General features: G+C 44.1%; 6 protein-coding genes across 8 annotated transcripts; 4 read left to right on the forward strand and 2 right to left on the reverse strand.

Annotated features, from left to right (window-relative positions):
• The first annotated feature begins 3,561 nt into the window (after positions 1-3,561).
• On the forward strand, positions 3,562-16,815 carry LOC102107774 (embryonic protein UVS.2-like). Its single transcript, XM_088057986.1, has 11 exons — positions 3,562-3,630; positions 3,793-3,829; positions 4,761-4,886; positions 6,057-6,174; positions 6,735-6,913; positions 10,606-10,687; positions 11,616-11,743; positions 13,477-13,592; positions 14,009-14,234; positions 15,336-15,454; positions 16,020-16,815. The coding sequence occupies exons 1-11, from the start codon at positions 3,562-3,564 to the stop codon at positions 16,248-16,250; spliced, it is 1,431 nt and encodes a 476-aa protein (XP_087914112.1). The 3' UTR covers positions 16,251-16,815.
• A 3,846-nt stretch (positions 16,816-20,661) lies between these two features.
• Positions 20,662-32,738, forward strand: ZFYVE19 (zinc finger FYVE-type containing 19). 2 transcript variants are annotated; one of them, XM_005522473.2, is made up of 11 exons: positions 20,662-20,869; positions 21,362-21,483; positions 24,083-24,136; positions 24,641-24,801; positions 26,013-26,158; positions 27,058-27,172; positions 27,713-27,922; positions 28,413-28,492; positions 29,199-29,309; positions 30,696-30,838; positions 32,208-32,738. In XM_005522473.2, exons 1-11 carry the CDS (start codon positions 20,816-20,818, stop codon positions 32,278-32,280), a joined length of 1,269 nt encoding a protein of 422 aa, XP_005522530.1. In that variant the 5' UTR covers positions 20,662-20,815; the 3' UTR covers positions 32,281-32,738. The 2 variants fall into 2 exon arrangements, with proteins under 2 accessions (XP_005522530.1, XP_087914527.1); XM_088058401.1 differs by lacking the exons at positions 20,662-20,869; positions 21,362-21,483 and adding an exon at positions 23,015-23,168.
• Positions 32,739-35,070: 2,332 nt separating this feature from the next.
• On the reverse strand, positions 35,071-44,455 carry PPP1R14D (protein phosphatase 1 regulatory inhibitor subunit 14D). Of its 2 annotated transcripts, XR_015772934.1 has the most exons (5): positions 43,997-44,455; positions 39,778-39,873; positions 39,560-39,592; positions 36,611-37,566; positions 35,071-36,098 (listed from the first exon to the last, which is right to left on the reverse strand). XR_015772934.1 is itself a non-coding variant. In XM_005522474.3 (4 exons), the coding sequence occupies exons 1-4, from the start codon at positions 44,177-44,179 to the stop codon at positions 37,498-37,500; spliced, it is 381 nt and encodes a 126-aa protein (XP_005522531.1). In that variant the 5' UTR covers positions 44,180-44,455; the 3' UTR covers positions 36,418-37,497. The 2 variants fall into 2 exon arrangements, 1 of the variants encoding a protein (XP_005522531.1); XM_005522474.3 differs by lacking the exon at positions 35,071-36,098 and having other exon boundaries at positions 36,418-37,566.
• An 8,488-nt stretch (positions 44,456-52,943) lies between these two features.
• Positions 52,944-71,616, forward strand: SPINT1 (serine peptidase inhibitor, Kunitz type 1). The gene is made up of 11 exons (XM_005522475.3): positions 52,944-53,053; positions 53,233-53,705; positions 61,264-61,415; positions 62,812-62,947; positions 64,041-64,211; positions 64,896-64,922; positions 65,842-65,967; positions 66,882-66,932; positions 67,725-67,895; positions 68,576-68,632; positions 69,694-71,616. Exons 2-11 carry the CDS (start codon positions 53,276-53,278, stop codon positions 69,888-69,890), a joined length of 1,518 nt encoding a protein of 505 aa, XP_005522532.2. The 5' UTR covers positions 52,944-53,053; positions 53,233-53,275; the 3' UTR covers positions 69,891-71,616.
• Positions 71,617-89,669: 18,053 nt separating this feature from the next.
• On the reverse strand, positions 89,670-96,425 carry RHOV (ras homolog family member V). The gene is made up of 3 exons (XM_005522476.3): positions 96,137-96,425; positions 92,756-92,814; positions 89,670-92,434 (listed from the first exon to the last, which is right to left on the reverse strand). Exons 1-3 carry the CDS (start codon positions 96,330-96,332, stop codon positions 91,994-91,996), a joined length of 696 nt encoding a protein of 231 aa, XP_005522533.1. The 5' UTR covers positions 96,333-96,425; the 3' UTR covers positions 89,670-91,993.
• Positions 96,426-105,478: 9,053 nt separating this feature from the next.
• On the forward strand, positions 105,479-114,696 carry VPS18 (VPS18 core subunit of CORVET and HOPS complexes). The gene is made up of 5 exons (XM_005522477.3): positions 105,479-105,610; positions 108,493-108,634; positions 108,821-108,912; positions 109,609-111,479; positions 112,195-114,696. Exons 1-5 carry the CDS (start codon positions 105,520-105,522, stop codon positions 112,921-112,923), a joined length of 2,925 nt encoding a protein of 974 aa, XP_005522534.2. The 5' UTR covers positions 105,479-105,519; the 3' UTR covers positions 112,924-114,696.
• Positions 114,697-141,173: the final 26,477 nt, after the last annotated feature.

Here is a 141,173-nt window from a genome sequence, read left to right on the forward strand (position 1 = left end):
ATAGACCAGCCAGTCCCATCTGGCTCAGTCCTTGGGTATGTAGATATTCAAATACTGAAAACAGCCCTTGTAACTTGTCTCCTGGATCCCAACTTTCCCCATGCATCAAGTTCAAAGGCTGTAGTAAAGTTCTCTTCAGCCTACAGCAAATCAGAGAAAACCGACTGTGCTGTAAATGCTTCTTGTCTCTAGGCATCATCTGTGGTTAAGGGTCACTGACCCCTGGAGTTATCTCCAGTGCAAAATCTTTGGACTTGCACCTCTCTAACATTGTATCATTCTGACACTGGAAAGGTAAAAGATAAGTGGTGGTAAAATAGCAGACTTCACACTGCTGCAGGGGGTCTGGGAGGAACAGAGTCTGCATACATGTTGTTTTTAAATTGACTTCAATATAGTTCAGCATTGACTCTGGTGATTTTTTTTCTTCTAAAGAATAAATCTTTATTTTAAATAAAAGCGTACCTAAAATGTGGAAATATGTCAATATATGCAGTGGAATAAAATTCTGTAACATACCCCTCAACTGACTAATTATATTAAAACTAGCATTCAAAGGTTTTTTGTATCAAGTGTATGCTTTGCTCAAAACCTTTTCTATGAAAGGTTTGCTTTTGCTGCCTGGTGACTGGGACAAAGTAAGGACCAGGGAACAGATTTAAATCTTATTTTTGTGATTTTGACCTTTTCCACAGAAGCCAAAACACTTTTGCATTTGATCAAGGTCAATGATTTAATTATTCTAAACTGATTAACTGACTGACAACTCAAAAACAGGAAAGCTCATTTTCTTCTCTCAATCAGTTAATGAGGCATGAATTGCATGCTTTCACTAATCCTAGCATCCTGAAAGACATTATATCTGTAAACAGTTAACTCTTAAATATCTTTAATTCTAAACACAAATGAAGTTTTGCATATGTTTTTATTGTTTAACTCTTTTCAGCCTGTTATAGTGTAGTATAATAGCTTCATTTAATAGCTACAGGTATTTTTAATGCTCTTCCACAGAAGCTGGCTTCTCCCTCAAAACAGCCTTAAAAATAATTGTCATGTAGTAAGTGCAATGCTTTCTAGAATTGTTACTTTAAAAACTAGGGACTTTTATGTAGTAAGAATAGTTGGCCTCTTTAAATAGAGATAGCTGTGATTCCTCCTCAAAAGTAATCAGCTTCCTAAGGTGAATACACAGTTGAGTGATGCCAACTGTTCTCAAGGAATTACCTTCATAACCTTTGAGTGAATAGCTGAGGAACTGAGCTTTAATGTGATATTCCACTGGATGCTGAGACAATCACATGACCATTTACCTTCCTGAATTTTGTTTCCCTTCACAGGAAGGGAACCCTTCATAGGTTCATTCACTCTAATGTTTTAGACAGGGAAAATGCCTCTGTGCTTTCTCATTATGGAAAAAGATGGGACATACAATACTTAATGCTTGTGATGATACGTGTTACTGATACAGACCTAGGGAAAAACCTGCTTCTTAAACACCTATAGGTGTTTGTTTTTTCTGATTTTGTCATTTAACGTTTTACCAAGAGCAGTTTGGATTACATGGTGAAAGAATTGCCCATTCTCTGTCATGGAATAAAGGTGAAACTAATTAAGCATCCCCAAAAATGTAAAAAACATAATATTAAAATTTCAAAAAAATAGCAGTAATAAAATATGTGTCAGATCAAGGACAGTGTGGCTAAGAATGAGAACTGTCAAATGCAATGTAAGAAAAGGCATATGGGAGAAGTAAAGCAAGTTACAGCTGTGTAGTCAGATTTGGATAGATAATGAAACCAAGACCTGGACAGTATTCTGGTAGAATATCAAAGCAGATAATGTAGACAAGGAGGATCAAAAAGGAAATTTGCATCTATGAGACAACTCCTGATAATGTGCTATCGGGTGATACAAGACTTTGGTCTATAAATTAGCCTTGATAAACACCCTTTGTTTCTGGCAGTCAGGAAAACTAATTAAACCATGGGATAAATCCCTTGCTTTGAGGGCTTTTTTCTTCCCATGGAATGAATATGCAAAACTGTATGGCAGAACTTCAAAGGGCCCTCCCATCCCTGCTTGCTGCACACCTGGAGTGACCCAGCTGCAGGCTCTCCACAGTGATCTGGTCTTGTTCTCTTGCTTTTATTGCCTAATAACTTCTGCTCTCTCCTCTGTCATTTTGTGATGTGTAGCAGAAATACACTCCTGTGACTCCTTCTGTCTCTCTTTTGAGCCTGATCTTGAATAGACACAGAGGTTGCGTGGAACTGTACTGGAGGAGCTCTAGTTAACAATGTAACAAACTAATGAGGACTTCTGAACTTCATCCTCTGATCAGCCAAACGAAAAAGAGTCCTTTTTATCTGCACCTCATTATTTTTCTACATGGAAATGATAAATGCAGATAAATTGTGGAAGTCACAGAGATGTGGAATGTTTTAGAAAGCTGAGGAGCAAACTGTTAGTAAGGTAAAACAAAAACAATAGTAGCAAAGCTTTACATAATATCAGCTAAAATTTTCCTAGCAAAGTACTCCTCAGAAACAAAGGACCAGACCATATATCTCTCTGGAAAGGCACTTGCCATCTTGATTTGCTGTGGTCCACATAGGTTCCTCAAAATATTGTTCTTGCAGGAAATGTCAAAGGTTTTCTTGCTTTTTTCTTAAAGATCTGATACAGTAACTCTTTACGATTTTCAGTAGTTCCTCAGTATTTTTTCAGGGGATCTGCCTGCCTGTGGTGATGTTCATGTGGCTTTAGCATGAATATTCTAATTCTTTGGCTTACTCTTACAGTGTGAGTTTTCTAGGATTCAGCCTGCTTTTCTAGTCTTGTTTCTATTCATGGACATCAAAGGAAGGAGGGCTTCCCAGAAGCCGGGAAGCCAAAACTCTGTGACCTGGTGGTTTTATGTATTTGCAGACTCCAGATAGACACACAATTTCTGTCAGCAATGATTATATTGCAAGATACCATGTTGGAATAACAATTTCTGTCAACAAGCAGATTCATCTCTGACTCCAACAGATTTTTAGTGCTCCTGGCCAGAAATGCTTGGCTGGGAGCTGTGCAGAGGGGACAAGCAGATAGATGGGCTCTGCAGAGCAAACTAAGGCAGTAAAGGTTTTAGTGGTAGTAAACTAAGGAGTTACTCTCACAGGTAGTCAGTGTGGATGGATCAAAGAGTTTCTTGAGATGGAGTTTTGCTGTAAACAGACTGCTGCCGGATATCCTGTCCCTTGGTCAGCAGTGAGGGGACCTGCAGCAGCTCATGGCTTCTTAGAATTAAAGATGAGTCACTTTAAGGTTACTGAATTTTCTTTCCTATTGCTCCACTTCCTCTGTTTTCTGAAGATAAATAAGAAATGAGAGCCTGGAAATTCTCTTGAGAGGTCCTGCAGCTTGTTTGTTTTGTGAAAATACTTCTTGTTATCTAATTTTGTTACACTTGTTAACAACAGCAGCAGCTTTCCCATACAACTTGCCCCAAGTAAACTAACCACAATTTTGAGAACTGAGCTGCAGAGCAGAGAAGACCATCCTGGAAATTTGAAGATGAAGTACTTTCTTCTGCCAACTCATTTAGCATTTCTCTGTAGCTTTGCACTAAGTAAACCTGTCCAGGTGTGTCCCTGCTCTGAGATGTTGAGAATTTACATTGCTGCTGCTGAGTTGCTCTATCTTAAAATTAATTAGAAACTCTTACTGCTGTGTTTCTGCTTGATAGAAGTTTTCTGCTATGGAGATGAGCATGTACTAAAATATACGTGCTCTTTTTTTTTCCAGATACCTACAAGAAAGGATGACTTAGGTGAGTTTATTTGTAATTATTATATAATAATGAATGGTTTTGGTGGAACTGCCTCAATATCATGATTTGGTATCTTTTTCTCTTTGAAAATGTTTTCTTTTCTCCACCATCAGTGGAAGGCAATTCACAGAACTCAAATGAGTTTTAAGGTCACATTCAGTGTGATTTTTTTATGCTGTTGCGATAAAGAAATTAAGAAGAATATTGAACAGGTGCTACATGAAATGTTCTTTTTCATATGTAGCCCTAGCAAATCAGAATATTTTTCACTTTGTTCTCTTTCTTATGTGATATATGGTACTTTCCTGTCCAAGACTTCTGACATTTTTTTGCCTAATAACAGATAGCTTTTGTCTGTGAGAAATGTTTTCCCAGTGTTTTAATGTCAGAACTGAGGAGCACATCACAATGTCTTATGTCAAATTCACAGTTAACCTGGAAATTAATAGCTTGCATACATTCAATATGCATGATAAAAATAGTGATTTCTTTCGTATGTTTAATTCTATTTTTCAAGAGGTCAATTATAATTTTTCTTTAATTCCACAAGCTCTAATGAAGAGAACAATGACTTATAACACTTAGCATTCCCCTCTGAAAGCTCCCAAAGCTTCTTAAGCTAAAGTTTATTTAGTCACAACTTTGATTACAGCTGCACTATGACATTAATACTAAACATTTTTTAAATTTTATTTTATTTTTATTTATTTATTTATTTATTTTTATTAATACTAAACTTTTCTATCCAGGAAGCAAGGCAGACCTAACCAGTCTAGTATACTAATCCTTCCTCACATTATTAGGAAATGAACTTCAGTGAAAGAAGTTTCCAAAGATGCAAAATCTTGGTTAGTGTGTACCTCTCACCTCTCTTTCTGCACACGTATTTGCCTTCTCAGTGCCTTGTATGTTCTTTATTTTCTGCACCTGCCAGGTGAAATAGCTGTGTATGAAGGAGACATCCTACTGAGAAGAGGGCGACGCAGTGCAATTAACTGTGAGAGTTGTTTATGGCCCAAATCACAAGACGGACTGGTCAAAGTTCCAGTTAACATCTCTTCTGATTTCTGTGAGTGTATGCCAATGGATGCTCTAAAGTTAGCCTTGATTTTCCTATCCCTGTGCTCCCTGATATTTTATGTTTCTCTGGCATGCACTGAAAGCAACCTTTGCACAAGTGAGAATTTATTGACACGTCTCTTTTGTTATCCTGTTAACCCCATGGAAGTTTGGCTAAGACTCCAAACAGATCACACTAAAATATGTGGTTACTTGGGCCAATAGTCAGGTAACTAATTGTAATTTCAAATATGAGCTCGCTCCTGTTAGCCACCATGTACTTTGATATTTAGGAAATACATTAGAAGAGGCATAATTTGTTCACATTATAAATGTATTTTTGTCAAAATTGCCACTAGGAACATGTTTTTGAACTTTATAGTTTTCTTTCAAATCTCTCATAGAAATATTCCCATGCTAGAACCCCTGTAGAGGCAAAAATGGAGGAAAAATCCTTGGAGATATTCTTTTTCTTTATTGATTCCCTCCTTGGGAAAGGAACTGAGGAAAGCTCAATCTCTGTGTTACCCAGGCTGCTTCTCTGCCCATGTACCTCCAGAACTGCAGTATATACTCTTGTGGATAGGTGAGGGTTATTCCCTCTATCTTCCTCTCTCCAAAGTTTAAATATTAAGAAATTGAGATACACATCGGTTGTAGATGATTCATAACTGAGGAAGCCAAATTAGGCCAAAATGTTCCAAAGTAGATAAACACTCTGATCTTTATTTGGTACCTGAATAGAAACAGTAATCTTCAGAGCCCTGGCTGTCTCAAGTGATTCCAAGGGGTCTGTGGCAAGCATTTGCTCTTTCTGATAAACAAAACAGGGTTTTGGTGCTTCGCTACAATCAGATGGCTCATTTGGGATATTTTAATCCAATTATTTGTATCTGAAACTGCCTCATTTCTTCTGTTCTGTCTAATGGAAGACACAATGCCAATCTTTTGCTTTCCATCAGCTGTCTCCTAAATAATATGGGATAGCTGTAATTGTTATACTCCCCATAAAAGTCCAATCAGTTTGAAGATCTCTGAATGTTTGGTGCCCTTTTTTTACTATATTTGTATGATAAAGAGCTAACGACTGCTGTGAAGTTTTGAGGGAATGCACCCCATCAATGCACTTTGTTTTTTGATTAACCAAGAAAGATTTCTCCTGGCCCCCTTCTCTTTCTAGCAATAACAGAGAGGTCTTGGATTGCTGATGCTTTGCAAGAGATCTCCACACTGACCTGTGTGCAATTTGTAAATCGCACTACAGAAACAGACTATGTTTATGTTGAGCGAGGGCAGAGGTAAGCTCCCGTCTTCTGAGAGTGGCAGCACTCAAAAGGACTTTCAGATTCTTTTCTGGTTTGTTTTGAATTTAAATAATTGGTTTGGGGTTCTTTTAATTCATCCTAGCAGTAAAGATTTAGAGACAAAGTGCAATTTTTCATTTTTCTGTAGATATACTGGTAGTTACATCAGCTAATAGGCTGCAGTAATAAATGTGTGTGTGTGGATCTAAAGATAATGGGGTGTAATTCAAAATAAGAATTTTTTCTTAATTGTTGTAAACATTTAAATAAGTATAATTGCTTCAGGTTCATTGCTTAATATTTTATACTGCTTCACCTTAGTTTGATATAGCAAATTTACTGGTTTAAAATTTGCCGTCCTCATCACAAAGGCTTCATTTCCCTCCCACTGTGTCATTTGACAGCTTCCAGAAGCCTAGATATCTCATGCCAGGGACTATTTGCATGTCCCCTGCTGTGGCCGCATATCTAGAGAACCTTGGTGACATATCAATGCATCTATATATTTGTATTTGTAAATGTGATCCTTTTGGTTATTGATTGCTTATTCTCAGCTGCTGGTCTTACTTTGGAAAGATTGGAGGTCGTCAAGCAGTAGGTCTGGTGAAAAATGGTTGCATGGATAAAGGAGCAATTCAGCATGAAATGAACCACGCTCTGGGTTTCATCCATGAACAGGCACGGAGTGATCGGGACAGGTTTGTCAAGATTATGTGGGAACACATAGTGGCAGGTATGTCCACTAAATCTTAAGAGAAAATATATCCTTACAGTTAAAGGAGAATGTTTCTCCTCTGAACAAGAATGCAAGTAAGGAGCATGATTAATGCTGGCTGAATTGCAGCAGCAGCAGTAGCACATTCAGTGTGACGGAATTTCTTGTTCAGTGTTTGTATTAAGGGAATTTCTTGTTCAGTGTTTGTATTAAGGGAATTTCTTGTTCAGTGTTTGTATTAAGGGACTTTCTGTGGCTACACCTATGGCAGTGTGAAAGATGCAGCCTAAAAGTAGCTCTATATTCTTACTTTGATTTCCATATTGAGCCCAGACCCCAAAATACCAGGATCATCAGGATTACAAAATGTTATTGCAAAGACAATGGCCAGGAGGTGAGGCTATGGGACCCTTAACTGAGGGGGGTGAAGTGTGACATTCAGGATCATGATGGGGAACCACACAACAATTCTATCCCGGGAAAGCCATGGAATTAGGGGAAGGCAGCCAGTAGGCATCTTGGCAGTTAGTGAAATATACATATCCTAAAATGTGTATGAACAAGTGGCTCAATGTGGAGGCTTTGGAAACACATGCAACCATTAGCATTGGCAAAATTCTGGGACCTGGCTTGATGTGAGAGAAAAGACTCAAATTATTTCCTCCTTGTGGACAGGATCATATACACATGAAAAGAAGGAGCCGTGGGGAGCAATCAGGAGTGCTAATTCTGTAGAGGAAAAATGAGTGGGTACTATTTATGGAAAGGAATGCAGAATGAAAAGGTTGGGCAGGTGCCCATGATCTGTGTGCTGGGAACATGGGCTCATCATATACAAGAGCTGCAGGCTCTGGGGAGGAAAAGGTAGAGAGAATGGCAAGAAATCCAAGGGAAAGTGAGACAGCGGTCCATAGAAGGAAAATACCAGAAGAAAGTATGCAGGGAGTCACTTGTCTGACATCTGTTAGAGAGCTGAGTAATCCATAACAATTGTAAAAATACAATAGCCAATTTAGTTCATTATAGAAAATAATAGTAAATGAGGCTGGACAATTGAATACTAAATTCTATTAAGTCTCTTCAACAAATAAGATACTCAACTACTCAGTATCATGCACAGCTAAAAATATTTCCATCTTCTTCTCCAGATGGAACTTGATTGTTTTTATTGCAAATTCCTAACACACTGTTCTCCAAACTTTCTTCAGCTATTCCCATGATATCCTAAGTAAATTCCATTTTTGTTGTTCTTTATTGAGGTTTCAGCCCTAGTGTTAAGGTGTAGTTTTGCTGTGAGTTGTTCGCCATTGTACAACAAGGGTGTACCATGTTTGAAATGTCAGCAAAAGATGTGCTAGGAAAGAGAAACGTGAAATTATATGCACTAATATATACACTAAACACACATAATCTTACACTAGTTTTGCAAAGGGAACTCCACAGGTTCAGATGTCATAATTCCTGAAGGATACAAATGTAACCAAGCTCTGATTCAGGCACAGTATCATGAAATTATAAATGAGGGGGAAGAGGTAAAGAGGACAAGGGTTTTCCAAAGGAGATGAGGTATATCACTGGTGTTTTGAGTGTTCACCATGGGTGGAGAATGAGATTATTGTTGTGGCAAGGGAGTTGAAATGCAGAGTGCAGAGCTCAAGCACTGTAGGGAAAAAATGCAAAGATACGAAAGGAAAAGGAAATGGAGAAAGAGCTATGTTCATGAGGACTGTAATGTTAAAACATACTGCTGTTAACAGTGCTGATGCCAGAGCTCCTGCTGACCTTGATGGTGCAGAACTAGACCTCAAGACCTTTTCCAGCATCTCAGCTTACTCACACAAGCTGTTTTTCTCCTGCCAGGACTTTCTTATTGTGAATATTTTCTGGCTTTTGTTTTTATCCAGCAATTTACCTTGGAAGCCATCCTATTTCTTTGTTTTGACAAAATGCAGCCTGATTGGTTGCTGTCCACTTAGCTACTGGAAACTCAGTTTGTTTTTCCTACCCTTTTGTGAAAAAAAGTATATTCAGAGTCTTCAGCCATAGTTTCTTTTTCAGCTCTTTTGAGTCATTGCACTTATACTCTGGCAGAAGTAGATTTTTTTTCTTTTTTGAGAATGGAAAAGATGGGGTAAGTCCCCAGACATGTGCAGGTCTAGACAGCCAGATCTCTCTGATATGTGATGAGGTAGGTAGTAGTTTGCTGGCAGCACCTTAGTCCAGCCAGGATGCTGTCACTTTTTCTTTATTTAGCAAACCAATTCAGCAAAGCACTTCTGTGCCAAACAGTAGCCATATGCTTCAATGTTTCACCATGTTTGAACTGTGTTCTCTGTTCATCACCTCAAAAAAAGCTGCACACTAGCTGATAATTCTTTCTGAAGTCAGTATAGCAGATAAGAGGGACTGAGATTAAAACAGAGTCAGGAAGGCCAATACTGTTGAGAAACAGTTTAAGCCTTGACTGAGTTTTACAGTTATGAAAAGCTCCGAATTCATGTTTATCCACAAATTTTCTGTTACTTGGAGATTTCAAATCTTCTCTTTCATCTCTTAGCCCTCAGTCCAGGACCAGTGCTGAAGAACATTACTGTCTGAGATCTGCTCTGGCTGCAAGCCTGACAGCTGTGTTAATCTCAAGGATGTCCAACTCTGAACTCTTGTCCAGATGGTCTGTGGTTTACAAACCACATTTGTAGTTACAATAATGAAGGTACAGAACTGGAAAGTAGTGCTCAGTGGCTAGGGCTTTAGTCTTAATGCCAGGCTGGCTGCATTCAGCTCACTGCTCTGACAGTGCTTGTTTGCCTCTCTCACCATGGAGAAGAGACCCAGCATGTAATTCATATTCATGATCTCCAGTCAGTGAGAAGAAAAAATGTCTTCTTCATATGAAAGTCTCTCAAACTGTGTCTCTCTTTCCCTCTTGTCTGACTATCTTGGAAGCCGTAAGGAATAGCTTCAGTGCCTGACTTGGAAAAAGAAAGCTAGGTGATGTGAAATCCCATCTCTGTCCCTGGGCCCCAGCCCTGTACCAGTGTAACACCTTCTTATCTCAAATTGGCTTTTTAAAGTTAAACAGATGAAAAGTGATGAGATGCTCAGCAGCTGTTCTGACAGAATTTGTTTTTCTGCTTCATGTGAGTCATATCACTTCACTCTAGACACTGCTGATGGGTTTGACCAGAGACAAAACCAGAACATGTGCAGTAGCATGGGCTCTGGGGCAAGTAACAGGGAAAATGTATTCTTTTCTTTTGTGGCATTGTAACCCTGTGGTGGAAGGACTCAGCAAGATATCACCCATGCATAGCTCTGAATTTTTCATCTAGGTTGTCAGCCAGATTTCGCTCTCAAGATATGCAGCTTTGGGGACATAGTTTGGATGCTTATGGTATTCAAGATAATGCATTGAATGTATTTGGAGACACCCTAATGAGGATGCACAGAGGAATACTTTGCTTCAAGAATAGATTGTATTCGTTAATTATATCAAAATTTATTTGATTAACTTTATATTCTGAAACCTACTAGACTGTAAAAATGGGTTCCCATGGATTTCAAAAATCTCTAGTGGTTTTGATACATCCAAGATATCATGAGAACACATATTGGTATCCTATGTTACTCTCTAGATTATGACAGCAGGGAGTATACTATTAGAGCAGTAATAATTGTTCTGACTGAAATGTTGCTTTCCTACCTTGCAGGGGAGCAAGGGAACTTTGGAAAAATGAATTCCAAAAACCTGGGCCTTCCCTATGACTACTCTTCAGTGATGCACTATGGCGCGTAAGTTGTTTGTGGAGATATCCTTTCAAAGGAGCAAACACCTTTCAGATCTTCTGCTCAGATCTAGGAAGAAGAAGTTGCTTGTTCAGGGAGTGACTTTTGCTGTTCATTTAAAATTGAGTGCGTGGACATAATTAAGGGTGAGCATTTGTCAGCAGGATTCATGGAAAACAAGAGTTGATATGGATAGAATCAAAACATAGGACCACATTTTCTTCCAACGTACTCTTGCCTCTTGCTAAAGGCCTTTGACATGGCTGTGGCCCAAAGTCTAACTACTGAATCACTGATCTAAACCAGTTCTGAAGCTTAAATTATTTTGTAAATGTAAATGTAGCATGTAGGCATGTAAATGTAGTAACAGCTGATCATAGACAACAACATTCAAGTATAGAGGCAAGAAAGATGCAATTTTTTTATATCATTGAGATGTTGTGTGCTGCCTTATGTTAATCTGGGAACATTGTCTAAGGCTGTGTTTTAGTCCATAATGTACAAGCTTGTATCAAGTCCTTCATTTCCACAAGCAAGTAACAATTTCTGAACAAAACCATGAAATAAAACTGGACTAGCAGGAGGCAGGAAATTGCAAATAGTAAATTGGCAATTAGTAACTGAGACAGAACTATTTCTGCTCCTCTGCCTCAGGAACCAAGAAAGTGGGATTCAGTCCATTTTGCTTGACATTGGTGAAAGGCATTTTCACTCAGGACAGAGCAGCTTTTTCTGCTTGTTTGCTTTTACCTGCTCAACACCAAATATCTGCTATGCTGTTCCTCTTCAGGGAAGGCTACCAGGTCTCTGAGAAGCTTCTTGTCCATTTCCATTAAAATTCTGTTTATGTGGCACATGAAAAATGATTATGCAGTTAGAGAACTTCCCTGTCTATGAAAAGCAATCTAGAAATGTGATTTCTTTATTTCTACAGGTATGATTTCTCCAGCACTCCAGGAAAACCAACTATTGTACCAGTTCCTGATCCCTCTATACCTATTGGGCAGAGAGAAGGGCTGAGTAACTTGGATGTAGCTAAAATCAACAAGCTCTACAAGTGCAGTAAGTGTTGTAGGTAGAAGGCATGTGAATACTCCTGATGTCTGTAGGCACTGACAGACATCCCCCAAAAGAAACTTTATTTAGCAAACTAAGGCACACAGTCCCTTCACTACATCTCTCTCACCCTACAACACATAACTGAACTGTCCCTGTGCCAAACTGCTGCCTTCTTGGAAAGGACAGTTTACTTTCAATAATTCACTCTCATTTTGAGTTATCCTCACCTAATTCTGCTCTTTGAGATAAGCAAAATCTATCAGAGAACTCGTGGTTGCTACCTCTGTCAAAATCTCATTTCAGGAAAGGTCTGAAGGTTGCAAAGCATGTAAGCTTTTACTCAGCCATGAGTATAGCTTAGAGTCATGTGCATCAGTAGTGCCAGCAGATTTGTGATTTCTCTTAATTACAAAATGACTGCAGGGCTGTAAGTATGGGTGCCATTCAGCCTGATCAGAACACCTTTGAGGAGAAAACCATAGGCATGTATAGATATCTACTTTCTTGCCACAAACATTTCTTAACTCATGCCTGTAGTATCTTCAGGTCTAGAAATACCTAGCTTTCCTCTGTAAACAGGAACTCTTCAGCCAAGATGCACAAAACATCTTGGTATAACATCATGCTCCTGCACTGCATGGGTTTTACTTCAACTACCAAGACAAAGGCTAATTGATTTATATGGTATTTGACTTTTCTGAGATGTTATTCAATTAGTTTCCACCAAAATAGCAAGAAGCATTAACAAGATCTAAATATTAGTGTACTAAATTCTGCTCTTGTGTTAGAACTTAGTTAAAGAATTTGAATTGAGAAGAAATCAGCATTTCTTCAGCTGGATTGTTAGGTACAGAAATCATTGCTGAGAGTGGTTCCTCCAAATTCGCAACTTCAGATACAACAACTTCACAGTTTATGTGTCTCAAATATAGTGATAACAAGTATTTAGCAATATTTATTCTTGACAGTGTGACGGGGAATGAATCACACTTCAGTACCATTACTATGTAATTTCATAATTAGATCTGTATGTTTTGGAAGAAGAGGACTAAATTTTAAAAAAAGGAGGAAAAACTCGGGAACTAAAGAAACCCATAAAAAGTCTAGTTGTCTCAGGAAAAGTAGGAAGCAAGAGAAAAATGTCATAAATTCCCATGAGCAGATGTCATATATTCATATTCTGTAATTTGGGGAATTCAATAAAATGCAAAAAATGAAGATGTGGAAAGACAAAAGACAGATGAGATCAGACTTTGTATACCAGTCACTAGGTCTGTAGGCTGACTTCAGTGTTCTTTGTTACTATCTTCTCTCAGTGACTGCCTCTCTCAGCTTTGACAAAATCTTGTTTTCAAGCTTGATTTTTGTGCACCCTTATGAATACACATACAGCTGCTGATGGAAATTGATGTACTGCTGTCATTGAAAGTACTTCTGTTCATGAAAGTTCATGAAAGACCCAGGCCCTTTTTAGTAAACTGAAATATGTGAGGGAAGCTCTATTGCCTTTTAAAAAAACATTAGTAGCTGAAACAGGTAAGCACTTTAACTGCCTTTATTTCACTTGGAGGTTTTCAAGTAACTTGCATAGCAAGAACAGCAATACAGTTGTAAGCATTATAATTAATTTAGACAAGTTTGACTGCTGCAAATGATCGGAGAGACCTGTCAGGCATTATGGGAATATTTTTGTGCAGTTTTCATTCTCTTCAACACTGTTTGGTTCTTCCCTTCAGATTGCTGTAGCTCTGTGTTGCCCAAACCCAAAGGCTCGTTCTCCTCTGTCAATTACCCATCCCCATACCCGAACAATAGCAACTGTCTGTGGTTGATCCGCATCCGTCGAAGTAAGGTAACTTTTATTAGGAGAAAAAAGGGTTGAACCACAGTATCCAGGCTACACAGCATTATTTTGCTACCATGAGTAACTCCTGGGAGTCAGTTCATGGATCCAGACATTTATTTTGTTATGCAGTAAATGAAAGTCTCAACAATTTTCGTAAGAGTTAAGACTATTGGAGGGATTATTTCACTCGATGTTTATGCAGTTCAGATTGGATGGCTTTTCAAAGACAAGCAGTAGTGAAACATCTGTCTCTGGGATCTGAGTAATAGGACAGCTAGGTGAAATCCTGTCCTCTTTTTATATAGAAAGTAAGGTTTCAGTAATACAGGGATAGTAAAAGGAATATGAAGGTTCAGGTAGATAATTTGAGACTTTCCCTGTGTATAACATTAAACCCAACTTTTGCTTTTTTGTTTCTCCAGATTTTCCTGCAGTTTGAGGCCTTTGATCTCCAACGCTCCTCAGACTGTTCTTCTGACTATATAAAAATTTACAATGGGAACAGCAAGAGCTCCCCTGTCTTGCTGGACAAGTACTGTGGGAAGGCTCCACTGCCCTCCTTAGTGGCATCTGGATCGACAATGCTGGTAGAGTTTGTAAGTGATGAGAGCATTACAGCCACAGGATTCAGAGCCTCCTACAACAGAGGTATGAACAACACTCCTTTACAAAGCCTGGAGAACAGCATTAGCAGTACATTTGTACAGAAGAAGTGAAAACTTTTACTATACACTACAGAGTGGGTCTTTTTGCTGTCATTCTTCACACTTTCACAGCAACTGGAAATGCAGAAGGGTAGTAATGATGGGTTTGAAGGTTCACAGGAAACAGAAAATGGGATGTTGCATGGGTCTTATGTTAGTTATCCTGAGGTCTCGCTCACATTCTTCTGAGAGCCTCTGCTAGGCTTCTTCATATCACCAGAACAATGTCTTTAAATAAAAACAATGCAATGACTGACATTAATAGGAGAAGTGCAGCTAAAGAGCACAAAGTCTGCAGAATCAACAAGAGACCTCAATCAATGGGTTGCAAAGCCTTTATCTGGACAAGACATTATTCAAGGTTTTGTGGAATTTTACGCAGCGGGAGAGGTACTGACCTTGGGTACCTTACACCTTCTGAATTAAAAGTTTTCTTTATGTACATGAAACACAGTACTTCCTGTAGACATGTGAGGGGTGCCTTTTTTGCAAACACAAATACATTCTGGACTGCCAGACCAAATTCTGTTGTGCTGTGACATGCTTTCAGCAAGAAGGCAGTAGCCCAAAGTTGCCTTCTTTCAACTGCAAATCCAAACTTCTTTAGAGCATAAATTGAAGAAATCTTAGAAAAAAATTTATTTTTACTCTTTTTGCTTTATTCAATGGAGTAATTTCTAGAAAGCAATAGATCTAGCTTGATAATGCAATCTTGAATACTTGAGCTGCTTCTTTTCTGAAGGGCAGTTAGTGCCACCAGAATGCTATGCTAATATGGTAACAGTTGATTGGAAAGACAGATACAGCTTTAGATGCAGCATTTCCCTGTCCTCCAGAGATTATTTATCAGACATGTTTCTAGTTCCTTCAGTACAGCTGTGGGTACAAATACTACGTGGAGAAATAAGGTGTTTCAGCAGTAGATTTTCATGGTAGCACATTTTCTTCTTGGTTTGAAGAAATAATACAGTAGGGTGTAAGCAAGCTCATTTATACTGATAAAACACTCTTCTTAATATATCTGTTTTTCTCCTTTACTTCTTAGTGAATTGTGGAGCCACTTTCAGAGATTCAAAGGGAGTCATCACCTCTCCAAACTACCCCAATAAATACCCCAAAAACCGAGCATGTTTCTGGGTCATCACTTCTCCAGTAGGATACAAGGTAAGGCACATACAAATTCATTTGTGGGTTTCATCACTGTTCTCTGATGAAACCTCTGTTTCCCTTGAAGAATAAGAGCTGTTATGTCACTTTTTCAGCAGGCATTCTCAGAGTAAAAATGTGAAAGCAAAAATTAATTTTAAGAATTTATGCTGGACCTTGGTATCTATAGCTCAGCAAGGGAAAACCTTTACAAGTGCAAGTGAACTCTTATCAATCTAGCCTGTACCACAAGGCTTTGCTCAAAATAATCCCTAGGCAAGAGCTCCCACTAGAAAACTGAAACATCACACAGTGCTGTTTTTATATTTCTCTAGAGGAAAGAATGTGAAGCATAGAAGATCAATCTTGTCCCTTGCTTCTTCTTCCAATCCAAATACTGATGAACTAAGCAAATAATTTGCTACTAATTTGCATTGCCATATGGGATCAGGATGTGGTGCATACACAGAATAAAAAATGGTGCCTGCACACAAGGAGTTTAGAGTATTTGTTGTTGGTAAAAAATGGGTAAGAAAAAAGGCTGCAACCTGGAAACAAAGTGCTTTGGTTGTATTTTCTCCAGATATCTCTCAAAACATTATCCTTTGAGCTGGAGTATAGTGACAAATGCATTTATGACTACTTGCTCATACATGATGGAAGCCGCCCTACATCACCTGCAGTTGGCCCTTATTGTGGGACAGAGAAGGTTGCAGACTTTACTTCCACTGGGAACTTTGTGCTGGTTGAATTCCACAGTGATTTAGTGTGGGAGTTGCCTGGATTTGTGATGAGTTATACATTTGCTAGGTAAGTACAATACAGATGGGGTTTGAAAAACACAGAATGAGAGTAAGAGTCCAGCTAGCCACAGGTAAAAGTCAAGATGCCACCAATTTCAGAAAAAAAAATATAGCCTGATACCTTTAACAAGCATGAAGTTTGACCTCATAGTCTTACAACTACAGTTAATTTCCATGGTGAATCACGGACAGAAATGTTCCTGCCCATGGGATGCTTCTGTCTGAGACTGTATGCTTTTTATTATAGTATTCCCATTGCTGGTGTTGCATGGTCAAACACAATAGCAGAGCTGAAACTATGTAAGCAGATGTCCAAGGACTTCTAGTGGTAGAAACTGTGCCCATAAAAAATTTCAGAACATGGCTATATAGCAACTTTAACCTGTATTCTGGCAAATGCTATCACCCAACCTTAATGTGCATTCCAGCATGCATACAGAAAAATCTTCAGACACATTTATTTATGTTTTGAAGCCAAGATCACTTACACAGTTCATATAGGCACCAGAGCTTAGCCTGGAAATCACCACTTGACACCAAACAAGTGGTGTCATGGAACAGCATGACATACAGTACCTCAACTCAAAGATTTGCACTACTCCTCTGTGAGATGAACCAGGTCAGGGAACAGATTTAACTAAAGAAACTAAAGAGTGGCAGGAACAAGCAGTGAGGGAGAAGGAATGGAATGAAGCACCTATTGTTGTCACTTTGCTGTGGCCTGAGTCAGGTATTGAAATTGTCTATAAAGGTGTTACCAAAATATTTTTTTTTAAAATGAGGCCTGAAAACCTAATGCAAGACCATTGACTTTTCTCTTTGGAGAGCATTTTAGATGTGAAGTACCTTGTTTGTAGAGAGAAATCCTCCTCAAAGGAGATGACTGGAGTAGAGAAAGAAATCACCACTGTAAACACCTAACACTTTGCCTTGATTTGCTGTATTCAGAATTAAATGCTAGTGCCAAACTGGGAGATGCCAAAACATAATGGATAATAAAAGATTTTGCTGAAATTATGTCTTTGTGAAGAAGAGCATGTAGAAATTGTCAATTTGCTTTCCTAGTGCAGCCAAGAAAATTTTGAATTATGATGACTTTGTAGCAGTGGGGGGCAGGGGTTTAAGAACTGTAAGGTTTTGCTTTTTAAGCACTGGTTAATTTTCACCCACAGAAGAAGGATAATTGATAAGTTTTGGACATCAGGGTTTAAAGCTTGCTTGCATCATGGTGGGAAAGTGCATGCACAGCAGGCAAGAAATATTTCTATTTCTTACAAACTCCAATCTTATGGCTATAAAAAGAATTTCTTCATTTAATTTGGCTCACTATTTAGATTGGCATATTTTTGGAAAATGTAACCATTTCATCAGCATGACAGAAAATTAAACTCTACTTCTATTTTTAAGTTCGGCTTCACACTGAAAAAATGCTAATTCCTCTCTTTGAGTCTGAGGACTTTGATGGAGGTGCAAAAGTAACAACCCCATGACAACTCTCACTGTATAACAAAGTAGAACAGGTCCCTGTTTTAAACATACAGTGCTGAACAGCTTTGTAACTTGAGTATTACTTTAGATTCCCTTCCCTTGGTCTGATGTGGAGCTCTACATACGTGCAATGTTTTAGATGTTCAACCATATTTGGTAAAAGAATGAACAGCATATTCCAAAAGCAATATACCACATACAGGAATACTGGTCGTGCAATTTGTCCCTAGAAATATGGTTTTAAGTAGGACATTGCCCATGTATAAACAGACTTATGTTCTGAAGTATATGAAGGAAGAGTAACCAGCTAGTAGACACAAGGGACAGTATAGTCAAAAGTTTAGGATTCAAATATCACAATAGGAGGATTTTCAGAAGCTCTAATTAAAGTTCAGCACTCACTTAACACACTCTTGAAATCCAGGATGTAAGGATTTAACCTCAAAACACAGAGGTGTCTAGCAGTGATGAACATATGCATTCCCATACATGTACATAACTCAAGACACAAACAGGTTACTTTAATTGTATACAAAACCAGATGTTTTTAAAGAGAGACCCACTTCCACAAGCCTCTGTGTGTGTAAGAAATAGGAGTGTTTGTGTCCAAGTATTCCTTTTTTTACCTGCTTTGAGACCGTCCTGGTTCCTACCTGGGAGGCAAATCAGAGCCTTTGAGTTGTATGCTTTTTGTAGTCTGTAAGAACCGGAACAGAGATCTGTCAATTATTGCTGCAGGAGAAAAAACAGCCTGGAATAAAACATTACAGAAGCACACAAAAATGTACTATTCATAGGTCTATTTTTGTGTTTAATTTAAAACACATTTCCCTTACATAAACAAATAACTGTGGTTGAGATGACACTTGCATGACTACAACCCCGGTTATTGAATCATAGAATAGTTTGGGTTGAAAGGGACACGTAAAGGTTACCTAGTCCAAAACCCTACAATAAACAATCATCTTCAACTAGTCCAAGTTGCTCAGAGCCCCATCCAACCTGACATTAAATGCTTCCAGAGGTGGAATATCCACCATCTCTCTGGGCAACCTGTTACAATGCCTCACCACCCACACATAAAAAAATGTATCTTTATATCTAGACTAAATCAACCCTCTTTAGTTTAAAACCATTGTCCCTAGTCCTACCACAACAGGCCCTGCTAAAATTCTTGTTCCCATCTCATATAAGGCCCCTGTAAGTACTGAAAGGCTGCAATAAGGTCTCCCTAGAGCCTTCTTGTCTCTTGACTCAACTCGACCCAACTCCCTCTGCATGTCCTTGTAGGAAAGGTGCTCCAGCTCCCTAATCGTCTTTGTGGCCCTCTTCTGGATGTGCTCCACCAGGTCCTTGTCTTTTCTGTGCTGAGGACTCCAGACCTGGATGCAGCACTCCAGGTGGGAGCTCCCCAGAGCAGAACAGCTATAACTATGTAGGACGGAGAATGTACAACTTGCTGTGCCACAACTGAGTTTAGCAAGAGGAAGACATACAAACCAAAGCCCATTTAAACCCTCCTGCACTTCAAATAGACATTGAAAACGTTATAGGCTAAGTCGTCACGTAGGATTTTACACTCGAGTTCTCTTTACCATGGGAAACATCCGCGGGGCAAAAAAAGAGAAATAAAGGAAAGCTGCTGCTGCTCTGCTGCCAAATGGCCTTGGGCTCGGGAGCTGGAGAACCGCGGGGGCCGGGCCCCCTCTGGCGGACACCTGCAGGGAACGGGAACGGGAGCGTGTAGCGCTTCTTCTGCAGACAGGTGACAGAGACAGGGCTCCCCTCCCGCCCCGGCCACGGCTCCCAGCTCCATGGGCAGAGCAGCCCAGGCGTTTCTCAGCAGGCAGCCTCAGTTTCCCGGCCGTGATCCCCCCGCGCACCTCTGCTGGCAAGGTTTCCTTGGGTGGCTGCTTGTATTTTCCCCTAAAGGGCTGCACTCCAAATTCCACCTGTCAATCGGTAGGTTGCACTGTAACATCAAGGTTGAAGTCTCCTGGCCCTGTTTTGCCATAGAACACTCAAAAGCAAAGACAATGAAGCCTTTTATTTGAGTTTATATTTGTCTCGATTCCTTGCTTTATGCCTACAATATCTAAAATGTCCAGGTGGTCTCCAACACAATTGCTAGACAGATGCAAAGTTTAGCTTCCAATTGGCTTTCTAATGTTTTTTACCATTAAAAAACCTAACCAAAAAAGCACACAAATGCCAAAAATGAAAGATTGAGAGAAAACCCCCTCCCCCCCATTTTTTTCCTTTAATTTTATCTTTATTCAGATATTAAGGAGTTTTACTTCCTCGAATAAATCAGTCCGTTTCTTAATTTGTGTACGTTTTTACAACGTGGGGTTACATATTAAACTGGAAAGAATGCACAGTGTACCTGCAAACCCACGCTGTTAACAGGATGACTCATTTGCACTCCGTGACTCTTTTTACAAACACCGCAGGACATTTACCCCTAAGGGCAGGCGGATCAACACTGGCAGAAGGATGGGCTGGGGGTAATTGGAGTTTTGTAATTCAGCTGATTCTTGCTCTTCTGAGACAGGATCTCACCACAGGTTTAGAACAGAAAAAAAAAACCAAAAAAAACCACCCAAAAAAACCCGTAAACCCAGAGTAGCTTCAGGGCAACACTGTCAGCCTTAGAGAATACACTTTTTTGTCTTATTAACACCCAAGAACAGCCGATGCCCTCCGGGACACGGCGCCTCCGGCGTGGGCGGGTAGCGGCACCGGACTGCAAGTACCAGAATGCATCGCGCGGCGATGGTAGCCCAGCCGGCTCGGCGCTAGGGCCGTGGGGAATCCTGGGCAGTGTAGTTTATTCGCGGAGAGCCCCCTGGCGTCTGAAGGCGGCATGAGCGGGGCAAGGGACTACAACTCCCGTAGGGCCGTGCGTCGCCAGCTCTGTGCTGAGGGGACGGGAGGGTGATGTTCGCGCCTCCCGGCTTGTGACAGCCCCGCTCGCCGCCGGTCCTTGGGCCTGAGGCGGCACCGGCACCGGCACCGGGGAGATCATGGAGCTTGGCACAGCGAGGGTGCAGCGCCGTGTCTGAGGGCGGGCCGGGGCCGTAGCGCCATGGATAGCCGGTGCTATGGGTGCGCGTCCAAGTTCTCTGTCTTCAAGAAAGAGGCAAGTCCGGCTGCGGGGGGTCAGGAGTGGGCCGGTCCCGCGGGTGCTTCCCCCGCAGTGCGAGGGTCTGAGGAGGGAACTGGGAACACGCTTCCCCGCCAGCATCCTGGCGCTGTTGTCCTTGCTTACTGAGCTCTCGTGGTGCCTAGTTCCGATATGTCTCCAAATATAGGAAATTACTGAGCGAAAAAAAAAAAAAAAGTCATTGAATGCCATCCCTCTAATCCAGGATTCTGTCATGGTCTCAGACAATTCATACACACACTTCGTTATACTGTGGAGTGAAGTGGTGACTCAGCTCCCAGCAGGAGTTGTGTGCTGGTGCTCCGAGACTCTTGAGTCTCCGTATCTTCAGCAGCAGCTGGTGAAACAGTTCAGTCACAAAAACATCAGCGTAAGCCCAGGTTTATTTTGTGTGTGCCTCGGCCCGCCAGGGGGGTGTGGTGGCGAGGTGGTGAAGCCCTGTCCTGCCCCTCTCTCCTGTCTCTGCAGTGTGGCTGCAAGAACTGCGGACGGTCCTTCTGCTCGGGCTGCCGGAGCTTCAGTGCTGTTGTTCCCCGCTGTGGAAACACTCAGCAGAAAGTCTGCAAGGAGTGCCATGATAAACTAACTGGGTAAGACGGGAGTGTTTCTTCACCCGAAAACAGTTTCCTGCTTTTTTTTTTTCTTCAGTTTACGTTCCATGTGGTGTTGCAGATTTCTGCAGGAGAGCTCTGCCTTCCATATTTGCATGATGCTGCCTGTACCCCGGAATTCCAAGACAGGACATCTCTGAACTTGTTGTTATATGAGCTCTGCAGTCCTAAAAGAGGAATCAGTGCCTGTTCTCTATGGTTGACAAAGTAGTTTGAAAGCATCAGGTTTAAATCTTCATGGATGGACACTGAATTCCTGTGGACAGCTTAACTAGATGGGCTGAGGTTAAGCCACACTATGTTTTTGCCCAGAAACCTACACCCCTTTAGCAGTTCTGGCAGTCTTCTCAGATGTGTATAGTTGAGTAGCCTGACAATAAGATGTTCAAAGTGTTTTTACTTCTGTGGGCAAGCAATGACATAAATCCTTGTTGAGGGATCTCTGCTATGTGTGGCCTGAAGACATAAAGTTTTGTAGCCTAAAATTTATAAAATTTTTGCTTTTAAAAGAAAACAAAATTATTTGCAAACATAACCAGTAGACTTCCTGTTGAAAACAAAACATGTAGTTCAGTAGCAGCAGGATTATACACTTAAACAAACACAAGAACACAGGTGTACACCAGAATCCCTCTGTCAACCAAATCTTGTGTCCTCCTTTTTCTCTTGCATTTCTCTTGTTCCTTTTCCTCACTTTTCTCCTATTGCAAGGAAATTTTACCAGCAAGGGAGGAATTTTCTGGCTCTGCAGGTGTCTAAAGGAGAAGAGCCTCATTAGTGAAGGTCTTCATCTTCATGGGCTGCTGAAAATAGGGGAAGATAGTATTGTCTTTCCAGTTTGGAAATTTTCTGATTTCCCTTCACAACTTCAAAGCCATTAAGAAAACAGGGCCACCTGTCTTGATGTTTCTTCTGGGTCTTTTTTTCTCATCGTTTTAATATCAGCACTAGAGAGCTACAGCAGAAAAACAATCTTCCCTGACTGGATAGCAGGTAGATTATAGAATCATAGAATGGCCTGGGCTGGAAGGGACCTTAAGGATCATCTATTTCCAGCCCTATGCTGTGGGCAGGGACACCTTCCACTATACCAGTTTGCTTAGAGCTCCACCTGACCTGACCTTGAGCACTTCCAGGGATGGAGCATCCACAGCTTCTCTGAGCAGTCTGTTCCAGTGTTTCACCACTCTCCAAGTAAAGAATTTTTTTCTAGTATCTAATCTAAACCTGTGCCCTTTCAGTTTAAAACCATTCCCCTTTATCCTGTCACTACATGCTCTTCTAAAAAAGTCCTTTTCCATCTTTCCTGGAAGTTTCCTTCAGGTACTGGAAGGCTGCAGTTAGGTCACCCTGGAGCTGTCTCTTTTCCAGGCTGAATAATCCCCATTCTGTCAGCCTTTCCTCATAGGAGAGATGCTTAATCCCTTTAATAAATTTGGTGGCCTCCTCTGGACTTGCTCCAACAGGTTCATGTCCATCCTGTGCTGGGGACCCCAGAGCTGGATGCAGCACTGCAGGTGGGTCCCATGAGAGAGGAAGAGAGGGGCAGAATCCCCCCTGCTTGCCACGCTGCTTTGGATACAGCCCAGGACACAGCTGGCTTTCTGGGCTGTGAGTGCACATTGCTGGGTCATGTCCAGCCTCTCATCCACCAGCACTCTCAGGTACTTTTTGGCAGGGCTGCTCTTGATCTTTTTGTCCCCCAGCCTGTGTTGATACCAGGAGTTGCCCCAGCCCAAGTGGAATACCTCACACTTTGTCTCATTTAACCTCATGAGATTCCCAAGGGAATCTTCTTGAGCAGGTCCCTCTGGATGGTGTCCTATCCTGCAGGTAATACACATAGGCTGCAGTTCTGTAAGCTGCATATGTTGTTCTTAGTTGCAAATAGCTTTCAGAATCGAAGCCTTAGAACTTCGGAAAGTGTTCTAACAATGTTGCATTCAGTCATTACTATATCAGCCTTAGCTGTGATTTCTAAGAACGAATAAAATATGCTAACTATCTTACATAAGTGTCTAGTTTAGTCCCTCAGCCTGAACACAGCAAAGTGGAAGAGTTATACATGTTTGTGGTGTGCAGTGTTCAAGTATCCTGGAAGATGTTATTATATAATTTTCCTAGCACTTTGTTTTACTTGTATGTTATATAATTCTGTGTTTGTTGCATGCTCCAGCTCCTTCCAGAGTGTCCTGCTGCATGGAAGCTAATTACACTGGGAGTCTTACCTAAGTACTCCCTACCTAATCTCTGGACTGGGAGGTGCAGCCTTGTGGGAGGCAAGGGTATTTCAGCCCCACCTCCTTTGGATCACTGCTATTAAATCACATTCTGTCTAAATGCAAAACAACTGGACCAAAGGACAGAGATGAAGGCTCCCACTGTCCTGGACAGCTATATTATCTTAATCCCTTGCATAAGCTGATTCCTGTCAGTATTAATGAGGTTAAGAAAGGGGCTATACCAAGAGGTCAAGGAACACCTATTGATTTCTCTTGAGTTGAGAGACTAGATGATTGTCAGTATTGTCAAGTATTATCAGTATCTTGAGTTCAGAGAAATCATTGTTGTCTTTCAGAGAAGGATCTCAAAGCAGTTCAGCAAAATGGTCACCACCAGAAAACTACAAAAAGTGAGTTGCAATTGCCAAGCCATTCTTTCTACTGCAGATGAGCCTTTTAGGCCCTCCTCTTCTCCTGTGGATACCATCAAGAGTGGGGCTTGTAGTGTGGGTATTTGCTTATTCAGAGTTAGATTAAGGATGGAGCTTTTGTTTTGCTGTTTTGATTGTTAGTTTGTTAGGAGGGGTGGGGAGTATGCACTTTTGAATAGATTCCTGAACAGACACCTGCCTGCAATTATATGTGGCTGATCAGTGTTGGCTTGGGAACAGGAACCTTGTGGTGAAATGTTCCTTGTCTCCTGGGAAGTGCTTCTAGGTGTGCTTTTCTTGTCAGCTAATGTTTTCCTTATTCTTAGGAGTACTTTATTGTGCTGATATTGGAGATTGGTTTCGTTTGTGTTCTGTACTGGCATTCTTGAGATAGCCTGTTGGGCTCACAGAGGATGTTTTCTTATCTCCAGGTTAAAACCCCTGTTCTCAATTGTCATGTATTTTTTTCCATCCTTGTCACAGGCGTGTAGCAGCTTTTGAGGCTAAACAAAACCAGCTGAAAGACCAGCGGAAGGCAGCTGCAAAACCACCAGGTCAAGCAGGCTACAGATACCAGGGGCTCTCAAAAGAGGATAGAGCTATTGCAGAGAGACTGGAGAGGCTCAGGGAGGAAAGGAAACCAAGTGAGTTTTAGAGAATACCATAAATACCTTGGGTAGAAACACTACTATTTGGGAAACAAGGAACCTGGAGGGACGGGGAAGTGCTGGGCTTTAAGAGGCTGTGATATTAGGAAGATGAAGGCTTAAAATAGGACAGAGCATCCAAGCAGCATCCAAGTTCTGCTGCCACAATGGCCAACTTCTACAATGATTTTAGATCAATGTTCCAGTTTCATTTTGCTTCTTGGGGTTTCTCTTGAAACTACTACTCAGTTTTGGAGCAGTGTCTTACCTGTAAAATCACTTTCTCATTTTCCATTTTCTGGGGTAAGAACCTGTGTCAAACCCACTTGGAGTAGAATGAAATTAAAGTCTTTGGCCAAACTATTTTGAAGCAGGCTTCCTGTGAGTCATTGTCTTGGGCAACAGCAGTTCTAGCCTCTGTGGGACTATGTTCTGACCAGCCTTGTCTCACAGAGAAGGAAAAGGATTTTCATCCCAGTCCACAGCTGTCAGGTTCTTGGACTGCTTTGAGGTGTTTGCATGAGAATAAACTATTTTAAATGTTATATGTGGTCTCTAAAAGAAGAACAACATTTTTCAGAGTGGTTACCTGGTTATCATGGAATCATCAAGTCCAACCGTTAACCCAGCACTCCCAAGTCCACTACTAAATCATATCCCAAAGTGCCGCATCTACACATCTTTTGAATACCTCCAAAGATAGTAACTCAGCCACTTCCCTGGGCAGCCTTTTCCAGTGCTTGACAACCCTTTCTGTGAAGCAATTTTTCCTAATATCCAGTCTAAACTCCCCTGGAATAACTTGAACCATTGCCTCTTGTCTGTTAGTGGCAGGGGAGAGTTTCAGTCTGATAAGGCTGGGATTGCATTAGAAGATGTGGGACCAATGGACTGAATTGCATAAATGACATTCATTTCTCTGCCTGTCCCTAGAATCCCAAGTCAGCTGATTTCCATATGACATCACCCTAATATAGATAAACTGTGAAGGAGGCAAGGACTTGGAAGAAAGGGATAGCAGTTGGCATCAGGGTAGTCTCTGAGTCACTGCAGTATGACCCCTCATTCACGTCAGGGCTGGGCTAGGTTTTTTCTGAGGTGCTCAGAGTCTGATTCCAGAGAGAAATACAGTTTTAAGGAAGAAAACGTGCAGCTTTTCATTTTCAATAACAGAATAATCTCCTCCCTTGGGTTAATGTGAATTGCAGAGTCCATCCCTACTCAGGCTGAGATTGAAGCCAGGCTGGCAGCCCTGAAGGAGGATGGCCGTGGACCTGTTCCATCCACGCAGGAAATGGAGGACCGGTTGGCTGTCCTGCAGGGGAGAGATCCTCCTTCCCAAGCTCCCAGACCTGTAAGCTCCCTCAGCTCTTTAGTCAGCAATTTATTCTGAGCTGACACAGTAACTGGTGACACAGTATGCTAACCATTCTTCTTTCTTCAGCTTTCTTGTGTCCAGGTAGCTTCCTTCAGAAAACTCTGTTTCCTGATTGTGTCATTGCTCCAGAAGCAAATCACCAGCCTTTACTAGATCAATGCTTCAATTTGAATGCAACATGTTCCTTTATGCCAGATGTAGTTCCTGTGTATATTTTTAACAATAGATGCTAAGGTTTTTTACTCTCAACTCGTTTATGTACCTGAGTGGTCACAGTTTCTCAGAGCTGCTTGTGTTGGAGACTCACTAGCCCTACCTTCTAATTACATCTTCTAGTTGTTACTGCATACCAGCTGGGCAGAAGCCTGTTAATTTTTCCAGAAATGGAAGCCCAGTTTGATTTGTCTGAGGTTGCAGAGGAATCAGTTGGATATATGCCTTGAATGCCTATAGGAATGGTCTTGTCCTGCAATATACCATTTCCTGATGGTTCTTTCAGCTGCATGCCCAGCTGGTGTCATAGGTCTCTGGTCTGTGGAGCTGCTGGCTGATACTGTTGAGAATGGCACTTTGTTTACACTGGAGGTAGTGGCAGAGCTGGAGTTCAGATCCAGCAGCATGCATTCATACACATTCAGCAGCCCTTTGCTATGTTAGGGTGACTGCTCTTTGAGCTTTGTGCATTCAGCACCTCTGAAAGTGAAACACTTACAAATCTTACATCACATAACTCTAAACTGAGATTCTCAGTGTCAGTGGAAGCAGCTTTGTATGCTGCTCCCATCTAGGGTGATCTTGGTTGCCAAAATTCTCCTCTGATTGAGTATGCCACTTTCCTCTCATTCACCTATTCCCACACTCCCCTGGTTTCTTAGGTACACCAACCTCCCGATACTCGAAGTCTGGTCCAGAAGACAGATGACCTGTTAACTCAACTGTCTGAGGAGGTTGCCATTGATGAGCATTACAGACCAAGAGTTCAGCCTCCAGGTATTTGTTTTGGCTTCTGAAGACCTGTTTATGTCTAATAATGTATGTGCTATGCTGAAAAGGGAATTTGTGCCTCCCTATGTAACTCTACATGTGAGCTGAGTTTGTCCGTATCTTCCGCTTCTAATCCCCCACACTGACCAAGAGCAGCCATCTGGCTCCACACTGGGTCTCAGTGTCTTTGCTTGGAGACGGTTCCTTCTTGTCAGGGTTGTATTATTCGGATTCACTGTTTCTCTAAAGTGACTCCTCCCTGAGGAGGAGCTATTGCTTCTCCTGATGCACCTGTGCACTGTTACAAAATATCAGAATCTGGCATACCGTTCCTGGCTGCATTGCTTTCTCTGTAATCTCACTGTAGGCCACAGATTAGCTCATTTTCTTCATGTACAGTGAAGATCCTACTGGCATGCCTTTTCCTCTTGTTACCCAGCTTCATGGAGGGCAGCAAGCTGCTCTCATAGCATTATTTGTCATGTTTTCTGTACCCAAGGAACATTGCTGCTGACTCACCAGTGTGTTCTGTGTGTCTGTCTGCAGCTGTTAGTAGCCAAAGTTTGAATGATCTCAATCGGGAAAGTGAAGATTGTGTTTGCCTTGCAAATCTGGACCCAAAACAGGTAGAGGAAGAGAAGAATAAACTTCTGGCAGAAGCTGCTGCTGAGCTGCAGGAAGAGAACACTAGGCAGGAAAAGATCCTACAGGTTGCCAAGAGACTGGCAGCACTCAAAGGCGAGGACCCAGAGAAAGGTGGGTAGCAGATAAAAATACAGTGCCAGGAGAGGAATCAAGTTGCTATGACAGAATAATTTATTAGTGTTTATCCATTTCATTCCTCTGCAAGAGGAATGATATTGTTCTGCAAGAAACTGATATTTGGGTTGTCTGCAAAGTTGTATAAGTTGGTTTGTCATGAAATCAATATGAAAGATCTAAGTTGAGGATAAAGGCTGGGACTGTATGGTCTTGCACAAAGACTGCTTTGTCTTGCACCCTTCTTTGGAATAATTCTAGCATGCTCTAGTGAGGTTAACAAAACTTTTAAAACCAAAACTCTGGTTTTGGTGGGGATCTTTTCTTTCTCTCATCCAAGTATTAAAAATAAACAGTAACATCCTTTTTGAGGAATCTGCACCTTAAAAGGTCAGAGCCAGAATGCCACAGCCAGTTCACACCACAAAGAATTCTCTCTGGTATATGGCAGGTGTGAGTTACAGTCTCAGATTTCTTACTCCTACAGTTACACTGGAAACGTATAAGCTCCCTGACAGTGATGAGGAAGTGGCTGAGGAGGAGGCCATTCGCAGAGTGCTGAAACAGGTCAGAAGGGGCAGCTGTGGCCTTGTTTTTCTTCCTCTTGGTTATGCCTCGTGTGTGTTACCTGGTGAGCGTACAAAGGATGTGTTTCTGTACCTGAGAAGAGTTTAATTTCCTTACTTTCCTAGTGCTTTTCCAATAACAGTTCCCAGGGGCCATTCAACTATTTGACAGGCAATTGACAACAATATTTCTAGTCTGTCACACTGCCTTTGTCATTCATGCTTAGTGTCGCTGGTGGTCTGTGTGTGTCTCCTATATAACCACACTTTGCTGGTATTGCCTCACTACTTCTTGTTCTGTGTTTTCCTCCAGCCAGTTAGAACATGGATGATGAGATGTGCTGTGTAGCTCAGCTTACACCTACATTTCTCACTAAAATGTCTCTGAATTGTCTTGCAGGCACACCTGAGATTAAATTTGTCTGATATGTCACATGTGTGTGATTAGCATGATGCTGAGGGCCTGCTAGCTGCACTGCAAAGCAGAGTGTTTGAGCTTCAGGCCACTGCTGCTGCAGACTGTCCACAATGGACACACAGTATTCCAAGTGCAGATTGAGCTTACCTCTGTCTGGGTAACACCAGCTGCATTCAGACTTGTCATCTCCTGTTACTGCATGAAAGCAACAAGCACAGGAAGTTTAGGGCCTAGAATGAGGCTCCCAGCTGTTTGAAACAAGAGACTTCTTGCTTTGTGTTGTTACCAGCTCACAGAGGAAGCAGCCCTGGATGAAGCAAGTGGATTCAACATTCCCGCAGATCAGACCACCCAACCAGGACCCTCACAACAAAACCTGTGTAAGAAAGCAAAGCAAAAGGTCAGTGAACTGGTCAGGATCTCTTGAATTGATGTCTTGAATGTTCCAGGGTGTCAGGAGAGTACAGTTCTGCAGCAAAAGTTTGTTGTATCCTAGGCTTGATGCAGAAAAAAAAAAAAAAAAAATCAACCAGTTTCTCCAGAGCAAACAATCCAGGCAGCTTCTGCAAGGCTGATCAGCTCTGAGCTCAGCTGTGAATCATCCTTGTACTTACAAAAGGAATTGTTCCCTGGAATACAATTCCTTTTAGGCTGGCTTTGTGTTGAATGTTACAGTGTTGTATAAATCAAGAGAAGTTGGTAAGACACCTCACAGTATGGATATTAGAGAATTATACATATATATATATGTATAATTAGGTCAATAAGGCCGCGGTCTAGTATCATACAATCTGAACCAGAGTAAATGGGAGGTTTACCAGTGCTTTCAGCATGTGCAGACTAGAACCTCTAGATAGTATTCTACTGTCTGTGTCTTCATATAATGTCAGAGGAAGGAATTTGTAGCACGACATCCTATGCTCAGAGTGGATTCTGGCCGACTATGGAAATAGATACATGATCTCTAATGCATATTCCAAGCCAGATGCACCTGTGACTCACAGGCACCTGTCAGGCCTACTCCCAGTGGAAGAAATTACATAATTGTAAGCATTATTAAAAACATCCATCTCAGGTATGACACCTTGCATTTCTGGGATTACTGATCCAAAAGATAGTGTTAGGAAAAGATTGTGTCAGGAGGCTGCCTTTGCCAGTGTCCAGGCACTATGTCTCAGTGTGTTTTCTGTTCTACAAGAGTTCTCTGTAAGGGAGAAGGAGACCATAGTTGGTTCAAAAGATCTTTTTCTCCTAGCCTCAGATACAAATGAATAGTAGTGGCCTTTTGGCAAAGCACTTCCTTTGTCCCTTGTAGTTACCTTTCTACAATGGTGAGAAAACAACACCCCCACCTCCGCATTCCTTTCCCTTCCCACTTAGCCCCTTTCAGCAAAACTGTTTGATCTTTTGCTTTTGCAGCAGGAATTGTCTGTCACATGGTATTATTGTGGTGCCTGCCAGAATATCTGGGCTTTATGCCCTTAGCACACACAAGTAGGTGTGTGTCACTGTAGACACTGAGGCTGAATACCTGTTTATGTTCCAAGCAACATAGATTCAAACCCAAATTCTAGCAAGTACCTTGGGTTTTTATTTAGCAATCTAGACACATATGGAGCCTGTCCCTGCACTCTGGGCAGGTTCATCTCACAGACTCATCATCAACAGAGAGGAAACTGTGGGGACTGGGGACAGGTCACTGTGGCCATCATGCATTACAGTTAAAGTCCTTTATTGTCTGTGCTGGGGTTTGAACTCTCTGTCTCTTGTTTTCTGTGTGAATTAGAGCCACACTCCAGCCACCTCAGCTCTTGCAAGGGCAGATGATAGTGATGAGGATGAGTTACCCTGGTGCTGCATCTGCAACGAAGATGCCACTTTGCGCTGCCACGGCTGTGATGGGGACCTCTACTGCCAGCGCTGTTTCTGGTGAGTATCACAATTCCTCTGGATCTGAGAAGTGGGTCAAAGATAAGCTTGGCCCCTCTTGTATGTTTTTCTCATTGGGCAGAAAAACAGGAAGTAGGAGGCAAGATTTGAGGAATCCAGATTTGAGCTGAATGCTAGGTGTTAGAGAAGTACTTTCTTGTGATCAGTAGTTGTCTCAGGCTTCAGGGAGTAAACTGGTCCTAGGCAGAAATGCTTCAGTGCATGTTTGGGCACATTGTCTGAGTGTTCTCTGGAGCAGCTGATGAGCTGCATTATGTGGGATGGGATAAATGAGACCATTGTTCAGTGACTCCTATGGCTTGTTAATGCCATTGATGCATGACCTGGGCTGGATTCCCTTAAAGGGGGAGATCAGATAATATGAATTACTGAGGCTTTTCTTAGGTTGAGACTTTGCAATCCTAAACCATATTAAAAAATTCGTTGTTTAGATACGTATGTGTGAGCTTTTTTTCACCAGTCAGACCTTGCAGCAGCTGTAGTCTTGGTTCTTAAACATGCGTGGCTTGATTTTTCACAAAATTTTCATGTCTCAGATTTGGAGGGTTAATTCCTTTGAATACAAAGCTATTCCTAACAGCTTCTGTGATTTCCCTCTTTTTTCATGCCTCAAAATTGTTGGGTAGTTGGCTGGGTTCTCAGATTAGTGCTGGATGACATTAAGACAGCAGGTTGCTAAAAATGAGGTTGGTATAACAAAAGATGCTTTTGTGCACATTTTCTCATTTCCTGCAAATGTATTTGTAGGGAAATGCAAATGCAGGGCGGGGGGAAATTTTCGGAAAACATATGACTGGCAATGTTACATTATTAAAAACAAAGCATACAAACAAAACTACCTGACAGCAAAAATCAGTAAAAGCAGATTTAACTGGTGAGTGTATCAGCCACATGCTGTCTTACTCAGCACTGCCTGCTCCTGAGTGTGGTTAAGACAGTTGCCAATACACTACATTATTTTCAGTTATTTTCCAGAGTTTTCTGGAGGAGACTGTCATTTTGTCTGTTGTCACAGTTGCTAATGTCCCTGGAATCACAGACACAGTGATGAAAATGAGCCGTTAGTTACATGAATCTCTATAAGAGGGAAAGAAACAGAAGGACCTGTTGTTATTTTCAAATCCAGCTGACAAGGATGAGCAGACCTTCTCAGAAAGCACCTCAGAAATTTCTGTTACAAGCAAATATCTTAAGTAGTTATCCCACATGGCTGCCAGTCAGGTCCTCACAGCCAGCCCTTGGGATAAGTTTCTGCTTTAAGGGCTGCTGGGTGATATCTTGTGCAGTGGCTAAGGAGGGATTCCTGGCCTGGGTATTTACTTCTGACCACACTTTGTTTACTTCTTAGGGAAGGCCATGAGGAGTTTGACCTGAAGGACCACCAAACCTCACGCTATCATCTTCCTTGCAAACAGAAGTGATCACACTCTTCATGGAGAGAAAAGGAGCTGGAGAATGGGAAAACAGAGGAGCCGGCCAGATGGAAGAATCCAAGTGGATTTGCAGCCAAAACGGGTGATGTTTTGGACAGTTAAAGGATGAGCTGTAATCTGAGAGAGGCTTGGAGGGCATGTGACTTTGTTCTCACAAATACACCTGGGAAGTGCAGGGTTTGCTGTGCATGCTTGGGGATAAATGAGACTTTGATGTGAGGAGGTGGATACAAGTCCATAAATACAGATGGTGAAGCAATGTGGGTAGCAGTAAAGTTTTGTGTTTAAGGCAGTACTGACTGCCTGATAAATAACTTCCTGCTTTTACTAACAGGGTTATGCACTGGTTCAACAGGCAGCAAAGCACTTTGCACTGAGAAAAATGTCTGCATTGTGATCACTTGTGTGATGAGAACTTCAAAACATAATAAAAGTTATTTACAGAGGCCTGTGGTTAAAGTCTCTCCTGAATATGCTGATAGCCCTTTACAAAGTGTTGCTTTCTTATAATGGTATGTTAGTCCTAGTGTCAAGTGGCTTAGGAAAAGAAATGAAGAATAGTGAAGTCATCAAAAATGTTTCTGTGGCATGACTGGAAAAGATGTAGGGCAGTGCTGCTCACTGACTCGAAAGGAAGGATCCTTTGAAAAGGTAGTCTGCTACTGAAACAGTGTTGTGGCCTGCAGTGGCTGTGCCAAGGTCATGTCTGTAAGAGCAACACGTTAGTCTGAAAGAGTTGTGTATTAGTCTGAAAGGAGGATTTGACTTTATTATTTGGTCCCCTGGTAGGATGTTACCTGTGTGATGCTCTTTCTGTGGTTACAAGGGAAGCTCAGTTGCACATGTCCATATCCCTCCTGGGAGACAATCCAGATGCAAGTGGCACTTACCAGTGCCCAGAACACTCAGAATTGCTTCAAATACCCAACTAAATTGGCTGTAAACAGACTCTGTTATTCCATCAGGATGAGCTCTTTACAAATGATGTGACTTCTGAGAGAGCTCTGTGAGGTTGACAAATTCCAATTGCAACAAAATAAAGGATTTGCTCTTGACAGGGAATTTCCAATGAATCTTGCCTGTCTGGTTTGACACTGCCACTCCCAGCTGTCTGCCTTGCCCCCATGCTTAAGGTCAGTGTCTCCGAGGTGAAGTGATGAAACAGTGTTTACCTGCACCTCTGGTCAGAGGACAGCAAATGAATTAAACCACTGTTGAAGGTGGGTTTCTGCTAACGTGCTGCTCTGGATCAGACTCTTCAACAGAAACCTGGTTCAAACAACGTAGAATAGAAATGCTTTAGGTTAACACACTAAAAATGGCAAGCATGTCCAGCAGTGCCATCAAAACCTTTTCTTAGGAAGGGCTGGAAAAACCTGACTTCTGTAGAAGATCTTCTTTCTCCTGGCAACCCTTGTTTCACCAGTGCCTGTCTCCTTGGACAGGCAGATGGAAAAACTACTTGAGTTGTTCTGATGCAAGAGCTCACAATTAACCCTGTGTTACACAAAATTTAAGTAAGTTACAGCCCTGAGGAGCTTTCAGTCTTAAAAATCAGAACAAAATGCTGTTCTTTCTTTATGTTATCATAGGAGTGACACTTTTTCATTGCTATTTGACATGGATAATTAGTCTGATAGTAAGACAGCCCATTTCTGTTTGAGGTTAAATCCTTCATGTTTCACATATGCAGGGGAAGGTGCAAGTATCTGTTCTTATTTCTCTCCTAAACTGATCCACTGCTTTGGGCTTCAGCCTGTGTCTTCTCCAAGCAGTTAATAGTAATTTTATTACTTGATTTACAGCTGCTGGTTTTTTTAATATTAGTCTGAGCTGGTATGATACTTGCAACATTTTGAATGCTTCATCAGCAACAACAAAACTTTTGAGCTCCCTTGCAGGTAGGCAGCCTCTGTCCTGTAAGCCCTGCCCTGTTTCACATCAGTAGTAATGGAGCAGGTTGCAGCCGGAAGCAGTTTATTTAGATTCCCAGATTGGTTTCTGTGGGGCCATCCCAAGGAATCTAGAAATGCACCCAACCCATTACCTGAAATAGAACTTAGTCATACATGGAAGAGTCTCTTCAGTAATACAGACACATCCTGCTGCTTTCCCTGCACCACTAATGGACATTTTTGTGGCTGCTGTACTTTCTGCATGTAATGGGCCATTTTAGTAGTAGCCTAATCACTTTCCCCTGAAAAGCCATTCCCACTGTAGCTGTTGCCTCAGTGAACTCCCTGTAGGGGGGGCAGAGGGGTATCCAGATGGGCAGTCTGCAAGAAGCACACCTAGCTGCATCTGTGTTGTGAAAGAGGAATGCTGCATGACCTATAACTGGGCAGTGCACTGTTAGCTGTGTTGCTTACTCCCTCTCCTTGTCTTTGAAAAGGTACTGGTAAACAAAGATGCTGGTAATCAGTCCATTTCTGACAGGCCAGATCAATTTCAGTCATAGCTATTCAAGGACAGAAGGTAGCTTGGCACCTTGCAGAAAGAGATTCAACTTGTTTGCTCTTGTCTTTGTAGGAAGTCATGAGATTTTCTTTCCCTCTCAAAATGTTTTGTACGTGAATTATCAAATGTAGGCTCCACTCCAGCAAGAATTCAAATTATAAAAGCTCAGGAACTTTCATACATTGAGTTATCTTGGTATTATCAAGAGGGTTCCTTTCAAGCAACATTCTTAGACAGTATCTACATACTTTTGCTAGTGGTGGTGCAGAGAAACAGCAAAGTTAACTGGAAGATGTTTGTAAAAAAAATTTTCAGGCACTGATTTTAATCTGTCCTTGTGGTCTAGTGTGAGAACAGCCAAAATGTAAATCAAACCAAGTATGATTTACTACTGTTTAAGAACGAGACAAAAAAGAAGTTACTCTGCCTTATGTTGCTTTTTCTTTTGCACCAGTGAGTTGAGAAATCATCTACCACTGGCCACACATTGCCTTGCTCACCTGATCTCACTGTGCTCAGCTGAAGGCCAAATAAGCATAAAGACATCTTCAGTCAAGCAGAGTTTTTGGATCCTGCTTTGTCTTTGGTTCTAACAATGTCTACCCTAAAGTACAGACAAAAATTCTTTTTGCATCCCTCCATATTGAGAAAATACAGAACAATGCCTGGGGGGAGAAAATATTTCTCTTGGACCAGAGGAGAAGCATGTCATGTCTTTGTGCTGTTGCAGCTCAGCAGAATAAAACAAAGCCTGTTGGTGGGGTATGTAAGTAGTCTGAACTCCTATACTACAGTGTGCTGTAGCTAATTACATCTCTAGTTTAGGGCAGTCAGCTAATGGCCTGTCCACCTAGATCTTTCACCTGAACTTCTGTTTGATCCTAGTCTGTTTTTAACAGTATTCAGAGGTTTCTGTTAATATGCTGCTCTCTTTCCTCAAGGGGTGTGTTATATGTCTTAGCAGGTGTCATCTATAAGCAATGCCAGATCTGCAACCATTGCAGCTCTGGATTTAATTTTTTTGTTGTTACTTTACTTAAAAGTTCAGATTTCATGAGGGTAGGCATGTCCTGCTAGCCCCTATTTAAGCCAAAAATGGCACATTCCCAGGACTCCCATAGATAGATATCAGCCCTGATAAAGAGAGACCATTCCAGACTCCAGCATAGTGGGTGAGGCTTAGAACATCTTGGAGCAGCCTTTGAACAAGATATGAGGTCCATGGCTTGCCAACTTCCAGTCACATACAAGAACAGCATGTGAAAGGAAGCAGGCCCTTACATCACAGTTGTTACTCCAGCTTGGATTTTGTCCTCTTAGAGGACAACCCACAGTTTGTTCACTGACACCTGGAAAACAGGAGGGAAGAACAAGATCATAGTCATCACTGCTGCTGATAAAGATGGAAAGACTAATGCATTTAAGATATTACTGGTCCAGCCCAAGACTCCTTGTTTGTCTTTGTTAGCTAACCTGCATGTCCCTCTGGTTCCATAATTGGTCCCTTCTGCCCCGGCTCACCAAACAAACAAAAGATATACTCAAAAGCTGGCCTTGCGCGTTCTGCTCCATAGGAGCCCCTCTGGATGTGATTCAGACTCGTCTCTTGTGTTTGCATGGCAGGCATCACTGTAGGGACAGTGCATAATGTGAGAGTGTGCTGCCTAAGCAATCAGCTTCCATCTGCTGTCTTATTTCCTAGTCACATGTGTCAAGTTACTGACTTGCTGAGAGGCTGGATGTAGTTTCCTCTGTATTTTTCCAGGCAAACATTAGTTGTAGCCAGAAGAGTTTGTGCAGCAAGGTACTACTCTTGTGGACACTCAAGTGTCCTACTTCATTGCTCGTTTGTGAGACCTACCTGTCCGCAAAAGACTTGCTCCAAGATGCTCCCTGAAGGGAAGTTGGGAGCAGGTATTTTCTTACTTCAGTTTTTCTTTAGAATCTAAAGAGAGAGCAAAATCAAGCAGTGCATGGCTGGTTTTCTCTGTTTTAATACAAAATTGAGTATTTTTCCAACATCTTTTTAAACTAGGAGAAAAATAATTTCCAGACCTTGTTCCTTTAGAAAAGGCTTCTAAGTCATAAGTCTTAAATTCCACAAAAAGGAAAAAAAAAATCAGCCATTAGCCTTAGCAGCTGTTTCACAAACTTCCCCTTAAGTAGGCCAGGTGCACTCAAACTATCATATCTTTTCTGTCCAACCTTCATAAGTAACAGAGGCACATACTTTGTAATAAGACATACAAAGTACGTGCAATGCTGTAGAGTCAGGTACAGCAGTAACAGGCAGGAGATCACAGTTGGGTCCAAGCCACACTGAAATGAGGTGCAGCTTAACAGTGGCTGATTTTCCATGTTGATGAATGAGTGATAACCAATGCCTTGTTTTCCTTGCAGTGGACAAAAAAAGAAGTCTTGATGAGCTCCTGAGAATTGTATTCAGTGCTCCTTGGCCAGCATGGAAATTCCTAGAAGAATCTAAAGGAGAGGGACATCTTGTCCTGTTCCTCAGGTTAACACACTCTTTAAAAATAAGGAAAATGTACAATCTAGCTCCCTGCTGTGTGTGTAGATCTGGAAGGAGTGGAGACTTCAAACCACTGGTACAAAGTTCACAAACTTGGTGATGTTTCTCAATGATAATAAGTCCTAAACATATTCAGAAGTTCTGTTGCTGATCCTGGTTTTTGTGAGGAAGATACACATTTCCTTATAACCAAAGCTGGGCTCTCCATGTGAGCAAGGTCATTTCTTCTGAGGATTGGTGACTCTCCGGAGACCTCTCAATCGACTAAGCAATTCCGTAATGAAGTCCTACAATAAGAATTGGTTGAAGAAGGATGTCGTATTAATTCTAGCGCTCACCAGCCCAGACAGTACTATGGCATTTCCATCATCCCCACATTCGCCCTTGCACTGAGCAGAAACCAGAATTTTGACATATACTGAGGAAACCTATCTTTTAGCTTAGGAAAGGAGACCTTGTGATGGATGAGAAGGGTCTAAAAGCTCCTCTGCTTCCCTTCCCCTATCTCCCTTTGGAACAGACATGTTTACTTTCTCCTCAGGAGCTAGCCTGACCCTCTTCATACCAGATACCTGCTTTTCCCACCATGAGATGACCTCAGGATGCTGTTGTTCTCTTTTAGGTTCCACTGCTTCCTGTTGCCACCATAACCTCCTGCCCACTTCTGCTGCCCTCCCAATCTAGGGCAAAGCAAGCTGTCCCTCTTGTTCAACCAGTAAAGCTCCATGTTGTGAATTACAAACCATCCTGGAGCTGTGCCAGTTCTACAAGGAAGTGGCTGGCAGAGAAGAGGTGGAGCAAAACATGTAGGACTAATGGGAACATTGCACAGGGGTTGAGGACAGGCAGAGCAGATAGATGGGCAGTTAATGGAGACAAACCCTGACTACTTTGCTGACACAGCCAGGGACTATGAACTAAACTAGCCTATCTGGTTATTACAAGCAGAAGGCAATGTGACTAGTGCAAACTTTACCCTTTGCGTGGCAAGTAACATCACCATAAAGAAGTGCGCAGCCTTTCTTACCCAAAGACATAGCTACATGTTCTTGTAACTAGGCAAGGTCCCTGGAAGTACTGCAGTTTGTTACCATTTGTGCTGTGTGGAAGCTCAGCATCCTCACTTGGGTCATCAGAAGTTGCCACAATGTGCTCTGGAAGTAAATGCCTAGGATTATACATTCCTTTTCCGTCAGTCCTTGTCTTGTCTGCTTTCTGCAGTTAGATTGCTGTAATCTTTCAAGGGGACTGGATTCAAGATCCCCAGGGTGAAAGTACGTGTTTTTGCCAATGCGGCAGTAGTATCTGTATTCAGCAGATACTGTGCTGTCCACAAGACACTTTCATGGCTTATAACTTAGCAGAGCAAACTCTCTTCAGTTATTGCTCTGGGAATGTGGGATTCTTGCCTCACATATGACATTCAGACAGTCTATTTCATATTGCCAGCTTTGCTGAAATGCCTGCTAGGAGAGTATCTGTGATGATTGCTACAGCCCAGTTTAATTTCAGTGATATTAATTGTGATTCAGTGATTGAATTTCAGTCATGCATTTATCTCAATTTCTTATGTTCATCACTGCACAGACACATTGGCTGGACAACACATGAAGTGTGATGGATGATGTGTAAGCAGAATGTTCACATACAGTGCATGTGCAGCAAAGGCAATCCCGGTGTGGTGCATGCACACAGTATTGCCTCCAATCATCTGGAATTAAATCATTGTGGGATTTAACTGTCTAATTCAAAGTCAAAACTTGTAAAGTTACCTGGGGGAAAAAAATCCATGTGTAAAACTAACCTACATGACCACTGCTCAGCAGTTATCTGCCCAGTCCAACCTAAGGGCCATTCTACATTTGTATCACTCGTAACCCTAGAGTGTTTTAAGCTAAGAACGCATTTAGTTAACAGTGTAAAAAATGGTTATGTGAGCTATGTCACTGGCTATGGCTTTTCTACACTGACGATCACATAGCAACTCAGACTGATCAGCTTAGGATGTCCAAAACATGGAAAGAACTTCCTCTGATGGTAAAGCATAATTCCTTATTTGCTCCAGTGCTCTGCCTTCAGCTCATCCATGTGCATTTATATGTAATTCTACAATCACAGAATAAAGTGGCAAACACCTCCCATTATGATTAAACAAATCTGCATCAGGATAGTGTCTTGGCTACTCAGCCAAGCAGCAGCAAACACACCGTAACAGAATAGTATACATGTAAATTTATATATAACATGTATACATGTAAATTTATAGGGTGCTTTACTCACCTCTGTGGGGCTGGAGCACTCATGGAGGATTTCCTGAAAAAACAAGGAGTCATCATTTCAGTATTTTATGAGTTGGTCTAATTCTCCCCTCCCTACAAAAAGGAAGGCAGAAGAAAGTATCATGCAACACTGCAAACACCTATACTCTACACCATATCCCACTAGTCTTTATGAAGAAAACTTCACTAACTTAAAGTCACCAAGTCCCTCTATCTGACCTGTAGTTTTAATTTCTGTTCTTCATTAGGGACCTCCAGGAGATCTTCAAGATCAATTTGTGGTTCAGGAGCTGCTGCTTCTGTTTCCTCCCTTAGCTAAAAAGGAGAAGAACCACCAGAGTTAATTAACCTTCAAACTTCTAAGAATTCTAGAGGCCATCTTTAAAGAACTAAGCAGTTGAGTTACAATAAAACTGTGCTGCAACATTGAGGTCAAGATATAAATAATCTCAAAAAAGGTTCTTATAATGAGGGCATGGGTTCCAGCCCCTTTGTGGTATCTGTGACAGCCATCCTGTTGTACACATTCTTCATCTTTTCCAACCACTACATTGCTCAGGGATCATCACCCATCACTGGAAGACCGTTTCAAGGATATCAAACTGCAGTGCCACGTACATCAGCCTGTGACACCCTTCATCTGTGAGGAGTTCACCAAACAGAACTCCAACAGGCTTAATCTTAGAGAGGCATAAATAATAGAAGGAGATTTTAGGGTTTTATGCTAATCACACTCACCCACTTTGTATTTATACTAAGGCTTTTTGCAGTAATGGAGAGAAAAATAGTTATGCTGTTGAATGACCTCACAATACTTTGCCAGCTTTCTCTAATAGACATGAGAAGGATATAATAGTCTCCTTTAATGTAAGAGGGACACCAAGTTTTGGTGACTGGAATAATAATCTTGTAGTGCATGGGGGTGTTGGAAACATTTGTAAACTTTATCAATGACACATTTTAGCTTCACAAATGTCCGCAAGGAAAGCAGCCTGTGTTTTTCAAGTGTATCTGCAAAATTAATCACAGCACAACACTAGTGATATTTTGGCATAGTAATCAGCAGAATAAGGGTACTGGGTGAACAGCACAGTACCTGGTTGCCAGGTTGTGGCATTTATGGATGTGTATGTAAAACATTAAGCACTAAAGCACTAAAGGCAATACTTACAGGAAAAAAAGAAACTTTTCCTGAGCAGTCACGGATACCAAGCCAGAGAGTAAGTAGAAAGCCTTTGTTTTAGCTTTAATACACAGCTAACTTACAAATAAATAATAAACCAGAGTGCTCAGTGACCCACACAGTATTTAATCTTAAAAGTAATAGTTTACATGTGACATTTTAGAACAGGTGTTGATCCAGTCTGATTCTGTATGTGGTTAAGAAGCTGAGTAGGCTGAGAGGGCAAGATAGGGTAGGAAATCCCTGTGAGTTTTAGTCCTAGTGTGGATGCTGTTCTGGCTTCCATATGCAAGGAATCCTCTTGAAAATCACGGAGTCTTAGTTTTGTTGCAAAAAATCCTTGTGACAGTAAATATCATAACATTCCCTGTATCAGGAGATGATGTTTGAACTAACCTTGCTGGCATTTGAATCTCTGGAAGATACCCAGGAACACTGCACTGCCCAGGGCAGGTGGAACAAAGTAAGAGGTAACAAAGAGGCAATTGTAATGGAGTTGATGGATACAAGGAAACCCAAAGAAGCAGGGCAACTGAATAGTCTTGTCACAATGCACAGAGGAGAGCAGGATGGCCTGCTGGACATCTCTGTGATTACAAGTAATTTACTGTGACACATGTATGTATTTGAAGAGATCCTATTAACAGTCTCTGACCTGGTACAGCATTATGTTATGTAGTTCCTTGTAGCAAATCTCTTTTGCTGGCCTGAATACCTCAGGAAGCAGGGAAATTTGTTGTGCTGAAGAGATACTAGCAAGAGCAATCCACTAGCAATCTGTTCCTGTAAGGGCATGGCTGGGTTTATCACTTGTGCCTGCAGGGATTTTGCAGTAGGGAGAAAGAATCCCCTTTGGGCAGCTACTCTGATGACAGTGAACAGCTCTTACTTAATTCTCTGGAAAACAGAAGTCATAAACTGACTTGTTTTTCTGACACCTTTACAAGTGTAAAGGTCTGTCTCTACACTCCAGCAAGTAAGAATAGCACATGGAGAACCCCATATTGGGTCATGTTACTGGTCATACCAACTGCTTTTTGTCTGTCTCAGGAAAAAAGTGCCAAAAATTTAACTCTTCAAAAATGTAGTGATTCTCCAAAGGACAAGATGTTCTGTTAATCAAAGCATCAGCCGTTCTCCTTGCTTATCTCTAGCAAACCTCAACAGTCGGGAAACAGACTCTGTGAACTGACCTACCAATTCCAGGGACAGTCCCTTTAATGCCAGTGCAGGCATGTGTGGGAAGCAATATTGTCACTGCCACTCTTTTGAACAGCCTTTGTTCACCAGGACTACCACGCTAGAACTTTGCAGACACGCTGAACTTTGTGCCTGTCTGACTGGGTCTGCTGATAGATTCTGCTTCCATGTGCACTGTATCATGTTTCATAATGCCTTATGAAGAGGCTTAAGATGCAGCTGAGAATTTATTATTATCATTTTAATAAGCTGTAGAAAACAACTGGAAATTCACAAATAACATAAAAAGATTAGTCATTTTTACTAAGCAAGCTATATTTGGGAAATCTAAAAAAGTTGGTTAACAGAACAGAAGCAATAATATACTTTTTCAGAGAAGACATGCATTTGCAGCAGAAGGAAGGACCTTTTTCTCCGTATTTGTTTTCTACCTGTTCTTTGCATAAGGCATAAATAAAACAGAAATGAACTATTTTTATCTCCCAACATGGCATGAGTCTGGCACATTCCCACAAATATCAAATAGGAAACAGTCACACAGAAAATCATTGTAATAATGATTATAACAGTAAAAAAATACAGCAACAACAATAATAAGTACAGACTTAGAAGCAGTTCCTGAAGTCTGGGTCTTCAGCTGTGGAGGTGACATGATTCTGTAGCTCTCAGGCCCAGAAAATCTGCCTGGGCAGGCAAAAATTTCTCTGTACCATCATGGCAAATAGCATGAAGCCCACCATTCCTGGCCTGTTCTAACATGTCCACTTCACTGTTGATTGCAATTTGAAGCTGCTGATGCTCAGAGCAGAAGACTCTAAGCAATCATCAGCTCTTATTTCCTTGTCTCTCAAAGTGTGCTTAACACTGTGCTGAGCTGCAAATACAGAATACAGGACAGAAAGGGCCTGACAATTCATTTAGTCTGTTCCCATCCAGGACATAAATAAGTGGTTTTACACGATTTGTTAAACCCATCTGTGTCATCCCTTGAAGATGGAGTTTCTCTGTGGGTCAAGAAAACTGTGTTCGCTTACTGTATCAGCCACTGCCATAGAGAGAAAAGCAAAATCCTTAATCAAGCTATTTAAAAAAGGTTTGAGATCATGATGTGCAATGGGGGAAAGCCTTTCATCTTTTACTGTACCAGACTCCAAAGGATTATCTCAAACACAGAAGAACACTATTGCTTCTGAAAGCACCCAGCATGAGTGTCATGCATCTGAGGACAAAAAAATGAATAGAAGCCATAGTACAGGGTTAAAATTTCAATATACCCAGGCAGTGCTGGAACTTGAATGGGTTGAATGTACTATTCAATGGAACTTGAATGTCACTAACCCAGCAAAAAAATGCAGTAGCTCAACTAAAGACCTATACCATTCAGGTGCTGGATGTACGCACTCCTGGATCTTCCATACTAGGACAGCTCTCAAGCAGGCAGGAAGAATTTGGGAGGAACTGTTCCTAGTGCAAAGGGAAGCTCAGGCAAGGGAGACAGCTCTGGAGATTGGTGAAGATGAAAGCATAAGATCTCTACATTTGACCAAGAGTTTTTTTCCCATTCTTCCCTGTTGCCAGTAGCGTGTCCAGACTCTGCAGTTACAGATACAGCACATTCCAAAGTGTCTCATTCAAACAGCAGGTAGAGCCTCACTTTTTGTGTCAAAAAGGAACAGTGATACACTGATCACTATAACCCAGCTAGCTTGGATACTGCTCACTGCAAAGTCACTCACCACGTGGAGTTCAGCAACAAGAATCATCCTGGGTTTATACATCTCTCTAGGTTGTGCTACTCATGCTGAGCAATAGCTACATCCCCTCAGTACATGCAGCACCGGGCAGTTCAAAGCCAGTTGGATTGCATCAGTGCAAGCTTCCCTGCCTGCTGACACACCAGTCAGAGTGCTGCAGAGGGGGCATGGAGATACCTGCTGGAAGTTGAAGACAAGGAACTGTTTCTAGTGAGGCAGAGCAAACAAAAATCTGTGGCAGTACACAGGGCCTCTAGATCCATTCACCTGACAAGCAATTGGACTTCCCCCAGCTACTCACCCGGCATTGGTACAGCTCCTGCAGCTGGGCATTGATCCATTCCTCCAGGTCTAGCCAGCGCTGTAGGTCCTTGCGGTTGTACTTTATGGTCAACTTGCCCAGTTTCCTGTGTGATGATTCCTCCCCAGGTTTCTCTGGTGTCTGGAAAGTCACCCGGGGCAGTGCACTGGAGTTGCTGGCCATCCTCACTGCCTCCTCCTCAGACAGCAGGAACTCGCCTTCCTCTGGACTCCCTCACACCTTTTCTTGGTCTCCTTTAACCAAAGCTTCTCTGCAACCACTGTCTCCCAGCACAAGCTAGTTACAGGCACCAAAGGTGGGAGGCATTGGTGTTCCTAGGGAGAGAGTTAGGGGTGGCCCAGGGCTGGGGCAGCAGCCAGGCTCTGCAGGCAGAGTTACAGCCGCAGACTCTTGGGTTTCACCATCAGATGTGCTGACAGGAGCAGGAAGGCAGGCAGAGTTGTTGTAATAACATCTGTTGTTAAAAGAAGCCAAGTGAACCAGGGAATTGATGAACCATGTTTGTTAATATTTAACACAAGTCAGCTCCAAGAGGTGGGGAAGAGGAGGTTTTAAATTACAGTTTTCCTACAGGCATAACTTACATGCATGTGCAATTCCAGAGGGCTGATCCATACATAATGCATTGAATCCTGCTGCAGTTCACACTCAGTAAACTGCCTGCAGCTACAGGGTTTAGCTCCCTTTGAGATGGTATATTTGGCATTTTCATCTACAGCACTGGACCCAGTACAGATAAGAAGTGGTCTGGAATCCGGCAGTTCATCCATTATTTTACAGCAGTAGGTCAGGAAATGACACTGCAACCCATAGCTGAGCTCAGCAGTTCCATTTTTCATTCTATATTCTCTAGGTTAACTCCAGCTGTCTCAAAAATTTTTGTAGAAATCCCAATTACATGAATTTGAAATTATTTGAGCATGGAAATTCTGGGATAAAAGAAAATATCTGTGCTCATATTATGAAAAAAGTACAGTATTTGATGAGATGGCACTGCAGGGGAAGACCTCTCTAGGGATATAGAACCATCTCCTTCCCACAAAAAAGTATTCATGGTAAACAGGTTCACCTGCTGAGGCATCATAAATGGCTATCAGACTATATATTATCAATGCATGGTTTACAGTTCTTTTACAGCTGGTTAAAGGTCTGCAGCATTATTGGCCTATACCATTTAGAAGGATATGTGTGAGAAGTGCACACTGCTGTTGTGTTCAGAGGAACAGAAATCAGACTGGCTGTGATTACAGATGCCAGGACATCTGGTACTGGGTGTCCCTTCAGATGCTGTCACCCCTCTTTATTCAGCTGTTCCCAGAGCCCTCCAGCAGCCTGCCCAGGGAGGTGCCCCACCACATGGACAAACCGAGACTCTCCATCCTGAAGCAGATCAAACACCTCCAGTCTCATGACTCATGTGGAAAAAGCAAGTAAGCCTCTGCTGCCGGGAGCCAAGGTATTTCCAGTTCGGAGGCCAAGAGCTAGATAAGCCAAAGGAAAAGTAACTGACCCTTCTGCCACCAAAAGGTGCTGCCAGGCAGCGTGAGGCAGTCTGCAGAGGGGCAGTCCCCCTGACAAAGTTCTGTCCCCAGAGGGATGGTGGTACAGCCAACCAGCAAAATCTTGTACACAGGATGATAAAAAGAAGAGCAGGGCTGTTACAGCCCTTCTTTTAATCCTTAATGTGGGGGGGGGGGGGGAGAAATTCCTTTTTAGATGGGAAGTTCTGCAGTTTGCTTTCACATACATGAAGAATAAAGTATGAAAGTATACCTGAAACCGATATTATCTCCTCTGTTTTTCTGACAGCCTAAAACTTCTGTTGAGAAGACAACTGTTAGCCATGTAATTTTAGCAGCTTTACCCAGTTTTCCTCATATACTGCTTGGCAGTATCTCTCCTCTTAATCCAATTCCTAAAACTTCCTTATTTAGATCAAAGTTACACAGAAAAATCTGTGTTGAGAGGCTCATAGCATACATAGTGAGTGCAGTTTCTTCAGAGATTCTTAACGAGGTGGAATCCTTGTAAAACCCATTGAACAACTTATAATGTCTTTACAACTGTTGACTTTTCAAAGGTTAATATGACCTAAAATGGGCAGATATTCACAAGGTAAGTCTGGACCAAAGGACATACATTCCTGTCTCCAAATAGAAGTGCTCTATTTTGGTGTTCAAGGACTGACATATTTGAAAGGGGAAAAGAGGGGGAAAACTGTACTGCTTTGCATCCCAAGAATCTCTAGAGAGGGTGGCATTAAGAGCAGAGAAAGAGGGACAGACTTAAAGGAGAAGCTACTTGTTATCACTGAGTCGCTCCAAATATCTTCAGTGGCTGAAGGGCTGGCAGGGAAGCCCCTTTCTTCTATCCCCTGTGCTAACTCTGGTGCTCTTGAGCAGTTTAGTTAATCTCTACATTAAAGGTAGGGTTTGCCCTGTTAATACTTTGCCAGCATGGTTGAATTTATGAAGCAAAGGATCCAGAAGTCACAGGAGAGCTGTGAAAATGAGGGAAAAGGGAACATAACCTACTCTAGTGGCTCTTCAAGTAGCTTGAACTGCTGCTGAGTTGAAACCTCACTTGAGCTGAGATGCCTGAAAAGACCTGAAAAGATCCACAGGCCTGTTCTCTGAGTAACTCAGACTCAACCCAGGGCCTGTACTGTACCAACAAAGTGATAAACAAGGGCTGCAAGCCAAGGGCCACAAGCCCTCGTGCTGCTCTATCAGTGCCACCCTACAGCTGAACAAGACGTTCAGAGGATGATGTCAGAGGTCCTCTCAGGAAAGCTGTAAGCCAAAATGAGCCAGATTACAGGATGTTCATCATCCTGCTTTGGCTCATTTCAGTTTAGTCATGAATTTGTTGTAATAAGAAAGTGGCTATATAGAAGCAAATGTTTACTGATAAAGTAGGCCTCCTCCAGTAATAAACTGTTTTAAACTATGATCAAAGCAGGAAGAAAAAGCAAAGCCAGTGCAAGATCAGTGCTTGAGGGTGTGGTAGAAGTTCCTGCAGGCTCAGGACTGGGTGCCTCATTCAAGGTAGAGGATATCGTGAATGAGGCAATATCTCCTACGGGTGCACCAGCCACCTGCCAGTGTTGGTAAATGCCAGCTGCCACCAAAAAAGAAGTAGCTTCAAGACTTCCTTTACAGTGCTGCACCCCATCCTGCCCTTTGCTTGCATCACAGCACATTCACGTGGCCAAAGGGACAGAAAGACATTCACCATTTTGTTTGGACAGAATCTCAGCTATCTCAGGCATGGCTGGGAGATGGAATCTTATTTTCAGCCTAGTTATCTCTCCGTATAGCCTCAGGCATACAACCTGGACCAAAATTTCTGGAGTGAAGACACATATGTTGGCAACTAAATCATCTAATCAGACAACCTGCTTTTTCACAAGAGTTGTGCACATGTAAGCTCCAATGGACCTCCTGCTGCAGCTGTTTGTGACACTTTCCTTTGCAAATCTGCATATCATTTATGCTGGTGAATAAAGGGAGTTTAAACATGGCCAACACATTTGAATTGTTAGACTGAAAGAAACACTATGCCTCCGTTTCCGTGTGTGTGACCTGGGGTTGCTGATCCTCCAGGCCTACCCTAAAAGTGAGGTGCCTCTGAAAGGAGGAGAGAATTCAGTACTGTGGAGTTGGACTTCTATGACTCTTTGTGGTGCCAGAGAGAGCCACCAAACCAAGCTGAGCACAGGCATCATAGCACCAAACAGCTGTGACATTGATCCGAGCAGCAGAGCATCCAAGGGCATGAGTCAGATCCAGTTACACTCCTCCATTCTTGAAGCTAGTAATCTCCATCCCACACCTGTGACCTAAGATGGTGCTTCTCTTTCTTCCTGAGCTAATGGCTGTGGTGTGTGCTTAATTATTCAACAGGGCTCCAGCTCATCTTTCCACAGAACCAGGTTGGCCCCTTTCCCTTGAGTCCCAGCCTAGTGAGGAACATTTCCCTTCAAGACAGCAGAAGCCACTCTCCACCTGCTTTAGAAAATAATCACTTTCCCTGCGGTTGAAAATGTGATAGCTAACACAAACCAGTGAAGCCAGCAGAGGTGACTGTATCAATACTACAGTGACAACACAAGGTAAAGAGGTTCTGTTCCTTCCTAGGAACAGGAATAGGCACAGAAAAAATGTTGTGCAATAAGACAATGTAGACAGGACTGAAGATTTTAAAAATCCAGAGCCCTAAGTGAGCTGCCCCAGTGCACCCAGAATCTTGATGTCCATCATCCACTTTCTTTATTTTTCAGTGTCTGCATGGGAGCGTGGAAACCAAAAAGGCTGCACCTTTGCCCTAGAGTTCTAGCGAGTAGAGGAAGAATGCACCCTCAGTTTCTGGAGGCATAGGGAAGCAGACCAGGATATCCAGCTCATACAGTCCCCAGCTTCACCTGAGAAGTAGTGCCACCTTCCCATCAGCACAGGCTGGAAAGCCTCTACATTCTTCAGCCAGGTGTCACTGATCAGCCTTACTCCTTTCTCCTGACAGGCTCACCTTTCATAAGGCACTGAAAGGACACTGGGAAGGAATAATGGCAAGTGCCAGAGGAAAACATTTCCCAGTTTGACTGATCGACCCAAAATGACACTATTTGGCACTGTCTCAGAGAATAGAGAGGTCTCAGCAATAAAGAGGTCAGGTGAGCTGGCCTGCCCACCTGCCCTCCCTCTGGCCTCTGTTACTGGCAGTCAAGTGAAGCATAAAGGCTAATGTCTCATCAGCAGTTCAGAAGGGTAAATGAGAAATATTTGGCACACCAATTTTCCTTGTCTGTGTCCAGCATGAGGTAGCATGTTGAGTAAGCATCTCCACTGAGGAAGAAGGCCCCCTTCCCTTTAAATACGTAGGTGAAGCTGACAACATGAATTAGATGCCAAAATAATTGTTTGGAGATCTTTGGAAACCTGCCCATGTTGTTTGTTGCTAACCCTCTTGTTTGTTGAGTTCCCTCATTACTCTGCTGTTTCTCTAGAAGAAGAGGTCTGAGGCACATATTTTTGTATAGCACAAAAGTTTCAGCAAGTCTTTGAACAGTGGAGTTGGAGACAAGAGAAGCACTGGCAGAAGAGGTGAAGGGGATCTTCCTTGTTTTCCTGCCTGCTTTCAACATTTTAGGCTTGCAGAGGCTGTACAGCTCTTGCACCAAGAAGTTTATTATGACCCAGTCCCCTTGAAAGGGTACCGTTCCATTTGCAGGGACTGTACTGCTCTCACCTACAGGGAAATTGCCATCTACAAGCAGAGGGGAGAGCAGACTTTCCCAGGGGGCACTGGCAGCTGCCCTGAAGGTGTTGAAAGAAGATTTCTGGGAAAGCAGTTGCTGAAGGAAGTAATGGAGGAGAGTCCATAGGGAACCCTATGGCCAATCCTGTTCCACTCACAGATGCAATGAAGAGCATATCAAGTTGTCTGCAAGAAATTCAGTGGGAAATCTAAGTTTATTCTAGTTCCTGCAAACTGAGGGTTCTTTGCTTCATATTTCCATACCCATCTCCCTGTAGAAGTGTAGCATGGACAGGACAAAAATGCAAATACTTTCTTGGTGTAACCAGTCTAGACACTATTTCCACTTCTTTCTTTCCCAGTGCTCCTTCCTTTAAGGGTTTACTTTGACCAGCAACATTTAAATAAAAAACAGTGCCATGAAACTGTAGTCAAGAACATCCCCAAAGAAACTATATACCCTCATTGTAACTGCCTTCTCCAAAGCTACCTCGATGCAATGGGAATGGTTCACAGGAGGACTCAGCAGCCTGTCATCCTTTCTCCTCCTTTGCTCCACAGGACCAGTGGTTAGTCATAGCCTGATGAGATCCCTTCCTGTCTCCTTCCTTTGCCACATCTTTGTGCCGTCATTTGCATCCGGGTCTCACCCCTAAGCCACACCAGGAGGTTTAACCTGAGGCAAATACAACAAAACAAACAAGCAAACCTGTCTCCCAAGTGTTAATTACACATGGAGCTGTTCCCAGGTAAAACACAGCAGAATGGATTTGTCTGCAACAGCTGGTGGGACAAGCTGCTGTGAGGAAGTCATTGGGCTTGGCAATGCCATGGAGCTGGGCTGCACAGCGGGGCAAAGGGGAATCTGAATCAAGTATTCCTTATTTTTCTGCCTGTTGTAGCCACTTCCTCCTGGAAGGTGAGCATCCAGCTGCCGACAGGTGCTGTGGACTCAAGAGTGATCACACAGAAAAAAAGCAGGTGATGGAGGCTCCTGCACTGCATTTGTTACAAGGCATGCATGTCTAAGACCTCTTTTAGTCTTAGTCAAATATTAAACTATGGTGTGGTTTACCCCCCCTGAGTCATCCTTGGAATAGCTCTTTCCAGACTGAGAGCAGACACTTCAAAGACAGAAAAAAGTAAACAATGACTCACTGTTTCAGGACCCCTTCAAAACACTCCCAAGTTATAAAACCACATACCCTACTTTCCCTTCATGCTAACATGAATAATACGTGTCTCAGCTGAAGCCATGGGAATTTATTCATTTTGCAGAAGACAAGGTCTGTAACAAGATTTTGAGGTTAGGAGAGCAAAAATTGAGTTACCAAGTTGGAAGAAGAGCTGCTGCCACAGAGAGGGGTTCCTAGTAGAAGTTCTTGATCTTGGGCCCAATCTCAATTAAAAATTTAATTACTGAATTCCTTCAGAATAAACTGGGCATATTTAGAAACTGTGCTACTATTACTGAATATACTGAATAAAACTAAGTATAAAGTGACTTTAAAGACAGTTAGGATGAGCAGCAGAAAACCTTGCAGCAGAACTTAGCACAGCCTTCTGCTAAGAGTAAAAAACAAAAAAACACCTATTGTAAAAGCTAGACTTCATCCTTTTATGAAGGGGCTCATCCTTTCATAAATATTTTTATAAAGTGGGGGGAGACACTAGAGATGCCAATCAATGAATCCTCCCAGCTTTATATTTGTAGGAATTACATTACTCCTATATTGCTTGGCACAAACACAAGAGACATCATGTCCATCAGGTTAGCAGGAAATCTGTGACAGATTTTGTAACACAACACTACCGCTGAGATAGATTAAATTATTGCCAGTGAGACAAAAATATCAAACTGCAGTGTCTAGGCACAATTCTACCAGTGTGGATACCCAAACATAGTCGCTGGTTTGCCATGGGACCAGCTGCTCTCTGATCTCCCTGCTCCTGTGTCAGAGAATTGCACCGACTCCACTCCTGGCTCCACTCTAAAGGCTTTGAATGTTTTTCCAGGAAAAATCTATTCCAGGTTAAACACAAGAGAGAGTTCCCAGCAGAGCATCTCAGGCAGTGCAGAACAGAAGGAGACAAGCTTGTTGCCATTTTTATTTCTCCTGCGTATATTTAGATGTTCAAATACAACAAAACAAGCAAGGTCAGCTCCCCCTTTACTGCTTGCATGGTCTGCAGGCAGGTCCGAAAGATCTGGTTTGTAAATGGAGTGGAGACACCCATGCTTCTTCTGACAAAGGCTCATAAAGCTAGTGAGGAAAGCAAACATCTCTAAGGAAATCAGCTCTGCAGATACACGTTTCCTCCTCTTAATTTTCAAGGGGTTTTTATATACCTTACCACTGCCATATCAAAGCAATTCCCTTTTCCTAACAGATGTCAGTACTATACAAATGTCAACATCAAGCTGGAGAAAGTCATGAGAGGTATGGAAAAAATAATATTCTCACAGTATTATCTTCCCGTGGTGCTTGTGACAGCCAGGAGACAGGAAACATGTCTCTAAGGACTCTCAAGAAATCCTGTGAGGATACACCAGGCTGGATCAGAGATACAGAAAGAAACAGCAAGAATTGAAATGCTGGACACCAGAATGGTCTCCCAAACCACAAAGCCAACTTCTGTTTGATACACAGCTGCTGCTCACCACCTCTTTCTGAAGACATACCATGGAATGCTGTCTCAGATTTGCTGTTGTTATTTTAAGTGATGAAATATTTCACTATAAATAATGTCCAAGCAAATTACCAACACTCCCAGCTCTCCTAAGGACAATGACAGAGGGATAAGAGCACTTTACCCAAGGGTTTTAGGACTGTTTACCAACAGAGATGACACACGTGTGTGTCGACCAGAGGAATTTGATCATGGATCTGCAAGTAGAAGAAGGAAGGAGGAAAATACATGGACAGGCAGCCTTTGCATTCCCATGCCCGCAAACAGCACCATCCTGCAAGGCAAGGGCCCTACAACTGGACCACAGCTAACCTGTATGAGATTGAGGACAACAATGCAGTGCTGCTCATGAGTGGAGGGTGATTACTTAACATTTTCACTGCTGTGGTAGCAGAGGTCCTGCCACTCAGGCAGCCTCCAAGTATGAACCCAAGTGCTTCCACTTTAAAAAAAAAATAGAATTATATATACATACATATATATATATATATATATATATATATATATATATATATATATATATATATATAGTGTCCCAAGAACAAGGAATTAATGATTTAGGGATGCCTGCATTGAGCATAAAACTTCTTGCAGCAGCAACGGCGGTGGGCACTGCAGACAGGCTGCAAGGCTGATTCATTTGGGTTAGCGAGACAGGGGCTAAAGGTGCTCCGTGCCAGTGGCTACCGGAGCACAAGGGCCACTGCCACAGGACACAGATCGCCTGCTTCTCGGCTTCCAGTTCCTTTGGAGCATCTAAGGACGCACGGGGATGCAGCCAGCACCCAGCAGGTGGGATGCTCGTCTAGAGCGGCTGCCCTCGCACCCGCGGGAGCGAGAGAATCGCCCTCGGCCCCATTCCAAGGGGAGCAGAAGATCGTATCAGCTCGTCTCTCCTCCCCTTCCTCTTACGCAATTCAGCAAGCAAGGGAGGGACTTGATTTTTTTCCCACCCCCCCCACTCTCTCAGGGAGTTGGTTTTCACTTCCTGCCATCGCCGAGCCTTTGTCTCCGCTGGACGCGGCTGAGCGCTGGAGGCGCGGCGGGGACACCCCGCTCGCAGCAGCGGCTTCAGCCCAGAGCGCCCAGGTGGGGGCTCAGAGCACACCTGGGGACGAGGTGCAGGGTCAGGGGACACGGCGGCTTCCTCGGGGCGAGCCGGAATCCAGAGCGCAGCCTCGGCCGTGCTCCGGCTCCCTCTCGCCCCGGGGTGGCACGCACTTGAACACCGTCCCTCTAAGCTTCCTATGTCTTCTCCCTTCCTTTAGGAAAGGATTGAAGTGTCGAGACAGTGAGAAGCGGGGCGCCAAGATGGCCAGAAGGAGTCCGGGTCCGTGGTTTGTGCCCTGGCTCTGCTTGGTGCTGGTGCTGGACTTGGGCGAAGGGCAGAAGGAAAAAGCCTTCGGTGAAATGTGCCTGGAGGAGTTTACGGCTGGGCTGCCGGATTGGGTGCTGGACACAGGCGCCTCCGTCCAGAACGGAGCCACCTTCTTGTCGTCCCCTATGGTGCATCGGAGCAGGGACTGCATGAGAGCCTGCTGTAAGGACCCCGCCTGTAACCTGGCCCTCGTGGAGCAGGGCCCGGGCTCGGAGGAAGACCACATCCAGGGCTGCTTTCTCCTCAATTGCCTCTATGAGAAGGCTTTCGTCTGCAGGTTTGCCAGGAAGATCGGCTTTCTCAACTTCTTGAAGAGGGACGTGTACGATTCCTACCTGGCAATGCAGAATCACAGACCTAGTGGTAAGGTGCCCTTAGTGGATCCCTGCAAACCTGGGTCTGGAAGAGCATTATGGTTACTCGGTGCCAGCTCCTCCGGCCATCATATGAGCGGCAGTGCTGCCAAACACTCGGGGTAGAGTGATGCTAAAGATGGGGGTTCTGTGTTTTCTTATGCCACAAAGGTTCTCCCAATCCCCAGAACTCATCTTTAAGCTCTGTGCCTCAGTTTACGTGTTAGTAAGTGAATAAGGAATCTCCCTTTGGCCTGTTTGAAGCAGGTGGAGCATGTGATTACCAAAGTCAGAGTTTTTGCTACTTGACGATGTAGAGAAAAAGGTATTATTTTTCTTCTCCCTTCCCCTGGACCTTTGAGGATGGAAAGTGAAATCGTCTAAAAAATCTACACATCACCGGGTTTTAAAGGGCTGCATTAATCTCTTAATTGCTCAGGGGCTGGAGGCAGGATGCAATCCACTTACCTTTATTTAACAGCAGCCTGGATGGTGAGGTGTGTCAGTATTGCTCTGCTTGTTGGGGCTGGTCACTGCTGCTGGGAGAGGAGCAGCTGGAGGAGGCTGGATATAAAATTTCCCCTTTGGAGGTGGGTTTCTCCTCACCAGTCTCTGTTTCCCTGCTCTAAAAGATTGCGCCTGGACACAGAGAGCCAGGTGGAAAATGAACTAATCTGAAGATGGCCACCTGCTATCTCCAAAGAATTGCAGTGTGCTCAGAAACACTAAAAACACAGCAGTTCCTCCTTTTGCTCCCTCCTTCTGTGTTTTGGTTGAAGCCTGATAAGGCTGGCATGTTTCTAGCCTGGCTGGGTCTTTGGCAACCATAACCAGTTCATCATTTGTTGATCCCTGGGCAGGGCTGTTAGGGCATATCTCAGTGGGTAATCCTCCTCACACCCCCTCCCAGCCCACCTGTGGGAAGGAAAGGATCTGTGAAGATGGCAAGGGGAGCATCTAGGTGGGCGCTTGATGACGTGAGCTGAATAGATCTTTGGTTTTCTGCTGGGATGTGCCAGCCTGAGGCCGTGTGGGTGCTGGAGGTGGGAAATGGCTCCAAACTCCACAATGACCACTTCTCCATCCTGAGTAGCAGTGTGAGGGGTTTGGAGCAGGGCACAACTTCTCTGAAGCAACCCTTGGGTGTTGCTGGTTTGAACAGCAGTGCGGCAGAAATGGTCTTCCTGGTCCTCTGTCCATACTTATGGCTTCCTACTGGATTTTAGGGCCTTTTGGTAAAAGTGTCTCGCTGTTTCACTAGTTCTCCCTCGTCTCCCTTCCAGGCTCAAAGTCCTTTTCACGGGAGCTGCAGTTAGGGAGGAACTGAAGGCCACATCCCCAAGACCGGAGGTGGCATGCTGGCAGCTGTCTAAACTCCTATATGCTTAGTTATAGGAGGAAAAGGGAATGCATCATCTCCACTACATCCTGATTTCACAAGATTAGATTAAAATACAATGTATTGTTGAGCAATTCAGCCTCTTTACCTCTGTGGAGCAGTGCCTCATACAAGAAGACTGTAAGCCCCTCATCCCTTGACTGGTCCCAGGGTCTGGCATTCCATGTGCGTGGACCCTTAGAAAGTGTCCCAGGGTCACCAGCCTGTCTGTGTGACCAGCAGTGACTTGTTTGCTAAAATACGGTGCCTAGCTGCAGCATCCCAGCCACCAATATGCAGTCTTGCAATCCGTCCCTAGCGCTCCTTTCACCGATCCTGGGATGGCTGTGGCAGAGCAGGAAGACCCAGGAGGGCTTATCAGTGAGAAGTGAAAAGCACTCCAGAAATGCAGTTCAGATTACTCTGCCTGGAGGCAGCAGTGCCTCTCCTCACATGGGGTTTGTGCCTCGGACTGCTGTGGGTGTAGGAAGGGCTCGGTCTCTTCTACAGCCTGTTTGTCCTTTGGAGGGTGCTGGGTGCCAGGCAGGTCCCCAGCTGTGGTGACAGATGCTGGGCAGCTCACTGCTGTGTATTTGGATCATGCTGCAATGCTTGTGCTGTGCTTTGATGGGAAATGCGTTCCACTCCTCTCTGAAATTTTTAGGCATTCAATACCAAAAGCTTGCTGAATCATCTTGGATGACACTGGAGGGCTAGCAGGGGAAAGAGACCAAGGGAGTTATCTTACTGCAGAAATAGCTGAGTCCTCCTCCCCACAGAAGTTGATGAGACACTTAAGAATGCAAATGTCCGTTTTGATTCAGATACAAACAAAAAAAACCCAAAGCAGAACCCCAAGCCCCTCCAGCCGTGATTCTGGAATTGGGTCCATGCAGGTCTGGACAGGAAGATGGATGCCTGGCTGTCACTGAGGGGGGAAAAGGCGAAGGGCACAATGGGGCAGGTGCAGGAGGCCAGGTGAAGGAGTCTCTGGGCACTGTGTCCACCTGGCAGCATAAGGAAGCTACAGCATTTTGGTTTGGGACCTTGTAGGGATGCCTGAAAAGGTCAGGTGAAACAAGCATTGAAGGAAGCTGGTTTTGGCATGTCAGGTCTTCCTCCCAAAATCTTGGCCCAGGTTTTGGACTGGAGACAAAACTATTTTTCCTGCTGTTGTGCTCTATCACTGCTAAAAGGTGAAGTTTTGTGACTACTCTGGATCCCAGGTTACTGTCAGCCCTCAGATTCTGGCCCTAAGGGTCTGCAGGAAGCATATCTGCTGCTTTATCATGCATTCCTTTCTTTTCATTTCCTTGTAGGTGCTGCTGTCAGGTGTCCTAGGAGCCTTTACCTGTATCACTCTTCCAACACCCTCTGCAATCATAAGAATTAAATGTATGTTTTTTCTAGTGAATAATGAAATATCCAGTTGGTGATCCCAGTGGGTGACATTAAACAAAAAAGTCACACGTTGTAGGACCCACTACTGCTACTACAGGGAACAGACCTGTTGAATTTAGAGGTTTATGTATCTTTAGGAGGAGACTAGGTAACACTTGAAAGAGAGCACTCAACTGATGAATGGACAAATTTAATCTTGGAGTGTTTCTGGAGCCTGATGGAAGTAGCTGAAAGCTGGGAGAACATATTCTTGCAGTGCTCTTGCCCTCATTCAAGCATCCACAGCGAGACTGTTGGCAGCTGAGCACAGGGACAGAGGTACCTGCTGTAACACACTGTGGCCACTCTTACAGTGTTATGAGCTCAGAAAAACCTGTGGGTACAGGAAACGAGTACAGCTGAAATCTGGGTTCTGCACATCTTCTGAATATATTTTCAGTATTGTGCAGAACAAGAGCTTCTGAGTTCTTTGTAAGTTGGTGAAGACAGCTTGGCACTGTCTCTTATCTGTTTTAGCTAATGTACAGCCTGAAGTCTCTGATGTTATTGTTAAAAGGCACAATCTGTTTAAATGATTCCTCAGCCTGAACTTTGGTGCGAGTTTTCTGCCTGGCTCATCCGGGAGGGGCAGGCTCACCATGAACTTTATTGGTTATAATGGAGCCCAGTGTTTAAGTAACTAGCCCAGCTTATTCTGGTCTAGGCAAACCAGTTTTGGGTGTGAAACTGGAAAATAACCTCCCTGAACCTTTGTCCATTTCTTGAACTAAACCTTTTGTGGTTCTTGTGAAATGCTCAGTGACACTCTCCTACTCCTGTTGAATCCAGGGCTTGTGAGTGGGAGACTGGAAGTGCTTGGGAGCCACAGGGTTCTGATCAGATATGTCTGTTCCTGCCTCACCATGGAGGGGGATTTGCAGGCTAAAACTTTGGTAATGCTTTCTGAAAGGAGAGCTCCCCAAGAGTGAAGCTCATGCCTCCTCAAATGCTTGGTCCCACACTGGTGTCCATTCTGTGGGCAACCAAAATGAGCAGCACTGGGGCTGGGACAGGTCCCCCTTTGGCCGATGCTGCTGAGGCCTGAGCCAGCTGCTCATCCTTAAGCTGAGGCCAGGAGATGGGAAGTTGCACAGTCAGTACCCACAGCACAGATTCAGAGGCTAATGTGTACTGGAAGAGTCCTGGCAGACCAGCTGGTCCAGCTCCCTGCTCAGAGTGGGTGATGAGGGGCTTCCACTCCTTTTGCTGTGAAATTAGTGTTTGTCATGCAGCATTTACTGAAGTGGCTACATCATGTCCTGTCTCCGGAGCTCCAGTTTCCTCAAAGAGACTGGAGGTACAAACCAATCTTTACTAAAATGGCATAAACACCTGTGGGAGAGTCTTTCCCTCTGCCTGCTAAAGCAAATTGGACTGGTTTCCCACATTCTGAGGAAGGATGGAGGGAACCTAGTGGCAGCAGCATCTTAACTTATTCTGAAAATATAGTCCATTCAGTCATACTGTATTGTTTTAAGAGAGGTTAGGTTGACCTGCTGTGTGCACCACTTACAAACCGCTACAAAAACCTCTAGAAACTAATGCTGAGAGCTGCTTGGCTGTGCATGAGTTGTTAGAAAACTGCATGGCTTTATCATGATTGTACTTGCTGCCCAGCCAGAATGAAGCCCTAAAGTAAGAGCCTGTATTTCTCTTTCTCCAGGCACTGCATTTTGTTGCCTTGTTCCCTTTTCTCTCTTTCCACCTTAGGCAAATTAATGCTGTGGCGGCATGCTTCATTACCTCTGCCCATGGAAATGGAGAGTTTTCTAGTGTGGATGGGTGAGGAAACTGTTCACTGTCGAATGACTTCCCTGGAAGCAATGCAGGAGCAGAACTTTAGCATTTGTGGGAAGAGCCACACTGCTGCCCTCCTGCTTTTGCAGCAGACAGGTTTTGCTGGCTGCTGATGCTTGAAATCTCCACGGTCCTGTGTCTCATGGGTGGAACTTGGATGGCCTTATTTTTGTTTCTGTCTCTGTTCCTGGCCTGGTCAGTGGCTTTGAGCAGTGGCTTTTGTCCCCTGTGAGGTCTATCCCTTCCTGGTGCCTCAGTGTTCCCAATGCAAGCCACGCTTGCAAGTTGCTTCTGCAAAGGCAATCAGTGATGGGCTGTAAGGGCCCCTCAGTCACCACAAGAAAGCTTTCCAGCTCTTTCTAGTGACAACTTCAAATCATTCTGAGGTATTTTTAAGCATTGCTTTGTAGTCTCAGCTATGCAGGGTGTATCTGCATGGGCTCTGGAATGGAGGAAATCTGGTTTTCTGTAGATCTCAAGGGCAGAAGCTATTCTGAGTTCCAGAAGAGCAAAACCTCCAAACTGTGAGCTATGCAAGTACATTCTGCCATGGGACTTCAATGCCAGATTGAACCTGCAGTGCCTGCAGGTTTGCATAGCAAGGTCCCTAGTGGGGTCTCTCCCCCTACTTAGATGCTTACTTTTGAAGCACTTGTGAAAATTTTATTACCTTTTAAATTCCTGTTCCCCCATCAATTTTGGTTGTGGTCAAACCACATCAAGTGGTCACACTAATCCACACCTAATCCACACCTAATCAAGTTAGGTCATCAGAGGTGAAGCCAGACAGCCACTGACTGCACGAGCTTTAAAACACCAAGAAATTTTTTAAAAGTGAAAATCAGGGTCTCAGGTGTGAATACAGTGTGAGTAATAAAACTTTTTAAAGCAATTTGGGTTTCCTCTATGGAGCTTTCCTCTGGAATCATAAAGGAAAGATGCATCCCCTACTGATGTGTTATATAAATGGGAGTGGAAATTGTCACTTACAATGTGACTCCAGGAGTATGTTTCACAGTAAAGAGCATGCCACAGACAGCATCATAAAGCTTTAACCTCCCTGTTAATTACAGAGTTTTACAGCAGAAACCTTCTGTGGTCGAAGGAGCATTATAGCAAAGGTAACTTTCATTTTTCAGAGCAAAACAGAGTGGAGTCTCCGTTGTACGAGCAGCTTGCTGATACTCACTCTAGGTCAGTCAGTGCTTGGTTCTGAAGCTCAGGTGGAAAACAGCCACGTTGCCAGGGAAGGCTTCATACGGTCAGTGTGGCAGAAATACTCCAAAGTCGCTCAACTTTCAGACGGCTTAAGGAGAAAAGGAGTAGACTTGAAAAACAAGTCCTTAATTTCTAGTGAGCATTACTCCTTAGCAGTCACCACAAATAAGGAAATACTCTTAACGACTCTTCTGGATGTGAGGCGAGTCAGTAAATTTGGCTAATCAGAGATGGGAACTGGAGAAGCTGCTGACCCATTGAATAGAACTGAGCTTTTACTTGATCATGCAACCCACAACCCAAAGTAACTGGATGTTTGGCCTGTAATTTTTTTGTTTAAAGTGTACATGCTTCAAAATGTCAAGGAAAAACATGATTTTGAGTCACGAATTAAGGATCAGCCTCTGTGTTGTTGAAAAACTGGTCTTTTCCTTGTGCAATTGCACCCACCTACTGGGCTCACCCTGGCAGGATGGTGGCAGGGAGTAGGCTGCCTTTCTCCCTGCCAGGCTCCTGGTGTTTGCCTAGCAGGAATGTCAGGAATGTGTCCCCTTTCCAGAGCTTGCAGCAGTGTGTACAGGGTGACAGAATAACTAAGTGGCCTGTTTTAACGTCACGTTTGTTTGTTCATATGCGTTGTATTAAATGTCCCTTCAGCAGACTGCAGCAAGAGTCAGCAGCTGGGATCTGAATCCAGATATACAGGATTCAAACAGGAAATCAGGAGCAAGTCTGCAACAGTGAAAATAATCAGCTAATGGAGTAATTTTCTAAGGGGTTTGGACACTGATCCTCTCCTTCAGTCACAGTCGATATAACAATGTAATGGCAGGGTGATTTCTGTCTAGCTTATGAATGATGCTTGGTGCCTTTACAAAAGACTCAGGCTGAGCTGGAGCACTGAGTCTTGGACTTGTTACAGGTGATACCAGGTGGAGTTTTACAGGCTGTGAGCTATGCAGAAAGCTTGTGATCAGAGACATTCAGGCCAAAAGGAGTTACGAGTCAGGCTCAGTGGTGTCATTGTATAGGCTGTTCTTGCTGTCACGGGCAGGGATCAGTTTTCATCTCTTGTACTTACGGTCTGAGAAAACATTTAATAGATTGTGGAAATTGCTGATAAGCTAATCCACGGAATGGTACAAAATCAATGACCTCATGAATGGTGTTTCTGTGCTGTTTTAAAGGCATGTATGTCAGATCATGGGGTGGAAGATGAGCTGGAAGAGAAATACTTCCCATCCAAGTCCCACATTGTGTAGCCCTGGCTAAATACACTGACGTAGTGCTTAGAGATAGTGGTAAGAATGATGAGAGTCGGTTCCACATTCTTCAGCACTCACATTAGGCTGTTTCCCTAAGTGAAGGGAAGACATTGCTCTGTGCTGTTCTGTGAGGATGTGGTCCCACTCTCAGAAGCACAGTGGCCGTAGCCACAGGGCCACATTCTTATGGTGGTTCATAGGGACAGAAGTGCCTATGGAGCCAGCTGTCTCAAAGAGACTGCCATAGTGGGTTGTGGGCATACTAAATTAGTGAGGGCAGTAAAAATGGTACTGATTGCCTATTGCTCAGGCTGCAAGGAGCACAGCTGTATAAAAGTGTTTTCCTTTCAGCCGTTGAAGTCTGATTGATTTAGCCTGGAAGAATCCCCTTCCCTTTTCTTCCTGTAATGGAGACAAGGACTAGACCCTTCAGCCTCTTACCCAGGCCTTGTTCTACATTTCTTCTGCAGATGACCACCCTCCAATAGCCCGTGCTGTCAAGGACATGAGGGTACAGCCGGGAGAGCCAGTGATGCTGAGAGGCACAGAGAGCACGGATGACCATGGGATAGTCAGCTATGAATGGAAACAGATCCTGGGTAACCCCTCTGCAGAGATGAAGGTAGGGAGCTGCAGGGAATAAGCAGCTTGCTCAGTGGCACCTGTGGTCTGCACTGGGCTGGCCAGTCAGAGCTCTGACTTAAAGGTCACCTTGTCCTTCCCTCTTTAAGCCTGCTCCCAAAAACTATAGAGCACTCCTTGTGGTTGTCCCCCTCTCTCACACACTACTTAGAAGTGTCATTTTTGACCTCATTAGGTCTCAGGCTCCCTGCACAGAGTGCTATCACAAGCCTTCCTGAGCAGCACCTGACCTGCCTGGGTGGGAGCAGCTGACAGAGCAGAGCTTCCATGCAAGAGCTGCCTCTGGTCCCAAGATCCTGTAGTTCAGTGAAGGGCCTTCACTTAGTTTTACTCTGTCCACCTCGGTGCATTTCCTCTTCTGTCTCTGAACAATCCAGTCTCAAGCTCTGTTTCTGTTCTCCTGGGGCTTTTCCTGGACCTTGCTTCTCTTTGAAGCGTTAAGTTCTTCCTCCTATTTTATCTGAGCTGGAGCTGAACTCATGACTCCTGTTGGGATCCAAGATCTCTGGGGTGTGAACACAGCCTATTTGCTAGATGTTAAAAGTGAATTGTGGCTTTGGAAGGGCAAATTATTTCTTTTAAATTTCTGCAAAATGCTTTGGAAAGCCATGGGGTTGATACGGAGTTCTTGCAGCACCTTTTGAAAGAATTAGCAAATGAGTACATCAGGCCAACAACTGATTTAGAACATCAGCAGTGACAAAGTTTAGAGGACCAAGGGGACTCTGTAATTCATCAAGTGCTCCTTTCCTTTTCCATTTGCCCTGGCCCAACCAATGCAACTTCTGGGGAGGGGGGAGGTCCCCTAATATTTTGCTGTATTAACTACATAAAAATTATATATGGCAAGGCTGTGTTCTTTTGAAATCTAATCAAAACCAGAGGTAGCATGGAAATGAAGGTCAAATTCTGTTGTAAATATAGAAGACAAGTTTGTGTCAGTAATATTGTAGCTTTCTCTTCTGACAAAATAATTCAGCTACCTTATTCCCTAAGGTATAACTTCCCTAAGGTAAGTACTAAGTAAATGATTCATAATAGGTTTTAAGTTTTAAAAAGTAATGTAAACACTACAGGTATTTCTGTCCTCTCCAAAGAGTTTTATTTTCTCTTGTGCTTTCACAATGCCCCAAAATTAGATGAAAAATCTAATTATGCTTGTGATACTTGTTCTCTTTCTCTTCCAGCTGGGTACCAGTCTATGGGTTTGTGGGAATTGTCTAGCATTGAGACATTTTTCTTGCCTGACATCTGCTTGAAGGTTTCCATCTAAGTTTCTTTCTCCCTAATGCAGGAACATGCACCTTGCATACCTTCAGTCACTCCTTCCTTAGAAGTACTTTTCTCTTACATAAGCCTTTCTTTTGCATTCTCAGAAGCACGAAGATGATGTAGAAATCTCCAACCTCCAGGTGGGAACTTACGTCTTCCAGCTCACTGTCACAGACACTGCACAACAGCAAGACTTCACCAACATCACCATTGTGGTGTTGAGTTCTGAGCAGACAGAAGGTGAGCCTGAGCCCACATATACCTACCTGGAGTCATCGAGCTGTTCTAGCATTATTGGTGCTCTTCTCAGAGGCATAAATGGGAGAACAGCACAACCAAGAGCCTGGACTTGAGTGTCAGCTTTTCCCAGCAATAGCCTGCACCAGTAGTGCGAGGTCCCTGCATTCAGTGATCTATTTTGGGGTTTTCACGTACCCTTGCAGGAGATGGTGCCTGCAATAATCCCATCTGCTCTGCCTGTCATTGCTGTCTGCTGGGTGACAGCTCAGGGTGCAACTGAGGTTGCAAAAGAGGAGAACGTGAAAGGTCTTGTTGACTCTGTGGTTTTGCTGTGAAGGCACTTAGGTTGCAGGGTAGGTGGAGTCATCTGCAAGACATTCGATGTATCCCTGGCTTTATATTTTTTTTCTTTAATGGCTTTGTTTAATGATGAAAATCTTTGGCATTATGAGTGTATTAGGAGTAAGGAGTTCTTGGACAAATGGTTGACTAGTAGCTAAGCAAGGGATGTCTTCTCCTTCCTCAGGTACCATAAAAAACATCAAGTGATGGTAAAGGTCTGACCAAGCTCCAATACCCCACATTCAACAGTGTGCAGAGGTTGGTCAAGCATAGTAGAGATTTACGCTTTCTTTGGAAAGAGTGCAAGAACCTGACGTGCTATCGGTAAATCTCTACTATGCTTGACTAATCCCCTAGGATTTTTCAGCTGGGAGATTTTTTTTTTAAGCAGAAGATGGTGTCTTTGTGTTTAATAACCATGTATGAGTCTCTTTTTGACCTCATGTAATCTTTGAAAAGCAGCAACCTCCTGAAGCAAGGAGTTTCACAGCTTAACTATGTGCTGTGTGGAGATGCAGCTCCTTTTGTTTTATGGATGCGGCACCTTCTAATTTGGTTTTGTGACCCTCCCTTTCATGTAAAAAAATTAATTCCATGATTCCCTACTCTCCTTCTCCATGTTGGTCAAGACTTTATAAACCTTTCAGACATGTCCTTTGGAAGATTTTGTTTGCCTTCACATATACAAAACAGAAAGTCTTCCAAAGGACTTAATCTAACCCAGACCCTTTGCTGTTAACTTTCTTGACAGAGCATTGTTTGACTCCAAAAAAGGTGGGTTGGTGTCGGGGATCTTTTCCACGCTGGTTTTACAACCCGAGCCTTCAGCAGTGTGAGGAGTTCATTTTTGGTGGCTGCAAGCCCAACAAGAATAACTATTTACGGGAAGAGGAGTGTGAACTCGCCTGCAAGAATGTCAGAGGTGCGTCCTTCAGAAATCCAGCCCCCTTTTTCTCATATGATTGGGATGACCCTATGGACAAGTACTGCAGCCTCTTGGCTGACACCTAGTTAGAGCCCAGTAAGCTGAGGAAACTGGGCTACTTATGGATGGGCAATCATTGTCGTACTGCCAACGTATCTGACCAGCTCCTAAAGCACTGGACAGTTCTCTGGCATTCCTCTGGCTGCAGAAGCCCTCACCAAATCTTTGTGTCACATCTGAAACCTAAATTCAGAGAGCAGCATTGTGCAATTGGGGGTCAGAAGTGCTTCACTCCCAGAATCAAATTAATCTCCCTCCTTGGCACCCTCAAGCCACTGAGAACAATTTAGTGCTGCTCAGACAAATGGGCTGCAGGCCCATTGCAGTGGACAGCTTAAGGAGGTTAAACCTTTGGAAAAGAAAGACAATTTGGAAATGGTCTAGCTTGTGGTGGGAAATTCCTCTGTGCTCCTCCAGGCCTGTCTCATGTGGGTACAACTCATCTGGATCTCTGAGTTGTGGGCATCCATATTTCACCTCTGTTATCCAGGGCCTCCTTCCAGAAAAATCCGCTCTTCTCATGTGATACATGAAGGCAATATAAAGCTGATCTAAAGTTGACAAAATGCTCTGGTGGTAAATTTATTTTATTTTATTTTATTTTTCCCCTTGTCTCTTCAGGTTCTGTTGGTGGGCGACAACAGCCAGGTGAGCCTCCCATAGGACAGTGTAATCCTACTGCAAGGTTGGGCTGAGTGTCTCATGTCCATTCCTGTGGCTTTTGATTAGGACTCAGTGTGGAAAGTGGAGCACTGGAGACTAATTTCTTTACTAAGCCATTCACTTTCATGTCATAGGATAATTTAGATTGGGGATTACCTCTAGAGGTCATCTGATCCAACCCACTATTGAAAGCAGGTCCAGCTTTGAGTCACACTAGGTTGCTCAGCACTGTATGCAGTTCAGTTTTGGGTATCTCTGAAAAAGGAGATTTTGTCTGGTCAAAATGTGCCAGTGTTTGATGACTCTCATGGTAATTTTTTCCCCTTATATTGAATTGCTTTCCCTTGTTTCAACTCCTGTCTGTTGCTACTCATCCTATTGCTGTGCTCCAAAATGAATGTCTCTTTTATAATTTCTGTCTTTTCCTCATGGTAGGAGAGCCTTGTGCTCCAGGCTCTTGCTGAGATTACTCTTGTATGCCAATGTTTTTTGTCACTGGGGAGCTCAGAACTGGGCACAGTACTCAGCACTTGGGACCACCTCTAGAGCAAAGAGGTGTGAAGCTCTTGCAGCCCAGCGTGCAGGTTTCAGTTTGGCTTTCCTAGTTTAATCCCCCATCCTTGGGCAATATCTCCATATTCTTCCTGAGTAGCTCATTCTTGCTTCCACCTGCTAAATACTTCTTTCTGAGAGGAAACATGGCTGTTTCCAGAGCAGTGTTTCCTTTATAAACAGGATTTTTTTTTTCTTTTTTGAGTCTAGGGTGTCACTGAGGAGAGATCTTTACCAATCTGCCTTGTTTCTTGTTTGCCAGCCCTATCAGCAGCTTTTAAGTCCTTCGTAAAGCATCTGACAGGGAGGAACAATGAATTTTAATGAGCTATCTGAACTGTTTCTGATGCAGTATGCAATGGGAACTGTCAGGCCCCCTTCTTCAGATGCAAGGATGGTTGCTGCATTGATGCCTATCTAGAGTGTGATGAAACTCCCGACTGTGCTGATGAATCGGATGAGTTGTACTGTGAACAATGTAAGTACTTTAAATTCTGGCTCAGACAACTTTACCATCTGCTCAGGAATGGGTCCAATGTAAGTTACTGGTGCTTAGTCAGTACTTTTGGTGTCTTCTGTTCTTACTCCTGACCCTGCATTATCTCTTTCCACAGTATCACACAGGTTCTGCCATTTCCTGTACCTCTGCTGACTGCAAGAGATGACCTTCCTTCTGTGTGACCTTCATGCCTCTTAAATATGCTTTGACTCTCTTCTCTGCACTTATCTGTAAGACTTCAGGCCTATCTTTCTGTCCCCTTTCAATATTTTTCTCACTGAATGACCTTACCTGCTCTCTTAGAGTTGCTAAATGGGGAAGGAAACCACTGTTTCTCCAAGTCTGTCCAGTGGCACAGTTCCCTTAATATCCTTTTATGCTAATGTAAATGCACAGTGCTGAGATGCCCAAATCCACCCTATCTCCTCCCTTCTTCTGTCCCTCCACCTCTTCTGAATTCCTATCATCTCTTTCCTATGTGTGGGTGTTTTTTGTTTGTTGCCTTTTTAGATTTGCAAGCCTATGCTTCATCTCTCTTGCCCTCTCTTACATTCTGCACTAGTGCTCTTTTATATTTCTTAAAACCTGGAGTGACTTTTCCCATACTTCTTGATGGAAAACAAAAATGAGAAAGCGGCCTTTTTTTTCCTTAGTTTTGTCTCTATATCTGTGGATTGGAAATTGGGAAGAGTTCCTTGTTACTACATTTTATTTTTCCCATGTTCCTCTCATAGCTTTGAGATACATAAGAACATCAAATGATATCTTGCTTCTTCTGGCTTGTGATAGCAAAGGAATGTGCAGGAAAGCCCTGTCTGCCCATGTATGCATGGACAGAGGCATTTCTTTTCAACTGGTGAGAGAAGTTTTAACAGAAAATGTTTCCCTTGCAGATGCCCGTGAGTTCAATAGACTGCAGAAAATCAATGTCACACATAAGCAAGGTATGTACCATCCAGAGCACCTAGGCTGACCTCTGCCAGCTTTTGGCTTTTTCTTCTGTTTGTTGTTCCGTGGTAAATCTGCTTCCCTCTATAAATCCAAAACCAGGTGTAGCATCTGGATAGTCCCTGTACTGAAAATGAGCAAGGGCCTGTTCTCTGGCCTTGAGGACAGCTGTTGACAGCAGGCTTTCACTCTCCTGCCTAAACTTTTTCCATACAGGTAGGTCTCATGCATGTTGGTTGCTGGGCACAGTACCTGGCCTGTACAAAACCCTGCAGCACGTTTTTTTTGGAAGTAGTGCAAACCAAAGTAGTGGGGGGGACACAGCAATGTCTGTGCTCAATCCCACATCTTTGCCTTGTTTGTTACACTGTAGACAGTGGACCTATCACTGGGCTAAAAGAGTATGTTCCAAGTCACTTAAATGCAGCTCTGTTGTAGAGGAGACCTGAGCTGATATGTCGTTTCTGTGTGTCCAGGCTCTTCATGTTCCCTTCTGCTTCCCAGGGAGGACAGGTCATTTCCACAGGGGAGTGCATCCAAGGTTTACCATGACTGCACGCTCTGATGTTCTTTTTTCTGCTTGCTAGTTGGATTTATGGCAGGTGCCAGCTCGCCTTGGCATTGCCAATTTGACCAGCTGGCAAGTGAGCACTGGGGACCTGAGAGACACTGTTCTGGCTATGGATTTCCTCTGCCATCGTGCTTGTGCTCTTTTGCTGTGAGCAGAAAATTTTGCTGCTCTGGGAAGACACTGCTTGAGCTAAAGCACCTCTGCCTTGCTTTGCCAGGCCACTGTGTGGACTTGCCTGATACTGGACAGTGCTCCGAGAGCATCCCCCGCTGGTACTATAACCCATTCTTGGAGAAATGCGACCCCTTCACCTATGGCGGCTGTGGTGGCAACAGTAACAACTTTGAACAAGAGGAAGAGTGCATGAAATCATGTTCAGGCATCACAAGTAAGCAAGCATACATAGTGAGGGCTGGAGTTTTACTGATCAAACTGGGAAAAACACTTCAGATTAGGTTCTGTGGTCCCAAAGAGGCAGTGTCTTGGGAGCTTTCAGTCAAAGCTGCTCTGCTGGCAAACGCTGGCCATGACCCACAGTATGGCATATGGGGGATGGTGGATTACAGCATCTTTCTGCAATGCAGCCTGTCATTTCACAGAGCTGGAAAGCATTTTGGGTGCTGATTTTGAAAAAGAGACAAAGGAGGATGACAAAACTAACCAGAGATATATCTGCTTTGAAGAGAATCTAACCTCCTAGCTTGGCTCCAGGTCTCCCCAAGTGAGAGGGGAGTAATTGAGGAAATTCTCCATGACACATAGTAGCCTGAAGTTTTAAACAAAAAATGAAAAGTGTTACACTGTACACTTGGTATGTATTGCTTTGGAGGCCAACAGGAAGAATTCTGCCAAACTGTATTTGTTAAGATGCAAACTACTTCTCTCAGCTACGCTGGACCTCACAGCCTGCCCTGAGAGCTGAGTACCATGGCTGTGGAGAAGGGATGCTGTGTGCACTCAGTCACTTCAGAGCACTGGAAATACTCTCCTGAGAAACATGTCTTATCCCCTGTTCACAACCTTCTTTGTAAAACATTTTTCCCCCCCCTCTCTGTGTTCCAAATTTAGAAGCAGATGTCATTGGCCGAAGATGGGAATCATTTGAGTCCCAAACTGCTATGTTAAGTGAGTAACAATTTTCCCAACCAGTCTTTCTTGTTGCTTTTCCTTGTCCTGAAAAATTCATTGTATTTCCTTGCAGGAGTAGCCTTCTCTCCCACACCCCTTTTGAAGCTGAGGGAGCAGTGTGGGATTTGTGGGATGCTGGCAGTGGCAGGAGATGCTTCTGTGCACTGTGCATCTGTGGCCCATTTTTTCCTGTGTCTGTGACTCGGTAGCTCATACAGAGAGTCCTGTTTTTCTTTTCATCAACTTGCATGAATGTTCCACTGTTCAACATCAAAAAATGGGAAGTAAATCTCTTCCTAGGGGCCAATTTCATATAAGGACTACGAACTTCTACAAGAAAGAAAGCTCAAGTGGATATGTGAATAATATCAAGTGCTAGACTGTGGGGAAGTGTGATGACCCTATACAACCACTCTACAACACTAAAAAAGCCTAACGCTATTGAAATACAAATTCTTTTTAAAATATCACATGAAGATTATTGCTCTTAAATCCTAGAGATTGACTTAATGTTTAAATTGACACTGTCTCTCAAATGCTTCATGTTTGACTGTCTCCACTGATGATGCAGGGGTTTGGTTGGTTGGAGAACAAGTGCTCACACCAGTGCCAAGAGTACTTTCCCACAAAGTTAGGATGGCCTGTCCTCCATAGCTCACTCCATCAGTGTTGTCCCAGCCAGGAGGTGCCTTCTGTGACCACCCTTTGGTGGCCTCCCTGTTGAGGTATGACACAAGGCTGCTGTTGCAGAAGGATTTGATATTCCTAGGATTGTCAAATAGCCAAGCCTGCCAAAGTCACGGAACAGCCTTTAGAGGGCGTGGTGCATCTGGGAAATGATGGGAAGTATCATTTGGGAGAGACAGGCTGGCCGTGCCATGCATTGCCATCTTTCTTTGTTGGCTGTGCAGTGACCACCCTGCTGTCAGGCCAGCTGTTGCCTCTTCTCTTTGCCAGCACAATTTCTGCAGCGGCTTTTGTGCTTGCTTTACCCTGGCCACTCGTGTGCATCAGAGTTTGTAGAGCATCCCTTATAACATGTTCATGTATTCCTGCAGGTGCCTTTGAGGTAGTCATTGCTGTGCTCCTCGGGATCTGCATCATGGTGGTCCTGGTGTTCATTGGCTACTTCTTCCTGAAGAAAAGGAAGAAAAACGGCCGCCGCCGTCAGCCTCCCACCGCTACCAACTCAACCCTCTCCACTACAGAGGACACTGAGCATCTATTCTACAGCAGTGCCACCAAACCAGTCTGACCTACAGCCTCTCCCTCCAGCTCAGCACTGGGGCACTCCCCAAAACATCTGGAGTTCTGTTTTTAGACACAGGTCTGTGCCTGAAGGACTCATTCTCAGTGAAGACATTTGGAGCATCAGGCCGAGATTTAACTGTGATTTGGCAGTACTAGTATTTGTGATTGTCTAGGCTAAATGGCTGCTCTGGAAAGTGAGGAACTGGGAGCGTTCTGTTGCTCTCTGATATCCATCCGTTCCTAACCTCAAACAATCCAGTGAAACTCTGAATTACGTCTTTTTCCTCCTCAAACCTGGAGCACAACTTTGCTCAACTTCCTGAAGGAACCTGGAACTGCATCTGGGTAGCATTCATGTTGGTGAATGGTGCAAGCTCACCAGAACCAGCAATTTGTTTTCAGTGTCACTTTCTGCCACTTAACCTTGTATTTTCCTCCCCTTCTCAAAGTCCTCTGCAAGGTGCCCTGCCTTGCAGCAGTCTACCTGGTTGTGATGCATCTCTTGAGGTCTGTGGAATTCACATATTCATTCAGACCTGATCCAAGGGCTCTGTGACACTCTCAGGCAGTTCCTGTTTTCAACATGGACAGAAACAGAAATACCTGCTTAAGTCACTAGGCTTTGTTTTTTAACAGAAAAGCACACCTAGACCTTTTGGTGGCTGGCTGCTGTGTTTCAGTCTCCTGTGTACAATACGTGTTCACCATTTTTCTCTGTGAATTGCCCTAGTTGCTTTCCCAGTGTTCAGACTGAGCCCAAACACATTGAGAAAATATGTTCTCGCATGAAGTAAACGTCCATACTTTTCCTGCTGATTGTGCAGGAAAGCTGCAGCTTTGATTTTACTGCACGTTCCTCAGAGCACACGGCGTGACCTGAGTCTCTGGCATCTCCTAGAGCACAGGAGTGGGCTGGATACCACCAGCTAGTGTCCACAGGCTTCCTTGTTCCTGCTGGCTCATCTCTCCTGATGCAAGATGAGGCCAGCCTAGCTTCGGGAGGTCCAAAGCTCATCTCTGGCCCCAAGGCAGCGCATGATATCCCCACTTTGGCAATGTCTTGGTCCCAGTCCTGGTCCTGTATGTTCTCCTGTAGTCCCCTTGCAGTGAGATTCTTCCAGGCTCTGTCCTGTAGCATCTGCTGGTCCATGCTTGTACCTCTGAGCTGAAGATTTCTGTTGAGGCAGAAGCTATTTGTGAAGGGCCTGATGTGCTGACATGTGTGGGGCTGGCACCAATCCCTAAACTTCCAGTGCCTGCTGCTCTTGGAAAACTGCTGTGGAGAGGAAACCTGTGTGTGTGTGTGTGTGTGTGTGTGTGTGTGTGTTTGTGTAAGAAGCATAAATCTATGTACAGACTTCAGTTTAAATGCTTGAACTCTTTCAAGGCCAAGGGCAGAGTGGTTCTGGAATGCTCTGATGAAGCCATTCCTAGCTCAGGACACTGCTCAGGTCCTCTCGAGGGCAGTGGCAGGAGAACTGCCTCTTTGGGCTGATGGCTGGGCTGAAAGGAAAGAAACTGCTGCCCAGAGTCTGCATGTCTCTCCCCATCACAGGCATCTGCCTCAGCGTACCTGAGTCAGATTCCTCCTTTTCGTGATATGTCTCATATCATTTCTTCCATCTCTTTGTTTTTTCCCACAGCCTGTCATGGCCTATGCAATAAACCTAATGTCTTGATTTATTTTTTTGTGTGCTCACTCTGATAATAAAAAGGAGATGTTTGTCTTATCTGGCTTGGGAGTGGTGTCTGAGGAGCAGTGACCTGCAGAGGGGGCAGGTACCGTTCCCATGCCTGCTATCTTGCAGCCTTTCATCTGCCCCGACTGCCTTATCTCAGGAGAGCTGCTGCAGCAGCGGTCCCATGGTGTGGGGAGGGCTGGAAGCGGGGGATGCCACATATGTGGAGACCTGAAGAGGAAACTACTGCATGAGGTGTTCTGGGAGAAAGATTATTACCCACCAAGTCACCCAGAGAGCAAGGCAGGGTGTAACCTGAAACTGGGTTCCAGCTGGTCAGACTGGTTTGGGCTTTAGGTCTGAAACTAAAAGCAGACACTAGTCTTCAAACAGGAGTTGCTCTAACTGTGTCTTCAGGCTGGTGATCACTCAAGAACTGCGATGTAAAGTCAGCTAAATGTAACTGGCTAATTGGCAGTGGGTTTGTGCGGCAGCTGGGCGGACCTGCCCAGCACCACTGAGCTGGCCACCCTGGCTGGCCCTGCAGCAGGAACACATTGTCTGCACACTCTGCTCTGGGCTGTAGGCTTTGCTCTGGCATGACCACACACTACAGCAGCTCTCCCACTCTGCCGTCTCCAGCTACTTACAGGTGTAAGTGTAGATACTATTCTTCCTGTCCCCTGAAGTGCTGCTCCAGGAGCAGCTCCCATGAGCCCAGCTCAGCTCGGCCGATGGGGCCACTGCTCCCCTCCCAGCAGTGACCCCTGGCCTGGGAGTGCCGCCTGAAACCGCGACTGCTTCTCTTGACAGCCTCGGGAGAGAGGTGGGTGCGTGCTTCATGGCCTCTTTCACTTGCACCACACCTTTGTGTCCCGGTGCCGGACACAGCCCTGCCGGAGGCCGCAGCTCCGGCCTGAGGCCTGCCCCGTGTGGCTTCCGGGCCCACACATCCCGAGTCCCACCTGCCTTCAGCCCCTGAACCCCCCTGACACAGGGGCTCCTGCTTCCCAGGAAAGCTCAGCTCTTGGAAATTTGCAGATGGGAACATGAGCCCAGAGTTTGAAACTGCAGAATGAGAATCCCGCTCCCCAGGGGCCCCGACGGTGAGTGGAGACTGCCTCACTGCCTTATTGCACAGGCAAGAACAAACTCTGAGGTCAGGACCTGCCCCTTGGCCTTGCAGTGTACACAGACAATGCCTTCCCCACCGAGGTCAATGTTTTCCAGAGGGTTGTTTGCAAGCCTTGAGAAGCCAGGCTCCTGCCAGGCCCCAGGAGCTGCTGCCTCACTGAAGGGAAACTACTGCCCCTTTGCATTGTCCTTCTGCCTGTTGGTGGTGTCCACCTCTGCAGAAGGATAACTATGGAACCTCTCTGCCCTTCCTGACCAGCAAAGCTGTTTAGTCACCATGCTTTGGCTGTCAGGAAGGAGGATTTGCCTGAGCTTTTGGCTGAGATTATCCCAGCAGGCTGAAGGGGACCTCACAGGGTTTGTGTGGCTTACTGGCCTGGATGCAGGAAGCATTAGCTCACAGCTAAACATGTGTGTCTCTGGCTTCCCTGGGCACAGTGGCTCTGCAAACAAATGCAGCAGCTTCCCTGATACAGCAAGGGATGGCTCCACAGTGGCAGGCCAGAATACTCTTCCACACACAAAAGCCGCAGTGGGGTGGAATTTTCTGATAAGTTACTTTAGCCCTCAGGCCTAATTTATTGCCTAAGGAAGAAATCATTTTGGTTTTGAGACCAAACTCTTCATTCTGGCTAAAAAGAGCTCTAAAGCTGGGGGAAAGAAAGAACAGTTTTGTGTGCAAGCACAATCTTGAATCTCGTTTCTGCCCACCTTACTTCAAGCATTAGGAATGACCAGACGTGCTCCTGCAGTGTGCTGTGAGCCCCTAAATGCAGATTCAAAGTCTAGTCCACCATGTGGTAAGCAAACCTTGCTGACTAAAATAGCACCTGTGTGAGAAATAGCCTGTGAAAACTTCTCAGATATTCTTTATTTATTTTTTTTTTCCGCCTTGGCAAAATGGAGAGAGAAATTGGAAATACTGTCCCTTGATTATCAAGAACAGAACTGCATGTTATTGTAATAGCTTGTGGTCACAGAGAAATACAGTGACCTCTAGAAATTCTAGCAGCTCTGATCTCTTTTGCAGCACCTATCAGGGCAGGAACCTTTCTGCAAGGAAACCTGACTGACCAGTAAGCGTTTCCTGGGCAAGGTGCCACATGAGGTGTGACAGGGTTTGTGTGGCCCTTATTCAATACTTGCCTCTTCAAGATGTCCTCATCTCCAGCTGTGTCAGGAGTTTTGAAACCAACCATCAGTTCCTGTAACAGCTTTAGAAGATTTTGCAGAGGCCACCCAATGTTTAATTGCCATCTTCTCCAAGTTGCCCAGAGCCAGCCTACATGAGAGGATACACAAAATTACATCGAGCAGCTGATGGGAAATGCAGAGGAAGAGGAGCCCTGCTGGAGCCAGCCACGCGCTCCGATAAGGGAATTTTTCCACAAGTCTCAGTGCATACAAAGAGCCTGTGTCTTTGTTCTCTGCCCTGACACACCTGACCCACATAGCACCTGTTTCAGGATTGTTAAAACATATTTGTGAGCAGTTGAAGCAAAACACTGGTCCAGAAATTTGAGCTGCTGGGACTCCCCCAGCCAGAAACTCTTCTTTAAATGAAACGATAGTGTCCCTCTCATGTAGGCATTGTGGGAGCCCTTCCCTCCCTCATCTGCATCCCCACGGGCCCCAAGACTCCACGAGCTCTGGGCTGCACTGCTGCATTTTTTATTTAGTATGGGGTATGCTAGAGCAGCTGCCCAGGGTGCTTTGGAGCTCCTTTTGAGACGTCCACAAGAGGGGGCCAGCAATAACTTAATATCCCTCTTGGTGTTGCCTTGGATGCTGTACTCTCAAAGCAGCAAAGACATGGTGCATTGCTGGAGGTGGTGCTGAGGTGTGAGATGTGAGCCTCTGTGAGCTCCATAAGATGCGAGGTCCTGTTCCCTTCCTCCCCATCTATATTATGGTCTAATGGTATGGTCTGTATTACCAGGCTCCCTCAAGTCTCAAAGCATCATATCCTCCTGCAAGACAGGGGAGAGGTGGTAAAGCCTTCAGAAGAACAGAAAATTGACTTAGGGTCTCCCACACCTCTTGTGAGTGTTCTCAGCCCTGGGTTTACTTCCCTTTGGTTTTGTATGGGTTACACAGAGGAAGCCTCAGATATTGTGGTTACCAGTCCAGCCCCAAACACTTGTCAGTGAGACTTTAAAAAAAAACACACTAGGGCACTCTTTTTCTTTAGCTATTTAGATCACTTTCCCAGATTTCTCTTGATGACTTCTACTGCTCTCACCAACATACACACTATATTTTGAAAGAAATAAGAGACTTTTTCCCAGTAATCAGAGGAGTTCAGGCAGTAGAACCTTCATTAAAACCAAAACAAGCCAAAACAGCTCTTTTAATAGACTGTCATCAAATTTGGAAGCTGGTAGCTCTGTCTCTCGAGCTTCACCATACAACCCTTCCCTGTAAATCTACATTAGAGGATGAAGGGGCATTTGTGACACACTTGAGGAGTCTCAGCAGCTCTGGGGAGCTGTGGGGTCATTGCATGGACCATGCAGCTCTGTAGGCGAGCAGACAGGAGCTGCCGGCAAGGATGCAATGATTTTATTCTAATGTCCTCGCTAGAGGTTTTTGGTGCATAGAGTTTCTGTTAAACCAGTTTGAACTGGTTCTCTCTCATATTTAGAAACTATCCCTGCTTATGCTGTAGAATTACACCCTGTCAACAAATTTTCCTTTCCCTCTTCTCTTAGTATTTTGGGATGGGGGAGCTCCTCTCCCCTTTACCCCAAACCTGGGCTAATCTGTCTTAAATGGAAAATGGGTTTCCCCAGGAATCGCCTCTTTCCTGCCATGTTTTCTGCTAGCTGATCCATCCACCACTCCTCTGCTGCTCAGCCAAGCAATTTCCATCCTACTTGCATTTATCTCCCTATTCAGCAACTAAGGTACTGGCCAGAGACAGAATCTGTGCAGAGCACAACCCCTCAGGTAAAGGGAAGAGCTGGCACAGTGTGTATGTGCCCAATACCATTCTTCCCATCACCTTGTACATGCACATTCTCAGCCAGGGAGGCTTTATCTTCTCTCTTTTCTCTTGCATTCCCATCACATTACCTACCTTCTTAAATATTTGAGGCTGTAAAACCCATGCAAGTACCCGGCCCTCACAAAATGAGTAAGCAACTGGAGGGCTCTGCTTGGAAATAGTCAGTGTACCAGACACTGCCATTTGAATATTAAAGCATCGTGTACTGGGGGAACTTCCACTGTTGGCAAACCTTGGGGCAAGTGGGTGAGGTCCAGAAGGAAGTCCAAATACCAAGAAAATAGCTATTTGCTTTCATCAGTATTTTTTCACCATTAGGCTCCTCTTTCTCCACAAGGCCCTGGACTCAAAGAACTGATCTAAGATCTCACATGCTGTATCTCACAGCTGATGTTTCACAATCCACTGCAGCTTCTTCCAGAATGTGTTTGTCTCTGTGCACTGGAGGTGAGCTGTGCTCCATCAGAAGGGCAATGGTCTTCATACTGCCAAATGCAGGTCCATTTGGTGGGACAGGCTGGAAGGGACATTCTGTTTCTCTGCTGGATGAGCTTTCTGCTGGGCTGTCCTGGCCCTCTCTGCGATGGGAGCCTCCAGCCAAGGGTGCAAGGCAGGGTAGGACCCCTGGGTGAACAGCAGCCTGCAGAGCTGATGGTGAAAATTGAGCCCAAAGGAGCAGCTCAGCACTACAACTCAGTCTGTCCTACAGCTAGCCCCTGCCAAAGGAGTAGTTCTACACTCATTTAGCTTTCCTCACATTAGCGCTGCAGTCGCTGAAAAATCCTGGAAAAAGCAATTCACTTTTCAGGGATCTGTTTTCTGCTAGTATGGTTCCTTGAACCAACACCCAGGGCACCAGCTGAGCACCAGCACTGGCAGAAGAGAACCTACAGGAGCATGGCTTGGAGAGCATCTCTAAGGGAAGCTACCCAGAAATATCAAACCATAGCAGTCAGTCCTGACATCTACCCTAGCCCCATATGTTCTGGCTCTACAGTGCTGGGCTGAGGCTCTAAGAAAAACTGTGTCCAGGTTCTGTCTGTCATCCTGCAAAAGTCAGAGAGCTTTCCTCTGAAAGGAAAGCTTGTAGCAAGGCTGGTGTTTGGGCAGGCAGTTTCCCTGTTGTCCTGCTTTGGCCCACAGTGCTGAAGCTGAGAGAGCCCAAATGCTGCCCTAAGCTGCCCTCATCTGCCCTTTCACATGGACCTGCAACCTCATGAAAGGCTCCTGCTACCCCCACACCTCCAGGCTTGCTGCAAATTGCCTCATCCAGCTGCTGAGAAAAAGGGGGCTTTCCCAGCTTTCTTTTTTCCCCACTACATTTGGTTTATGTTAATTGTGCATGATCAGCCAGCTGTGGGCTGGAAACTCTTCTGACAGTCTTTTCCAAGGAAGCCATGAGGAAAGAGTCAGGAAACAGTGGTGGTGAAGCCCACATATAAAACTGCAAAAGCTTCTCCCTTGAGCCTGGATTTCTGCAGCAGGAGGAGCAGGATACAAATGCCCAGGAGTGCAGTGTCAAGTAGAACCTGTCTTTGAGAGAAAAGTGACCACTTATTTTGCATAAGTCACCTGAGACAGCAGGCCAAGTATTTCCTGGCAGGGTCGTGTGTGTGACCATCAGTAGGTCAGGAGAAAAGCCTTTTTGGTTTTTTTTCAGTGGTGCCGAAGAGCTCAGCAGGTTTCTAGGCTGGAGGGAACCAAGCCCTTTGTCCCTGCTCCCCTTCCTGTACTCAAGAAAGATCCTCCAGAAGTTCTTTGTGGCTGAGGTGATCGCAAGTCTCAGAAAACCCGTAGACTGGGCACTTGAGCCTCCCTTTACTTGCTGCCTTTAGCAGAAGCAAAGCAGAAATGTGTAGTAGTTGTCTCCAAACCTTGAGAAGAAGCTGAGGAAATGAGAATGGCAGAAAGCACAGGATGCTTGTCCTTCTCTGGGAGATAATTTTCTTTCCTGACTCTGTCCACCTAATGCCCTTTCTATTTCATAGATCCTAATGAGCTTTCCTTCTGAGATGGCCTAATTGATATGCAATTAATGAAATCCAGAACAGTTAACCTCAGTTTGTAATTGGCTTTGGAGTATGCTGTTTCTGTGTCAAAATGGAGAAGGGTTTGTGTGCCTATGTGTTTGCTGTGCTGCCTCTTCTTACCAAGCTCAGAGCTCGGTCAGAGCATACAGAGATCATACTTTGTATGATAGAGAGGGTCATTCCTCTTCTGTGAAGAGAGGGCCATGTTAAACTGCGATGACTTGTGAATATGCCTGGTCCCGTACCCATGGCCTCCTCTGTCATCCCTTCCAGCAAGCAGATGCTCCTCTGTCACTACCCACTTGCTTCCCAAGTTCTGCAAAGGAGATGTCACATGTGGATCAGCATTTCCTCTCCAGAGCCACTTCTGGTTTCTGCACATGAACGTGTGGCAAGGGCTGCCAGCTGACTGGCACGCTCATTGCAACATTTCTCGGCCACCTCTCCTCCACAGGAACACGACCAGCAAACAAACCCCATGCTCAGTGCTGCTCAGCACCTCAGTTCCCACTGCAGTCACTGGGCAGACTGGGCTGTGGTCAGGCAGCAGACAGGTAGAACCAGTACCTGAGGCATGACTGGGCTTGTTCAAAGCCTTAACTTCCTATTGCTCCTTTGCCCCTCTCCTGTTCACTTTCCCATAAACTCTACCTTTGTTTGACTCTCAGCACACCCTCCTTTCCTGTCCTTCTGTTTTTTTTCCTCAGAGACTTCTGATATACATTGCAAGATGTCTGGAACTGCCAGACTCTGTGACACAATCCAAATATCACAGCATCAGGCAGGAGACAACATCTTTCTCCAGTTGCAGAAGCACCATGTCTCTCTGTATGTTCCTGAACACTGTAAACTTTCTGCAGAAATCCACCAGATGTAAGAGTGTCAGGAAAGGAAGTGGCAATAATTTTTCTCAATTTGAACCACTAAGGAGATTTTTGGCACTGTTCAAAATACTCCAATAGCTCTCTGGGTGGGACACTTGCAAACTTCGCAGAAAGCTTCACAGGAACCCTAATGACTGAAAAGACACCTGTCTGTAAAAAAAAAGAGTGCCTCCGATTTGAAGAAAGCCAACTTCATTTGAGTAAACAGTGAAATTCAAGATAAGGAAATGTTCACCCCAGTATATCCACATTGGACCCACACTCCAGCTCCTGCCTGTGAATGATGTTCAGCAATTGTGTGAAGGTCGACCTGGCTGTTCTCTCATTCAGCTTAATGGTGTTTTTCCACAAATATGAACCAAACTGTCCTCTCCAGAGTGCCTTTCATCTTCTTAGAGCAGAAGACAAAACAACTCCCTAAACTGTTCAGAGCTTGACTAGCCATCTCCTTGTGACCAGACTGCTGCTTATGTGACATGGGTTTGGGGCTGTCTGCTGAGATGTTGTGCTCCTGGTGTCTTGGTTAGATTTTTGTGACTCCAAACCTGTGGGGGGCAGAGTCCTTGTCCCATCTGAAGCAATAAGGAAATCAGCTCTCTGCCCAGTTTTCCCTGGAAAAAGTGACAATCAGGAGCCCAGGCTCCTTACTAAGGACACTGTTACAAGGGAGAAGATGATGGATGGTGCATCTTAAAAGTGGTCACTGAAAGCAATGAGACAAACCATGCTCGGCTCCTAACCAAGTCAATGCTTGTTTGTGCTGCAATTAGAGTGGAGTAATGCATGTTGCACATAGTACAGTCCAAATTTCTCATAGAGATGAATGTTGCGGAGCTGGGCAAAGCTCAGGAGTCAACCCCAGCGTGATTGTAATTGTGAGGCATGGCAGTCCTTTGAAACTGCTTTTGAATGCAGAACTGGAAAGGGTCTCCTGACTCATGTCCATTTACCTTCTATTTTAGACAATTTTGTCATCTAGTAGTTCTCACAAACAAGACATGCTCATTCTCCAAAGGAAGGGGTTGTCCTTACAGTGTTCCATCTGTAAATCTCTCCAGAACCTCGAGGTTCTGTGATGAAAAAAAATCTGCTTTTTAACCTGCCTTGAATTTTGTGCAGCTCACACCCACTTAATTTTTGTCCAAAATTGCTCTTTTGTTTAAGAAGCTTCTTTTCTACCCCTAGAATGAGCAAGCTGAGAATCTCATGAAGCGGCTAGCCAGTGTCTGTGTCTCAACTTCTCCTTGCAGTTCGTCCCAAACTGCAGTGTGTGATGTTTAGAGCATTGGACCTCCTACCTCCATAGGATGAGCAGTGAATCTCACAAAATAAGAGAGATTTAGAAATTTTTGGGGTGTCTAAAGAAGCTGAGGCTGGTGATCTCCTCTGGGACAAATTAGAGGGACTACCCTGCTGTCTCAGGCAAGGGTAAATATCAAAGAGGATTCTGCCATGGCCAGTGACTCTTTCTGAGACACTTGTTTGCCAGCCATATTTGGCCAAAGTTTAGACAGGGTGAGAAGACAGCAAACCTCTGTATTTTCATGACAAAATATAATTTAACATAGCAAGGTCTATTTGCTCATTTAGTTTACAAGCCCCTCTTGTTTTCAAACTCCCCAAACTCTCAGGAAGAATCCCTCCCTCTTGCAATGCTTCTCCAGTCCCCAAGCCTTGCATGTTGTGTCACTGCTGAATTGAGGAAGCTTTTTAAATCAGGGATGGGGACTCCACTGATGCTCTCTGCTTCACAGATACAAAAGAAAGAGATCAACCCAGCTCTGAGAAGTTTATTAGCAGATGCAAGCATGACCCCATGCCATCTAAACCTCCAGGAAGCAAGTCAGATTGATGCTCCACTGATAAACATATCAGCAGCTGAGGAGCTGTGCACAGTTCGGCTCCCATAATTACAAACTCTGGTTCAAAGGCTTTTATGCAAAGGAACAATGGGCACCAAAACAGTTTTGTAGCCTATTATGCACCACAGTGTTTTGCTGTGAAGGAAAGGCTTGCCCTGTCAGAGAGGCCTGCTTTTCATGCCCCTGTCCTCTTCACAGCACAGAGGTAGGGAGGCTATTGTCCACCATTTAAGAACAGAAGCCAGGGATGTACATGTTGGCTAAGGGGGTGAAAAAGGGGTTTTAGTAAAAAGGGAAGTGCCAAGCAAAAAATGTTCTTCTCATTGCAAGTCTGTCCCTATTATCAAAAGATTTCCCTGTCACCAGCAGTGCCTGAGATGGAAGTGACAGTTCATTTGTTTTGCCTTTGCTGCCAGCAGTGGAGCACATCTGTGCATGTCATTAAGTAGCGTGCAGAAGACATTTACATTTTTTCCTCATGTCCATTTTTCCTCTTTGCTGAGTTGAGGTTCTGCCTTTGAAAATCAGTCTGTGTTCAGCATCATCTGGAAAACTGTGGGATGTGAGCTGCTGCCCAGCCAGACCCTCCCATCTCAGGGTGCTCACAGAACTGCTCTCACCGACATCTGAACCAGCTTTTTCTTGTGCAACTCTGCAATCAGCCATGCATATAATGACTGGGCAGCTTCCTTACACCCAGAGCAGTATTTACTTTGCAGAGGAATGCTTTGTGTAAAGCATTCATGCCCTGCTCACTCAGCAGTGCTGTGGCAGGACTCTCTGGACAGCACCTCACATATGGAGTGAGTCCCTCCAAGGTCCCTTCCAGCCTTTATGAAAGGCAGGCCTTCTTCCAGTTCCCTTGGTTTCTTGGAACTCTGACCCTTCTACACAAAACCAGATTATGCCTTAAAGTCTTTCATCTCTTTACTGGGATGTGGTTTATTTTCAGTCAGTTGCTTTCCTTCCTGCTCATTTTTCCTTCTTGACCCCAGAACAGCAAAGCAGTGTATTTGCGCAGCAGCGAGAACTACAGAAACTGCATCCATGTTATTGCAGGAGAGCAGAATTCTGTCCTAGGTGATGGACTGTTTGGAGGGCAAGGGAAGAAATAAAAGGGCAGTGATCCTCATGGAGTTATCGCAGCAGGCTCCTAACACTCATGCTTTTCCAACCTCATTTCATAGCATGGTAGGTGTGATGTGAAATGCTCTGCTTCCTGACCAGCCAGAGAGGTTGTGCTGGAAGTCATGATGGAAGTGCCATTTAAAACCACTAGACTACTTTTGCTCTCCTGCAAATGCTTGCTTGGATCTCTGGAGGTACAGTCAGGCTGGTAGGCCAGGGTCACCTCAGTGTTTATTCACAGTCAGGATCTCTGTGAGGTTGACACGGACTTCAGTGGTAGGGATACCCACAGCCAACATTCAAGAGTGTTTGTTGGCAGGCTGAGCTGAATAACAAAAACATTAATTAATTAGTAATAGTAACATAGCATCTACTTCATATTGTACATAATACTGATTTTCACTTTTCTTCCAGGTGCTGCAGCTTGCTGGAATTCCATTTCTTCTCTGGGGCATATATTTATACTACTTTGGAATATATCTGGTAAATATTCCAGTGCAGATTTTTGTCATGACTGAACCCCAGGATTTCTGTAGGACACAAAACTTCCCCTCTAGGAAACCATTAATTCCTTCTCTCATAAATGAAAGAAGCAGCATGGTGTGTTCACCTCTGAGAGATCTCTTTTCCCACAGACACAAGGGATCTTAAAAGGGATGTCCTTCCAGCCAGGGCTCTTATGGTATCAGAGCTGAATGTGCAACTTGTTTCTTTTCAGCAGGAAGGCAAGAATCCTGAAGATGACCAAATCAGTATGGCTGGGTTTCTCCAGGGTTCATAAAGACTCATGAGAACATGAGTCTTTGAACTGTTCTCACTGCTGAGAACAGGTCTGTGGTCCAGCAGCCCTGGTGGCATTGCAGTGGGTTATCACCAAAATTGGACTGTTCCACACAAAAATCTATTGGAAAAAAAAAAATCTATCAAAATGTGAAAATGTTGGTTAGATACTTCTGGCCAGCACCAGCCTGTAACCTTTTTATCAGTTACACTGTGTGAGATGAAAAGACAGGTATGCAGAGTACATGAAGCTGCATAGTAGTTGGGGCTTGCTCCCTGCCAGGAGAGTTTCCCAGGAGCAGAATGACCAAAGGCAACAGCTGAGGTCTCCAGTCAAAGGAGATGTCTGGAAGAACCTTGTAGGGGGAAGCAATCTTGCAGTGAGTCACCCTAGGCTCAGGTCTGATATCCCTGCCTAAAGAGGCAAAGGTAATTGCCTCTGATTAATGCTGGCAAAGTTCTGTGAACTCCAGTGAGGATATGAAAGGCCTGACATATCTCTTTGAGATGGGGGTAAGATAGAGTACAGCCAAGTGTGGGAAGAAAATTAAGCTGAGATGTAGTTTTTAATTACCAATAAAGCCATGCTCTAGAATAGAGGGTTGAGAGCAGGACTCGGTCTCTTCCTACTCTTTTGTGATCCTTGATGTACAGAAAGGAGTTTAGGGAAGAGCAACCTGGGATTGCTGTAGATTACCACTTGTAGCATTTAAATGCTTGTGCTGCCCCCTCACCCTTTCTTGCTCAGGGACTGCAGTTATTTAGACCACAGGTGTAGCCAGAGAATTCCAGTGGATGCCAATAAAACATTGAAGGGCAGCATCAGTGAAGTCAGCACTGATATTTAGCAGAAGAAAAACTACATCTTTACTGGCTATTGATGTGGATGAGGCAGGAAGAAGGCTGTACCCCAGAGTGTGCTGTTTCCTCTTGATGAACCTCCCAGGTGCTCAGCAGCCCCACTCTGGTCTCACCTCTGGAAAAGGGGGAGGGGAATGGTCCAAGCCATGCCTGGCAGCAAGAGGCAACAGGAGGATTTCTTGCCCCTTGGATGCATCTGTTTGCACCTCAGTCAGGAGGCAATGGTGAGAGCTTGATGGTGGTGAGCTTGCTTCATCCAGCCACATCAAGTATGGTGACAGCAGCACAGACTTCAGCCTGGGTTTGGACATGACTGCCTGGGCCACCAGCTGCTTACCCAGAGACTTTGGACTTCTTGGAAGCCTGTGCTTCTCATCAGCTTCTCTTGTCTACTAAAGTCTGCAGAGGTGTGTCAATATTCAGAATGTCTCTTCTCCCTCTGCCCATCCTAAAAATGATAGACTCAGAGTGGGATGCTGTTTCTCCACCCATAATTAAAACTAGTTCAGTCTCTTGTTCTGGAAGAGTTCCTGCTGGGGCTGGGCCCCCAGACTTCCTATGTGGTGTCCTCTCATCCACATGGGCTGTGGCTATGCTCAGATAGTTCTGCCTGTGCTACAGGCATCATGTGAAAGCAGCAGAACAGGCATGAATGTCCTACATTCTGCTCTTGGGTCCATCTCTTTATTTTATCTGGGGACTTGATAGTTGAGTGGAGACACCATGTTTCAGTTTTTCTCCTCTGCCACCACATCACCAAGGTGCCATATGAACTATTTAAGTAGCAATAGGCATTGAGCTTCCTTTTAATCATCTCCTAACTTTGCAAACCATAGGATTCATGTTTCCTTCAACAGCACTAAAGTTTGGAGATATTTGCTCTCAATCTATACTGTTTCTCCCTTAATTACCTGAACCCCAGAGCTGGAGGTATAACCAAGAGAGTTTGATTTTCCAGTTCTCTCTGGAAAGTCACAGAATGCAATAATGGAAACTGATATCTGGACATATTTCAGGACTTTTATCCTATTTTGAGGACCATGAGAAGAAGCATTGTGAAGTTCCTGACCCCTTCCCTGCTATGGCACCCTGTGAATATCAGTTAATAAATGTTTATCATACCCCATGGAGGAGAAGGAACTCCATTTTGCAAATGGAAAAAGGAAGTCACTCACCCAAAGCTGCACAGGGGAATGATGTTAAAGCCTGGGATGGCATTTCCAGGTTTCTGATGACCTAAGTTATATTTAGACATACCTTCTCTCTCAACACCTAATGCAATATCTTTATTATCCAAAAAGAGATGTTTGGAGACAGTGAATAAGTGCACTGCATGTAAAGCTAGGCTATTGCTGTTACTGGTACTCACAAGGCAGGCAGGCACTGCAGGAAGTCCTCTTTCTCCCAAAGTATGGTGGTATTTTATTTATTTGCACAGTGTCCCTGTGTTTCAGGTTTAGCATCCTTTGACAGGAGTTTTGTACAAGTAAGACTTTACTGTTAGATGCTAATAACTTATAATTCTACAAATCTATTTGGCTTACAAGAAAGAAACCAAATCATCCTGCAGAAGATATCACAACATTAGATATCCTCTCCTACCCTCCCTTCAAATTATACACTGCTGCCCAGATAATATTCCAGGGTGGCTGACATCTTTCATCTGCGCTATGTTATTAAAGCCCCTTAGCAAATGGAATGAAAATTCTTCTGTGCTATGTATAGCACCATGTGTACAACTAACCACTGGGAGTACAGCCTGGGTACCCACACTTGGATCTTTATGGTTTGGGTTTTGCAAGCCTTTTTTTTCTCCATGCCCGCCAAGCCTCTGGCTGGCCGGTGGCACTGGCACTCTGCAAGAAGCCTGCTGCTCTCCTTTCCTGGCAGAGGTTTCACAGGGTTTCTAAGTCTCCCTCCACTGCGGTTATTAAAGGCTTTTGTTTATCTTGTGAAATCTGCCCCGTGAATGCTGACACTGACTGAAGTGCTGGGAGAGTTTCCCTGACTCTTCCTCTCTCTGTCTCTCACGGGTCTATTCCCATGAAAATGATCTCAGGTGTGCTGTGCGTCATCAGTCTGCCCCGGGCGCTCCCTGCCTTACTGGCAGGGAAGATGAATGCGCTCTTTCTGAAGCTCTGCCCGTAGCTGGGTGCTCCTCCTGGCTCCTGGAGAGTCCCAGCGGCTCCGGCCACGGCGGGCACCGGCTGTCCCCGGGCACACGCCGCTCCCCAGGCTCGCAGCCCAGCAAAGGGCTCCCTGCAGGAGAGCAGCTGGGGCTCTGCAATACTGTCCGAAACCCATGTGCACTGCTTGGGCAGCATTTTCCCAGCCTCTCTCCCATCCAGCCCTGCAGGGATGCAGCCTCTGACGGGAAAACCGAATCCTCCCACGATGGGCTCTCCTTCAGCACGTGATGCTGACTTTCCCTTGTGGATGAGAAAGGATATCAAGTCTGTAGAGCTGAGGTGTTGACACACCTTCCAAGGTGATCCCAGCTGGATCCTTGGCGAATTCCAGCTAGATCCCTGTGTCCCTGCTGCCACTGAGTAATGTAACCAGGTGTTTACCTCGAGAAGCAGAGGGTTACGCTCAGTGGCAGGGTGAGATGCTCATGAGGATGGTTGAGGAAGGGGAAAGCCCATGGCTTCAGTGCCCTGAGCTCCCTGCAAAGTTTAGCATTTGTAATGGCACAAGCGTTCACATGTAGGCAACTGCTTGGGAATCACCAGTGCTGTCCCCACCAGGAGATTCCACCATTCCACCAACACAATGATTGGTAGTGCAGCCACAGGAAGGGGGCTTTGTTTTCTGTGATTGATTCGCTAAACTGTGCTCTCTTCCACAGGAGGTCGAGCTCTTCCACCCTCACCACCAGCAGAGCCAGGTCCCATGGGTGGACTCCCATTGCCAGCTGGGGGAGCAGCAGGCACCAGGCCTGGCTCTGAGGCTGCCACTGCAGTGCTTCCTTCTGTGCTGAAAGCCTGGGGAAAGTTTCAGCAGGGCCTGGCTCGCTTTCTGAGAAAACAAGGAAAGAGAGCTTTACCCTAGACCCTGGGAAGCCCGTGTATTTTCATTGTATTTTAATTTTAAGAGATTGTCTGCCCCGCCCAAGATTATCTCATGGGAAAGAAAAGCCTGGCTCAGTGACTCGTGGTGAAACTTGTCCCCGAGCCAAATTTCTTTGCACCTGATGTTCCTCCATAGCAGCAGAAACCAGAGTATTTCAGTTCACAACACTGCCCTAGGGGTAGTGCTGGGGATAAGGGGTTGGAGGGGGAGGATGGGACCCACATCTCCTCCTGCTCCTCCAGAACAAGTCCTGCAAGTTTGGATGCCGAGCAGCTCAGTCTGGGAGCTGGAAAGGGCATGGTGTCACCCTGGGAACGAGAATCACGTGGGGCTGCAGCAGAGGGAACCTGTCTCAGGGATAAGTTGAGACATACCCTGCCCTCTTGTGCAATAGGTCTTTGCAAGTACAATGCTGTATTTATACGGTGGGAACGGGGAGCCCAGGGCTGGACTCTGCAGAGGCATGAGTAAGCAGCTTCCAGGAGGCCCAGGTGCCAGCTGGGCCAGCTCTTTGATTCCTTTTCTGGGAGCAGATGTAGACTAAGTGCTGGGTCTCTACCAGCATTCTCCAGTACAGGAAGGACAGTCTTAGAGACACACGGTAAAGTTCAAGTGGTTTCTTTGGATGGATGCTTTATCTCCCAGGCTCCCTACAGAGTGATTTAGCACGGGTCAAAGAGGGGCAATGATGTAAAGTAGACCTTGCAGCCAAGGACAGCATCCTGGGCAAAAAGGACTCTCAGCAGAATGGAAGAACAGCAGTGCAGTTAGCACACAGGCTGTGAGAGGACAAACATTCCTCGTGGTGACAGCATCTGTTTGAGCAGTGCCTCTGCTCGCTTTTGCTCTTCTGCTGTTCCCATGCTTCTCTTTGAGAGACTGCAGAAAGGACCATGGGAAAGGACTAATGTAGCCCAAATTAGGGGCAGGAAGACATTAAGAGCAAAATTGAAGCAGATTACTTAGCTGCCACTACAGCTGAGAAAAGTCAAACCAGACTCTGCTTCCAAACTGGGCCTAATTGATAAATAACGTTAAACTTGGAGCAATCTGAAGAAAAAGGCCAGTTAGCACCTGAGGATTAAATACGGGAGTGTTAAGAAAGTGATAAGGTTGTTAATGCAATCACAGCCCTCTCAGGAAATGGGGGCAGGATGCCATTCTAAGGTAATTGCATTTCAACAGGGTTCCTCCTGCTGGACTCATGTTAGCTCCTGACCTGGTAGTAGTTCAGCCTGCCCATTCAAAGTAAATAGGATGTAACCTACAGGGCATAAAGATCTACAGAAGGACTTTCAGCGTTACCCTTTTGGTGCTGGAAGGAAGATGTGTTGAGTCAGATTAAATTTGGTATTATTTTGGGGTTTAATTCCCGGGTAGGATTCAGCGGAAGTTGAGGAGAGTGTTGCTAGCTGGAAACCCTTTTTGGCGCAGTTAAGCCCATTTAGGATGTAATACCTACAGAAAAAGGAAGCTAAAGGGCCCTTTCCATACTGTGTCCCTACTGCTGCTGACGTCTAAGCTCAGGTCCTTTGGAGATGGCAGCTGAGAGTGGCAGCAAGCACATTGACTTCATGGGGATTTACAAAATATGGTGTGTACCTGTACTGAAGTACTTGTACTGTTATCTATGCTGGGTCTCAACCAGCATTCTCCAGTACATGAAGGACAGCCTTCCTTACCAGTGACTCTCCTGGATGCAAGGGTATGCAGGAGTCTGCTATCCAGGATCCAAGCCAGACCCCTGAGCAAGAAAGAAGGTACTAGAGAGTTTCTACCCAGTAGGAATGTTGGTGCTTTTAGCATTTGGTGCTGAGCTTTGTGCTATGGAGCCAGTCAGATCAACTAATCATAAGGATCCTTTTTGACAGGAAAGTAAGCAGTACTTGTGAGGAATTGTGCTGGCCTAGCAATGGACTGGGCTAGCTTCACCCAGCCTGGTGGGGTGGTTTGTGTTAGCAACAGTCTCCCAGGAACTCATCTGTGTTCTCAGCAGCATCTGAAAATACAGGTTGGTCAAGCAGCACTGCAAGGCAGAAACAAGCCCAGACTCTACCAAAGCCAGGTAGTAGCAAAGATCCAGTACTGTACTATAAGAGGATGAGAGCAAGGCTTTAAAGACACCTCAGGTGGCTTTGGTAGGAAACTCCATTTAATGAGATAGATTCACCCCCCCACACCCAGGAGTTCAGCTTTGTTCACGGATTTCAGGGAGTTTTAGAGTGCTTATTGTGCATATGACAGGATATGGCTCAGTGGAATGACTCACTCCTTGTAAAGTTAATTCACACTTTGCTGCTATTTCCATTCACAGGTGCTTCTGTAAGATTTAGTGCCAGGAAGCTACAAAGCTGGGAGCCAGCTCCAAATACTCCCACAGGTTACTTTGCATCTAGTAAACAGTGGTGTATAGAAGGACAGTGTGATTGCGTACTTGGTAAACAACCGTGCCCCCTCCACCCCCCAAAAAAATGCAAACAAATCCTAAAAACCCCAACAACATCCTTACCCAAAAACACAAGTTCCCAAATCATGTTTTATTTGCAGTAAATTCCTATTCCCTTCTAATTTCTGAATTTGCTCATTATAACCTCTGCTACACTGGGTTTTTGTCCATTTTCTTTCCTAGCTCTCTGCTGAACCACCACACTCTTCACTTTCCAGCCCTCTGGCTCTGAAGCAGCTTTGGGGCTCCACAGCTGGACAGGCAGGAGCTCTGATTTATCTGTAATACTGAAGATAGAGCTAAAAGGGTTAGCTTGGATAGACCCTTTGCATCCTATGTGGCACAGGCAAAATTTTTCAGAATTTGAGCAGTGTTTAACTACCAAGGTAAGTTAACTGAAGTCGGTTGCTAAACTACCCATCAGCCTAATGACAGAGCAGTGTGCTGTTATTAAGGCTCCAAATGCAAGTCCTACATGGGCTTGGCTCAGTGAGTGCTGGGAAGGCCTCCTGACTGGTCCCTGGCTGGTGGCTTCTGGGGAGAGGCATTGAAATGTTTGCTGCTCCATCCCCCTCAGCAGCCTCCATGCTGAGTGGCTGCTGAGGTAGAGAAAGTAGAGAAAGATTAACTGAGGTAACAGAAGGAACCTGGAAAGTTTCGGCTATGAGGGGATTTTTACCATTGTTAGTGGGGGTTAGGACATGGAGTGAGAAGTGGGATTATTTCCCTGTTATGCTTATTGTCAGTAAAATGGAGTAACTCCTTCTCCATATTAAAGCCCAACTTAATTTGCACTGACAAAATTACAAACACAAATTGTGGACATTAAAAAAATTTATTTGAACAAATTTTAGACACAATCACATAGGAAGAAAGTAGCTCTCAGTACCGTTTCTTTTCCAGAATGAAATCACCCCTGTTTCATACCAATCTACTGCAGGACAACCCTTGCTCTCCTCAGCAGGAAGGAGGCTGGTGTTCTTTCCACCTGTGGATTTGCTCCACAGGGATATGGCATGCTCTTTGGCAGGTCACACCACAGCCCTTGGTCTCACAGGCTAAAGAAATGTGTAAAGACCCAACAGACAAACTGAACTAGTGATACAGCGAAGGTGCCTCTACAGGTAGGATAGACACACAGGGATGTATTGGTGAGCGAGAGCTTTATGAAGAAGTAGTGTCCTACCTAGACCTGTGTCAGACATGTCACTTCTAGTTACTGTCTCTGTGCTCACCATCTCTTAGGACTCCTCACTGGACTCAAATGGCATTTCAGTTGGAGAAGTTGTTTCAACATTCAGCTCATTTTGCTGCACCATCTGTTTCAGGTCTCTGAGCCTTACCCTAGAAGCAGCTCCAAGGCTATGGGCCACCTGCCTTCACAGGAAGACTTCTCTGCCTCTTTCATCCTGCCATACTGCCCAGGGAGACAGCAGTCTTTTCTCACATCCTGGGAACTACATAAGCTGCACTACAAAACCAGATGGCTGTGAGAGATGTTCACAGGCATTTGTTGGGAGCCATTACTTGTGTTTGCCTTGCTACAGGCTCACGAGCTCACCTTAGCTTGCTTTTGGTCTAGGGCAAACCATCCACAGCTATTTCTCTTTCTGTCACATTACTCCAGAGTGTCCCAAAGTGATGGGCTGTGGCTAAATGCAGAGAACTTCCTGAGTATCAAAAGCATTGCTTGACAGACCTGTCACACTCTCTGCTACATAAACCAAAATGAAATGTCTCTGCAAAAGAAGATTTAGAGATTGATGCAAGTTCTGTAATAAAATATAATAAAATGTGAATAGACTCTCTGGGATATTAATCCCCCAAGAAACAGGTGAGAGAGGAAGGGAGTGAAACGTGACAAATTATTTTCTTATAGCATAAACTTCATGGAGGTCCTTTGCTTTTGATTTCAGCAGATCAAGCAGTGACTTTTAAAAAAGGGAAGTGTAACAGAAAGAAGCCCTGAGTCCTCTGTTCCTGTTCTGCAGCCTCAGGAAGAACAGTACAAGTTAAATTCCATTCTTCTGTGTAGATCTGAAATGGAGGGTTTTACCAATGAAGAGGAGCTCTCTCTCACTATAGCCCCCTCCTTTTTATTCAGAATGGAATGTATGGACAATATTACTTTGAACTCCATATCACCAGCAAAATTTTCAGGTCCCTAAAGGTTTCCCTGCATATTAACATCTCAACTAAGTAGAATCACAACTTTCATTTAACAACATTCATTCTTCTTTCCTTCTCCATCTACCTTTCTTCATTCCATCTTTCTCCTTTCTATTTGCTTCCTTTTCTTCCTTCTTTCTCCATCTACATCTCCATCAACCCCTTGTTAGTGTTATAAAACCCTTTGCTGACAGTTTTTTCTCTGCTAAACAGAGCCACTCCTCACGGTTCCTCACCTCTTCTTTCTTTTGAAACACCACACACACAAAAGGCCTTTCAAAGTTGGTCCCCAAGTCCACAACTACTTTTTAGGATAGGATTATAACACTGGCACCCAATGGACTAGAAAGTCCTCTCAGAGAAGGTTTTGCTCAAAGTATTACTGTAGCTCCTACTGCATTTTCTCTTCAGCCTGCTAATGGCCTTTACGTAGGAAATACCTTCTCAAGAGTACTCCTAGGACAGAGCCTTTAAGAAAGAGTGCTGCTTTCTCATAGCCAAGTGAATTCTACCGATTTTGGCAAATGGAATCAGAGGGGGAACCCAAGGCTCATGTGACAAAGTCTGCACCCCATACCTGACCACACTGCAGTTGCAATGTAACTGCCCCTGCCCTACTCTGCTATGTCTGAAATCAGCCAAAGCACAGGCTGATTTCAGAAGTCACTCATGTTTATTATGCTGCATCAGAACTCTGAAAGTGTGTGAGCTTCAGAAAACTGGTCATTTTGAACAATGTAAGGAACCTTCCTGTTCTGGGGTACTGAGTCTTGATGTACTAAAGGCTCACATTAGTCTGGGACACTACAGACATGTCCAGCAGGTATTATAGCTGCCTGGACCATTCCACATCTCAGCACTGGAATTCCACTCCAGCAATGGAAGTCTTGTTCATGTCTCCTAAGCATCTGATACTTGTACCCAGCAAGAGACAGGTTTCCAAGCCCAGCAGCTTATCATACCCTCCTTGCTGGGGCCATAGGAGCAGTCACTCCAAGAAGGTGCAGAGCCAATACTGGCATTGGGTGTTTCTTTTCCCCTCCCTCAAAGCAGCTTCAGACAAAGCAAAAGAACTTCTTCCAGCGGCACTTAGAGAGAGTCTTGATGCCTTTGGCAGTCATCTTCTTTTCCTGACGTGCCTTGTGCTCAACACCGCTGACAATGGCCATGTCAAAAACTTCTTTAAGGTTCTTCTGGGTCAGTGCTGAGCATTCCAGGTAGGCTTCAGCCCGGATTTTGTCAGCTAGACCTTCTGCCTGAGGCCGGGGCACAGGCTTCACGTGATAGCGATCCAGGCTGATGAGAACATTGACATCGTCCCGCAAGTCTGCCTGTGTCCCCACTAGCAGCACTGGCGCCCGGGGGTTGTGAGTTCGTATCTCAGGGATCCATTTCTCTGTAATGTTTTGGAAGGAGCTTGGATTTACCACACTGAAGCAGACAAGGAAGACGTCGGTGTCAGGGTAACAAAGAGAGCGCAAACAGTCAAAGTCCTCCTGTAGAAAAGGGAGGGGAAAAAAAAAATCTTCATTGCAGTGGTCTTCTAACAGCACAATGCTGCACTAGCTTTTCTACAAGTTAACTAGGATAGCAACAGAGGCAGGGCATTGTACTAACTTTGTGGCCCTGCCCCATTTCAGACACAAGTTTCAGAGCCGAGGGCATCTGTCATTCACTTGTCTGACTGCCATATCAGCAAATGGCTGGTGCTGGATCAGTGCATTTCCTTTCTTTCCAGTTAAACTGCCTTCCTCAAAGCCTAAAAACTATCCCTGTCCCACAGGACCAGAGTTGACAGCTGCTTTGATAGAGCTTACCTGTCCAGCAGTGTCCCACAGCTGAATCCGGACTGGGGCTCCATCCACAAGGACCTGCACTGTAGCAGAAGGAGAATAAGGATGAGTCTAAAGCAGCTGACCAGCATACACACACTCATACAGGCTTTTCCTGAGTGCTCTGGTTCATATCCTGCTGAACAGACTCATTGAAGTCACTCAGGTCTCATCCTAGCTGAGCATCCTCCCAAACCTCATTAAGACTGTTGAAGCTTGCACTGGAAACATTAAGAGAACTGCAGTAGACCTGATTATGATAGCTCTCAGGTGTTTTGTGTTCTTCTCCAGAACTCTGAAAGAATAGTTCCACGATACTGGACAACTGCTCCTCTGGACAAAAAGACCCCTTAGTCAAGTAGTTCCCTAAGAACCACTTGTTCTTCTACAACCCAGGAAAAAAGATAAGGACAAAACCAGAGAACTTCAGCAACTTGCTCCCATCTTCTTGGCCAAGCAACTTCAAATCAGTATCCATCAAACAAGCTATTGGAGATTTTTCCCATCGAGACCAGAAATTTGGTCTTAAAAAAATGTTACGTGTCTTAGCTAAGGAAAAACCCACCTTTGTAATGAAGAAGCTATTAAGGAAACAGCGATGAGTGAAATCCCTTTCAGAGACTATCCACACACTGAAAATCTGCTGAGTTACACATGTAAGGTTTGCTCCCATTTCACTCCCTAATCACAGTAAGCCTTCATGTGGTATCAGCTGACTCAGACTGAGGGCTGGCAGGACTTTTGATGGCAATCAGGAATGAAACTGTTAGATGTTTAAGTGCATAGACACCACAGAGATTGGCTGGGAACTGAGGAGAGGGAAAAGGGTTGTGGAGCTGGAAATCACTTGAAAGTCCTGACAAGGTGGATGGGGCTGTGCTTGGGTGAATAGAGACAGACATCATGGCTAAGGTGACAATGGCTGGCACTTGACATGAACTAGCAAAACTCCACTGCTGTGTGCAGAGAGGAGGCTTTATTGTCCTTTTTGTTTAAAAAAAAACCAAACCAAACCAAACCAAAAAGCTCCCCAAAATCCAAAAACAAATAAAAAAATCTCCCAACCAGAAGCAGGATCAATCTTTTGTGATTCTTGAAGTAATTAATCAGGTGAGAAATGACAGAAACAAGAGAGTTTAACACAAGCTTTTGAAAGAGAGCACTCCTCCTTGAAAGCAGTCTGGGGGGGGTGGGGGAAAGGGGCACACAGACAAAAAGATGAACTGAAGTGTGTTGAGAGACCAAGACTGGAAGAAAAACGAAGGGGTGGGTGCGTCCACCACAGTGCCACTCCTCACGGCAGCTGAAAGTCAATGCTTCCGTGTGACTGGGAAACAGTTGGGCTGTTACCATATCTTTGCCCCAGAGGAGGAAGAGAAACCTGTTCCTGATCAAAGAACCTGCTAGATCCTGACTTGATCTTCAAGGCAGCAGGCATTTGACTTTCTAGTATCTGGTTTTCTCTGTCTCACAAGTACATTGAGAGAAGGAATTAGCATCTCTGAAATGTCTTGCCATCTTCAGAAGAAACTCACCACATATATTACCTACTGCTCCAGTGTTTGCACAGTTTCATCCCATTTGCTGCTAGCTTGAGCTACGCTAGCAGCTCTGCAACAGCCCTCCAAATACCGCCCTCATAAAGGTCCACACCCTCAGGATGAGGATGGATCATGGTACAATAGCAAAGGGTCTGGCAGAACAGGATAGCCTGGTGGAGAAAGGTCACTGGGTACACATTTCAGTCAAGGCTGCTCTACCTGGCAGTGACACCCAGCAGGAGGTAGCCAGACAGATGTGTGTGGCTGGGTCACTGGTTCCCCTGACAATGCAACACCTTCTCCTATCTTGTTATTGGCATCACAGTCCCATGACCAGGATTAAGGTTAGAATTGAAACTGCTCAGTTCTGCTGGCAATTTCAATGGCAGGTATTCCCCCAAAGTGGAAGGAATTGGGTTGAAATTTCTGACCTGGATCCTGAACCATAATACGTGACTCCAGGAAGGGACTTTCTTCAGGCTTATCCAGATTAAGAGTAGAGGTGGGAAGGGAAACTTGTTTGTTTTTCTGTTTCTTCCCAATAAGCAGAAAGTGAACTTCACAAAACACATTTTTAATGTTTTTGATTTCTGTCAGTTACAAATCCTATGAACCTCTGAAGTCAGATTTAGTACTGGAACATCCAGACTGGGACTAAACCTATGGGCAGCTGTCTTCAAATTACCTGCTGATAATCAGGGAGTCTCTGCATTCATCTTGCCTTCACCTTTCTGAGCCATTTTATTATGGATTTTCCCTTCCAAAAATGTGCAGTCTAATAACTACAGTAATTTTAATCCTCTCTTAGTGAAATCCATAGACATGACTGTAAAGAGAGCAGAGAGAGAAGTAACTTTTCCCTTGGAGGACCCATGATTCCTTACATCTCTTCACAAAGGACTTCTGGACCGTGAACAGCAGCATGTTCCCAGTTCAGTTACTTCAAGTAACAGTGGAATAGCTTGGAGAAGGTCAAGGTAAATCAACAGCTCTCAGAGTGAGCAACTGAGGGGGGACATTCAGACAAACAAAACACTCCCTGTATGCACCCCTAAGACTATGACACATTAGATGTCTCATTCCTGGTCTGACTTGAGCACATCTCTAATCTACCAATCTACATCGTCAAGTAGTGCTGTGTTTCTTCATATCAAATGAAGATAAGAAATCTTTCAAAGGGCTTTGTATTCTCCTGGGGTTTATATTAGAAATTTGAGCCCAAAGGAAGGGGAGTGTAAAATAAGAACAAAGATAGCGTTTACGAAAGTGGAAACTAATGAGAGCTCATCGACTTGCAATTCTAGCCAGACTTAAAAAGCTCGTCAACTTTTTGACCACCTCTATTCAATGCTAATTTCATCAGACATGTAGGGAAAAGAATGGCTTTCCTGAGTATCAGTTGAAGCTAAAATCACAGTGTTACGCTACTGGCTATTTCTGAAGCTAAAACCATCACAATCAATTAAAAAATCTAAGCCTCCTTCTATTTAGCCATACATAACACCACAAAACCAGGAAGGTGCCAAAGTTCATAGAACTTGCAAATCAACTCGACACAGTTGCAGGACGGAGGACCTCCACCTGCTAAACTTCACAAAACGTCGGAGGGACTCGGTGCGAATCCCAGAAACGCCCTGGGGCTGTGTGCCCGCAGGCTGCGCTGCCCGTAGAGCCCCCGGTGCGCAGCGGCGCCGTGGCCCCGGGAGCGCTCGCCTCCATCCACCCTGGGAGCGCGCTCCTCCCGACGCCGCATCCCGAGGTTTCGCTGCTCCACACTGGATCCTCCCGGCCGCCCCATCCCCGGGCAGCCCGGACGGGCACTTACCGGAGAAGGTGTCGAGGGCGGTGGGCTGGTACTCGTCGGGGTACCCGTTGGTGGTGTAGCTGACCACCAGGCTGGTCTTGCCCACGGCGCCATCGCCCACCAGCACGCACTTGATTCCCAGCTCCGGGCCGCTGCCCCGGGGCGGGCTGTGTCTCCGTAGGGCGGGCGGGTAATCCAGGAGCTCCTGGGGCGGCATGGCAATGGCACTGACGGTGGCACCGCGGACTCGACAGGGCTCAGCCTTGGGAGCGGCGAGGCGGGGCCGCTGCCATGCTTCTGAGAGCGGGCTGCTGTCGGGGCTGCCGTGCGGGGCCACCCTCTCCTGCCCGCCTAGCTTCGCTCCTCATCACTACACCTGCCACCGTGCGCACAAAACCAGCCCCTATTTCCCTAGTCCCGCCCTGGCCCGCCCCACCGGGAGGTGGCCGGGCCCAGCCCTGCTCTGCCCGGCCCGGTCGCCTCCTCCCGCCGCCGTCCCGCGGGCGAGGGTCCCGCTGCTGCAGCCCCGACCCCCGCGGTGCCCCCGAGCGGAGCCGGCCCTCGGAACTTCGGCAGGTGCCACGCCGTGCTCTGAGTCGCGCACACACAGTAAAGCCGCGCTCCATCTAAGTCTTCCCCGCTTCCTTTTCAAAAGAAGCAGCTCCAATGTCCCATTTGGGGCATCTGTGATTTCTGCCATGAAATCAGGACAGAAATAAAACCAACAGTGGGGGTCAATGTTGTGAAGGGCAATATAAAACAAATGGCCAAAAATTCATCACATCTGTTAACTAGGCATTCCCCATTACTGGGTTCCTGGGGCCCAGCCAAGCTGCTACTACCCGCTGGCAAAAGCCACAAAGTGTATTTTCCCAGCTGCACGGACAAGTGCAGGAGTTCCTAGTCTGCTGCCTGTTTTTCATATTCACCTCTGGTAGCTCACACACCACAGTGCCCTTGGCAGCTAAGAAGACGGCTCCATCCCTGCCCTGAGGAGCTCACCGTCTAAAGAAGTATGACTGAACAAACAGAGGAGTGGGAACACACCACTTAAAAGGACAGATACAGCCACACTATCTCAGCCATCACTGCAAGCTAGTGTAGCAGCTCCAAGTGATTAGAAACACTGGAGGGAAAGTATTAATGCCTGCAATTCCCAATATTGCAACATTAACTTTGAATGTGGAGCTGCTTCCTAATGGAGGAGCTAAACTCAGGCTGTCAGTGACCAAAATTAATTTAGTTACCATGATGTCCTTCATGGTCCTCTCAGCAAGGCAGACCTGTCTGCACTAGGCAGGTTTGTGCTGCAAGCAGCTGCTGATCAGCAGTTCATGAGTTTGTCTTGCTGTAGTTTGCATCCATGCAGAGAAGATACAAAGGTGTTTCACCTACACTAATGTTGAACTTGAGAAAAAATCTTTAAGTCAGGCACAGTCTAGAGTGCTTTTACCTGTGGCTGACAGAAAGTCATAAGCACTGCAACCCTTCCGGTTCAGTGGACAAAGCATGTCCACTCTTTGGAGTCAGCAAACACACTTCCTGGGAACTGCAAGAAGACTTTTCCTCTGCAGTTTTTTCTAGCAGTTTGCTTTAATCAACCCCTTATGTGTTTTTACACATAGCGCAGCCTTAAACTTCTACAGCTACAAAAATACTGGGGATGATATTAGCAACTAGGCTGCTGCTAAAACATGTGCCAGGTAGTCTTGCTACAGCAAGTGGCTGCTATCTCAAGGGACGGGCCAACATTAAACTGGCTTTTTCGAGTGCCATGCTCTTCAGTGCTAGTTCAGAGCCAGGTGACAGCTGAACTGCTCCAGAAAAGGCAGAATGCGCTGGGGCTGGCGATACTCTGCAGTGTGTGAGGTGTGGCAGTGCCTCCAATGGGACCAGCAAGGACACAGCACACTGCAGCTGGGACAGGCAGCACAGCTAGCAAGGATCTTGCAAAGCTTTCCCAGTGCATTTCAGACACTGGCTGACTTTCTGTGAACCATGTTATCTCCATTTAATCAGAAGAAATGAATGCAAATGATGGATTATTCACCAAATTTTTCACTGTTAGCAAGGAAGAGAAATGAAGAGAAGTTGATAGCTCCAGCTTTCCATTTGCTGTTTACTCAGGAATGGATCTCCCTTAAGAAGATACACTGTTGCCCTATTCCAAGGATCCAGCTCTTTTTCTCTTACTCCTTCCCTAAAATCTCTTCCTTCTGGGACTATGCTCCTTTTTCCTTGCAGTTTCTGACAACCGTTGGTTGACACACACTTAACTTGTCAATGAGCTTAAGTGATTTTTAATCTATATTTAAACTAAGTGATTAAGCAAACAAACAGGGCCGCTCCCACAGATTCATTTCTCAGGTCTTGCCTTGGTCCTGACAGCTAACAAAAGATGCAGATTCAGTTTCACAATGCAGAGAACAGTCAGATATTTTGGGTTTGCTAGATTTTTTTTGTACAGTTTTGGCTTTTTTGCAGTGAAAGTCTGTCCCATTACCCGAGCTGCTGAAGCAACAGCTCCAAGGACTGGCTCTGCCTATGTAGGTAGCAGGTACATTAGGAGAGCCCCTTTGCATGCTGCTTGCCTGACATCCTCCTCTGCCAAAATCATCTGTTCCTGAGTGAGAATTACACAGTCTGCAAGGCTGTATTTGGCCTCACTCCCAGGAATTATAATTAGTACAAATTATGATGGTATTTCTCATGATGTGAATTCCTATCCACCAGGAATTAAGTGCAGAAGATCAAACTCTTTCCAGGCAGATCAAATACAGATTTCAGGTACTGTTAGTTTTTAGCCATTACTCAGCTGGGCTGCACAGAAAAGCTGCTCCATTAAAGTGATTTACAGTGGAAATAGATTTCTGTATTTAGGCAATGTGTGATTGTCACCACCAAAAAAACTTCATACATCTCTATTAATTATAATAATTCTTCTCACTGCTGCTGTGGCAGGACAAGTCCACATATGGACCAAAACAAGAACAGTACATAAGCCAATTTGGATAAGGAGGACACATGGGCTTGTCCCTTGTGGGGATGAAACTATGAATCAGCTCAAAGTATTCCATATAATTTCCCTTCTGAAGTAAAGTGTTATAATAGTGTGAAATGGTGACTCTGCTTTTTTGCAGATAGTGGTCCTGACTTTCAATGGCTCCTGAGCAATGCTTGACTTCCAACAACCTCATATTCTGTTCCTCTGACAACACTGTATTATGCCTTCTTGGCTGATATTCTGCTTCCCAGTCTTGTCCAAAAGTCACAGAGTGGAAGCCATTATCATTTTTGCAAAGCCTAGCAAACTACTCATGTTGCCTCAGAAAAAACATTGTATTTATGGGAGGTGGCAGTTTTAAAAATAGCATGGCTCTCTTCTCAGCAAGGAAAAGGAAACAAAATTATCACCCCCTCCTAACATCGCAGTGAGGAACCCAGCCTTCAACATTACCTGCATTTGCACAAGTGGGCTGTATATGTCAATATGGTTCCTTTGCAAATGGTGCCCTGGGATCACACTTCTGAGTCTGTTCACAGTGCTGCACAAGAGAAACCCTGAACAATGAGAAATGGGTGCACGGTGAGAACAGGCAACAATGCCATCACGCACAGGGCAGGTGGGTGGGGAGCTAGACTGGGGGGGTGGGTGTGTGTGCTAAACTGGAGTGCAGATGCAAGAGCAAACTGGATCCCGTGATGTCAAGAGACACTGAAGAAATCGAGGTACAGCCGCTGCCCAGCTGGTCGAATTCGTAATTGCAAGCAATGACACAACCAGTTCTGAGTCATCCAGAGTTTGTCATGCACCTGAGTTTGCATCCTCCCTGGGAAAAAATCAAGCGTAACTATAATTACCATTTAAAAGGAGTGACAGACAAAAGGGTGAAGACAAGAGCCCGAGCCCGGTTTTCGCCTGTGGTGTGCCTCGTCTAGTTACTGCAACCTTCAGGAAGTTATGTCAAACACTTCTTTGTACCATTTTCTACCAACTTCGCAGAGGCAGAAACAGACACAACACAGAGTCAGTGAAACATCAGGGTGTACGTTCACAGAAAGATGATAGGAGAAATCCAAGGAAGAAATATTCTAGTACTTGCTTTCCTATATAGAGTTTCTGATTGATAGGAACTCCATAGTTTCTGAGTCTACAGTAATAAAAATGCTTTACAGTTCTAAAGCAGCTAATGGATACTTCTGGTGTGAACTGGAGATGTGTGCTTTCAAAAAGCCTTGGGGAAAAAAAAAATAATAAAGGAGAGAGAAGCAATGTTAGACTACAGCTCCCACTATCCTGGCCTCTGAACTACTTCATTGCTCTTTGAAAATAAAAGCAATGCCTGGAAGATGCACAGAGATGTTCTGGTTTATCTGTTTAATGCCATTCTTGTTAAATGTGGAGGCAAAAAGCCACAACAACAATATTATACTACATTTTCAGATTAAAGACTAATAATTTTAAATGAAATAACAATTCCACTAGCTTCAAAAATATTTTCTTAAACGTTCCAAAGGAAGACAAGCACCGTATTGTACTAAGTCCCTTCTCAAACTCAACTTCATCTCCAATCTGACTTGCTTAGGAACTAGTCCTACCTCTCAGACATGCTATGAATAATTTAGAAGTGTGTTGCCATCTGCTGGAGAAAGTACATCTTTTAATATATCAACTGATGACTGTGAAAGAACAGGCGAAGTTTAAGGCATTCAAAAACTTTCTTTAATCTGAAAGAGAAACAGCAAATTTCAGACTTAAGACAGGTTGGAAGACAATGGTCTGAGCTTAATTTAATTATGTCACTCAATCGGACACTTTACACAAAAAAACCCCACAAAAAACAAAAACCAAAACAATACCGAGGCGCTAACGTTTAACAGGAATGGGTGAGGGAATTAGCAAGAGAAAGGTGATAAAGTTCATATCCCCCCTGTGAAACAAGGAAAGGCAGGCAGTTAACACTAAACAGTGAAGGGCTGGGTTGAAGAGGGATCAAAACCCCTTAAATGCTGTAAGATCACTGTCTCTGCCAAGTTATCAGTTTCAGTTCTCAGGCTTATCATTAATGGATCTTCCTTGAGGATCAAAACTGACGGATTAGCCACAGGGTGCTGGTGATGGGAAAAAGGTTTTCTCACTACAAAAGCATGTTACTATCCTGCTTTTTTCGTATTCTAGGACAGATGGGTTATCCCCTAGGGTTTCCATGGGGGCACTCGGTGGGTTTACAAAGGGCAGCCTGCTCTGGAATGCACATGTAGCATCAACAGTCATTGGTAGTTGACTTATGGCAAAACAAAGTGTCAGGGGAACCGTGGTCTGCAGGTCTGCAATTGCTGCTCGGATATGATACAGTTCCACCCAGTGTTTACTGGTCTGCAGGAGTCTGCTTCTGACAATGGGTTTGAAGAGCTTGGGAGGTTGGTTAATGGTTAGGAGGAGGGCTCTGGCAAGATTTTGAGTTTTGATCTTTTCCAAGGTAAATTATAGTAGTTGTATGGCTTGTGTAGGTTCCAGTTCAGGCTCTCATGGGTAGCTGTGATACCCAGGGCACTCAGCCTCTGTAATTCTGTTTACTGCATTAAATTTGTACACAGCATTCAAAAGGTCACTCAGAAACGCTGTCCCTTCTCTTTGGAGAAGGTATCTTGATTGAGTGGGGGACACAGATATCTGCAGCACTTTCTTCAAAGCAGGTACAGGGGTGTCTGATAGCCTGGAAGTACATTACACCTTTGCTGGTATCTTATGGAGGCTGGTGCATTTAGGGAGTTACACCTATTTGCCTACGGCTTTTAAGAATATAGGGTATTTTTTATGCTGATCACTGTGAAGGAATATTCTATATACAGTGAGGTGGAGTGATGATCAGTACCGTCTGTAGTGGAAATCTGTGAGGAAGTCCAGGGTTTAATTCAAATTTGTGTCATTAGATTCTGCCCTTACTTCTTTCCACAGCCACATCTTCCTGCCCTCTCCTCTGCACCAGCAGTCATGTTTAGATCATGGATCACAGAGTCATCTGCTGCGGGGCAATGAACTGTCTCGCTCTGCAATCATATATGCACTGATGTGCACCAAGTGGGGGTTGGACACGGCAGCCAGGAATGACACAGACAGCATTGAGGAAGCCCAGATTTAAACAGGGTTAATCTGCTGGGAGTCTGGACCTTGGACACATTATATGTTTGTCAATGTCGTTATCTAGAATTACCTGTTCCTCTAGGCATCTGAAGAGAATAACATGCCATGCAACACCTATATGTTGATAGCTGTGTCCACAGCTTGAAGAAAATGTTAACTGTTTAAGGCAAAATTACTACTAATTGCTGCAACCGTGATCACAGCCTTACCAAAGCAAGATAAGGATTAAGGTTTCCAATCCAACTATATCGCCAAAATCCCCTAAATTTTCTCGCACAAGTGCCTCCTATAGACTTACACCACTGCTACACACAAAATGTAATCATCTGATTCTCCACACATTCCTGGTGAATCAAAGAGCTGACAAATCTTTCGTCTGCAACCACTGCTCTTCCCTTCTTTTCAGAATATCAAATTTGTGAATGTAGCACTGGAATATAATTACTGCACACGTTTGTAAATTAAATAATCACAGCAGATGATACTGCAGATGGATGGAGTAAGCTTGTGGGCTTGCGCTAGCTTTAGGCTGATGTTTTATTTCCAAATAAGGTGAAAATCTGGCTTCCAATTTAACCACATTAAAATCAGACACAGTTTTCTCATGAGCCCTAACAGGTAATAGTATCTGCCAGAATGAGAACAGACATTCCTTCAATTTCTAGACCTAACCAAGAAAAAAACAATTTATAAGACATGGACTGATCTAAGCTTTGAGTGGAAAGAGCTCATGGAGAGAGCTTACATGGATAAATTTGTGTACAAATATCAATTTAGCCTAATATCCAGATATATTTCCCTCTTACCAAATAACCCTTCAGTTATTTGTTACTGCTAAAAATATGACTAAAAAGAGAAAAAGTAGAAGCATCATTGTTGAAGACAACAGGGGGAGACTTCATATCAAATGAGGGGTCAAACTACGCTCACCCCTGTGACATAAACATGAGCTGAAGCTGCAACAAATGTAGAGAATTGTAGAATGCTCCAAGAAACTAATCATCTCCTCTTTTTAAGAGAAGTCAAGAACTTCTTGGTTTGATAAATCCTGGATCTGGTAAATCTGAATGAAGGCTATGATTGGTGATGACTTTTGCAGAGGAAGTGAATGCTTTAAAATGTCCTGTACACTAAAGGACAGTGTTTGAACAAGAACAAAAGGATTCAGACTAGCCACAGCTTATATTAGACTGGAAAACAGAGCTCAAAATCATGGGAGTGTTTCGAACAGGTATGAGCTGTGGCAGTCAGGGATAAAAATACCCACACTATCAGACAGAGCTTGACAGGAGTACAGAAAGGACTATATGATGTGGTAACTACAAGAGTGGGAGAATGGATCTGATAGTCCAAGAAGTCCCTTCCTACCTGATTAGCCTAAACCTCATGTAATTTGTTTGTACCTTTTGAGATGCTGAAAGAGAACAGTTGCTGCTTATGAAGATGAGGATGATTAGACAGCAAAAGAATGTGGTTTTTCTATTTTGGCTCAGAGCTGCCACATAAAGAGGGTAAACAGCAGAGGCTGTGACTGGTGCTTGCAAGCAGGCTGCATCAGCAAAAGCCATGTTCTGTTTTTAGCAGAGTAGGCAGAGGTGACCCTGTGGAGGCATGCCATGGGAGCCTCCAGGAACCCAGCTAGTGTGGGACCTGCATGTCTGGCTCAGCACTGGGGAGAAGGCCTGAGGCTGAGTGATGCAGACCACAGCCCTAGTTTCTGAGGGTGCGGTGTCCAGTAAAAGAGCAGAGAAAAAGGAGGTGTAACTTTGTTTGTGAGAAGCCAACCACATGCAACTGCTGATTGTGGTGCCTCACTGCCACCTGATGTGCAAACTGAGTTTGGGAAGACCTCCTGTGTCTTGTAATGGATCCCTCTTGCAAGCTGTCCTGTACAGAGAGACATTTCTCCACTGCTTCCAGAACGTGAAGTTTATATCTAATATGCAGTACATAATATACTCATAGTATAGTACACAGCACACATACAGTGTATACATATACATCTCTATTCATTTTATAGAGGATGAAACCCAAAGGGTTGTGTAAGAGACTAGTCTTTTTGTTAATGCCGTTATAAATTCTGCTAGTTTAAGCTAGAGGATAAAATTGTAACAATTGTTGGCACACAAAACAAAAGACAAACCAAAAGAAAACTCCAGGTATTTATAACAAATACCATTTAGCAACACAGAAGCTGGGTCCAACATAGAAACCTGGGATAAACTTGCAGAGCAAGTCTAGTATAGTTTAAGGACAGCCTTATGCTGGATACCCTTATGCTGTGCCTCAACGATCCCTCTAGAGATAAAGCCAAGATTTTGCCACCTGATGCTACACAAGAGCCACAACACAGGAGTTTTTACAGAGTGTTTTAAAGCATACAATTCCTAGTTGTAGTCAGTAGAATTGCTCTGGCAATCAGGGCTAGTAGGGCACAGTGCTGCACTAATGAGGTGATTTCTCATGCATGTAGTCGCACACAAAAGGACAGCGTCACTGAAAACTGGGAAAGAAAACCTTCAAAGCAGAGTTACAGGTTAGAAAGCCGACACCACTTTGTAACAATGCCAGGTAAATGGGGATGTGTGGGGGTGCCTCTGCCTATCATGCACACCAAGATTCACACCTCTAATACTTGTATGCAATTTATTATGTGAATATGTATTTACACCGATTTCCAAGCAGCCTTGTACGCATGCTAATTAATCGTATAGGTCTTATTATACATGCTCATATACTAGGGAAGGGGTCTCTAGTGGTCTTTTTAGGGGTCTCTAGTGGTCGTGTGGGATAGTACCCTACCTCTATTTAGCCCTCTTTGGCGGCAAATCCAAGTTTTCATGTTTGGCATGGTCCTATCTTGTTATATTCGGCAACAAAACCAGAGAGTACAACCCGCCTAGACGAACTTCTGGTTATTACTGACAAAAATGCTGACTTTGTTCATCCGAGTGAGCCCTTTCTTTCAGCATAAGCCTTTCGGTATCGGCGGCAGCGAGCGGGCACCGCGCGGACCCCAAGGCCTGGCAGCAAGGGGGAATCACCGGGCACGGGAGTGTGAGGGACTCGAATCCACCAGCGCCATCGCCATCGCCATCGCCATCGCCATCGCCATCGCCATCGCCATCGCCATCGCCATCGCCATCGCCATCGCCATCGCCGTGAGGGAGCGGCTCCTCCCACCGGGCCGGGCCCGCCGCCGCGCATGCGCACTGGAGGCGGGTCAGCTGAGCGCGCCGCGCCCGGGCCGCGCTGGGCCATGGCCTCCATCCTGGACGAGTACGAGGACTCCCTGCACCGCTCCGTCTCCGTGCAGCACAGCCGCGCCAGCGTGGGCATCCCGCACTCCGGTATGTGTGCGCCGGGGCCTCCCGTGTGCGGCCTTCCTGCTGAGAGGGGAGGCGAGGCGGCAGCTCCGGGTGGGGAGCAGGGCATGCCAGGCTGTGCAGCCTGGAAGAGGTGTGTCACCGTGTGTGTGACACGGCTGCGGCTGGATTTTCCACGGCTTGCTGTGGGAAGTGTTTAGAGACAGGGAGCGCTTGATTCCTGGCTCAGCAGAGTGGTGCTGCCTGTGTGTGGGAGGCTCTGGCCTGAGGCGCTGCGCGGGGCAAACGCGGGTGCGTGAAGAGTCGCAGTGCCTGTGTGGTCACAAGTTACCACCAACCACACCTCAGCCCTGAGCAGCTCAGTGGTAGCGGGTTGAGAACATCTCATCGTCACCTTGCTTCTTCTTTCTGCTCCTCTCTGAGGAAGCCATGCTTTACCGGGTTATGGATGTGTGCGCAGCTGTTCCTGCATGGAGTTCCTTTCCTAACCCAGGCGCAGTTTACCAAAGACTTCGTTTCTCTAGCGTGGTTCTTCTAGGCTGACATGTGACCAACAAAGCAGTCTGTATCACTACTACACTTTTCTGTCAAGGCATGTGAGGCTTTGGTACACTGTAGTGTGCAGGGAGGTGTCCCTTCAGTGTAAAGTAATAGTGTGATGACTAGTCCGTTTTTTCTTTCATGTCTGAGGAATTTATTCCATTATTATTCCGTGATAGATTCAAGCTTTATTAGGTTCAATAACCATTTTCTACTAGATGTCATCTCTCAATATTTTTTGAGTGTGGCAGAGAAATGTAGGTTATGAGAGAACTCTGTTCCACCTGGTGTTGTCATGGTAGTACCAGCTGCTATGCAGAGCTGCGTTTTTGAGTTAAAAGTTTGGAAATACCTGGACACATTATTTCAAGTTTTTTTCCTTGTATAGTGTTGCCCACTGGTAGCCTTTGGGGAAACCAGGTTGCGAGGTTCCTATATATACTAAGAATTGATAAATTCTGTCATGCTATGTATATTATGGAGTATGAATACACTGATAGAGTTACTCTGAGTCTAGGTACTGAAATAGGTATGTTCCCCTTGTTTGTTTTGTCATGCATGGTATTTCTTTGTGTGGCGTTAGATAAAGAATAAATGGCCTGAGTAGGTGTTGTGCAAAACAGTACTGGGACAAGTTGTGTCACTGAAAATAAATTTTCTAGGACTCAGCTTTTCTTCTTGACTGCTGCAACACTGTCTTCAGTCATGGCTGTCCTAGAATTGAGAAATCTGCCTGTTTGCTTACAGTTGATATTGGCAGAGGAAGTTCAGGAAACTGCTTAATTGCAAAGGCACAGTCTAATCAGGATTTCAGTTATTCTTAAATCAGGCCACACAGGCAAGTTTTAATAAAATTTGGGTTGGTAAAAGTTGTGGGCAATCTGAAGTTTAAATAAATTTATTTTGTAAAAAGATACAATAGTTAACTTCCTGAAAGCAGTCTTTAAGGTTAGGTTTGCAATTTTGGAAGACTTTGAAACATTCCTCAGTTTCAGGGAGATGTTCCCTGTGCTTATTAAACTGCAGGTGATGTTTCTCAAAGTTGTAGATAAACAAGCAGTGACTTTGTATCCAACCTAAAGTCCTGCTGCATTGTGTGGCTTCGAGTACTTTAGCTCTGGCTTTGAAAAGCCTACTTTAACCCACTAGACTTGACCATACTAGTGATCTTAGATCTTTGGACAGATTAGAAGGTCTGAGGAAATATGTAGCTTTGCCCAGAAATCAGGGTGGGAAACGCTGCAGTAGAATCTGCCTTAAACAGAAGAGGGACACGGGATAAGATGAGGGATGAGACTGTTTGAAAGGAATTAATGTAATAAAATAGACATCTCCTTTGTATAGAGAACTGTATATTAAGGAAGTTCATATTTCTTCTGTTAGGGACAATAGCTAAAATCCTCATATTAATGGTGATGATCCTATGGGTGCTATTAATATAATGGATACAGGCCTAAAGAGTCAAGAATGCTGGAATCCAATACTTTGGCTTGAACTATGACTGAATTAAACCATAAACAGTTTCTCCTTAACTCTAAACCCTTACCTCTGTATAGGTGCTATTTGTTCCCTTCTCTTTCCTACCTGCATTTCAGTTTCTTTGCTGAGTCAGCCTTGCTTTGCCAGGTGACAGTCTGAAAAAAATTTCAGATTACCTGGATGAATGTGACTTGATAATCTGATAACATGTGGATTTTTCAGAGTAACCCTTCCCTTTTATAGCGATATATAAAAATATGTATTTATTGGTTAGCTGTGATATGTGAATCTGCACCTTGGGAGCTTTATGTACGTGTTTTGAACTGCAGTTCATACCAGCAAATTTAAACTGTGGCATTGCAGCTCCCTTATCTGAAAAGAAGAACATCAGTTCTACTTAACTGGAAATAGAGGAATGCACACTTGTATAAATGGGTAGTGTAAGGTGTGGATCAGTGTGTAAGAAAAAAGCACATGCTGAGCAAAAGACTGCCTACTCAAGTTGTGGTTGCTTTGTCTCTTCCTGCATGTGCATCTTTCTTCTGGAAAAAGTGTATTTTAAGGATCCTGCAGCTGGTCTAGAGGTGAGGCAGAAGCAGGGAGAAAGCATTGGTGGAATAGACAATTAAAGGATTTGGCTACTAATAGCAGGCTACTTTCCACTACCACTTTCCACTACTACTTTTTAAACACCAGTAGGGCTGGAATTAGAGATTTTTTTTTTTTCTCTGTGTTCCTGCTCCATGGAGCATACTTCCTTTCCAGTAAAACTTGGAGCAGGACATGATCCTTTTAGTCTTATAGACTGGATTTTGATGTAGTTTGGGGTTGTTGTTGTTGTAGGGTTTTGTCTTTTTAGTTTCTAAGTGTTTATGTTCTTCCTCCAGGATATGTCAATGCACGACTGGAGAAGGAAACGCCAATATTTAACAAGCAGAGGATTGATTTTACTCCTCCAGAGAAAATTAACAGCTTAGTGGTCTCCTCTAACCAGCTCTGTATGAGCCTTGGGAAAGACACCCTTCTCAGGTAATGCTGCCAGAATCCTGAAGTTATTGTTTGTTTTTCCCCACTTTCTTTTTTTTCCTTAAGTTGTTAGGGAGCTTACATTTGCAAACTGGATTAAAAGTCACGAGCCCAATATAGAAAACAGGTGAGGGGTTCCACGTATGTGGACTTTTGTTGGCAGCCTGCTTTCATGGTTTCTCTTTGCAGGATTGATCTTGGGAAGCCAGATGAACCTAATCAGGTAGAGCTGGGACGCAAAGATGAAGCCAAAGTCTACAAAATGTTTTTGGACCACACAGGTGAGGCAGTGGGTTGTGGATATTTACAGACAGTGGACAGAGCAGAACAAATGCTGGTGAAGGAGTTCTCTTTCTGCTTTGTACATAAGGAGGTCAACCTTCCATGAGCCAGACTCTTTCCCAGTGTCCCTGTCCACTGATTTGCCCTTTTGTTATTAGTAAAGCATGGGTTTGTTGTGCCTCTGTTCTGTTTTTGAACTCTGGAATAAACACATGCAATTAGGCTGTTCTGAGCAAGGCTGCTAAAACCAAAGGAAATGTCACTCTCTGCTGTGTGGTTTATATAAAGAATTTTTAAAACGGGCCATAAAACATCTGCAGTTCACTGTAGCGTAGACTGATTTTAAACAGCTAAACAGAAGTTTGGAAAGAGATGCTCACATCTCTCACCAATTGCCAGGGATAGGAGGGAAGTCTGGGAAGTGTTTATCCTTAGAACATTTATCGAAATAGAATACCTTCTTGCTAAAGCGTCTGGTACCAGTTATTTGGCGTTGCAACATATGGGCTACTGTTCTGATCCAGCATGGAAATCCCCCGCATTCCCATGAATGCCTGGGAAAGTCTTGGATTACGTATGTTGATATTGGAACTTATCAAATGTTAGGATTAAGAAGCTGCAAGAATTTGGCTTGCTTAGGCACAGTCTTGATTTGTTCTCTCCTTCTCCCTCCCATACCCCTCTGCTGTTGGCAGGCTCTCATCTCCTGATTGCTCTGAACACCAGTGAATGCCTTTACCTGAACAGAAGTGTTCAGAAAGTGCGGGCGCTCTCCCGCTGGAAAGGACACTTGATTGAAAGTGTGGGCTGGAACAAATTTCTTGGTTCAGAAACCAACACAGGGCCTATCCTGGTGGGGACATCCCAGGGGCAGATCTATGAAGCTGAAATCTCTGTCAGCGAAGGAAGCCTCTTCAGCACTAACCCTGACCAGTACTTCCGACAAGTCTACACTCTGGAGGAGGAATCTGGACCTGCCCCAGTCTGCTGCTTGGAAATTGAACGAGGGATAGAAGGGAAATTTTTTATTATAGCCACCACTAGGAAGAGACTCTTCCAGTTTGTTGGCAAAGTGCCTGAAGGGACAGAGCAGCAGGGCTTCAGCTCCATATTTGCTGTGCATGCTGACCATCTGCCCAGTTTTCGGGAGTTTCCAGCCAACTTGGGCTTCAGCGAGATAGCCTTTTACACTCCAAAACTGCGTTCCAACCCACGCTCCTTTGCCTGGATGATGGGAAATGGTGTTTTATATGGTACACTGGATTATAGTCGTCCTGATTCGATTCTGAGTGATGAACAGGTCTGGGTTTATCCGCCTGATATTGACATAACTGTAAACAAGCCAATTTCCATTGTACTTACCCAGTTCCACTTCCTGTTGCTGCTGTCTGACCGAGTGAAGGCTGTCTGCACTCTGAATGGACAGGTTGTTTTTCAGGATCTGTTCCTGGAGAAATTTGGCTTGCTGACACGCATGATTAAAGATCCCACAGTCCAGCAGATATGGATCCACACTGAGAAGGTAGTCTTCCGCTATCATGTCCAACGGGAATCTAGAGACGTGTGGAAGATGTATATGAATATGAACAAATTTGATTTAGCAAAAGAGTATTGTAAGGACCGTCCAGAGTGTCTTGACATAGTGTTGGCCAAAGAGGCAGAGCACTGCTTCCAAAACAAGAGGTATCTGGACAGTGCCAAATGTTACGCACTGACCCAGAACTACTTTGAGGAAATTGCTCTGAAGTTCATAGAAGCCAAGCAAGAAGAGGCCCTGATGGAGTTTCTGATTAAGAAGCTGAGTAACCTAAAGCCTTCAGAGAAGACACAGACCACTCTGCTGACCACGTGGTTGACAGAGCTGTATCTGAACTGGCTGGGTATGTTGCAAGGAGATCCCTCACAGCGAAATCTCTATTTGGATACACGGGAGAAGTTCCGCACTTTCCTGAGCAGTCCTAAAAACAAAGACTGTCTTTTTAATAACCGGGCATCAATTTATGAGCTGTTGGCGAGCCATGGTGACACAGAGCACATGGTCTACTTTGCAGTCATCATGCAGGATTATGAGCGTGTAGTAGCTCACCACTGCCAGCATGACGAGTACGATGAGGCTCTAAACGTGTTGTCCAGGCACAGAGATGAGAAGCTCTTCTACAAGTTCTCTCCGGTTCTCATCCAGCATATCCCCAAGAAGGTAGTTGACGCTTGGATTTCTATGGGCTCTAGACTGGATGCCAGGAACCTCATTCCAGCCCTTGTAAACTACAGCCAGAGTGCCAGCACCCAGCAGATCAATGAAGCCATTAGATATATGGAGTTCTGTGTCTACCAGTTGGAGGAAACCCAGCAAGCCATTCACAACTACCTGTTGTCTCTTTATGCTTTGTGTCGGCCGGACTCGCTGCTGTCATACCTGGAGCAAGCAGGAACCAACCCAAACAGAATCCACTATGACCTGAAGTATGCACTGCGCCTGTGTGCAGAGCACGGGCACCACCGTGCATGTGTCCACATTTACAAAGTGATGGAATTATATGAGGAGGCTGTGGATCTTGCCTTACAGGTATGCGTGTGTCTGTGCATGTTGTGGTACACAGGAACGTAGCTTATTCAAGTTACCTTGAACAGCAGAGCATTGAGAGGAACTGGACAGACTCGCTGGTATCAAAGCTGTGTAGCTGAGGCTTGGAAGGAAGACCTGGCTCTGTTAACATTTTTCTGTGCTTTGACAACTGTTTAGAGTAGGCAGCTGACTGACAAACTATAACTGAGGGTGAGGGCATGGAAAGTACAAGGAGTACTGTCTGTCTCAGTCTCTGACATAAAATACCTTTAACAGACCAGCATTTATGTAAGGTTTGTACAGCTATTGTTAAGGATTCTAATTACTTCCTAGTCCTCGCTTTGGTAATTATAACAGAAGCCTTTGTCAGCTTAGTCTGACCTTCAGGGAGATGCTGGATTTTTTTCCTGTTGGAATTCCTGTGTCTTTGCTGAAAAGTGGGGCCAGTAAAGATACTGTAACACGAATTTACACTTTCTGTGCTGGCCTTTGCTCACTGTTGGGGAGCAAGCCGATCTTCAGTAAGGAGTATTGGTGCAGAGGAGAGGTGTCTGACATGGAAACAAGGAGCAGGCCAGTAGTGCAGTCCTAGGCAGTGAAATAACAAGAGAGGTTTTCTAAATGCCTCTTCAAATGGACAGCAGGCTTTGAAGTTGAATGGTGGATAAACAAAGAGAGAAGCTTAACTCTGTTTCCTTGTCTGTCCAACTTTTAGGTAGATGTTGATCTTGCCAAGTCCTGTGCAGATCTTCCTGAAGATGATGAGGAACTCCGGAAGAAGCTGTGGTTGAAGATCGCTCGCCATGTTGTTCAGGAAGAGAAGGATGTCAAGAAGGCAATGGCCTGCCTCTCCAGCTGTGCTCTGCTGAAGATTGAAGATGTGCTGCCATTCTTTCCAGATTTTGTAACTATTGATCATTTCAAGGAGGCAATCTGTAACTCCTTGGAGGATTACAACAAGCACATTGAGGAACTGAAAAGGGAGATGGAGGAAGCCACACAAAGTGCCAAGAGGATCCGAGAGGACATCCAGGAAATGAGAAATAAGTATGGCTCTGTGGAGCCTCAGGAAAAATGTGCTGCTTGTGACTTTCCACTTCTAAACCGCCCTTTTTACCTTTTCCTGTGTGGTCACATGTTTCACTATGACTGTCTCCTGCAAGCAGTTTTCCCAAACCTTCCTGCCTATAAGCAGGCAAAACTTGAAGATCTTCAGAAGAAGCTGGCAACTACCAGCCAGCCATCCAAGAGCCACCATCGTCCCAAGGACACAGACACCATTAGCTTGGGGAAGGGGCAGCAGAGCCGGGAACAGATCAAAGCTGACATTGATGATATTGTGGCAGCTGAATGTGTGTACTGTGGTGAGCTGATGATCCGCTCCATTGACAAGCCTTTTATTGATCCCCAAAAGTATGAAGAGGAGATGCAAAGCTGGCTGTAGTTTTTCTAATCTTCAACTGTCAAACAAATTATGAAGCTTCTGTGGTGGGAATATAACCTCCAGGAGCAAGAACACAGTGACTTCTGTGCAACTGTAAACAAAGGGTAGTGGAGTATTTTTACCAGGGTTAGGGAGAACTAGTCTTGAAAAATGGGGAGATATAGCTATGGCTGTTTAAGAACTTTAACAATACTTAGAGCTAACCTACTGGAATATATTTAGCAGATGTTTCTGCTTGCAGTACTACTGAGGTTCTCTGTGTGAAGCTAAATGGAGTGCCTTGTTGTCCAGAAGGAATTGGGAACAGCCTGTGTTTTTTCTGCCCTGTTGTGTGGTACTTGTTTTGGTGAAGATGAGCTGGAATAGAAAAGTAGTGAAGGCCACTAAGCAGTGTAGTCTTCATTCATCACTTTCAAAGCTAGAATTTTTGTTGAGAATCTGTAACCACATAGAAAGAACATGAAAGGACAGAAGCTCCTCCATATTTATATTTTGTAAGCATCATGCTATACAAATACATGTTTCTACACAATGTGATACAAGAATGTGCATAAATTTCAAGCAGGAGTATCTCATAATACACTAAAGTAATTTGTCTGCAATTCAAGATGTATAATTCTCACAAGCTTTATGCACAAGACCACACACATTTGGATTTTCTGTAGGTACTGTTTCTTGAAATGCCTGTTCACCCCTTCCTCTTTCCATCCTTTTTCTACTATGACTGCCTTTGTACAGTGAGTCTTGGTTTTGTCTTCACCCCAAAACAAAACTGGTAGATGCAGTAGTAAAGTTTCAGTTGACACTTGTCTTCAAGCTGCACCTTAGCATCAGACTCGAGATCTAGTCAGAGGATTGCTCAAGGGTAGTCTACAGAAAAGTTCTGTTGGTGTGAAATTTGCTTTGCCCTTTGAAGCTAGTACCTTGTGCCTAAACAGTCTTTTGCCTTCCACTTTTTGGAGATGGCTGCAAGTCAATGCTTTTATCTATTGCTTCAATTTGGAAAATTTTTCTCAAAAGGTAGCCATCACTGCATTGTGAGTGAGAGAAGAAAAAAAAAATTTTGTTAGCAGTTTAGCAAGGGCTCCTTGTTCCTTGTTAAGAAAATAAAATTTTAGTTAGGTTTTGCTGTTTGGGACTGAATCACAAAGGTAGTAATTGACAGAATAATTGAATGTTCTAAAAGAAAAAACAATTCTTGTAATTAAGGCAATAGAAAATAGTATCTTCTGAAAAAACACCCCAGTTCTTTCACATGAATATGCGTGTTTGTCTTGAATACCTCTCAATCTCCTAACCACTTACCCTGTTTGTAGGGTTGTAGAAATGGGTCTTTGTGCTATTTTAGGAGAATATGTATTGGTTTCCTCAAGGATCTGAGTTCAGAACATCAGAAGAACATCTATGCTTTTTTTGGGAGCATCAGCCTGGAATGAATGAATTTTATCTGCATAAAATGACACGAGTAATAAAAAACAGAAATGAAAGTAGGAAGACCTGAGGTTTCAGGATCTTCTTTTCTTTGATGGAGCCGTGGGATAGGCAGTCCCATTCACCACCTGGTGGTGTGTGTTTGCTGGCTTGTCAGAGAGCACTGTGTCAGTGGCTCCATTAAGCGGTGGTTCAGAAAACCCACATGCTGTAGTTTTCTTTGGCTCTGCATAGCCTTTTGCTTTAATAAGCGAATAAGCTGGTGGGTCTGGCAGAAGAATTTGTGATGAAAATGAAATGTGATGTCCTTTGAAGTTTACCATTAAACTTGTTATAACTGGCCACTCCTGTAAATCATCATCTTTTCCTGTAAGCAGTGTGATATTTAAGGTTGTATGTGTTGTTATAAAGCAACAGTAGTTTCCCACCCAAACCAGTTTCTGGTCAAAGGTGTGTGGCTATTTTTGTGCCCTTTGGCAGAACATGGGTATCAGCTCATTCTGATGTAGGGGTAATTTCAAATTATTTTGACATGTTCTTAATACTTGTTCCTTGAATCTTTTGGGCTTCTACAGGATGCTTTCCTGGTATATTAGAATGACTGTAGTCCTCCATTCTTTTCCTGTTTGTGCTAGAGAAGTGGCATCACGAAATAGACATTTGCAGAGTGATCTGCTTGTCCACAATATTGCAGGAAGCTGTGGGAAGTGAGGCTTTGCCTCTAGTCTTTGCCTGATACTGTGTGGTGGGGAAAGGTTCCTCTGATTCCAGTCATGTAGATTAATAGGTGTCATTTAACAAAACTAGAACTAGGTATTTTTTAATGACTAGTATGCAGTTTTCTCTGAGGGGTGTAGACATATGCACCAGATACACGTGCCACAAATCTCATTCTTCCTCACCATTGTTAACTGAAAAATCATTTAAGTGATGTGTTGTCAAGGCTAGAGAGTGTTACTGCTGGCAAAGACTGCAGCAGTGATTAAATGACTAGTGCCAGTAATACAAAAAGTTACATAATGGTATCTTCTGAATTTTCTTTACATTGTCACATACTTCAAAAGTTTCAGTAACCACTTACCTGTACTTGGCAGTTTTGCAACATCACTTAGTGAAAAAGGTAAGAGGGTTTATTTTTTCTTGGGGGTGGGGTGCCTTTGTGGTGGTGGAGGGAAGTGAACCCTTACTGTTCTCCCATAAATCTAATCTGAAAGATCTCTCCCTCCTTGCATTCAGAATACAATTTTTATCTTTTCTCCTTGTAATTTCAGCAGTTACATTTTAGAACTTGCAGTCCTTTGTATGTATTTTAGGCTATGAATGAACTGTACCAGCTGTTAAGAATGATGTGGCCTTGGGTCTTGTCCTTGTCTGTGTGAATAACTCCTACCACTTATCCTAATGCAGCTGAGGAACAGCATAACCAAAAGGGTGGGTGAGAGCCCCAGCCCTGTGTAGCCAGAACAAATATCTGTAGCTACACCCAGACTGAAGAAATTCAGTTGTGCAGGCAAGGCCTAAAGCAAACTTGTGCCTACTACGTGACCTCTCCTAGGCTTTGAGTGAGGGATGGGGGGAAATGCTCTGAATTGTGGGAGACAGTGGTGAGTGTGTGTTTTGAAAGAGTTTGTAGAGAATTTCGGGTGCACTTGCTGTTGTTGGCAGTAGCTAAGTGAAATGCTGAAAGCAGTGGGTTCTGCCTCCTTTAAAAATGAACGCCCAGGCTGGGAATTTAGAAAGGCAAATTATTAACAAGCCACTAGATGTCGTTGCTGTCCATTTAAATACTGAGGGTTGCTTCAAGCTGAAAGTGTTCTGTAGCAGAGGAAGAATGGCACAAAAGTAAGGAGCTGAAGCAGGATCCTAGTGCCTTTGGAGGAGTGTGCTGGGAGTTTGGAGAGACAACCTTTGGTGTAAGGTATCTTGGATTTGCAGGTAAAAATGCTAAAAGGTTGTCTTTAACTAAATGGCAGTTTCAGCTCACAGATCACCAATTCTCATGTTTTGAACATCAAAAGCTGGATTTACTGTTAATAAATGAGTATCAAAGAATTGTAGAATCATTTAGGTTGGAAAAGATCTTTAAGACCATCGAGTGCAACTGCTAACCCAGCTTAGCCAAATCCACCACTAAACCGTGTCTCCAAGTGCCACATCCACATGCCTTTTAAATGCCCTCTGTGATGGTGATTCTGCTGCTTCCCTGGATAGCCTGTTCCAATGCCTGACCACTCTTTCGGTGAAGAAGTGTTTCATAATACCCAATCTAAATCTCCCCAGCACAACTTAAAAGCCATTTCCTCTTACCCTGTCGCTTGTTTTCTGGGAGAAGAGACCAGCTGGCCCCTTGCTACAGCCGTCTTTCAGGTAGGTGTAAAGAACAATAAGATTCCTCCTGAGCCTCCTTTTTTCCAGTCTAAACAACCCCAGTTCCCTCAGCCACTCCTCCTAAGACTTGCGCTCTGGACCCTCCTTGCTCTTTGGACATCTCTTGGTGCTCCTGCACCTCAAGTGAGAAGCCTGAGATTGAACAGGGTGTTTGAGGTGCGGCCTCTTCTGTTCAATTGTATTCTAGTGTATGTTCCCTACAGACCTGGCTGATTTAGTAAACTGTAAAGAGATCATCCCTAGGCTTGGAGTTGCAATATCTGGTGGTCTTGGGTCTGGTGATTTTTGCTTGCTTCCTCTTCATACTCTCGTGACAGCAGACAGGGTGTAAGCCAGCTCCTTAACTGCCTGAGTTCACATTTAGTGTGTCTTGTTAAAAGCACCAGTAAAGCTGGGTTTGTAATATGACACTGGACACTGACTTGCATAAACAGATAAGCTAGTATGTTTGCTTTTTCCTTTTGAGCTGTGGCATCATAATCCCCGTAAAACAGCAAGTGGGAGTAGGTACATGTTGTACTTTATCAAAATAAGATGTAGTTTGACTCAGACTGCAGTCATGTATTAGCTTGTGTTTCTTGCAATGGGTAGCTCCCATTCACCCCTGCCCTGTCAATGCCAACATATAGATTGTCTATGTTTACAAGTGCAAATTCTTAGTTTCTAGTGGGATTCTGTGGGAAGTGTGTTGTTCCTTGCCTTGCTTCATCCAACAACTCTGTACTGAGCTGTGGGAAGACAGACTAAAACTAGACTTCTCCCTTGCAGTGAGTGCTCTGAGCTGAAATTTGAGGTTTGAAATGTACAAGACTTACGGTGTTTTTGAATTTTAAGTTGTTACTGTTGAGATGGATTAAGTATTTTTCTCCAGAATAGAGTGATGGAGTAAGATGTGATTCACTGTGGTATGTGAAGTATTGTAGTGTTTATGACAGAATCTTATGGATCTGCAAAGCAGAGAGGGGCTGCCAGGATCTTCTGTTGGTTTTGTACATGAAGGAAGTGATACACTAGAAGGGAGAGGGAATAGTGGTTTCTTTAAAATAATTTGGCCAAACTTCTGAATGTATCTGACTTCAGAGAAGCTTCTCCAGTGAAACTGTGATATTGGGTGATATTGATGTGATATTGATGGATCTGTACTTCTCACGCTGTGGTGCTAAAGCAAAAAAAATTACTTTCCTTTGAAATAAGGACTTAGTTAAAATTGAAGAGCTTAGGGCTTGAAAGAAGGACATTACAGGCATTCCTTAAACTGTGAATTATGTATGAGTTGAGCTCCTAAACTGTCTGCTATCTCTGATTATGCCCTGTCCTGACTTTACACCTTCTGAACCCTTTGGGATTTGCATTTCATGGCAATACTGTGATTTTGGAGACTTGTGATAATTTCCCTTCAACTCACTGTTTGGGTTTTTCACTCCCAGATCTCAAGGAAAGGTGTCAGGCTATTTATTTAGGGTATGAATTTCAAAGCAACCTGGCCTGCAGCTGCTTTCAGGTGAAAGGAGGGGAAAAAAGATTAGACAAACTTGTTAGATCTACTCGTTGAAACTTGCTGGGATGGAGAGAAAAGGGGGCTCAGGCATTTCCTCTCTGTCACGCCAGAGGTATTGGAGGCAGCTTGTTTGAGTAGGACTGGTTGCTTAGAAACAGGGAAGTTACAGGAGCACTCTAAGGTTACATCTACAACTAATCCTATACACTGTCTTTGCCATGGAGGGGCAGCTCAGTGGAGGAGTTTCCAACTTGCAGCACGTCTGTATTGGGTTCAGACTTGCTACAGTGCTTCCAGGCCCCTGTGGTGATAGGAGAGCTGTTTTAATTCAACACTTTAATTCAACACTTGAGCTGTAGAGCTTGGTTGGTGTGGCACAATGATGTATCAGGCTGTCTCACAGCACAGAGATTTCCATCATATGCTTCCTAGCACCACATAAGTACCCTTGCTTTATAAAGGGGCATACAGACTGTACCTGATACGTGACAGGTAGTAATTCTGGCATTTCCCTACTTTGCAGGAGTTCATATATTCCTGTGCTGCTGTGTTGGCTGTGGGCTGTGTTGTCATCAGAAAAGGATTAGATACAGCTTTTTGTTTGTTTGACACATGGTTTGTTTGCTTCATCTGAACTGAGAATACTAGTTTTTGGTAGGGTTTTATTACAGTGTCAGTGTTCCAGAGAAGCCGAACTACAGCCTAGCCCACATTTCATGATCCGTCCTAAATGGCTCATTGTAGGTGATGGCTAATAGGAAAAGGATTGAACAACTGGTTTGGTATCCTAAACCAGATATTCCCTTCTTGGTGCAATTTAAATCCACATCCTGGTCACTTGGCATGGGGCATGATCTTCAGAACACAGCCTGAACTTGGAGGCTGCTGGACTCTGCTTAAGCAGACATCTGTGTTTTCCAATTAGTCAGTTATTCAACAGTCTTTTTTAATCTCTTTGTGTGTACATGCTGAATAGATTTTCTAGTAAACAAATTATTACTGTGAAACTGGGTTCATAAGAAAGTGGTTCCTATCTACAGATTCTCCTTTATTTTCACACATTTCTTAAAAGTGAGGTACACAGTGTGGTTTTGAGGAATGTCACAGGCAAAGAGGAGCACAAAGGCTGGTGGGTTCGTTTTTGAGGACTCTTTTCTACAGACTCTACATGACGATTATTAGCAGCTGCCCTGGCTGTGTTCGATGGCTGCTGCATGTTTTTCAACATGTGAGCAAGACATTTATTCTCTGGTAAGACCCTAGGGAAGGCACGGGTAGTAAAAAATTGTTGGTCTTTGACTAATTACCATGGTTTTAGCAATATATCTGTTGTCCAATTTTTCTCATAGTAGTTATCAAAATAACAGTATAATAAAATATTCCATATGAAGCTGAACAATATGTTGCCATTCTTGATAACAGGACTGTAGACTTAGATCAGCTATGTTGTTTGAGAGAATTGAGCAGTGGTTGGGTGAGGAGGAGAGAGCCTTGAGGTTTACGCTCCTAGGTGCCCAAATTCTTTGTTGAATACTTGCCTGTGTGTCACAGCATGACTGTCTTGGAGTGACACCTGCGTTTGTGTTGCAGTGGTACATTCTGCTGAGCAGCCTTTTTGTGAGAAAAACATTTCCTTATTCGGCAGTCTGTTTCAAACACTTGCCTGCTTGCTCAGTTAATGAGATTGGAACAACTAGGACCATGTCATCTTTCTATGTTCTTCTGATAAGTTTCTTATGGTAATCCTCAAGATAAGCTTCAAAGACTTGCAGTGGCAGGATTTCCAAAGCAAAAAATATCTTAGTACAGGAAACATTGAATGCAGGACGAACAGAAATGTCATCTTCTGTGAACTTGAGGGGGTGCAAATCAATTAATGTGGACTTTTCTATTTATAAGTAGCATCTTAAATTTGTTGTTGGTTGTTCATTGAGAAATGTCTTGTGATCCTGGATGCACCTAGTATTGGTACCTCTACAGCCAGTCCTAGATGGTGAAGTGGAACAATGTGTAGCAATGTTCAGAAGGCAGCAAGACTAGACTCTGGCAGTAGTTTCCTTGCTGGTGCAGAATCAGTGCTTTCTCCTTGAAAGCTGTTTTTATCTACAGCATGGTTACAGAAACAGTAATAGCCTTTGTACCTTTAGGGGAGAGGTTACCTGGAAAGTGGTAACCATGGAATTGAGTGGTTCAGTATGATATTTTAGCAGCTTTGAATTGCAGTGAGTTGCTTGCTTGATGCTGTGGCAGCTGAACCAAAGATAAAGGTGTGGATTATTTGCCTGCCAGGCATCTTGTCATGCCCTGGGTTATGCTCTGAATGAAATCAACGATTTGAGAAGTTCATGATAAAATGAGGAAAAAGAATTTCTGCACGCAATGTAGATATTTCTGTGAGTCCTTCAGCACATCTGCATTGTTTAGGTCAGAGCAAGACTCTCTCTAGGTCAACAAAAATCTGTAGGTAGAGCCTTGGGCAGAAGTTCAAAGTGCTCTCTTCTTACCCTGTTCTTCAGAAATGAGGATACTTGTGGAGCTGACTGCCTTCATTTGAGATCCTGAGTCACAAATAATGCCTAAAAAATTATTTTTATTGATTCTTCAGGCACCATCTTAGCAGCCACCTTTGTTTCTCATTTCTTTCACCTCCTTTGCTCACTGATACAGCACAGAACTAATTCTGACATAAATAGAGGAAGGATTAATATGTGGGGAGTGATGAAGCTCCCTGCCACTACACTTGAAAACTAAGGAAGAAAGGAAGAGAATTACATGAAGAAGGTAACAAGAGGCCCGCTGGGTTTCAGATTTCAGAAGGATGAAACATGGGATGCAGACCAAATTTGTGCCAGGGTAGTGTGATGAATGTATTGCAATCTTTATTTCAATACGGCAGAATTAGTACAGGCTGTGAAATTTGTTGCTTCTGGCAAGTCTCTCTTTCCTGAAGAGTGTACTACTTTTCTCTGAGTCATAGACAGGAGCACGACAAGTTTGTGAAGGAAAGGGTGTTTCAGATTTTATAATTTGCATCACAAAGGATGATGTACAAGCCTCCTGTATTAGTGACATGAGGAGTTAGAGAGTAGGACAGAGTGTACTTTGGATTCAAGAGGGTTACTGGTGTATAAACAACTCTCCTAGAGGCTACTGAGTATCATACCTGGCTTTTAGGTGCTTTCATTTCCCAAACAATACTGTGTATATATATGGAAATACTCAGGATCTTATGGAAATATCCAGGACCTTTAAAATGCTCTTAGACGCTGGCACAGCTGAGTCACTCCTGAGGTGTCAGCAGGACAATTCAGTGTCATATCTGAACTAATGTCCAGTGTAGCTGTGTTGAGATGTCTCAGTAGCAAAACAATAGAATTGCAGTTTTAGCAAAGCTTGAGATTTAAATCTACAGAGATTCCCCATAATAGCATAATCATGTTGAAGAGCTGAGTCTGGATATTTTTTTTGCATTTTTTCACTGCTTTTTCAGTGCCACAAATGACATGTGAAGAGAATTTGGCTTTTCACTGTGCCTCCATTCTTTCTGTCTTCTACTATTAGTGAGCATGGGAGGCTCATGATGGAGCCTGGAGAAACTATTCCTCCCATTGACAAACAGGTATCTGATCTTGCAGAGAAGTGACTGTTGTTCTGAGAGTTTTTCTTCCCTGTTCCAAGGTGGGTCACACAATATCTCTATTTCAAAACAAAAACAACACCCCAAAAAAGCAGTGTGGCAAACCTCTCTCAACCAGCTTTACTTCTGTTCTCCCTCTGAAAGTCTTAAGTTAGCTAATTTGGGTTACAAGCTATACAAAACCCCTGGGTTTTGGTAGCAGTCCAAGTTGGTAGCCTATGAGAAGTTATTGTGTTCAGATGCCTTCTGAGTGGGGATGTAAATGCAACCTGTCGCAGGCTGCAGCTGTTAGATGGAGATTGCAGTAATGTCCCTGAAACACTGAATTAAAAAAAAAAAAAAAGCAAAGTTGTTGGATTTGAATAAATGGGGGTGTTGCTCTCTGCCCTTATGTAGTCCAGTACATATCAAAGTCCCCCTTCCTTTAATAGCAGGAAGGAAATAAGATCTGTATCTCTTGGGAACATGCTTCTAAAACCAACTTTCACTTGCATTCCTATGTCTCCTTTTAGTCCCTCTGAATAGTAAAAATTCACATTCTCACATTTTAGTCACCCTGGATATTAGATCACTCAAGGGTGTTGGTTTTTGGTCACAGTCTTACTAACATCTTAGTTTGGGTGTTGGCGTTCCTCTCCCATGTTCAGGTGCCTAATATAGGTTCTTATCACCCCAAAACAGTTACTTTGGATCCCAGCCCAGCATGCGTGGGCATTGGCAGCACTTGGATATTTATAGAGACTTCTACTTCCTTCTTTTCTTTGGGCCACTTTCTTACAACAAGAATTCCTGATTTCTTCCATGCACCAATGAATGCAACCCTCCTAGGGTGGTGTCTGCACAGGGGATATTATGTATGTACCTTCCCAGCTGCCAGGGCCAGTGCAAACAGGCATGGCACAGCACTGGCCTGCAAGGCACTGAGGGGAAAAACAAAGTACTACCTTTTTCACACCCTTAGATCTAGTTTTGGGGGATTACTTAGCCTTGTTGATTTATTGTGTCATTATTAAACTCAGATATCTTGACATCTCAAGTGCCATTACAATGTGGTTAGAGAGAGAGAGTCAAATGCCCTGAGTGTTTTTCTGGTTGATAATTTCTTCTGGATCTGTAGAGTGGCAGAAGGCTGTAACTTTCAAACAGTACAGTACTGGTTTTGTTTTGATCCATTCTTTGAAAGGTGAATCAATAAAATCTAATTCTTAAAGAAATCTTTACAATTGCCACTTAAAATTTCATCTTGCTTCCTAGGTGCTCTTAGGTAGAGAAGGACATCAGAAGATATAGTTGCTTGACAGGTCCAGATCTGCAGAGTAGCTCAAAGTATTTGCTGACAGACCAGCCAGCTGACAACGGGAATGCAGAGCAGCAAATTCCTTTTCTTTCCCCTGCTGGTGATTCTGGCTGGGTTTCTCTGTTCCACTCAGATGTCATTTTCCTCAAAAAATTGTAGGAATCTGGTAACTGCCTCATTCTGAAATTTCAGTTGATGTCTGTCAGTATATCTCTGTTGGGAGTTCAACACCAGAAATATGATTTTAGAAGCTTTGTTTCCTTTGGAAGCCAGAGGAATAATGTGAATATAAGATCTGAGATGCTGCAATTAAGACTTGGGACTACGGGGAATGGAGCAGAACCCTGAATGCATGCTTGGAGAAGGAAAACCTACAGTGGACATATTTTGAGCATTTCTTATCAGAAGGCACTATGAGATTAGGAGCCATTGAATGAGTCCATATCATCCTCTGTGTCTCATTAACAGATGGTTTTAAAAGGCAACTGTGGAAATGCAAACTCATGCATGTTTGTGCTTGTTCTGCTTGTGCCTCTCCTGGCAGCACTTGCTGGCATAATCTGTCAGAAATTAACCTTTTGCTTGAGGTATTGTTACAGAGGCTGGTACAATTCATCCCATTGCCTGTGACAAATCTCTGTCTAACCCCTCCACACGCCTCCCACCTAAAAGGAATTATGTCAGAATGGTAGAGAAATTCTGGGTGTAGGATCTCACCCTTGTGACGGCAAACTTTCTTCTCCCACTCTTGAGTTTTTCTGTGCTTTCATTGCCAGGATTGTCCACACAATCCTCTACCCCAATTACCCATTGATTAGGGCTCCTCTGGTAATCTGCCAGATGCAGGTTTGTTACCAACAGATGGCAGAAAGCATTTGAGGTAATGAGAGAAAGGATAACGATCGCTGATCTGCATAATAATCAGCTTGTGAACAGGTTTCATGGTTTTTTTCTGTTTCCACTGGCTCAAAGATTGCACTGTTGGACAACCAGGCATCTTCTCTTGAGTTAAAGAAATAGTAAGGGAGGAACCAATTTCTTCCAGCTACTGTTAAGATTCCTGGAAATACACACACTCTCCACCACACAGATTAAGATTTTAGCCAGTCAGAGACTGCACCCAGAGTGCGAGCAGTGAACATCCAGTCCTCTTGTGATCAAGACCTCTAACTGACCAATGTGGTCAGAAATACTTTCCTTTCTCTAAGACAACTCCTTGACTTCTACCACAAGGCAGGAAGATCCTCATCTCCCTTGGACCAACATCACCTTTGCACTGTCTAATACCTAATCTGAAAATAATTACTTCCTACTTCCATGTCTTTTAGAGTCCTTCAACCAAATTCCGCTGCTTTGTGCATTGACACAGCCATGGACAAGTCTACATCTAAGCTATTCCAGAGTCCTTGCAGGAAGAAGTCTTCTCTGGAGTACTCTAGAGTAGTGTTACTGTATCTTATAACACAGTTTCCTGTGCTGCACACGACCTGTAGTACAGATTTTCACTGTTTGAAATTTATAGGGTACTTAGGCTCTATGGCTAACTGTCCCTATCTGAAGTGAGCCATGTAACACTCAAAAATCATTTTGGTGCCATTTACTGTGACTTTTGGCAAAGGATTTGGATTGAAGAACTTTTCTCAAAAAATAGCCTTACACATGTGGGTGCTAATGCTGGGCTGTTCTCCATTTATGCCCCAGGTGGACTGGAAGACACAGCAGACAAGATTCCATCAAACCCCTTTATTTTGTGAATTTCCTACCAACATTGTAGAATTAGATGGGGATTTTTGAAATTCAGACTTGATTCCATAGAATTGTAAATGCAGACGTTTTCCCTGCTAAACCTTTCTGTTTACTCTGGGTGCTGATAATGCAGCAGCCTCCTGCCAGTTCTCTGCAAGGACAGTATTTATCATATTCTCAGTTGTATCAGTTGTCACTAATAATTTTAGCATCTGACCTTACAAGGCAATCACTATTTACTCCTGTCCATGTGTTGCAGGTGTATCCTCCCTCTCCTGGAAGAGAGGGAGGATTTTTGGTTTTGAGCTCCTACTCTAAAGGACAAGGCTTTACTATTAAGTCTTGAGGCCCTGCTACAGACATTGCTGTTGGTTACAGGATTTTCCTGTCCTTAGCCTGGTTTCTAAGGAAACAATGCCTGGGCATCTGAGCTTGGGCACATTTGTTATATCCTTTTTTTCTGTGTCTGTGGTTTTTTTCCTTGATGATTTCTGAATTGATTTGCCAAGTGAAATTTTATTTGACACATACATGTAAAGTTACTGACTTTTACTGTAAGTTTCCTGAAAACAGATGATGGGGAGTGACTCTAAAGACAACACCCATGGTGTATGCTCAAAATTTGAGATACTAGAGAATCTGTATGAAAGAGAAACAGGGGAGGCTGTGGCCAGAGGAAAAACATTTTTCTGATGCTGGAACTTATAAGACACATGAGAGTTCAAATGCTAACTCATGTAACAGCCATGTTCTTTAATTTGACTTCTGCAATTGCTAGTGAAAAGTAGTCACAGTAGTCATTGTGAGGGGAAAAAGCCCCACATTCCTTGTATTTTTCAGAGACTGTCTATGGCTGTCCTAATTTAGTACCACTGCAACACTACAGGCTATCCTTGTAGATGCCTGCAGGACACTTATTAACATGTTCTATTTATTTTCTGGAAAGAGAATGGCTTAACCATGTCCTGTGTTAGAGAGAGAGTGACGTTTGTGAAGAAAGATGGAGCTTTTAGCCATTCTGTTGAACAGGTGACCCCTGATTAAGTTGGGTCTTGCCCAGAAGCCCTGCAGGGAGAGAGAAAAGCCCAAGGCAGAGACTTCACATGCATCTGAGCTGGCATTTGAATTCTTCTGGCTTGTGGATGACACCAGTGGGCAATAAGATCTGACAAGGTATGTGTAGGGAGAGAAGAGGTGAGAAAAGGGAGAAGGACTTTCATCTCTTGGCAATAGTGAGCTATTCAATTTACTGTGTCTAAGGCTGCTGAGAGTTTGGGTATGTAAAGATAATGTGTATTCCTAAGGCAGGATCTCTCTTGGTGGAAACAATAATCATGACAAATGGGAGTCAACTGCGAGACTGTGTGTATCCTGACAGCAGCATGCTGGGTGAAAAACAGACTTCTTGGAACTGATCAGAGTGTAAGTAAAAACAAGTGTGTGGGGGGTGGAGGGGAGTTGGTTTTGGGTTTTATGTTTCTCCCAAAGAGCACTGTGTGTTAATGCTTCTTTCTTTACTTCTTTCTTTGCCCAGGGACCTGCCTGGTGTTAACTGGCTGCAGGGTAGTGGGCAGACTTTAAGGTGCAGTAGTGTTGCAGGGTTAGGTGTTCTCTGCCATGGGAAACAGAGGCACACTGTGGCAGGGCTTGGGTCTGCACAGGCCACTTGGGAGACAGTGGGACACAGGCTGCTGGTAATGGGCAGAGCTCTGTCAGGCAGCAGAGACTGGGAGAGGTGTCCCTTGCTCTTAAAGGGGACTTCTTTAGCTGGGTTGCAGGTATCTGCATGTGGGGAAGGGGGGTTTTCCAGGAGAAGAGATGGAGTCTGGACTGTGTCCATCTCCCCTCATCCCGTTAACTTTGCAAAAGACAGCTGCGTTTGTTAGCTGGTAGAGCAGAGTTACTTGGCTGCTGGCAGAGGGTAATGCTGCTGAGCTTGCTTCCTTCTGAGGGAGGTTGAGCAGGACTGTTTCTGCCACTGAATTCCCTGTGTAGATTGAGGCTGTCACACTAGTTACAATGATTCACAGAGATACTGGAATTTCTACACCAACCTTTTAAGTCAAGGAGTGGAGAGAGTGAGGGTCTATTTAAGGGACAAATAGAAGTGCATCTGGAACACAGAAATAAAAGCAGAGGGGCTTTAATGTTTTTAAGAGCATCCCTCTCCATAAGTTTCCTTGAAAGTGTTCTCAAGGCTGCTGTCACTTCAAGCCTGCACAAGACCAAAAGCACTCCTCTTTAGTAGGTGAAACAGATGCTCAAATAAATGAGGCTATTTTACTTAAGACAGTTATGTTCAATGAAGTAGTATCCAGGACCTTTCCTGCTGGCAAAAGCGAGGCTAAGCTTAGAAGCCACTGAACTTCTGTTAATAGCTTATCACAGGTATTTTCTCTCTGCTGTTATCCTGGCTTTGACTCCTGGCTTTGGTCCACATAATAATACTGTACATCTCCTGTGAAAGATGTCGCACACATTATTTTTTCAGACAGCAGGGAGGTGCAAACTTTCCTGTTCAAAAGCAGTTGATTTGTTAGTAATTACAGATACCTAACTTCTTTCTCTGGCCTTAGTCTTTTTTCAAATGAACATAACCAAAAGGAGTAAGACGGCTTGTGGAATAGGGAACTCGCATTTCTACATGTCTCTGTCTCATCCTTATTTGCATGTGCTTGTCCAGAGTGCTGCTGAACACCTGTGTTTGCTGCTGCTGAAATTATGTCTTGGGACTTTTTGGAAATAAATGGCAGGGTTTTTATTATTTATCCAGTACACCTGCTTTCACTTTCTTCCTTCCCTCCTGTGGGAAGCCTCATCAATGCCACTTTTAAGGCTTCAGAGACAAACTACTACAAAAATATTGCCAGTGGTTTCATAGAAAAGAGTGGCTGGCACAAGGCATTTCTAATTCCTTGTAGTGCTTAAATAACTAGTCTGAGAATGCTGAGCTATTCATTAGCACACATAACAACAGTACTGTGTGCTACTTCAAAGAGGGAATTTAAGCTCTGCAACAGTCCTACTGAGATATTTTATTGCCTTTGACTTGAGAGCCTTTCTTCCTAGTGAAGATGTCTGGCTTCACAAGTGCAGGTTGCTTTATTTACAGATGGCACACTTTTAATTCATCTTTAAAGGGGCTCGTTCATAACAGCCCCAACTCTAGAGTGAAACTGATTGTATTTTGTGTGTCATGTAGTGGGCGATTCTGAGAGAGGACTGGATTACTTGTAGGGGCTAATCTTTAATAAGATATAGGAAGATTTGCAACCACAAAGTGGTGGGAGTTTTTGGGTCCTCCACAAAGCATTCCACTCTGCTATACATCCTGAGTCTTGGTCAGGCCATCATAAGGCAGGACACTTCATAAGTCTGTCAGTACTCCAAAGCTCTAGAGAAGTGTTAAGAGCTACAGAGTAGGGATGATGCAGGTAGTTTATAGGCAACAGATTAACCTGAGATGCCTGAACTGATTAGGATCCTCAGCTATTCTGTCCCTTCCCAAAATGGTTGCTTTGCAGTGGTGTTAGCTGGGGAAGATCTGAGTAGAAGAGAACAATCAGTGCTCACTTTTGAGAACAACTTCTCTTCTTGAACCAGCCTGAACAGATCTGCTAAGTAGGAAAGAGGATCTGGTGGTGAGGAGCATCTTACCTCTTGATAACTAGCAGGAGATAGCAAAAAAGTGAACTTGACTTTGATACATGATGGTGGTACAGGAGCTGCTGTACCTGCTGATTGCAGGTGATCCTGCAATGAGGGTGCTGCTTCCCACTTGAGGGAGACACGGTAGTGGCTGCAGGAAGAGACGGGGGGATTGTTTCATAACCATCACAATTGTAATAGTTATGAAACTCATAACTAGCTCATGTGCCACCACACATGAGAAGTGCCACAATTCCAGGCTTTCTTCGGCAGGGCTCCATTTTCTGCTCTCACTTACTGGGTTGACCCAAAGAAAGTCTATTTATGTGGGGAGTCTACTTTTAACTGAGTACTGATTTATTTATTCTCTTCCGCTCTTTTTATAGTATATCTCAAAGGACTTTTCATGCAGTCAACACCTTTTGCAAACCAGAAGCCAATAAAACAGTTCATGATAAGTTACCATCTACTTAATGCTGTCGTTCTTTGAAGGTGTAAAAAACTTAGTACATCTTCCTGGTTCTGATACTTCCTAGCTCTGTGTTTTTTGAATCACATAATGGTATGATAAAATGAGAAGAATGATACCTGTGGCAGATGGCTGTGTGGCTATCTCAGGCTCTCAAAGCCAACAGGAATATGACAGGCTTATTTCTGAGTCAGAAAAAGCTCTGTCACCATGTCCATGAAGTGGATAGGGAAAAGAAAGCTCCCAAAGAAAGTCTGTTGGAGGTTTTCTGTCCTCTGCCTGGATTGCTGCCAGAGCCGGTGATGGAATGAATGCTGCAACAGATTAAAGTTACACTAATCCAGATCATCCAGAAATGCGAGACCTCCAATCATGCATGGGGAGACCAGAAAATTACACTGTTGTCATTCTGAAAAACAAAATACTCTTTCCTAATGTTCCACTGGGACTATTATATTGCAATCCTGTGACCTTACAATGAACACCTAGGAAGTTCTCAGTGATTTCTTGCTGCTCTTGCTTCATGTCTTTATTGTCCAGGAACTGAGGAATACTTTGAAGGCTGCCATCTGGGGTCAGTGTACTTATTCAGTATTGCACCTTGATTAATACATATTCAAGTCTTTGAAAATTGTTATTTATAAAAGCAGTACCTGCAGTGATTCAGGGTGCAGATACATCCCTTGAGCATTATCAAAAAATTGCCAGCACAAAATCTCAGCGGGGCCTGGCCTTACAGAGTACCTCTGAGGCAGACAGTGCTTGTATGGACAGCTTTATTTCCACCACAACACATTTTAAACTGTGAAACAAAGTTGGTCTGTACTGGAATGACACCAGCTGAGTGGCCTTTCACTGCCTAAAATACAAACTTGTGGTCAGTTTTTCCAGCTTTATTTTTATTTTTTTTCCACTTACTCTCTTCTTAGGGTGTTTTCAGTATTACATCAGGGCATCACTTTGCATAATCTGAGCTATCTCATGACTGCCTTTTTTAATCTGCCCAGTAGAACTATTCTAGGCTTCAATTTGGGCTGATGTTACAGAAGAGATGTAATTGTAGTGAGACAAAACAGAGTAAGGGGGAGATCCTTCTCTGAGGACCAAACATGCTGGGACTGAAAAACTTTGTGTATACAAGAAACAACACTGATTCACTTGCAGTCAGTCATGTGAGTTTCTTTGGCAGTCTGGTTCTGTTTTTCCTCGTTATAAAAAGTAGCAAATGCACTTCCACCAAAAATCTGTGCAGGAGTGGTTAACTTTTATTAGACTCCTAGGTATAAAGAAGAGCAACAACACTGTGGAAACACAGATTTTTCCCCTGGGAAAAAGACAGCCCTCGTGGAGAGTCAGACTATTCATCTCTCTTGCTAGCTTTCATAAAACATGAATAATTACAGGAGCAAAAATTGTAGGAAGGCAATGAAAGAGTGTGTTCCTGCATATTTGTTTAGATGTTGCAGGTCAGGCAAGCTCCTGAGGAAGAAGCCCCCTAGAGCTTTCAAACAATCTTGCCAGCTGGAGAGCTGAGACCAAGAAATTCTGACACAAAATGAAGTTCTGCTGCTTCTATTTTGGGCCTCCAGCATTTTTTAAACTTTCTTCTACAGCAGAGAAGGACACAAGCTAACTTTGAAAATACAAGTATTTCATCATTGTCTTCTTTCAGAGTCTGGGCTTTAAAACAGCATTTGAAAAGAAAGATGTGAGAGTTGTGGGAGTGACTATTCCATCTTGCTTTCTCAAGCCCTTTTGTACACCTGTGACGTAAAGAGACACAGCTCTGACCTAAAAGTGAAGTCATACTGCACAGTCACAACTTTGTCACATAGCACGGCTGCACATGCAGTGTGTGGTGATGCCATGGGGCTCCCAAAGTCACTCAGGCTTGTCTGTTGTGTCCCCACGCTCAGAACTTCATGTTGGTTTTCTGTGTAACTGATATCCTTTGCCTTTTGTAAGGAGAAAAGTTAATGCTACTCCTTCTCTAAAGCAGTGCCATTTCTTCCTCTAATGAGCCCCTGCCAAACGCTGTATCTGAAAAGAATCTTTATTGTGTGCAAATATTCATCTGTAGCTCACAAGCTGATTGATCCCCTGTGGGTCAAGGGGAGAGTGCCAGGAAAGAGAAGAATTCGATTCTGCCTTTTCAAGACTAATCCTGAAACACAAGCGTTCACATGCTGCAAAGTGTTTCTGTACATTTCTGGGAATTATGAACATAATCCAATACAGCTGTTGTGTTAGCTTGTCCCTTTCTCTCCTCTGGCACCAGATGTGGGCCCCTGGATTTTGAAGACCTGTATAGGAAACCTCCACACCTGGTTGTACACAGTGTTACTACTGGCAATGAAACTCAGCAGGACTCAATCCTCTGTAATAGTATTATTGCCTTTTGTGCTACAAAGTCCTGACAAATTTTGGCCAAGTGTAGGGCACTCAGTTTGGCTTCCTCTGAACTGTCATAAAGTAGAAGGAGGCGCTTAGTAAAAAACCTCAAACCTTTGTCTTGTTGGGGGCACTGCAGCTCCTCAGTCTTTCTCTGGTGTTGGGATAGTGCTGGAATTGAGTGTTGCTCTGTCTGCTATAGACTTTGTCCTCAATGAGATTGATTTGCAAAAAGCAATGACAGTGGGGGAAGAGGGGAAGAGAAATAATCTGTGTGTGCTATTTTACCAGGTTGTACTTGCTACAGTTCTATGGGAATTTCTTCTTGCTTTTCTTGGAGAGAGGAAAGGGTGGGGAGTAGGGGGCTTGGGGGGGAGGGGAGGGAATAGAAGGGAATATCCACCATTTTACTTTAGTTTAGCCATGTTTTTTAAGCTAAAAGAGAGATTTGGAAAACCTAACTGCTCTTGCAACCCCCACTATATAATAATTCAAGCTGCTCACAAAGCTTACAGGCTCCTCTACCTCTCCAGTGCTGTTTTTTAGCCGTGGAGAAATCTATAGTTCTGGCCCTGTGGCATTTTTTAGAGGCATGGGGATGTTAATGCCAGAATCTTGGCAACTTTCCAACCAGAGTAATTACATTCTGCCGACCTGAAATTCTTCCTGCTTCCACACAAGGTCACTTTAGGCGCCAACCAAGACGGTTGGTTACAACCCGGTGCCCTGCTTTGCCCTCCCCTCCATCCCTTTGGTCTATCCTTCAGTCACCTTCTCCTCAAAGGCACAGAGGGCTCCATGCTCACTCTAAGGTACCTGGTGCCCTGTAAAAATTGGGTGAAAGGAAATGGGTCTGAGCAAGTCCCCTGAACTGCTCTCATTAGGTTTTGAAGTATGACCTGATATCCCATTTCCTTTGATAAGTCAGGAACTGGTATTTTAACAGACAGCAGCTCTTTTCTTGTTCTCTCTTTGACCCCTTTGGAGCCAGTGTGGCACAGCTAATTCGTGGGGGAAATTACATTTATTACTTCTAGCAAATGTGCCCTCTCTGCAATGTCGTTTCATGCAGCGTAGGGCAGATGCAAGTCAGCCAGCCCATTTTCCTAATTTCATTTGGAAGGATCAAGAGACACCATGCTGGTCTCGCAGGCTGGGGGCTCAGTCTAGAAAGAAAAGGCGCAGCAGGCTCCGGCATTGATGGAATCCATGGCATTGCCCCAAATGTTGGTTGTCCCAACAAGAAAAAATCTCACGGACAAAGCATATCCTTCCAAAACCAAAACAAACTGCCCCAACAAAACCAAACCTGCCTTTGTGACAGCCCTGACTGGGAGGAAGGGATCTTGAGTTGAGGCAGTAACTCAGCTGTTGTTTCAGTGTAGATCTGCTTGTGCTGACTTTGCCTTGCTCCCGTCCTGCAAGGCAGAGCTGAAAAAACCCTTGACCAGGAAACTCTGATATTCAAGGCAAATCTTTTCTCATGCCCTGCCTGCAGTCTCCTCTGTGGCTGTGAACAGACCTAAATCTCCAGGCACTAATCCCACAGGTCTTTGTGTATTAATTCTTTACAGTGCCTCCATGCTTGCTTTTCTCTTATGCCTGGACTCTCTTTGATGTCCCAGCTTGCAGGTTTTTAAAATGACACAACCTAGGAAGGATTTGGGGAGAGGATAAAACATGTGTGAGAGACATACTGGCCAGCTTTGGAACTGTTTCTGTTGTAAGAAAAAAAAAAAAAAAAAGTTTTCCTCATCTACACATTCTGTTTTCTTTTTACCTTCCTTTGCCTTTGATTGTTTATCTTAAGGAGATGGTGCTAGAAAGAGATGTGGTAATCATGTCTGATAAAATTATACAAAGGTGGTTTGAAGAGATATCAGGATGGTCCTTCAAGCTTTTTTAATTTTGCTTTAACAGCTTTTTTTAATTTGCTTTAAAAGCAAATAGCTTTGCTGTCAAAACAAATGTCACAGGACTTGTTCTCAAAATTGTCATTCTTATTTGAAAGTGGTAAAAAGTGAACAATCATTCAGAACAATCATCCTCACCAGCTTCACCTCAGACTGAATTTAACACTTGAATGGGTTTTAAAAACTTCTGTAAAGAGTCAAGAAAATAAAGTATAATTGCATTTCTACTTTAATCAATCCCAAGGCAGTTCTCTATGAAGGTTTAATCTTTTCAGTGGATGAGGCAAGATTTGAATCTGTCTCTCGAAACACACAAGATAGAAGTGCCGGGACAAAGTCTTGTTTTCAAATAACTGTGAAATCTCATGAATAGCATGCAGCTAAATAGCATAGCTAAAGATTAAGAAGACTGATCTAATAGGAAAAGCAGATGACCACCTAATATTAAAGCTGTTTTTTAAAAATGTATTAACCCAATTTCTAACCTTGCAGTCAGCTGCCTCAAAATTCTATTGCCTTTGGCTTCGAGCCAAAGCATCACTGCGCTACACAGAATTACAATAACCTATAGACAAATTTAGAAAACAAAAGAAAAATAGAAATCAGCATATTTGAAACTCTGCTTGTGATGTCTTGCTATTGTGTTTTTATCCTCAGTATGCAATACCATTCACCATAAGCCAAGGCAGAGACAAGTGGTATGTCATTGCTCTGGTTCAGGGGTTTTCAGGTGCGCCCAGCTGTGCCTCTGGAGTGCCAGTCAGAGGTGGGGTGTGGGCAGGCTTCAGCACATCATGCTGGCTTAATCCCTGCAGCATTTGGCCCCCACAGCTCTTCCCCTGACGGCACCATGCTTCAACAGAGAATTTGCTTGGTAAAAAGCACCGGTTTAGGAAGTGGTGGGGAGACTGCAAGACTGAGTAGGTAAAGAGAGGGCATGTCTGCTGGCAGGCAAGAAAGCAAGGCAAGGAAAAGGGTGAAGCCTGCAGATGGGAGAATTAGTGCCTGCTGTTTGTGGGGCAAGGGCAGAAGGAGCTCCTGCCAGAAATCTGGTGCTGGCAGAGGGATACATACGCACATGCACACACACGGAAGGAAGCATGTGTGTATTCATGGGTGCATATGGCTGAGTCCATGTGCTTAGACATGTGGCATGTTTATGCAGATTCCCTGTATGTATAAACACACCAGGAAGAGGTCTGCCTTTTCAGAAGTGATTCACAGTTTGGGGTAAGCTAACACGTTGCTTCCATGCCGCTTGCTTTGTCGGGAAGAGTCTAGTTCCTTCTGCCCTGCAATTGCAGCCCTCAGAGCAGCAAGCAGCGGTTACCTCGGGAAAATGTCTGGTGTGGTGTGTCCGAGCGTGGGCCCGCGGTGCTGCGCAGCGCACGGGTGGGAGCCGGCTTCCTGGGCCATGCAGTGCCAAAGCTGACACCGTCACTGCATCCACGCTGAATTTTAAGAGCAGCCTCGAGGCTGGGCCTGAGGCCAAATTTGCCGACTGTCCACACGCGGGACCGGGTTGAGGGTGAACCAGTGAGCGTATTCAAGGGAAGAGCCTTGAATGAGCTCTGTGTATTTACTCGTCGCACAGGCAGGTCCCTGCGTGCCGTGCCTGCCCCATCTGCTCTTGTGGCGATGGCACATGACTGACAGGCACACAAAATACTCCAGTCTCTGCCTCAGTTGTCACCTGCCACAGGGGCAGCTGGGATTAGAGCTCTGCTGCAGCTCAGGGCTGGTCGGGCTTCCATCCCCTCCCTGGTTTGCCCTGCTCAGGCATAGGTTTTTGCAGCTGTGCAGTGTCAGGGAATGCTTTTACCCCTCCAGAGCCAGGTTTCTACTGTCTGCCACTGCTGGGACCTTTGAGGTTCCCAGGTGGAGGGCCTGGGTGGGACATGGCTTTGTGTCCAGAACCATGGTACCAAGCTGTACCTACACAAGTGTGCAGTGCAGTACTCGAAGGGCAGGAAGCATTGTGCATCAGATAATCACTGCTCAGACATGCTAGAAAGTTTTCTAGTGACCCAAGCAGAAAAGTTTCTAGTATTGAACCAAGCATAGAAGCATAAATATGATAATTTACCCATAAGATGCATGAACTGGAAAATTTGCATGTCAGCCAAATCTTGTCTGGCATCAACTTGAGGTACTGCATCAGCAAATTGCGAAATGAGGTTTTTTTCCTCTAAAATTCAGTTTACTTTGAAAAAATAAGCACCATACATCTGGCCACAATTATACTATTAACAGAGCAACAAAACAGATTGGGATGTTTTGTTTTAGTTGTTTAGGCTCAGAAATGATCACTGCTTTAGATGCCCCACCTTTTTTTTTTTTTTTTTTTTTTAACCTTTGGGGCTCTTAATGCCATGTGTCATTGTGCATATCAAAATGGCATTGCAGTGTTACACTGGACAGGGATCAGTCTAGAAGCAGTTTACTATACTATGATTTATGGCCCCACTTCAATGCAATCACTTTAAGTACTTTGATGAACTGGGGCTGAGTTCAGTTTCAAGTCCTCATCCTACAGATGTCTCCAAACTTTTCCTATTGATGGATTTGCCATGAGAAAGGGGGCACCTTGGAGCCAAACATGTAGCACAAGTAAAAAAACACAGACCTGAGCAACACAGAGCTTAAAAGAACTACATCAGCAGTTAAGCACCTGTAAGACAGATAAAAACAGGCAGGGACGGCATAAGAAATATCCCTTTCCAGTCCTGCGATGCACCCTCATCTTTTTCTCATGCTTAAACGGAAGCTTTGTCACTTGTCAAGAATCCAAAGCATTCTTGTGTGCTGCAGACAGTTGCACTAAACCATTTCCACCAGAGTTTCAAGCTGCTTTCAGGATTGCAGCAAAACTGTAGACTGCAAACTCTGCTTGTCCATGTGGAAAATGCAGCAGCAGCAGCTTCCTGGGTCTGAAGGGGTGCAGGGAGACACAGGCAGCCCTGAGATGTCTTAACACGTGTGTTGGGAGGTTGGCTTGTGATATTCCATGGCCCAACAGCCAGTGGATGACTGTGAAAGAGTTGTCCCCTCATGAAAGTAGGATTCAGTACTGCCTGACACATGGAGTGTAGAAGGTGCATCTCTACACCAGCTTCTCCTCTAATTTATGCACATTGTAAAATCTGTCCTCCCCAGCATCTGAGAAGGCAGTGGCCCCATATTCCACTGAGGACAAAAGCCCTAGAGCACCAGCCTGTTCCTGTGACAGTAGACAGGCTCAAGGATTTCTGTCAGTCCTTTTTTTTTTTTGTAGAACTAGATTTTTTTTGTATCAGTCTCGGTTAGAAATTTATGCTGCTGATTTTGGTTTGTTATAGGTTCAACTATAGTATGGATTTGGCCATATTTGTTGTTCTGGGCACAGATTTTCTGGAGGACTCCAAATGAGGGGGTGCAAGAGAAAGAACTGCAGATGTTACTATATATCTTTTACTATGTGAAGTCCCGAGAGTCATTTGAAAATCTTGAATTAAGGTCTTTGTGTTTTCTGTGCCAAGCCTCACTTAAATTTGCCAGCACAACCCTCTGCTCTCTGGATCACTCTAGCACTAAAAACTAAAGATGTTAAACCAGTGTCAGAGTGATTTGCAGCAGCATCTGTGTTATACAGCAGACTTGGAGGGAATTCTACAAAATTGGAAATTGGATGTGCTGTAGAAACTGTGATGAATATTGCCATGCACCAGGCAGTGGGTAGAGTCCAGTTGCTGTTTCTGGCACCTGGCAAAACAAGCAAGATACCCTTTGGCCTATGGGCTGGGCAGGTTCTTTCTTTGAATATATAGGCATAAAAACCCAATTTGTGGTAAAAAGGAAAAAATTAAAAAACCCCAACCAAACAGGAAATATCTTAAGAAACTGTTACAAAACAACTACCAGAAAAACATCTTGCCTGTGTTTAAACAGGGAGAAGAGGCCAAACACTAGACTGGCAGAGGAAGATATCAGGCCTGCAGGAAGCAGTGGGAGGCTTAGCAAACTTAAATGACCAGTGGGCTGGAGACAACACTGAGCTGAGGGAATGCCTCCAGCCCACCTGGGAAAAGGGACTTCCAGAGAGCAGCACATGCTTCTCCGTAAAGGGCACCATGGGCTGGATTTCAGGAGGGGGGACAGAATGGAATGTGGCTTGTATGGTTTGCTCCTGCATTTGAGCACATCAGAAGAGAGCCTTCTGAATCAATCCCCTTCTCACTGATTGCCCACAGGTCGGGGCTGCAATAAGATATTTTGCCACCCAAGATACCTGTCACATATTTCCCATCGGCTCTTCCTCCTCTTTTGCTAGGCTCCTGCCAGCTGCATCCACCTACTGGGATCAGCCAGTATGCCAAGAGCAGCTGATGGGTTTGAGCACATATGCTCTCCCCAGCAGTCCTTGCTTGAACTGGCCCCCAGCAGAGGGTGGGATGCAGAACTGAGAAGTTCCACATTACCAAAAAATAAGATGCTTCCATTCTGTGTAACTAACCTTATGCCAAACTGGAGGGATGAAGGGAGATGTGTATGCCAAGCACAGGTAAGTCTGCGAGCCTCTGCATGACACTCTCCCTCCCACCACAACACATGCACAAACTATTCCCAGATTGCAAATATAGCTTATTAACTGTACTCACTATTTGTTTAGCATAAGTAAAGAGTTAGGTGTTTGAACAGGTTGTTTGGCAGAATTCAGGAAGTTGAGTTCAGGTCATAAACCCATAAATTCCTATGCTCCTCTCTCCCACTTAGCTAAAATCCATCTTCCTCCCCACCCCCGCAAAAGAAATCACCGTGCCCAGAAAAAGCTTTGGTTTTGCTATTCTGAACAACTTAGTACCTGCCTTTCTCAGAGCTCACCTAACCCATTCCCAGGTGTATATTTGCTGAGAAAAATCACAGGATGCTGGGGACTAGTTTTGATAGCTCCTATTAAGAAGTTTCTCTGTGTGGGAAAGAACCCAACACCCATCAAGCCAGGAGATGAGTGCAAGAGGGATCCTCACTCTGCATCCCTTTGGGAGCCCAAGCCTCCTTCTCTGCTGAGCTGCCCTTCTCTGTGGGAAGTGCCTAACCACTTCCCCTTTAGGCAGTCTGGGGGATCTCATTTACATCTGCAAGGTGCAGCAGTCTTTTGAGGAGACTCAAAGTGCCTCCCCAGCTTGTGGATCTGGACTCCTTTCTGGATGCTGGGTGTCAGGGAACTAGATATAGCTACACCAAGTCGCTTGTCTTACTTCAGATGGGGTTTAAAACTTTGTACCTGGTGCTGAGTACACCCTGGTGGCATTTCAGCTGTGTTTTTTGTAGTATAGTGGTAAAAATAAAGTCTAAGTATTCCCTTGACCATCTTTTCCTAAATCTGATATGTAGGGCCCTTCACCTGTTTCTTGGCATTGTCAACTTCTCCTGCTCTCTCTCCCTATTAAAACCCTTCTCCCCCTTGCAGTGGTTTGTGATGAGAGTTTGAAGGGGCTTTTCTCATTTTGGAATGTATCCTGCTGGATAGGTCCTTCTCCTATCCCAAAATAGTCTTAAATCAGGCATCCAACTCCATCAGGTGAATTTGTACATGACAGATATCATGAAGCCAAGCTCAGACACTGGCTAGGTCTGGAGCAGACTAAATCTGTCCAGAGCACTGTGGTGCAAGGGAAGCCCAGGTACAGTTCTGTCCACCTTTTCCTTTTATCAGACCCTTGTTCTATGCTCATCTGCTCTACAATGTGCTTGTGTGGCATGGCAGCAGTGCTGTGTGCCCACCTGATGGCTTTGAGACTGCAGAGCAGCAACTCAAAGCAATGAGGGATCATGAGGAACACTTCGGCTAAAGTCATCCAAACTCCCAGAGCGCAGACCAGTGCCACTGAATTTCATGTGTGAAATTCATTCAAAAATTGATCCACTGTGTTCAAATCCAGAAAAAAAACAGGAGAAAAATCTATCTAATAATACTAAGGCCAGAAGGATGTAGCACAGTCCAAGGTGAAACCTGGAGGAAGGAAATACAGTAGCAGTGGAATATGAGAAGGGATTTTAAATTATTGCAAACAAAGATACCTTTTGTGACCATGGCCCTTCCTTCTGCTATATCAGCACTTTGTCGGTAACAGCTTGGAAGTCTGAAATCAGTTTCTAAACCCTTGACCTCTTAGTGTGAAAAAGCAGCAGCAGGCGGAGGTGGATTTGCTGTGGATAAAGCTCTTTTCCACAAATTGTTTATCATTTAATATCAATCCAGGGGTAAAAATAGCCATAAATCTATGTGAAGCATCTATATACTGTGTCCATTCTAATACTGAATGGGATGTGTGCCAGACAAGTGGACTGTGGGGTGGCTGGGCTCTTATTCTGTGAAGAGTTCTGCCAGAAAATTAGAAAAAATTGCATTTAGGCAAAAATCAGATTATTCAAGTAGGTATGATTACATTTGTGTTTATCACTAAGGTTCCTACTTAAATGTAAAATATGTCATTAGCTTTTTCAATTTAGGTTATCTTTTAAAAATTGATACAAAAAAGAAAAAGAAAATATTAAACATTTTGATAAATGTGATTTCTCTTATCTTTATTCCTACATTTCCCTCTTTGTCTGAGGTGTCCTATTTGAAAATAGAGTTAGTATAGACTTTATTTTTAAATTTGGAAGGAAAGAGACAGGATTGAGGATTGGAAAGTTCAACATCATCAAGAGATCATGTCTTTTTTTCTTTGCAGTGCTGCATTACTGCTTGCTTAAGAGTGCTTACCCTGGTCCATGTGGTGTTCTAAAATGTAAATCCCAAGGCAGGCCTATGGCTCATTTTTCCTTATAGGCTGCCTACAGAAAGTGTTCTGGGGATACAAACCCCCAGATGATCAGGTCTGATCCTCTTGTTTCTTGGAGAAACCGTCCCCTGTTTCTTGGAGATCAATAGCTAACTGCACAATGTCCACCTCTAGCCTTCAGAGGCTGTTCCCTCTCTTAGCATACCTGTCTATCCCTGTTTCTGGTAGTTTTTCTAGCAATATCCACTACTCCACGGTTCTAGGCCCTGTACCAAGGAGGCCTGGATAACTGGTTTGGTTTGTGGCTGTATGCCTGTGCTTGATGGAAAGTTATGTGCCAGAGACAGGAAATTTTCAGTTCTGGTGAGGCAATGTTGTATTTGTGGCATTGTAACAGGGATGTATTGATGCTCTGCTTTCCTGAAGGGAATTAGAGCCTCAGAAGAATGAGAATGAACATTTTTGAATGTCAGCAGTTGACAGCTGACCATAGCAAGGGCTCCAGGAGCCACCTTCATCACACAGAAGCAAAAAGCTCAGCAGCAGTCTCCAGCCTCCCAAAGCTCTATGACAGTGACCACTCTGGGTTTGGTGGGAAGTAATCTGTGCCTCAGGTGTTTTTTGAAGCTTGGTCTTACTTTCCCCAGTCATCTTTTCTTTTTGATTTGTTTGTTTTCTTAATTTATTTTTTTCCCTAGCGTATTTTATTGCATTACCAGGGAAATCTAAGCAAAGTGGGTCTCAGTGATCTTCTGTGCCAGGGCAGGGTCATTACAGCCTCTGATGACTTTGGTGCTGAGCGGAGTGATGCCTTGGAAGCATAGATGTAGTCTCTTAACACTTGTACCAATGCATTTATCTGCCCCTATGGAGTATGCTGAGGCAAAAAACTTGCTCTTACATTGCCCTGTTCCTGAAATGCTGCCCTAAATTGTGGAGAAGCACAGGTTGGTCTTCTGAGGAGAGTTCATGGCTTCCTCCTACTGCTGCTTCCCACCTTGTGTGACAAAAATCCTTCAACTCTTCCCTTATACCGCAGCAGCATTCACCTGCAACTGTGACCAG

Source organism: Pseudopodoces humilis, chromosome 7 (assembly GCF_049639895.1).
Source record: "Pseudopodoces humilis isolate 2021_Gansu_Grassland_sample_001 chromosome 7, ASM4963989v1, whole genome shotgun sequence".
In the NCBI taxonomy this organism is placed as follows: Eukaryota; Metazoa; Chordata; class Aves; order Passeriformes; family Paridae; genus Pseudopodoces; species Pseudopodoces humilis.

What these genes read in the sequence shown, in the direction of transcription:
- VPS18 (XM_005522477.3), top strand. Translation starts at nt 105,520, where the DNA reads ATGGCCTCCATCCTGGACGAGTACGAGGACTCCCTGCACCGCTCCGTC. An exon ending in CGTGGGCATCCCGCACTCCG is followed by an intron (nt 105,611 to 108,492) that starts GTATGTGTGCGC and finishes TTCTTCCTCCAG; the next exon opens with GATATGTCAATGCACGACTG. An exon ending in CTGTGGATCTTGCCTTACAG is followed by an intron (nt 111,480 to 112,194) that starts GTATGCGTGTGT and finishes TCCAACTTTTAG; the next exon opens with GTAGATGTTGATCTTGCCAA.
- SPINT1 (XM_005522475.3), top strand. Translation starts at nt 53,276, where the DNA reads ATGGCCAGAAGGAGTCCGGGTCCGTGGTTTGTGCCCTGGCTCTGCTTG. An exon ending in CGCCTGCAAGAATGTCAGAG is followed by an intron (nt 64,212 to 64,895) that starts GTGCGTCCTTCA and finishes TTGTCTCTTCAG; the next exon opens with GTTCTGTTGGTGGGCGACAA. An exon ending in TGAGTTGTACTGTGAACAAT is followed by an intron (nt 65,968 to 66,881) that starts GTAAGTACTTTA and finishes TTTCCCTTGCAG; the next exon opens with ATGCCCGTGAGTTCAATAGA.
- LOC102107774 (XM_088057986.1), top strand. Translation starts at nt 3,562, where the DNA reads ATGAAGTACTTTCTTCTGCCAACTCATTTAGCATTTCTCTGTAGCTTT. An exon ending in CACTAAGTAAACCTGTCCAG is followed by an intron (nt 3,631 to 3,792) that starts GTGTGTCCCTGC and finishes TTTTTTTTCCAG; the next exon opens with ATACCTACAAGAAAGGATGA. An exon ending in TATGTTGAGCGAGGGCAGAG is followed by an intron (nt 6,175 to 6,734) that starts GTAAGCTCCCGT and finishes GCTTATTCTCAG; the next exon opens with CTGCTGGTCTTACTTTGGAA.
- RHOV (XM_005522476.3), bottom strand. Translation starts at nt 96,332, where the DNA reads ATGCCGCCCCAGGAGCTCCTGGATTACCCGCCCGCCCTACGGAGACAC. An exon ending in CGCCCTCGACACCTTCTCCG is followed by an intron (nt 92,815 to 96,136) that starts GTAAGTGCCCGT and finishes CTTCTGCTACAG; the next exon opens with TGCAGGTCCTTGTGGATGGA. An exon ending in TGTGGGACACTGCTGGACAG is followed by an intron (nt 92,435 to 92,755) that starts GTAAGCTCTATC and finishes CCTTTTCTACAG; the next exon opens with GAGGACTTTGACTGTTTGCG.
- ZFYVE19 (XM_005522473.2), top strand. Translation starts at nt 20,816, where the DNA reads ATGGATAGCCGGTGCTATGGGTGCGCGTCCAAGTTCTCTGTCTTCAAG. An exon ending in ACCAAGAGTTCAGCCTCCAG is followed by an intron (nt 27,173 to 27,712) that starts GTATTTGTTTTG and finishes GTCTGTCTGCAG; the next exon opens with CTGTTAGTAGCCAAAGTTTG. An exon ending in TTCGCAGAGTGCTGAAACAG is followed by an intron (nt 28,493 to 29,198) that starts GTCAGAAGGGGC and finishes TGTTGTTACCAG; the next exon opens with CTCACAGAGGAAGCAGCCCT.
- PPP1R14D (XM_005522474.3), bottom strand. Translation starts at nt 44,179, where the DNA reads ATGGCCAGCAACTCCAGTGCACTGCCCCGGGTGACTTTCCAGACACCA. An exon ending in AGGAGCTGTACCAATGCCGG is followed by an intron (nt 39,874 to 43,996) that starts GTGAGTAGCTGG and finishes TCTCCTTTTTAG; the next exon opens with CTAAGGGAGGAAACAGAAGC. An exon ending in AACAGAAATTAAAACTACAG is followed by an intron (nt 39,593 to 39,777) that starts GTCAGATAGAGG and finishes TTGTTTTTTCAG; the next exon opens with GAAATCCTCCATGAGTGCTC.